This window comes from Anolis sagrei, chromosome 6 (assembly GCF_037176765.1).
Source record: "Anolis sagrei isolate rAnoSag1 chromosome 6, rAnoSag1.mat, whole genome shotgun sequence".
Taxonomy (NCBI): Eukaryota; Metazoa; Chordata; class Lepidosauria; order Squamata; family Dactyloidae; genus Anolis; species Anolis sagrei.
The window spans coordinates 14,194,964-14,338,553 of record NC_090026.1 but is presented as its reverse complement, the minus strand read 5'-3'; the positions used below and the strand labels follow the sequence as shown (position 1 = coordinate 14,338,553).

The 143,590-nt window shown below is 44.0% G+C and overlaps 6 protein-coding genes across 8 annotated transcripts; 5 read left to right on the top strand and 1 right to left on the bottom strand.

The window, feature by feature from the left end:
- Window positions 1–489: 489 nt before the first annotated feature.
- Window positions 490–21,845, bottom strand: CTF1 (cardiotrophin 1). Of its 2 annotated transcripts, none has more exons than XM_060780155.2 (3): window positions 21,750–21,845; window positions 6,942–7,105; window positions 490–4,444 (listed from the first exon to the last, which is right to left on the bottom strand). In XM_060780155.2, exons 1-3 carry the CDS (start codon window positions 21,763–21,765, stop codon window positions 3,992–3,994), a joined length of 633 nt encoding a protein of 210 aa, XP_060636138.2. In that variant the 5' UTR covers window positions 21,766–21,845; the 3' UTR covers window positions 490–3,991. The 2 variants fall into 2 exon arrangements, with proteins under 2 accessions (XP_060636138.2, XP_060636139.2); XM_060780156.2 differs by having other exon boundaries at window positions 6,978–7,105.
- Window positions 21,846–39,240: 17,395 nt separating this feature from the next.
- Window positions 39,241–53,455, top strand: BCL7C (BAF chromatin remodeling complex subunit BCL7C). The gene is made up of 6 exons (XM_060780154.2): window positions 39,241–40,087; window positions 48,942–49,020; window positions 49,111–49,219; window positions 49,817–49,978; window positions 50,574–50,659; window positions 52,780–53,455. The coding sequence occupies exons 1-6, from the start codon at window positions 39,996–39,998 to the stop codon at window positions 52,930–52,932; spliced, it is 681 nt and encodes a 226-aa protein (XP_060636137.2). The 5' UTR covers window positions 39,241–39,995; the 3' UTR covers window positions 52,933–53,455.
- An 8,942-nt stretch (window positions 53,456–62,397) lies between these two features.
- ZNF629 (zinc finger protein 629) lies at window positions 62,398–106,566 on the top strand. Its single transcript, XM_067469601.1, has 8 exons — window positions 62,398–62,620; window positions 70,136–71,395; window positions 72,725–72,851; window positions 75,142–75,255; window positions 77,303–78,854; window positions 80,961–81,009; window positions 92,284–92,404; window positions 98,416–106,566. Exons 2-8 carry the CDS (start codon window positions 70,259–70,261, stop codon window positions 101,547–101,549), a joined length of 6,234 nt encoding a protein of 2,077 aa, XP_067325702.1. The 5' UTR covers window positions 62,398–62,620; window positions 70,136–70,258; the 3' UTR covers window positions 101,550–106,566.
- Window positions 80,777–86,731, top strand: LOC132777729 (E3 ubiquitin-protein ligase TRIM69-like). The gene is made up of 6 exons (XM_060780152.2): window positions 80,777–81,673; window positions 82,058–82,153; window positions 83,128–83,361; window positions 83,821–83,843; window positions 83,953–84,077; window positions 85,895–86,731. The coding sequence occupies exons 1-6, from the start codon at window positions 81,320–81,322 to the stop codon at window positions 86,443–86,445; spliced, it is 1,383 nt and encodes a 460-aa protein (XP_060636135.2). The 5' UTR covers window positions 80,777–81,319; the 3' UTR covers window positions 86,446–86,731.
- A 4,412-nt stretch (window positions 106,567–110,978) lies between the features above and the next one.
- On the top strand, window positions 110,979–118,192 carry LOC132777727 (zinc finger protein 345-like). Its single transcript, XM_060780149.2, has 2 exons — window positions 110,979–111,154; window positions 113,480–118,192. The coding sequence occupies exon 2, from the start codon at window positions 113,575–113,577 to the stop codon at window positions 115,666–115,668; it is 2,094 nt and encodes a 697-aa protein (XP_060636132.2). The 5' UTR covers window positions 110,979–111,154; window positions 113,480–113,574; the 3' UTR covers window positions 115,669–118,192.
- A 3,168-nt stretch (window positions 118,193–121,360) lies between these two features.
- Window positions 121,361–139,414, top strand: MAPK7 (mitogen-activated protein kinase 7). Of its 2 annotated transcripts, none has more exons than XM_067469803.1 (7): window positions 121,361–121,509; window positions 125,372–125,602; window positions 126,402–126,567; window positions 128,291–129,435; window positions 132,201–133,114; window positions 133,367–133,494; window positions 134,503–139,414. In XM_067469803.1, exons 2-7 carry the CDS (start codon window positions 125,383–125,385, stop codon window positions 134,654–134,656), a joined length of 2,727 nt encoding a protein of 908 aa, XP_067325904.1. In that variant the 5' UTR covers window positions 121,361–121,509; window positions 125,372–125,382; the 3' UTR covers window positions 134,657–139,414. The 2 variants fall into 2 exon arrangements, with proteins under 2 accessions (XP_067325904.1, XP_060636131.2); XM_060780148.2 differs by having other exon boundaries at window positions 125,369–125,602.
- Window positions 139,415–143,590: the final 4,176 nt, after the last annotated feature.

Sequence of the window (143,590 nt, the reverse complement as noted above, 5' to 3'; positions counted from 1 at the left end):
CTGAGAAAGAAAGGAAGAAACCCTAGGCTATCTGAACATGAGGAAGAACTTCCTGACTGTGAGAGCCGTTCAGCAGTGGAACTCTCTGCCCCGGAGTGTGGTGGAGGCTCCTTCTTTGGAAGCTTTTAAACAGAGGCTGGATGGCCATCTGTCAGGGGTGATTTGAATGCAATATTCCTGTTTCTTGGCAGGGGGTTGGACTGGATGGCCCATGAGGTCTCTTCCAACTCTGATTCTATGATTCTAAACAAGCTGATTATGTGTTTGGGGCTCTCTCTTTGAAGGCTTTTAAACAGAGGCTGGATGACCATCTGTCAGGGGTGCTTTGAATGCGATTTTCCTGCTTCTTGGCAAGGGGTTGGACTAGATGACCCATGTGGTCTCTTCCATCTCTATGATTCTATGTTTTAGTTGATTAGCTTGGTTGCTTCCATAGGCATCATTAAATTAAATGCTTTGTGCAATACTTTTCAAAATAATGACAACACATCCTACTATAAATAGCTTTATTAAGAATATTAATATAGTTTTTTTTATCTAATCATATTTATATCAAACATTATATTAATATAAAACCAAAGTATACATCACAAACTAAAAGTCACTAGGACAGGAACAAATGCCCTAAGGGAGAGGCTATATAAGCCAGCGTCAAGGAAACAGAGAGAGCAGCTACCCTGTCGAGTAAGTGATACCATTATAACTGCTGTGGCTAAATGCTATGGAATTTGGGGAGTTGTAGTTTGGAGAGGTAAAACTATGACTCCCAGGGTTCCACAGTAGTGAGCCATGGCAGTTAAAGCAGTATCAAACTACATTCATTTGCTGATGTAGATGCACTCAGAGGGTGGATTGAAGATGGATAGGGTAAGAGACCTCCCAACCTGTACTAAAACGGAGTGGCAATGCAGAGGTTTGCAAAGGTCAGAACTGGTACTGAAAGAGATGTAAAGATTTCTTACATTCTTTTCAACTGACTAGGCAATTCTGTAAAACCTTTCAGTGCTGATGGGTGAGACTGTATATGGAAGTATGTGTTTATAGCCTAGGGTTCAATGCAATCATGGGAGTTGCAGTTTTCCAAGGTCTTTAGTCTTCTCTGTCAAAGTGTGCTTGTGTCTCACCAAACTGCAACTCTCAGGATGGAACATGGCCATACAGACCAGAAAACTCCCAGTAATGCAGTGATTCTGTCCATGAAAGCATTTGACAACACATTAGATAGAAGTGCTTTGAGTTTTGAACCAGGATTTTAGGAGACTAGGGTTCAAGTCCCCACTCAGACATGGGTAATCCATTGGGTGATCTTGGGCAAATCACTCTCTCTCAGCCTTGGAGAAAGGCAATGGCAAGCCCTCTCTGTGGGTGTATTTACCCTGTAGAATGAATGCAGTTTGGCCCCACTTTAACTATAGTTCAATATTACGGAATCTTGGGAGTTGTAGTTTTACAAGGAGATTCCATCTGAACATGAGGAAGAACTTCCTGACTGTGAGAGCTGTTCAGCAGTGGAACTCTCTGCCCTGGAGTATGGTGAAGGCTCCTTCTTTGGAAGCTTTTAAACAGAGGCTGGATGGCCATCTGTCAGGGGTGATTTGAATGCAATATTCCTGCTTCTTGGCAGGGGGTTGGACTGGATGGCCCATGAGGTCTCTTCCAACTCTTTGATTCTATGATTCTAAGTCTTAGCCTTCTCTGACAAAGGGTCCTGGTCTCTCACAAAACTTCAATTCCCAAAGATTCCAGCTATGGCTATTAAAGGCTATTATTAATGGCTATTACTTGAGCTATGGCAGTTCAAGTGGTGCCAAACTGCATTAATTCTACAGTAGAGATGGGTTTTAAATTGAGTGAACATAACACCTCTTAACCTATTGCTCTTTTAGACTAATGTCCCTTTCAACTTGTCGATTTTGTGTCTTTTGCCAAGGGCAATGGACAAAAAAGCATAACCCTTGTTGCCTTTTTGAGTCTACTGCCCAAGTTCTCAATGTCACAGAGACTAAATTGGAAAGACGACCAGCCATCCGATGTCTGCTCCCAATCCACAAATCCACTCCATACAAAACCTATTCAGCTGTCTTCAAATCAAGGCACCATTTCATGCCATTCAAGCATAAGATGGAGGAGGACTCTCCCTTCCTTCAGGAAGCTAGGCTCTGTTTGAATAGTTCTGACTGACTGCAACCAGACACCTTGGCACCCTTGTTCCGTACTTCATCAGTCAAAGGAATGCCATTTCCAATGCTGGCATGCCCTCAAGAATGGAGCGGCTCTTCCCTTCCCGCATTGAGATGCCAATCTACCTTTCATAAAGCAGCTGCTCTTTCCAAAACAGCTGACCTCCCTCATCTTTCCAATCCCACAGCTGGAAGGTTTCCAAGAGTTGTCTATAAAGTCTGGTCCGTCTGAGTCAAAGGATAGAACTTCTCCATTTTGCACAGAGGAACAGAGCGGACTGGCAAGACACATCATCCACTGCATATGAGGGCAAGAAATAGAAGGAAGAGGGTAATCCGTGCGACACACACTGGATACCTTTCAGTGGCACGGCCAGGGTTCAGCCTTAAGAGCCAAGGGGTTGCTGTTGCTATCCACTCTGAAGCAGTTACTTCAAGAAATCTAATGGTATAAAGCAGTGTTTCTCAACCTTCCTAATGCCGTGATCCCTTAATACAGTTCCTCATGTTGTTGTGACCCCCAAACAGTGAATTATTTTCGTTGCTACTTCATAGCTGTGATTTTGCTACTGTTATGAATTGTAATGTAAATATCTGATATGAAGGCTGTATTTTCATTCACTGGACCAAATTTGGCACAAATACCCACTATGTCCAAATCTGCATACTGGTGGGGTTGGCGGGAGGATTGATTTTGTCATTTGGGAGTTGTAGTTGCTGGGATTTATAGTTCACCTACAATCAGAGAGCATTCTGACCTCTACCAATGATGGAATAGAACCAAACTTGGCACACAGAACTCCCATGACCAACCGAAAATACTTGAAGGGTTTGGTGGGCATTGACTTTGAGTTTTGGAGTTGTAGTTCACCTACATCTAGAGATGTAGGTGATAGATCTGGACCAAACTTGGCACGAATACTCAATATGCCCAAATGTGAACATTGGTAGAGTTTGGTGAAAACAGTCCTTGACATTTGGGAATTGTAGTTGCTGGGATTTATAGGCCAGCTAAAGAGCATTCTGAACCCCACCAATGATAGAATTATGCCAAACTGCCCCTCACAGAACCCACTTGCCTTGAAGGGACTCACTGGTATGAGCCTCTATCCAGCCTCACTTGCTCTCCCTTGCCTGCACATGTGCACCATGCTGCTATGTGCCGAGCACGCCTGCTCTCCCCTCCCCTTTGCTCAGAGGCCAGCCAATCACTGTGGAGGAGGGCTTTTGGTGGGAGGATTCACCATCTGTTTCCAAAAAGGAAGATAAAGGCAGAAGGTGAGATCTTCAGCCTTCTGTGCCAAAGGGCTTCCTAAGACTATCAGAAATATACGTTTTCTGATGGTCTTTGGTGGCCCCTCTGAAACCCCCTCATGACCCTCTTGGGGTCCAGACTCCCAGGTTGAGAAACACTGGTATAAGTGATCCTGTGCCACCCTGTGAACAATTCCTCATTTGTACCGAATACCCTTCAGTGGCACAGTCAGGAATTTAGGCAAAAGAACTAAGAGGCTGCTTCAAGGTGCCTAATAGTATAACTGATCCTGTGCCACCCTTGAGAACAATTTTCCATTCATATTCAAAGGAAGATAAGAAGAAAAGATGGAAAGGACTGGCAAGACGGCGAGTTCAGTTTTGCACCGGTAATGGCACGGTGTCAAAACCATGTTTACCTCAAGGAAAGGGCTACCAGTGGGCACTTCCTTCTATTTTCTCCCACACAGACCTCTGCAAAATGAGAACCAACTCAGGCAAAAATCATGATGAAAGCCACCTGCCTCCACCAAAGGATCAAGGGCAGAGTAGAAAACTCAAGCAGGGTATTTGGCGGCCAGGAGGGCCATGTCCTTGTGGCAACGCTTGACCCAGTCTCGGTAGAGATGGCAAATTAAGTAGCCGGTGAATTTCATGATGAAGGTGTCCTCCATTCCTGGCGGCTCAGCTGGAGTAACAGGGCCAGGTAAGATGCCCAGGGAAGCCATGACGGCTTTCAGGTTGTTTGCAAGACCGAGGCAATGTACGCTTGATGTTTCGAGAAGATCATGCAGTTCAGAGGCTTCTGGGTTCAGATCGACTTGCTGGAGCTTCACGGCGGTTAGGTACTCTGGCAAATTAGAGAAAGCCCCGAAGTTCTGCTGCAAGCGTTCGGGGTCACTAAGGTCCAGCCAAGATGTGGTTGAAAGAGTAGGCAATGGCAGCCCTGGAAAAGGCTGAGGAGAAGGGTTAAAATCCGGATCCCCAAAGGGCTCCTCTTGATGAAATGCCTACAAGGAAGCAAAGGAAACACAGGAGACAGTCAGAAGTGTTTGACCAATTTTTGACATTTAGACCCCACCCATCATCCAAGGAACTTGGGAGTGGGTGGTGTCAGTGTCTGAGGCAGTCGCATTTTTTCTCTGCGAGAGGCTTGTCAGATTGTTTTAAGTTTGTGTGAAATACGGTGACTGTTACAAGGTCAGGGTGGGTGGGGAACACAGGGCCTTCCAGATGTGCTTGGAACATTTACATCTTCCAGACTTCCAGGGGACTATATACATGTGTATACATGCCTTCAAATTGTGTGCCAACTTCTAGTAAACCCATGAATCTTGTATTCCTAGACATCTTCCAGACTTCCAGGGGACTATATACATGAGAATACATGCTTTCAAACTGTGTGTCAACTTCTGGAAAACCCATTAAACTTGTAGGGTATTCCTAGACATCTTCCAGACTTCCAGGGGACTATATACACGTGTATACACGCTTCAGAACTGTGTGTCAACTTCTGGTAAACCCATTAGTCTTGTAGGGTATTCCTAAACAGGAGACCCTGGTAGCACAGACCTAATAAAACTACAGCCCCCAATATTTGAGCCATGATAGTTGAAGTGATGTCAAACTGCATTAATTTTACAGTGTAGATGTATCCCTGGACCCCCTGGTGGCACAGCAGGTTTAACCGCTGAACTACTGAACTTGCTGACTGGAAGGTCACAGGTCCGTATCCGGGGAGTGGGGTGAGCTCCCACTGTTAGCCCCAGCTTCTGTCAACCTAGCAGTTCGAAAACATGCAAAGGTAACGGTGCTCCATGCACATGACCTTGGAGGTGTCTACGGACAATTCCGGCTTAGATATGGAGATGAGTAAAGTACCAACCTTCAGTCGGGGAAAACGTTTACCTTACCTATTCCTAGACAAGAAATACTCAGAGATGGTTTGCTCTTGAAACATAGCATTCAGTTGTGTCAATGGACTTGAGCAGGCATGGGCAAACTTTGGCCCTCCGGGTGTTTTGGACTTCAACTCCCACAATTCCTGGCCTCAGGCCCTTTCCTTTCCCCCCTCAGCCGCTTAAGCAGCTGAGGGGGGGAAAGGAAGGGGCCTGAGGCCAGGAATTGTGGGAGTTGAAGTCCAAAACACCTGGAGGACCAAAGTTTGCTCATGCCTGGATTATAGTTTGTGGCTATATCCCAATTATTTCAAACCCCTCTTTGTGATATATCCGCCAACTCCAATCTTTTGACAGTGGGTTGAGCAGAGACAATGCTTTCATGGGACATTACACATACTATAACATAAGTTAACACCCCAGCCTCATGAGGGTTCTCTTGCTTATTTTATCACAACTTTCTGGTTCCCAGCCAGCATCATACTATATTCCAAGAACTCCCTCCATCATTTATCTGGTTATCTACCATAATCATCTTGGTTATAGTCATGATCTTTTTCCTCACCCTTTTCCCCAGAACAATCATTGATGAGGTATCCACTGTTTACCTCATCACTATATCTATCACTATATATATTTGATTCTATGATTCTATATCCACAAGTTTTGTATTTCTATTGTCACACACATGCCTGCTTATCCATGGCATAAGTGTCCCTAGGCACTTCATTCCATGCCTCTGATTGAGTAAACTCAGCATCTAAACTGTAGAATGAAAGCAGTTGGAGACCACTTTAACTGCCTTGGCTCAGTGCTACAGAATGACGGGAATTGGAGTACACTGCCATGGCTCAGTGCTACAGAATGAGGGGAATTGTAGACTAGGTAAAGCCTAGTCGTGTCCGACTCTACGGGGTGGTGCTCATTTCTATTTCTAAGCCGAAGAGCTGGCATTGTCCATAGATACCTCCAAGGTCATGTGACCAGCATGACTGCATGGCATGCTGTTACTTTCCCACTGGAGTAGTACCTATTGATCTACTCACATTGGCATGTTTTCAAACTGCTAGGTTGTCAGAAGCTGGAGCTAACACTGGGAGCTCACCTTGCTCCCCGGATTCGAACAGGTGTCCTTTTTGGTCAGCAAGTTCAGCAGATCAGCAGTTTAACCCGCTGTGCCACCAGGGAGCGAGCCAAATCCCAGGGTGCTATGGCATTGAGACATGGCAGTTCAAGTGGTGTCAAACTGCATTCATTCTACAGTGTAGATGCACGCATAGAACCCACAGAACTCAACATAGACATTTCTGGAGAGACAAACAATCATATTTTAAAGAGCTTAGAACGTGAAATAAGAATTAATTCTATTAATCTATTAAACAACATTTTATTATTGTCCAAAGACCCTTTTTCTCCATAGGTGTACAAGGTAAAGGTTTATAAAGTTAACAATAGCCAACTGATTAGACACATCGTTGGATAAACATTACAACAGTTAAAACTGCTTAGAATATGGGGTTAAAATTGTTTGATACCATGTACATGATGGTGACAAGAGAATTTATTCAGGGCCCTATTGCTGCAAACACATGTAAACACAAACACACACCTCTGTTAAAGAATTCCGCACACTTTGAAGACTCACATAGTTTGACAGCAGCTGTTCAGAGCCCTCTTGCATGTAAAGTGTCATGTTGCGTGTTTTTTCTATTTTGAGTACTATTTCTTGGTGAGACCGAGAAGACGACGAAGAGAGGTTTTTGGGTACATCCACTGCAAACAAAAAAATGGGATAAAGGTTAAGATATATACAAACACCTGAATTTGCTAATAGCCTACACTAAGCCTCTGGGTTGTTTTTCATAGGCAAGGGGACTTTGTACAACTGCTGGAGGAGAAGAGTATGAGAAGAAGGGAAAGAGTAGAGAAAACACAACTAAACCCATCTTTGTGCCTAACTTTTACAGTAGCTTTGGTCTGTTTTACTCCACAAGTCCAACTTTTGTATGACTACTTACTGTAACGATTTTATTGCATATTTATTTGGAGTTTCTAGTTAGACCCCAAAACATAATACTGTTATTTCCACTCCAAATGTCTCTCCACATTTGACTTTTGTGGATTTTATTATTCGTGGATTTAATTAAAATATCTTTCCTCTAGTTCCTGCAGTGTGAGTTTATAGCCAATGTTCTCTCATCATGATGGAGGACTTAGAGATTTTTTGAGAAAATGCGGTTCCTATGGTGGCGCAGTGGGTTAAAGCACTGAGCTGCTGAGCTTGTTGATCGAAAGGTCGCAGGTTCAATTCTGGGGAGCGGCGTGAGCTTCCGCTGTCAGCCCTAGCTTCTGCCAACCTAGCAGTTCGAAAAAATGCAAATGTGAGTAGATCAATAGGTACCGCTCCGGCGGGAAGGTAATGGCGCTCCATGTAGTCATGCCGGCCACATGACCTTGGAGGTGTCTATGGACAATGCTGGCTCTTTGGCTTAGAAATGGAGATGAGCACCACACCCCAGAGTCAGACATGACTGGACTTAATGTCAGGGGACTACCTTTACCTTTTTATGGTCATCATCCAGCAGAAGTCAACTACAGAGTTAAGTTGGAAAACCTGGAGATTTTTAGTTGTCATTTGGAAGCTGAGCATAGAATCACATTGCAGAACAAGAAACAATCAGGGCCAGCTAATCACCCCCAACAAAAGATTCCCCCAGGCAGTAAGAAGCCAGACCTTAAAACTGCTGGGCCATTAAATGCTAATCAAAGTGGTCAATTGAAACATTCACACCTACCTTGAACATACAGGAATTCTTTCTCCCACCCTGGACATTCCACAGATATATAAACCCTATTTTCCTCATCAGACCTCACAACCTCTGAGGATGCCTGCCATAGGTGCTGGTGGAACGCCAGGAGCTAATCTTTCTGGAACATGACCATACAGCTTGTAAAACTCACAACATATAGCAGAACCTTGGGATTCCTAGGGCATGTCCAGACAGCCTCATAATCTGGGACAAATAACTGGGGCAAAAAAATTGTAGTGCCTGACAGCAAGTCCAAACATGGAGCTGTCAGTCTTGGTCAATATTCCTCTGGCATCCTGACATGCTTGTTTGTAGAGGATTTTAGAAAACCGCAAGATGGACCTGCTAGAAGTTTACTTTTACTTTTTTTTTAATTGATACTCTGAGATGTGCTGGACCTCATAAGTGCTTATGCAGATACCTGAATGTGCACGCAAGCAGATTTCTTATAATTATCTCTCTGTGGCGGCAAAAAAACCCAATGGGATTTTGGCCTGCATCAATAGGAGCATAGTGTCTAGATCTAGGGAAGTAATGCTACCCCTCTATTCTGCTTTGGTTAGACCACACCTGGAATATTGTGTCCAATTCTGGGCACCACAATCCAAGAGAGATATTGACAAGCTGGAATGTGTCCAGAGGAGAGAGACTAAAATGATAAAAGGTCTGGAGAACAAGCCCTATGAGGAGTGGCTTAAGGAGCTGGGCATGTTTAGCCTGAAGAAGAGAAGGCTGAGAGGGGATATGATAGCCATGTATAAATATGTGAGAGGAAGCCACAGGGAGGAGGGAGCAAGCTTGTTTTCTGCTTCCCTGGAGACTAGGACGTGGAACAATGGCTTCAAACTACAAGAGAGGAGATTCCATCTGAACATGAGGAAGAACTTCCTGACTGTGAGAGCCGTTCAGCAGTGGAACTCTCTGCCCCGGAGTGTGGTGGAGGCTCCTTCTTTGGAAGCTTTTAAACAGAGGCTGGATGGCCATCTGTCAGGGGTGATTTGAATGCAATATTCCTGCTTCTTGACAGGGGGTTGGACTGGATGGCCCATGAGGTCTCTTCCAACTCTTTGATTCTATGATTCTCCTTATCCTCCTGTTGCCTTTACTTTTTCCCTCTTGAACCCCATTTCCCTTTGGGATCACTTCCCTGCCATGCTGGTGCCTACTGTATAAATTCAAGTTCTGTTTAATTTCATAAAGATCAGAACGAAGGAATGGTTGCAGAGAGTTCTCATGGGAACTGCTTTCCAATTGTTGTTCCATTTAGCCACCTGTGTGTCCATGGCTCCATTTGTTTACAGCCTTCATCGGCTGTTTTGGAATTTAAAAAACGTGCACATGTGCTGGAGCAGTCCACACAAGTGTATAGAGATGGTCAAGCGTTTTCCTTGCATGCAAAGATATACAGTAATGTGAATACGTACATTTTGACCACATTTGGGTTTTTATTGCACCTTTTAAACACATATTTTTGTCTGTTAATGCTATCCAGTTAATGCTATTTTCAGCAAACATCATTTAGCCACCCTAGCTTTTATCCCAGTTTCTTCTTCATTTTAGGGCCTGTGTAGAAGGGCCCTTAGAGCAGTGGTTCCCAACCTTTTTTTGACCAGGGACCACTTTGACCAGTGACCACTTTGACCACCAGTGATCACATTTTGACCAGAGACCACTTGACCAGGGTCCACTCTCCAACATTACTGCCAAAAGAGTTACAAATAAGTTTTTGGTCAACTTTAGATTGGGTTTGGTTATTTGGGGTGCTGATTCAGAAAATTGCATTGGACAGACCACATCAGCTCTAGTTTCTGATACAGAACATATGCCATCCAGCAGTCGCCATCTGCTTGCCCACAGAAATCATATTTAATAAGCCTCGGCACTATAAGAGGGTTTCGCAAGATCAGTTGCTCTTGTTGCAACGGTGTAAAAGCAGTGAGGCTGTGGACCATATTTTAGTTCTTGTGGACCACTGATGGTCCATGGACCACAGGTTTGGAACTACTACCTGAGAGAGAATTTTGAGGTCTTCCAGCATAGTCTTACGCTGGAGAACCTAGAAATGTCTAGCGATAACATCAAATATGCAAATAATCAAATCTGCAAAACTCAAAATCACAAAATGTGGAGGGACAACATTACTTGACCAAAGAATAAGTTGACTCAGGTTTTGGGGATGGCTTTATGACTAAAATTTCTAGGCTTACAGTACAGTACTTGTCCTTTGTGTGTGTGTGTCAGGAGCAACTTGAGAAACTGCAAGTCGCTTCTGGTGTGAGAGAACTGGCTGTCTGCAAGGACATTACCCAGGGACACCTGGATGTTTTGAATGTTTTATCATCTTTGTGGGAGGCTTCTCTCATGTCCCTGCATGAGGAGCTGGAGCTGACAGAGGGATTTGAACCTGCAACCTGTCGGTCTTCAGTCCTGCCAACACAAGGATTTAACCTGCTGCGCTACTGGGTGCTCCAGTACCTGTCCTGAGGAAATATGACCAGGTTCTTTTCCAAACCCCTTGAAACTTTGCTCTATAACCCCCTGCCCAATATTACTTTGAAATATTTGGTATGAAGGGTTAAATAGAACCTATAGGGATCCCTTGAGGCCACATGTGGGGTTTTTCACCCACGGAAAAGGCTCAACTTGGAGAGAGGGCACAGGCATTGGGTTACAGTCAAGTCGCACAGTCTTTCCATCTGCAGCTGTCTTTATTTAGAGACCTCTGTTGCCCTTCAGCTCACAAGCTCCCAAGGCAGCTTTCAAAGTCATAAAACCAACTCCAACAATGATAACAATTGGTCAGGTTTTACGACAAACAAGCGATAACAAAGTGCTTCAATTTTCAGCCCGTCATAAAACATATGTCATATGAGAGGAATGAGTCTGTATTCAATACAGAAAATTTCAAAATACTTTAAAATTGAAATTCATCCCTTTTTCACTGAATGCCACCCAGTTTTACTCCTTAGAAGCCCAGGTGAACATCATCCTGCTTGGCCATACATACACATTTCAAGAACATTTTCAAATATTATTTTGTAAAATATTATTTTAAAATTGTTTAAAATCCAACTGTCCCTCCATATTTGCAGATTTAACTTTTGGGGATTTGGTTACGTGATAATTGGATTCAAATGTCCTCCTTAGGAATCTCTAGGTTCTCCAGTTTGACCTTGTGGTCAACTTCCAGTGTTACATCAGCATGCAAAAGGGATTCGTTTGATGAAGGAGACTTAAGTCCACCAAAGCTTATGTTACCGACCTTTTTTCAGTTTCGGTAGTGCTTCAAGATCCTCTTGCATATTTCTTAAAGTGACTAACAAGTTGAACTTTATAAACTACTTAAGGAAATGTTTTCGCTTCTGCACACACATTCAACGAGACGCTGGGTTTCGTTTCCTTAAAAAAGTTAAACAGTGCCTATAACAACCTATTCCAAAGTATTGTTTACACACTTGGATGCTTCCAGCAGAAACAATTAATCCTTATTTTTGACCAGAAAAAAACAATACTTTTCCGGGCTGTATGGCCATGTTCCAGAAACATTCTCTCCTGAATGTTTCTTTGGAAGCTTTGAAACAGAGGCTGGAGGGCCATCTGTCAGGGGTGATTTAAATGCAATATTCCTACTTCTTGGCAGGGGGTTGGACTGGATGGCCCATGACGTCTCTTCCAACTCTTTGATTCTATGATTCTATGATGATTCACCCAGATCTATGTCAGGCATCTTCAGAATTTGTGATGTGAGTTGAAAAAATAGGCAAGTGAGGTTTATATATATCTGTAGAATGTCCAGGGTGGGAGAAAGTACTCTTGTCTGCTTGAGGCAAATGTTAATGTTGCAATTGGCCACCTTGATTAGCCTTGAATAGCTTGGCAGCTGGAAAGCCTGGCTGGTTGCTGCTTGGGGAGATCCTGAAAGGCACTGCAGACTGAGTCAACAAGAGAAGTCAGCCATAGCAGAGCACCGGATGAACCAACTTGGACACAGCATATTATTTGAGAACACAGAAATGCTGGACCACTCTAACAACTACCATGCCTTGCCAGACTACACAGAGAAACTATTGAAATCCACAAACATGTGGACAATTTCAACAGAAAGGAGGAAACTATGAAAATGAACATGATCTGGCTACTAGTATTTAAAAACTCTAAAATCAGGGCAGTAAATAAAGAGCAACACTAACAAAACAGGGCAATTCCAGATAAGAATCAATTAGGGCCAGCTAACACAGCCCAACAAATGATCCCCCATGCAGCAGCCAGCCAGGCTCTGAAGCTGCAAGGCTATTCAATGCTAATCAAGGTGGCCAACTGCAACATTCAGAAGAGTTATTTCTCCCACCCTGGACATTCCACAGATATAAAAACCCCACTTGCCTAGTTTTCAATTGATCTCACAACTGAGTTGTTGTAAGTTTTTTGGACTGTATGGCCATGTTCCAGAAGCATTCTCTCCTGACATTTTAACCACATCTATAGCAGGCATGCTAAGAGGTTGTGAGGTCGCAACCTCTTAACCTCTGAGGATTGCTGCCATAAATGTGGGTGAAACATCGGGAGAGAATGCTTTTGGAACATGGCCATGCAGCCTGGAAAATTCACAGCAACCCAGTGATTCCAGTCATGAAAGCCTTCGATAACACAATAGTATTGGAAATCTGGAGGAGCTGAGGCTAGAAAATCAGTTTTAGGGAGATGCCCAACATGCCAGGGCTTGTCCTTTGTCCTCTCCATCCTTACGCTCTGATTCTGGGCTGTTCTGGGAAACCAAATACTAGACAAGAGGTGGACTTTGGATCATCCCCGGAAGCGCTCTTCCGTGCCACTCCCTGAGATCCTTCAACTGGAAAATCCAAAAACTGCACCTGGCTGTGCATATATGCAAAACAGAAGCTTGGTATCTCAAAAATCTCTTTCAAGTTCCCAGTAAATAATTAACTCTGGCTTCAGGTGCCAGGGTGGAAAATACGTGCAGAGATGAACTTTTCATTCATGGAAAGATTGGGTGTGGAGAGGAAAGAACAGACTATTGGACTTTTACGGTTAAGGAACCAGAAGAGGTGGAGAAGGCAAAGGGATGGGTAGAGCAGTTTAGGCTTTTGTTGTGAAGTGTAGAAAGGGGGGGGGGGGGGGAAGGAGCTGAAGATAAAGGTATGTGAGTGTGTATCAAAGATAAGACAGTCATATACCATGGAAGAATAAGTCATTGCATCCTTAATAACTGCACAGAACAGAGGTGAGAATGACGGTACAGCAGAGTCTCGCTTTTCTGACTTAAACGGGCCAGCAGAACATCGGATAAATGAAAATATTGGATAATACGGAGTCTCTTACTGTTACCCGTCGGACGTGGCGCTAAACACCTAGAATACTAGCAACAGGGACTCAAAGGGATAAGGCAAGGCAACACCTCAGGGCTAGAGCAGCCCAGCATGAATTGCCTAGATATGGAAGATAAGCATGGAAATCACAGAGGGAAGGAGGGAGGATGCTCCCGCTTCCGGTCCTGCTCCTTTCCCCTTTTTCCTCCCTCCTTCTCCTCCTTATCTTGCCTTTTCCCCTTATTGGGAATGAAGGGAGAGAGTTAGGGCGTGCTCCTTTAATTGAAGGGGAAATGCTGGAGGAAAAGGAGGGCATCAGATAAGCGCGTCGGATAAGACGGAATGTCAGATAAGCAAAGGTTGGATAAACGAGACTCTACTGTATTCTCAAAATATTCTTGGACTGCCATTCCCAGCATTATTGAGCTATGACTATAATGCCTAGAGCTGCTGGGCATTACAGTTCAACAAAGTCTGGGGGGAATCAGGATTCACTGATATATTTTGATTCACTTCCACAGAATTCTGGTCATTTCAGTTCTCGTATCTTTTAAATATCCATTCATAAACTTCAACCCAAGCAATTAAGGAAAAGGCAGATAAGATATTGTCAACTTTATTGCTGTTGTGTGTCTTCAAATTCTTTCTAACTTTAGGCAACGCTAAGGTGAACCTATTATTGGTTTATTGGTAAGATTTATTGGTAGGATTTGTTCAGAGGGACTTTGCTTTTGCTGTCCTCGGAGAGAGTGTGGCATGCCCAAGGTCACCCAGTTGGTTTCCATGACAGAGTAGGGATTCGAACCCTGGTCTCCCAGAGTCCTTGTTCAATGCTCAAACCATTACACCACCTTCGTTCTTTGGTAAACTATAAAAGGCTGTCTCTCCCTTCTCTGTCTGTTTGATGACTGCCCACAAGTGGCATTTCCTATTACATACCAGGCAATTATGAGATTTTGTGGTTTCTTTGGGTAACAATGGGAATCTGTCCAACCTCTCAATGCTCTTTGAATTTTCACCAGCTACAATTCAGACAAGTCTTGGTTCTCAGCATCAGCCATCTCATTCTCACTCCAATGTGTTCCTGCCTTGCTCATGCTTCTTTCCACAGAGACCTCAGAAGAGCTATTTACCCACATTTCCAACATGCTTCTAGCTGTACTCATATCTGCACCATGTAAATCTGGAGCAAGGGTAGGCAACTGTGACAGGTCTAGCAGAATCAACTTTTTTTTGGACTCTAGGGTCCTTTGAGGGCTGCATGAATGGTCAACAGTGCTTCCCTTAAAGCCAGATGCAGCCAGAAGTCACTTCTGGGTTTTGTTGTTGTTGGCATTATTATTATTATTATTATTATTATTATTATTATTATTATTATTCTGACACAAAAACACAGCATGTCACAGCAAATGAGATCTATATGCTGGATTTCGTATCACAAAATCACAAGTCAAACACTTCCCAAGCATCTAGGACTGTGTGATGTTGTTATTATTATTATTTTACTGGCACAAAAGCACAATACGTCACAGCAAACGAGATCTATATACCGGATTTTGTATCAAAAAATCACAAGGCGAACACTTCCCAAGTGTCTATGACTGTGTGATGTATTTTTGAATGATGTACGCAGATCTAAGTAAGGTGGCCTTTTACAGTTGACAGATTGTGATTTTGTCGATGTTTATTGTTTCCAAATGCCGGCTGACATCTTTTGGCATGGCCCCCAGTGTGTTGTTGTTGTTGTTGTTAGGGCCCCTGGTGGCACAGTGGGTTAAACCACTGAGCTGCTGAATTTATGGACTGAAAGGTTGGCGGTTCGAATCAGGAGAGCGGAGTGAGCTCCCACTGTTAGGTTCAGCTTTTGCCAACCTGGCAATTGAAAAGCATGCAAATGTGAGTAGATCAATAGGTATCACTTCTGTGGGAAGGTAATGGCATTCCATGCAGCCATGCCAGCCACATGACCTTGGAGGCATCTACAGACAACGCAGGCTCTTCGGTTTAGAAATGGAGATGAGCACCACCACCCGGAGTCGAACACGACTAGACAACGTCAGGGGAAACCTTTACCTTTACATTATTATTATTATTATTATTATTATTATTATTATGTTTATTATGTTTATTTATACTCTCCTTTTTCTCTCTATAAGGCTGTAAGCTCCACCTAGAATCATAACATTGGAAGAGACTGCACGGGCAATCCAGTCAAACCCCCTGCCATGCAGGAAAAGCACAATCAAAGCACCCCGACAGGTGACCATCCACCTTCTATTTCAAGGCCTTCAAAGAAGGGGCTTTCAGCACACTCCAAGGCAGAGGGTTCCACTGTTGAACAGCTCTTATGATCAGGAAGTTCTTCTTAATGTTCAAGTGGAATCTCCCTCCCTGTAATTTGAACCCATTGCTCCCAGTCCTAGTCTCCAGGGCAGCAGAAAACAAGCCTGTTTCCTCTTCTTTATGACATCCTTTCAAATATTTAAACATGGCTATCATGCTTCCTCTCAACCTTCTCTTTTGCTGGCTAAACAGACTCAACTCTTTAAGCTGCTCCTCAGAGGGATTCATGGTTTCCAGTCCCAGTTTCTGGAACATAAATATACCTGCTTTTCAAAACTCAGAAGTTGGCTGTGTTCTGAAAAAAAAAGGTCAATTGTTGCTTCTGGGGGTAACTGGGAGAAACAGGTCGGATTCTACAAGTCAGACAAAAGTGGAAATCTAGCAGGCCTAAGGTCCAAAGAATGATCCTTGGAGAGGGTGCATGTAGTCCTTGCTGGCATCTTACCCAATGCTGCCATAACACAATGATGCATGAAGGCTTGGTCAGCACAGTCTGTGATTTTTCTGATAAGCCTCCAGGATATAATGATGCAGAAGCCAAATTTCCCCCCCTAAGGACCTGGAGGCTATTTTTACCTGGCTGGTTAGCTGGGCCACAGGTTGGACAGGCCAAACAACTTCTCTCTGTTTCTCTCTCTTTAATTTTTTAGGCTGCAATCCTCTGTCTTTTCATGCAGTATAAAATTGCACACATTTAACTAAGTAGCAAGGGTAGTTATAACGTGGTTATTGAATTGCAAAGATGTGTAACCAACACTTAACCAATACACACTGGGACCAAACTCACTGGTGTCCCATTGTATATTGATTGTTTTGCTAGCTATGTGAAGAAGCAACAGCCCTGCACACCATATGTGCATTGGACATCTTTACCATTCTATTTTCTGTCCATATATACACATGCAATACCTCAGTAGGTGCATCTTTTTGCTCCACGGGGTTTAGGAAGGAGTATACATTTCTCCGCATCCATAGATATTCTTCTATATAACATGGTTGCTGTAAGATTACTCAATAAGCAATACAGTCCAATGGCAGCTGGTCATTTCAATGTTTGTGGAACCACGAATCTACATTATGTTTTAGTCTGAACTTATCATAGAATCATAGAGTTGGAAGAGACCTCATGGGCCATCCAGTCCAACCTCCTGCCAAAAAGCAGGAAGATCGCACTCAAAGCACCCCAGACAGATGGCTTTTCAGCCTCTGTTTAAAAGCCTCCAAAGAAGGAGTCTCCACCACACTCTGGGGAAGGGTTTTCCACTGCTGAACGACTCTCAGAGTTAGGAAGTTCTTCCTAATGTTTAGGTGAAATATCCTCTCTTGTAGTTTGAAGCCATTGTTCCACATCCTGGTCTCCAGAGCAGCAGAAAACAAGCTTCCTCCCTCCTCCCTATGACTTCCTCTCACATATTTATACATGGCTATCATGTCTCCTCTCAGCCTAAGTGTTATGGAAGATGATGATCATGTGAAGCATCTTTCAGACACGTTTCTTAATGGTTACAAATCTCTCCTAAATTGAAGTACTGCAACACTCCCCAGAACATGTGAAAGCTGTTGAGAAACCAAATGACTTCCCCTCACATCTTGATACTTGGTCTCCTCTCAACCTTCTCTTCTTCAGGCTAAACATGTCCAGCTCTTCAAGCTGCTCCTCATAGGACTTGTTCTTCACACCCTCGATCCTTTTAGTCGTCCCCCTCTAGACACATTCCAGCTTCTCAACACCTCCCTTCAATTGCAGTGCCCAAAATTGGACACAGTGTGATTCCAGGTGTGGTCTGGCCAAAGCAGAATAGAGGGGTAGCATAACCTTCTGGATCTAGACACTACATTCCAGGGGTCCTCAAACTTTTTAAACAGAGGGCCAGGTCACAGTCCCTCAAGCTGTTCGAGGGCCGGATTATAATTAGAAAAAAACATGAATGTGCACACTGCACATATCTTATTTGTAGTGAAAAACCACTTAAAAATACAATAATTAAAATGAAGAACAATTTTAACAAATATAAACTTATTAGCATTTCAATAGGAAGTGTGGGCCTGCTTTTGGCTGATGAGATAGGGTTGTTGTTGTTGTTGTTGTGTGCTTTCAAGTAGTTTCAGACTTAGGTTGACCCTGAACAAAGGCCGGGTAAATGACCTTGGTGGGGCACATCCGGCCCGCGGGCCTTAGTTTGAGGACCCCTACTATATTCTTTTTTATGCAGGCCAAAATCCCATTGGCTTTTTAAGCTGCCGCCACACATTGTTGGTTCATGTTTAACTTGTCGTCCACGAGAACTCCGAGATCTTTTCCACACTGCTTTACAGGAGCTAGATTAAGCACTGAGTCCTAGCCCCCAAACAGGTTCAGAAATTCAGGGAGTTCTTTCAATGAAGAGACTAAAATCCGGAGCAGATTCTAATGTCCCACTGCCATAGAATCTACCAGTAATTCAGTTGAATGAGGAATGTAACCTTGTTTTGCACAGTCCTTTCTCAAAAGCTAGTCCCACAAGGCTTGGCTACTAAGGTATGTTCTCTCTGTGCATATTCCTTCAACTTTCACATTCCTTTAAAATTTTATTTGTGGTTTTATTCTTCGGCAACAGAGTGGTGCAGTGGTTTGGGAATTGGACTGTGACTCTGGAGACCAGGGTTCGAATCCCTGCTTGGCCACTGGGTTGATTATCCCACTATAGCAGTCATGGGCAAACTTGAGCCCTCCAGGTGTTTTGGACTTCAACTCCCACAATTCCTAACAGCCTCAGGCCCCTTCCTTAAGCGGCTGAGGGAGAAAAGGAAGGGGCCTGAGGCTGTTAGGAATTGTGGGAGTTGAAGTCCAAGACACCTGGAGGGCTCAAGTTTGCCCATGCTTTCACTATAGAGTCTCTTTAGGGTCACCATAAATCAGAAAAGACTTGAAGGCACACTACAACAAAGTATTCTGCATAGATATTCCCTTACAAGGTTGCCAACTGAACAGAAGACTTTCATAGTTTGTTCCTGTGCTTGGAGGGAGCAATAGATGGCAGGCATCCTCAGAACCTCACAACCTCTGAGGATGCCTGTCATAGATGCAGGCAAAGCGTCAGGAGAGAATGCTTCCGGAAAATGGCCAGACAGTCCGGAAAACTCACAGCAACCCGTGAATATGGCCATGAAAGCCTTCTATTCACAAGCCTTCTATTCTGTTTAAAGTTCAACCCAGCTGAAAATCCCGCAAGTGCTGGAATTCACTTTTGTTTTCCCTTCAAGTCTAATGCTTCTGATATAACCCAGTTCAAAAGTAGATGTTGTGGCATTTTCTGCCTTGATATTCTGGATTATATGCCTGCGTGGAAGGGCCCCAAGAGCCTCTGATGACGTTGGGCAAATGTAAAGGTGTATGTGTTAAAAATAAGTAACTTATACAGATAGAGATGCAGCCAGAGAAGTGTGCAAGGAGGCAATGACGAAATAGTTGGAATTCCTGCCTGAGAGACTTCCATCAAAGGCAGGGAAGACCTAATGTGAAAATAAGGGAACATATCTCACAAAGTTGGCAGCCCTATGGCCCATCTCTCTCTACAATGTAGAGCAAATGCAGTTTGGCATTGCTTTAAGTAAGGAGTCCCTGGTTGCGCAATGAGTTAAATAAACCCTTGTGCCAGCAGGACTGCTGACCGAGAGGTTGTGAGTTCAAATCCGGGGAACAGGGTGAGCTCCAGTCTGTCAGCTCCAGCTTCTCATGCAGGGACATGAGAGAAGCCTCCCACAGAATGGTAACACATCCAGGAATCCGCTGGGCAACGTCCTTGCAGATGGCCCTTTCTCTCACACCAGAAGCGAGTTGCAGTTTCTCAAGTCAGAAAAAAAAACCCACTTCAACTGCCATAGCTCAGGAGCAACTTGAGAAACTACTACTACTTGAGAAGTACTACTCTCAGGATATGACAGAATTGAGTCAAAACGGCATCCATAGTCAAATGCAAGTGCACACATGGAGCGATGGTGTTTCAAGCTGCATCCAATTCTATAGCAGTATTTACAAAACTTTGGTCTACCTGATGTTTTGGACTTCAACTCGCAGAAGCCAGTGTTTAAGGAATATAGATACTGTACATAAATAATAATAAATCATATATAATAATAATAAGGAATACAAATACTGTAAATAAATAGTAATATATAATATATAATATTAAAGGGAAAGGTTCCCCCCCCCCCCGACATGAAGTCCAGTCGTGTCCAACTCTGGGATGTGGTGGACATCTCCATGTCTAAGCCAAACAGCCAGCATTGTCCGTAGACACCTCCAAGGTCATGTGGCCAGTATGACAGCATGGAGTGCCGTTACCTTCCCACCGGAGCGGAACCTATTGATCTAATCACATTTGCATGTTTTCGAACTGCTAGGTTGGCAGAAGCTGGGGCTAACAGTGGGAACTCACCCCACTCCCTGGATTTGAACTGCCAATCTTTCGGTCAACAAGTTCAGCAGCTCAGTGGTTTAACCTGCCGTGCCACCAGTGGGCCCATAACACAATTATTGCATGTAATAACATATAATAATAATAGATTATTATGCATTGTTATAAGGAGCCCCCGGTGGTGCAATGAGTTAAACCACTGAGCTGCTAAACTTGTTGACCAAAAGGTTGCAGGTTCAAATCTAGGGAGCAGCGTGAGCTTCCGCTGTCAGCCCCAGCTTCTGCCAACCTAGCAGTTGGAAAACATGCAAATGTAAGTAGATCAATATGTACCACTTCTACGGAAAGGTAACAGAGCTCCATTTGCATGTTTTTGAAGTGATATGTTGGCAGAAGCTGGGGCTAACAGCGGAAGCTCACACTGCTCCCCGTATTCGAACCTGCGACCTTTCGGTCAACAAGCTCAGCAGTTCAATGCTTTAACCTACTGTGCCACCGGGGGCTCACTAATATATAATAATAAATATAATATATAATAATAAATAATAAGGAATATAAATATTGTAAATAAGTAATAATAAATAATATATAATAGTATATAATAAATAATAAGGAATATAAATACTGTAAATAAATAAATAAAGGACTGTGGAAGCTGGAGACCCAAAAACACCTGGATGACGGGAGCTGTTGAAATATGCCATAGTGTGTATGGGCATGGCAATTTCACCCTCAGATGAGAAGGAATTGCTCCCTCCAAGCACAGGAACAAACTGTGAAAGTCTTCTGGTTAGTTGGCAACCCTATAAGGCAGTGGTTCTCAACCTGGGGTCCGCAGATGTTTTGGCTTTCAACTCCCAGAAATCCTAACAGCTGGTAAACTGGCTGGGATTTCTGGGAGTTGTAGGCCAAAAACATCTGGGGACCCCAGGTTGAGAACCACTGCTGTAAGGGAATATCTATGCAGAATACTTTGTTGTGTGCCTTCAAGTTGTTTCTGATTTATGGTGACCCTAAAGAGACTCTCTAGTGAAAGCATGGGCAAACTTGGGCCTCCCTCCAGGTGTTTTGGACTCCAACTCCCACCATTCCTAACAGCCTGAGGCTCCTGAGGCTGTTAGGAATGGTGGGAGTTGGAGTCCAAAACAGCTGGAGGGAGGCCCAAGTTGGCCCAGGCCTGTTCTACATTGTAGATAGTCACCACAGACTCTTATAGATAGAACCAAAGTAGAATAAAATAGTTGGGAATCTATTCCAACTCTTCTAGAGTTGGAAGAGACTTCCAACTATTCTATTCTACTTTGGTTCTATCTATAAGAGTTGGAAGAGACCCTAAGGGGCCCCCCAGTCAACCATACAAGACAAGACACTCGTTCCAACCATGCAGAAAGACACAACCAAAGTGCTCCCATCCAGCTTCTGCCTGGAAGAAACCCTTCAGACCACCCCGCAAGCTCTCTGTGCCCCCCAACAATACAAAGGGGCAGCCCTGGCTTTGCAGGAGAGTCCAAGGGAAGGGTAAGGGGGAGATTCGCCCTACCTGGGAGCACCTCCATCGCGCTGGGTCCGGCTTTGCGCCGCTTGTTGCGGGCTCCTTCCCCGGCGCGGGAGTTTTATAGCGGGCGCCCGGCTTCCCCCCCCCCCTTCCTCCTCCTCCTCCTCCTCTTGCCCGGGGACCAGGCATTCCAGGCGGCTGACATCACCGGGTCCTGGCCGCTCGCCTTCCCGGAAAAGGGAACCTAATCCCCTTCCTCCTCCTCCTCCTCCTTCTCTCGAGGCTCACCTCTCTGGAGCAACTTGGCACCCAAAGGACCGGCCAGGAGCGCAGAAGAAGGGGCCAAAGGGTGGGGATTAAGGGGCCAAGCCGGAGGGAAGAGAAAGAAAGAAGTCTTTGGAATTTGGGTGACTCTGCTCTCTCCTCTTGGCTTTAGGAAAAGCCCCTCCACTCCCAGTCCGGCTCAATCCCATTGTTACTGGGATCCAGGGTTTCCTACTTCCTTGCAATTGTGGGCTTCCATTTCCACTTTACAGACATCTATCTAACACTGGCCAAGACACAAGTGCGTGCTTTCCACTTACGCAACCTTGAAGCCAACAGGAAATTGAAAATCACCTGCGAAGGTCAAGAGCTTGAACATTGCTTCCATCCTAAATATCTCTGTGTCACCTTAGATCAGTGGTTCTCAACCTGTGGGTTTTGGCCAACAACTCCCAGAAATCCCAGCCAGTTTACCAGCTGTTAGGATTTCTGGGAGTTGAAGGCCAAAACATCTGGGGACCCACAGGTTGAGAACCACTGCCTTAGATCGAACGCTAGCATATAGGAAACAGTGCTCGAACACCAAGCGCAAAGTAGCTGCATGCAATAACATCCTGAGGAAACTTACTGGCAGCACATGGGAAGCTTGGCCTGTCATTAAACATCGAGAAAACCAAAGTGCTCTTCCAGCAGTCACCAGCCATTCCCTTCCAATGCTGGAAATACAGCTTAATGGTGTCACATTAGAAAATGTTGACCATTTCCGCTCCCTTGGCAGCCACCTCTCCACCAAAGTCAGCATTGACACTGAAATACAACACCGCCTGAGCTCTGCGAGTCCAGCAATTTTCCAAATGAAGCAGAGAGTGTTTGAAGACCAGGACAACCGTAGGGATATCAAGGTGCTTGTTTATAAAGCTATTGCCCTCCCAACCCTGCTATATGCCTGTGAGACGTGGACTGTCTACAGACATCACATGTAACTCCTGGAACGATTCCATCAGCATTGCCTCCGGAAAATCCTGCAAATCTCATGGGAAGACAGGCAGACAAATGTCAGTATGCTGGAAGAAGCAAAGACCACCAGCATTGAAACGATGGTCCTCTGCCATCAGCTCCGCTGGACCAGCCATGTTGTCCGGATGCCCGACCACCATCTCCCAAAGCAGTTGCTCTATTCCAAACTTACGAACGGAAAATGGAATGTTGGTGGACAGGAAAAGAGATTTAAAGATGGGCTCAAGGCAAACTTAAAAACTCTGGCATAGACACTGAGAACTGGGAAACCCTGGCCCTTGAGGGCTCAAGTTGGAGGTCAGCTGTGACCAGCAGTGCTGTAAAATTTGAAGAGGCATGAATGGAGGGCGAAAGAGAGAAATGTGCCAAGAGGAAGGCGCAACTGGGTTTTTCAGGTTATATGGCCATTTCTAGAAGCATTCTCTCCTGATGCTTTGCCTGCATCTATGGGAGGCATCCTCAGAGGTTGTGAGGTCTATTGGAAGCTAGGCAAGTGAGGTTTATATAGCTCCAACAGACAAGAGTTCTTTCTCCCACCCTGGGGCTTTCCACAGATATATCAACCCAATTTTCCTAGTTTCCAACAGACCTCACAACCTCTGAGGATGCCTGCCATAGATGCAGGCAAAACGTCAGGAGAGAATGCTTCTAGAACATGGCCATGTAGCCCAAAAACCTACAACAACCCAGTGATTCTGGCCATGAAAGTCTTGAACAATACATTGAACAAAATCTGGGTACTAGTATTAAAAAAACTCTAAAATTATAACTGTAAATAAAGAACAATACTCAAACACAGGGGGACTCCAGACAAGAAACAATTAGGGACAGCTAATCACCTCTCAACAAAGGATTCCCCCAGGCAGTAACAAGTCACACCTAAAAACTGTCAGGCCATCAAATGCTAATCAAGGTGGCCAATTGAAACATTCACACCTAGCCCCAATGGCAAGAGTTCTTTCTCCCACCTGGAACCTTCCATAGATATTTAAACCCAATTTTCCTAGCTTCCAACAGACCTCACAACCTTTGGGGATGCCTGCCATAGGTGCAGGCAAAACGTCAGGAGAGAATGCTTCTAGAACATAGCCATAGAGCCCAAAAATCCCACAACAAAACAGTGATTCTGGCCCTGAAAGCCTTTGACAATATGCTGGCCAACACACATTTTGGGGACCTCCAATGTTAGCCCTCTATCTGGGTATGTTTATCCTGCTGATTCCAAACCGGAATCAGTTTACAGTGTAGATGCAGCTTTAGTCAGGGCTATAACTACAGGAGGTCTGTGCAAAATGAAAACATTACCCTCCCTAATAAGAATTCTTTCTTAGCCCCCAAATTTCTAGCGTAAGAATCACTTGAAATTTCAGATGAGTATTTTTAAACAGGGTTGAGACATTTCAGAGTAGAGGAGCAGGCAAAAAAGATGAAGGAAATGCAAACATACCAAACAGAAGAATTCTAGATGTTAGTGAGTTTCAGTATCTCACTCTCCAGCATAAGAGAGTGAATCAGTTCTGAGTTTAAGTCTGAACAGAGATGGGGCTAGACATGATGAACCCTTTTTGAGGGGATCAATAGCATCGTCACTTTGGAAAGTTCCTTTAGAGTTCAGATTAAAACCAAGGGTGGATTCATTGCTGCATTTATTTTGGAGGCAGCAGGTGGCCTACCAAGGTGCGTTGCCAATATGTGAATGAATTCCCTCTTTGTTCTTTGCAGGTGAATTGATGCCTTGATGTAGGAAAACCAAGAACTGGGTCTCAGTAAAGCGAGAAACGGGTAGGCGCTTTTCTCGCAAGGGAAAAATACTTATTTTGGAGGGGATTACTCTTCAGCCCTTCTAAGCAGGTATGGGAATTTGCCTAGGGATGGACCAATTTCACCTGGCTTGATGGACTGCCCCATTCCAGTACATTTGGCAGGTTTTGAGGTGAAAGTCACCTGGAAACTGGCACATCGAAAAGCTATTACTGGTCGGCATTAGGTATCATCAAATTTTGGGGATTCAGGGATGAACTTAAACTTAAACTATTTTGCTACATTTTTCTTATTTCTGGTTTAAAGAACCAGGCTTGTAGTTTGGGAACAGTGTTCTTAGATTAGCATTCCCCTAGAATGAACAGATGGAGCATTGATATATCATTGATGGCCCTATCAATAGAGAGGGACTTCAATTACAATGCTCTGACAACTTCTTATCAGGGGCCTCTTCTACACTGCCATATAATCCAGATTATCAAAGCAGAAAATCCCCATAGGAAATCTGCTACAAAACAGGAGCTTTTTGTTGACTTCCAGGGTAAGAGAAGCAGATGGCAAAAACAGAAGATCGGCCTGTCTCAGGGGAACATGCTTGCTCCATCAATGTTCAACGTTTACACAAATGATCAGCCATTGCCAGAAGGGACAGAGAGTTTCATCTATGCTGATGATCATGCCATCACTGCCCAAGGAGGGAGCTTGAAATGGTTGAACAGAAGCTCTCTGATGCTTTAGATGCTCTTATTAACTATTACAGGAAAAACCAGCTGATTCCTAATGCGTCTAAAACACAGACGTGTGCTTTTCATTTCAAGAACAGACAAGCATCTCGAGATCTGACGATGACCTGGGAAGGAATATCACTGGAGCATTGCAGCACACTCAAATACCTGGGAGTTACTCTGGACCATGCTCTGACTTACAAGAAGCATTTCTTGAATATCAAACAAAAAGTGGGTGCTAGAAATACTATCATATGAAAACTGACTGGGACAACCTGGGGATCACAACCAGATACAGTGGAGTCATCTGCCCTTTTACTTTGCTACTCGACTGCCGAATATTCATGCCCAGGCTGGAATACATCTCACCATGTAAAAACATTGGATGTTGCTCTAAATGAGACATGCTGCATTTTCACAGGATGTCTACACCCTACACCACTTAAGAAATTATACTCTTTAGCCAGTTTTGTACCACTTGACATCTGTTGGGAAGTAGCAGCCAATAATGAAAGGATCAAGGCAATGACATCTCCGACCCATCCCCTGTTCAGATATCAGCCAGCAAGGCAATGCCTTAAATGAAGAAATGGCTTCTTAAGATCTGCAGGAACTCCTCAGCAAGTGAGAGTCCAAAAGTGGCAGGCAAAAATGCGGAACCTCAATCAGTGGCTGCTACCAGATGAGAGACTCCCTCCTGGGCACACAGCAGACTGGGCAACCTGGAAGGTGCTGAACAGACTGCTCTCTGGCAGCACAAGATGCAAAGCCAATCTTCAGAAATGGGGCTAAAAAGTGGAGTCCATGACATGCGAGTGTGGAGAAGAGCAAACCACAGACCACTTACTGCAATGCAGCCTGAGCCCTGCCACATGCACAATGGAGGACCTTCTTATAGCAACACCAGAGTCGCTCCAAGTGTCCAGCTACTGCTCAATGGACATTAACTTTGTTTGCAGTTTTTCTATAATTATTCTCAACTAGCCGTCCCCTGCCACGTGTTGCTTGGGCCCACATAGGGGTTCTGTGTGGGAGGTTTGGCCCAATCTATCGTTGGTGGGGTTCAGGATGATCTGTGAATGTAGGTGAACTATAAATCCCAGCAACTACAACTCCCAAATGTCAAGATTCTATTTTCCCCAAACTCCACCAGTGTTCACATTTGGGCATATTGAGTCTTCGTGCCAAGTTTGTTCCAGATCCATCACTGTTTGAGTCCACAGTCATCTTTGGATGTAGGTGAACTACAACTCCAAAACCAAAGGACACTGCCCACCAAACCCTTCCAGTATTTTCTGTTGGTCATGGGGGAACTGTGTGCCAAGTTTGGTTCAATTCCATTGTTGGTGGAGTTCAGAATGCTCTTTGATTGTAGGTGAACTATAAATCCCAGCAACTACAACTTCCAAATGACAAAATCAATTTTTTTGAGTGAAGGACATACATTAGGTTGTTAGGTGTCTTGTGTCCAAATTTGGTGTCAATTCCCCCAGTGGTTTTTGAGTTATGTTAATCCCACAAACGAACATGACATTTTATTTATATAGATTAGCTTCTGGCACAATAAATGCAATTGCTATAAGATGAGTTTAAAATACAAAAGAAATTTAGACTCCATAACACAGCAGCAGAGAAGGAGCAAAAGCTTGCAATTTCTTGTAGAGGAAAAAAAAGGTAAATTACACCAGCCTCTCCTAGTTGTTAGTAATTTTTGCCATCTTGAATGCATTTGGATGTTGCTTGGCCACACACAACAGTTTTCGTCTGAGAAATGTTAGCAGCATGATGAAATTCTGGATGTTGCCTTTGAAACTGGTGTGCTTAGAAAACTCAGACAGTTGGAAAGGATCCCAAGGATGATCTTGTATTCTAGTCCAATTTCCTGCCATATTTAGCTGGTCTAACATGAGGCTGGCCCAGACATGGGCAAACTTTGGCCCTCCAGGTGTTTTGGACTTCAACTCCCACAATTCCTAACAGCCGGTAGGCTGTTAGGAATTGTGGGAGTTGAAGTCCAAAACACCTGGAGGGTCAAAGTTTGCCCATGTCTGGGCTAGATCTATTGTAGGACAGTATATGTAAAAGATGCTTTCCTGGAATATGTTGGGCTTTTGGAGAATCGAAAGATATAGGTTTTGCATACTCTGTTTAAATATTGACCAAGCAATTTCCGCGAATTGCAATCAATATACGGAACAATATAAAAATGACAACTTGGAACAACAAAGACTACTGTGAAGAGAGACCTATCCCTCGAGAACCAGGATTTATGGATCTTCGTTCATTAGCCATTGAAAGCCAAATAATATTGGGGACCAATGATGTGTGACTCCAAATGTCCAATTAAATCATATAATCTTTTTCTCCCCTGTGATGACAGGCGGCTGGGAATTCTGCTCCTTGTTTTTCTCAAGGAAGTTGGTTGCCTGCTTGGGGTTTCCCCGTCTAATTACTTATCCAAGTCTTTGGGCGGAGGAAGAATGGAAAGTTTAGTCTCACATTTGCAACGAGACAAAGGAGGGGCTGAATGAGTCTCTGTCAAAACGGACCCCCAGGGAGCAGGAGTCTCACACAGCTTCTGACGTCAGTCTCTGCAAATTGAGACTTTTGTTTATTCTCAATTAAAAAAAATAAAACAAAACCTTACCCTCAAGCAGGGATGATAATATGTAGCCTTCAGCTGTCCTTGAACCTTGCTTCCCAGCACCTATTCATTGCATAGGCAATGACGAAGGATGCTAAAAGTTGCAATCCAGCCAAAGGAAAGTTGCATGTTTCCTATCCCTGCTCTAAAGAATATATACTTGGCAGTCTATGGTGATCCAGAAGGACAGGCGAATCATCTCCATTGGGGCAGCAAAACGACACACAGAACAAATTTGGTTTAATGCAGGCCAAGGCCACCTTATGGCAGCATTGAACCTTAACAAAGTTGTGGCCCTGAATTCTCTTTGCGAATCTGGAACAAACTGCAACTTTGGGCCTGTGCAAATAGTTGGGCCAGGTTTGAGATGGAACCAACCACAGCTGTTTACAAGGCCATCCCATATTTCTTGAGCTTGTGTCACCTGGGAAAATGGGATGACACACACCATCCTTCACCCTTATGCTCCTAGCCCCCACTGGCGCAATGGGTTAAACCCTTGTGCCAGCAGGACTGAAGACTGACAGGTCGGAGATTCAAATCCAGGGAGAGCGTGGATGAACTCCCTCTGTCAGCTCCAACTTCCCATGTGGGGACATGAGAGAAGCCCCCCCCCCCCCACAAGGATGGTAAAACATCAAATGATCCAGGTGTCCCCTGGGCAACGTCCTTGCAGACAGCCAATTCTCTCACACCAGAAGCAACTTGCAGCTTCCCAAGTGCTCCTGACATGAAATAAACCCCTCCCATTGATGTGGTGACCAAAAGGCTCAACATGCTTTGTATTGGCCACTCATTGCCTGGAGTGATGTTAGTCAGAGTGACTGGTGATTCTCCTCTCCCTCCACTTCTTCTCTCCTATCTTGCTGAGTTAACTGAGGGCACATCTACACTCCAAATTCTCCCCAAGAACCTGGAGCAAAGGCCTGGGGACATGGGGTGGCATTTACTGTCCATTGTCCCCCTTTCTTGTCATCATTGCAGGGGCCAGAGGATGCCTGAAGTGATGCTAGTCAGAAGTATGGGGCAATTTGAGAACCTAGCTCAATAGCACCAGACATTTAACCATATTTTCCGTCATATAAGACGACTGGACATATAAGTCAACCCGTTTAAGACTACCCCTCTTCCAATGCACACCAAATAAATTTTTTAAAAGCATCAGATTTGATTTCAATATAGTAATTTTCCTATTACTGTACCTCCTTCTCTGCCTATCAGATCTCGCACCTGCGCACCTGCACCTCTTCACTGCAGTCTTCAGGAGTGAGATCTGGGAGGCAGAGGAGGCGGTATGGTACTAGGATATAAGGGCGGGCCAGACAGGCAAAAGGGTTTTGTTTTTCTGGGCCCAGAGCCACTCTATCTTTTTTTTCCATACCCAGAGTGCCCCGGATGCCTGCAGCTTGCTTCGCTCTTTGTTTACACCTTCCTGGTGAGGTGCCCCTTCACCTCACCATCGGGACCGCATTAAGTCCACAAATCCTGATGAATGGATTTTCTTCTACCGTACTTGTTGTCATATGTTCTGCAGTTGATGTTTGGTGATGGAAGGGTTAATGTATTAGTTCTAGAGGGTTTGGCAATCTGTAAGTGGGAGATCATGGGTGAAAGCAATTAAGGGTGGAGGTGTGCAGGAGATGGGTTGCAGCTGGGTGTTACTGGATTTAAGGAGCTAACTTTGAGACTTATCTTTGGGAGAAAAGTATTTGTTGTATTTTGGTGGTGGATGTTGCTGGTTTTCCCCCCAGGTCTGTCTCCTGTAATCTTGGAATCCTGGAACCTTGAACCTTTGGACTGGCTTGTGACTACGGTATAGACTCTTGATCCCTGGACTTTGTTTATTGAACTCTCGGCATTTGACCATTGGACTGGACCCTTTTGACTACAAAGTTATTTTTGCTATCAGTTTTTGTTTATTCTGTAGCTGCGTGCTATCTTTGTGTTTTATATTTTGGACTATAAAAACAGCCAGCAAGTAAGTGCTGTTTTAATTAAACTGTTTGTTGAAACTGGAAGTTTGATTCATCTCTACCTAAACAAGGTAGAGCCCTAGCAACGTGACACTTGTACAGCGTCGCCCTTAATGTTTTCATACAGTCGCTGCATACGGTAGGGACGCGGCCACTGCCATTTTTGAGCTCCCCCACCATATGCGGCAACCACAGATTCTCCAATCCAGATTGAAAGTTTCAGCGCCTGCTGTATAAGACAACTCCCAGCGTATACGACTACTCCTGCGTATAAGACGACTCCCACATATAAGACCCCTGACTTTTGAGAAGATTTTCTTGGGTTAAATAGTAGTCTTATATGCCAGATATGGTGAATAAGTGTTGTGTTTTCAGGACCCCTCATAAGGTAGATATGCCTATGCTTTAAGAGTAAGGCCTGCCCTACCATTAGGCAAGAGTTTTTGTGGTCCTGAAAGTATAGTAGATGGTGAATGGTTTGCTTTGTAACTGATGCACTCTCACTGCCAGAAGGAGTACCAAGGGGATTTTCCTCCTTGTGTGTCAAAATAATATGAACTGGTTTTAAGGAGGAAACAAAAAAAATTAACTAAAGCAGACATGTGCACAAGGGGTTTGGTTACAAAGTTCAGGCGGTAATAAGTTCAACTCGGGTGTTTGTAAAGTTCAAATTTGAGTATGACGGAGAGCTTGCTACCACCACTTCCTCTCCCTCTTGTGGCAACAGTAGTTTGGCAGTTAAGCAGCAGAAAGAAATCCATCACTCAAAAGTAATACTGCCCAGCAAACACAGGCCAACGGCCTTTCCACACTGCCCTATATCCCAGAATTTCAAGGCAGAAAATCCCACATTACCTGAGTGTGGACTCAGACAACCCAGTTCAAAGTAGATATTGTGGGATTTTCTGCTTTGATATTCTGGGATATAGGGCTGTGTGGAAGGGCCCTTAGGCCCCTTAATGCACTGTTTCTCAATCTTCTCAACCCCTTAATTCAGTTCCTCATGTTGTGGTGACCTCCAACCTAACTACTTCATAGCTGTCATTTTGCTACTATTATGAATCGTAATGTAAATATCTGATATTCAGGATGTATTTTCATTCACTGGACCAAATTTGGCACAAATACCCGATACACCCAAATCGGAATACTGGTGGGGTTGGGGGAATTGGTTTTGTCATTTGGGAGTTGTAGTTCCTGGGATTTATGATTAACCTACAATCAAAGAGCATTCTGTGATGGAATTGAACCAAACTTGGCACACAGAACTCTCATGACCATCAGAAAGCACTGGAAGGCTTTGGTGGGCACTGAGCTTTGGAGTTGTAGTTCACCTACATCCAGAGAGCACTGTGGATGCAAACAATAATGAATCTAGACCAAACTTGGCATGAATACTCAATACACCCAAATGTGAACCGTGATGAAGTTTGGGGAAAATAGACTTGACATTTTGTGAATTGTAGTTGCTGGGATTTATAGTTCACCTACAACCAAAGAGCATTCTGAACTCCACCAATAATAGAATTGGGCCAAACTTCCCACACAGAACCCCCATGACCAACAGAAAATACTGTGTTATCTGATGGTCTTTGGTGACTCCCTCTGACACCCCAAGAGGTCCTGACCCACAGGTTGAGAAACACAGCTTTAATGGGTATGTCTTTCAAATCAGCGCTTGTATACTGGGACTGGGATGTTACATTTTGGGCTTCAGTTCCCGTTAGCCATGCTGACTGTGGATTTGGGGAGATGTGTTCTGAAGTGGAACCCTCTCAAGCTTTGCTTAGTGAACTGTCACGGCTGATGTACCTAACCTCGTGAGATGAGTCTGCCTGGGATAATGAAAACAAAAGGCAAAAATATCCCCAAATGCCATTACTCACTTGATACCCAACTGACCCAGCATTTGCATGAATGCCCCTCCGCCTGAGCCTATGGTCTTCCTGTAATCCCAAATCCTTCCTGCCCCAAAGTCACGCGGGCCTCTCAAATACTGACTCACCGAGGCCTTTTCCCTGCTGGACACCCCACAAAAAGCTCGTGCTGATGGTGACCCCAACTAACGCCTTTGAGTCATCCTCCCTGTGAACGGAGACCATGGGCTGAGCTGCTCAGCTCAAATCCCCGGAAAGCTGCTTTCGAAGATTACGCGGGCCTGTCTCACCGGCTTTGTAAAAAAGGGGGTGTGTGGGAAGGTGTTGTGAGATGCTGGGAACCAAACAAACCCTTAATTATACAGAAATCAAATAAACAACATTATAGATTACAAAGTTCTTGTTACTGGAAAAGTGCTCCAAAGTGGTCTCATAGTCACGTCCCTGCTCTCTTAGATGATAAATATTGCTGAGCTTGGGCAGAGCGCATGTTCTCTCTCTCCACTGAACAAAGTATTTCAAATGTGTCTGAATTCAACTGATACAGCTCATCTTGGAGAAGCAGGGTGAGAAAAGCTCCCACCAACTAAAAATATATAAAAAACAGAATAGTTGTCTGTATTGTCGAAGGCTTTCATGGCCGGAATCACTGGGTTGTTGTGAGTTTTCCGGGCTGTATGGCCATGTTCCAGAAGCATTCCCTTCTGACATTTCGCCTATATCTATGGCAGGCATCCTCAGAGGTTGTGAGGTCTGTTGGAAACTAGGACGTTCTTTCTCCCACCCTGGACATTCCACAGATATATAAACCCCAAATTCCTAATTTCCATCAGGCCTCACAATCTCTGAGGATGCCTGCCATAGATGCAGGCAAAATATCAGGAGAGAATGCTTCTGGAACATGGCCATACAGCTTGGAAAATTCACAACAACCTAGAAGAGTTGTCCTTTCTCTCTAAGAATCTCTAGGTCCTCCAATGTAGATCAATGGCCAATGTCTGCCAGTTATGCTGGAGGAATGTCTGCCAGTTATGCTGCCAGTTATATTTCTGGAAAGAACACATCTCTAGGAATCTGTAGATCTTCCAATGCAATTCTGTAGCCAGCTTCCAGCGGAAGTTGACCATAGAGTCATATGGACCCAGGATTCCTTAAGAGGTGGATTGATCTTGTCATTTGGGAGTTGTAGTTGTTAGTATTTATAGTTAACCTACAATCAAAGAGCATTCTGAACTCCACTAGCAATGGGATTGAACCAAACTTGGCACACAGGACTCCCATGATCAACGGAAAGCACTGGAAGGGTTTGGTGGGCATTTACCTTGAGTTTTGGAGTTGTAGTTTACCTATATCCAGGTAGAGCACTGTGGACTCAAACAATGATAGATCTGGACCAAACTTGGCACAAATTCTTAGTATGCCCAAATTCTCAATATGGTCAAATATGAACACTGGTGGATTTTGGGGAAAATAGGCATTGACATTTGGGAGTTGTAGTTGCTGGGATTTATAGTTGAACTACAATCAGAAAGCATTCTGAACCCCACCAATGATAGAACTGGGCCAAACTTCCCACACAGAACCCCCACAACCAACAGAAAATACTGGGTTTTCTGATGGTCTTTGGCGACCCCTCTGACACCCCCTCATGACCCCCACCATTGGTCCTGGCCCCCATGTTGAGAAATGCCAGCTTACATTGTTGAATGAATAAAGTTTGATGCTACTTTAACTGCCATGGCTCAGTGTTATGGAATTCTAAAAATTGGAGTTTTACAAGGTCTCTAGCTTTCTCTGCCAAACAGTATTGGCGCTTCTCTAAACTATAACTCCCAGAATTCTATAGCATTGAGCCAAGGCAGTTAAAGTGGTGTCAAACTGCATTAATTCAGCTGTGTGGATGCACCTTGAGTAACTGCGTATTCATACACATACTTCAGAAATGCCAGAAAGGCTTTGTTGGGGTCTGCATAGGAGCAAATCTATATAAATAAAAATGAAATGTTCGTTTGTGGGATTAACATAACTCAAAAACCACTGGACGAATTGACACCAAATTTGGACACAAGACACCTAACAACGCAATGTATGTCCTTCATTAAAAAAATTGATTTTGTCATTTGGGAGTTGTAGTTGCTGGGATTTATACTTCACCTACAATCAAAGAGCATTCTGAACTCCACCAACGATGGAATTGAACTAAACTTGGCACACAGTTCTCCCATGACCAACAGAAAATACTGGAAGGGTTTGGTGGGTAGTGCCCTTTGGTTTTGGAGTTGTAGTTGTAGTTCACCTACATCCAGAGATCACTGTGCACTCAAACAATGATGGAGCTGGACCAATCTCTACACGAATACCTCATATGCCCAAATGTGAACACTGGTGGACTTTGGGGGGGGGGAAAATCTTGACATTTGGGAGTTGTAGTTGCTGGGATTTATAGTTCACCCACAATCACAGAGCATTTTGAACCCCACCAATGATAGGATTGGGCCAAACCTCCCACACAGAACCCCCATATGGGCCACAGCAATGCGTGGCAGGGGACGGCTAGTGTTTAATAATGGAACACTTCATCTCTGTCCACTCAGAGGCAGGTTCCACTGAGATCAATGGGACTTATTTCCAAGTAAAATGTTTTTATAAGAGCTTCTGCATCACATCCTGTTTGAAACTAGACTTTGCAGTCTCTGATATTATTTTCACTTTTTTTCCACTGAAGGCTGGCCTAACATAAAGTTTGAAAAAACATAATAGTTTCTGTTCATTATCTGTGCTCTTTCGAAGCAGAGTTATTTTTGTTGCATAAGGAGGATGTAAAGATGTGAGATTGCAGAAATCATTCAACAAGTTGGAACAATTCCCTTTAGTTATGTGCTGTCAAGTTGTTTCCAACTTAGGGTTAGGTTTTCATGACCTAGCAAGGATTTGATAAGGCTTTTCTGTGTGGCAAAACACTTATCGAGGCTGGCAGATGTTTTGTGACCTTGATGTCATTCTTTGTTACTATTGTGTGCCTTCAAGTCATTTCCATCTTACGGGAACCTTAAGGCAAACTTCTCACGGAGGTTTCTTGGCAAGATTTGTTCAAATAGAGTTTGCCAGAAGGACTTGGGCGGCTCACAAAATATTCAAGGAATGAAATGCAAAATACAAGTGCAAAACAAAACATACAATGAATGCAACATCATAAATTCACAATACCCCTGGTAAAAATAATAAAATACAGCAATTGCTGTAGATAAACAACAGTATTCAATCTCAGAAGTATAAAGTGCTAATAAAGAATCTAAAGGTCCTCATATATATATTACAAGAGAGTCTAAACATGGTCAAAGCCAGGTCTTTAATTGTGCGTGGAAGGTTTGGAGGGTGGGGGGCAGCCTGTTGTTGTTGTTGTTGCCCTGCTTTCCTTTCTTATACTGGCAGGGTTGAACTAGAAGATTTTTGTGTGTGTGTCAGAAACAACTTGAGAAACTTCAAGTCACTTCTGGTGTGAGAGAATTGACTGTCTGCAAAGACCTTGCCCAGGGTACGGCTGGATGTTTTGATGTTTTCCCATCCTTGTGGGAAGCTTCTCTCATGTCCCTGCATGGGGAGCTGGAGCTGACAGAGGGAGCTCATCCGCACTCTTCCCAGATTCGAACCTCTGACCTGTCAGTCTTCAGTCCTGTTGGCACAACCCATTAACCCATTGCATCACCAGGGACTCCTAGATGATATCTTCTAACTCCATGATTCTAGGACAATGGAAGGGCGCTTCTTCCTACAGAGTACTTAGGCAACCTAATTATCCCAAAACATAGGAAGGTGTTCTCTTTGGCTAAATTCAATGTACTCCCTTCTGCTGTACTGGAGGAAAGAGATAACAAAGTACCATACGATGAATGCCTATGTCCCTCTGAGGCTGAGGCAACAGAAACTATGGATCACATTTTGTTGTACTGCTCTTTTTACCGAGACCTTCGTTAACATTTTATAAATCCTATTTTAGAAAGTTTATCAGGGAGATATGTAAAGTTTTATGTTGATTATCTTTTGGCTGACCAACACCCCAAATTACTGCTAAAGTTGCTAGCTTTTGTGCAGCAGCAATAGCTTGTCGTCACAAGATGCTGTCACACTCTTAGAAGGTTTTAATATTTACTCCAGTTTTTACCATTGTCATTTTGGCATATACGTGTTTAATACCGTTTTAACTTTCATATTCAATACTGGGTTCTAACTTTGTTTTTGACATTGTTTCTTAATGCCTAAATGTATATGTTCTTATTCTGATGTATGTACATTTATTGGTGCTGGTCATTGACCGTAAATAAATGTATATACAGTTTGAGTATCGTTCATCTGTAATTTTGAAATTGCAGATATTCCAAAACCGTTCTTAATGTTTTATGCCCAACACTAGCCATCCCCTGCCACGTGTTGCTGTGGCCTAGCCCGGTGAACTGGAAAATAAAGTAATGAGAAAGTGTTGGCTTCTAATATATGTAATTTCTTTATGCTTGTGGATAAACATTACTTCTTGTTTTTTTGGTCAATATTGATGTAGAGATTGTCTGGTTTGCCTACTCTGGAACATGGAACATATTATTGTCCTTCATTAGGAGTCCCTTTCAAATCTATATTATATCTGTCATATGTGTGTGTGAATCATATATATCTATCTATATCTATGGCTGGATGGCTCTTTGTCAGGCTTTGATTATGTTTTCTTGCCCTGGTGAAGGCAGTTGGGCTGGATGGCCTTAAGGCAGCATTTCTCAACCTGGGGGTTGGGACCACTGGGGGAGGGGATCACAGGGGGGTGCCAGAAGGGTTGCCAAAGACCACCAGAAAATACAGTGTGGTCATGGGGGTTCTGTGTGGGAAGTTTGGTACAATTCTATAGTTGGTGGAGTTCAGAATGCTCTTTGATTGTAGGTGAACTATAAATCCCAGCTACTACAGCTCCCAAATGCCATGCTCTGTTTTTCACAAACTTCACCAGTGTTCACATTTGGGTATATTGAGTATTCATGTCAAGTTTGGTCAAGATCCATTATTGTTTGAGTCCAGAGTGCCAGGTTTGGTTCAGTTCCATTGGTGAGGTTCAGAATGCTCTTTGATTATAGGTGAACTGTAAATCCCAGCAACTACAACTCTCAAATTACAAAGGTGTCTTGTGTTCAAATTTGGTGTCAATTCGTCCAGTGGTTTTTGATTTATGTTAACCCCACAAACAAACATTACATTTTTATTTATATAGACTAGCTGTCCCCTGCCACGCGTTGCTGTGGCCCAGTCTGTGTATATGTGTTTTGTGTGTGTATATATTTGTGAATATATGTGTCTTTGCATTTATATATGTGGCTTTGTACATGCATTATAATGTATATATTTTTGTTTTGTTTTGGGCTTTTAAAGTCTCTTCTGCTGTGTTTTTCAGTGTTTTATGAGTGATGGTCACTTGTCAGCCTGAGAGGCGTATTGTGTCCAAATTTGGTGTCAATTCATTCAGTGGTTTTGGAGTTATGTTAATCCCACAAACGAACATTACATTTTTGGGTTGTTGTATGCTTTTTCAGGCTGTATGGCCATGTTCTAGAGGCATTCTCTCCTCACGTTTCGCCTGCATCTATGGCAAGCATCCTCAGAGGTAGTGAGGGGTGTTGTTGATATTTGCCATAGATGCAGGCGAAACGTCAGGAGATAATGCCTCTAGAACAGTGTTTCTCAACCTGGGGGTTGGGACCCCTGAGGGGGTCGTGAGGGGGTGTCAGAGGGGTCGCCAAAGACCATAAGAAAACACAGTATTTTCTGATGGTCATGGGGATTCAATGTGGGAAGTTTGAGCCAATTCTATCGTTGGTGGAGTTCAGAATGTTCTTTGATTGTAATGAACTGTAAATCCCAGCAACTACAACTCCCAAATGTCAAGATCTATTTTCCCCAGACTCAACTAGTGATCACATTTGGGCATATTGAGTATTCATGCCAAGTTTGGTCCAGATCTACCATTGCATGAGTCCACAGTGCTCTCTGGATATAGGTGAACTACAACTTCCAAACTCAAGGTCAATGCCCATCAAACCCTTCCAGTGTTTTCCATTTGTCAGGGGAACCAAGTTTGGTTCAAATCCATCACTGATGGAGTTCAGAATGCTCTTTGATTATAAGTGAACCATAAATCCCAGCAACTACAACTCCCAAATTACAAAATCAATCCTCCCCCAACCCCACTAGCATTCACATTTGGGTGTATTGGGTGTTTGGTACAGGGAATGAAAATGCATCCTGCATATCAGATATTTACATTATGATTTATGACTGTTATGAAGTAGCAATGAAAACAATATTATGGTTGGGGGCAGGCATGTAGCCGGGGGGGGGGGGCTTGAGGGGCTTCAGCCCCCCCCCCCGAAATTCTCATGGTGGTTCGCGAAAAGGCCTTACTGGTGCATTATTTAAACTTATGTTTATTCATATCATGATCTGATCACCATACTCAATATATCCCATATGCATGGGGGTATTGGGGCAACATTACAAAAGGTTTGCTAGGCTAGACCCTCTTTCACTCAGACTCAGCCCCCCCCCGAAACTCAGCCCCCCCAAAACTCCCCCTTAAATTTTTTTAGCCCCCCCCCCCAAAACGAAATCCTGGCTACGGGCCTGGTTGGGGGTCACCACAACATGAGGGACTGTATTAAGGGGTCGCGGCATTAGGAAGGTTGAGAACCACTGCTCTAGAACATGGCCATATAGCCCAAAAAAACCTACAACAACGCAGTGATTCTGGCCGTGAAAGCCTTCGACAATACATTTTTATTTATATAGATTATGAAAAGTCATATGTATAGACCTTTGGGTGATGCATATAAAGTCTCTATGAAACATAAATGAGTTCTACGTTGAGACTTGGGTCCCATCCCTAAGCTATCTCATTATGTAACTGCAAGAATGCCAAAATCCAAAATGCAGGACTCATCTGTTCCCAAGCATTTCGGACAAGGGATGCTCAACCTGTAATCAAATGATAGACATCTTTTCAAAACCTCACTGTACGGTCTCTTCCTAAAACCTGCAGCCCTAAAGATCTCCTATAGCACTGTCGCTTAGAGTACAAGGGAATGGTGTTGAGTCACCAGATGTGTATCTGCAAATGTGTTATTTGTTTCTTCTTTTTTCTCTTTCTTATCTGCATCTCCACCTGCAGGATGCAATCCTAAAAAGAGTCAAGTCAGGAGACTTTTCTGGCTTCTCCTAGTCAGCAGATGGCGCTCCTTTAGTTACAAATCTCTATTGGAAAGAGACAGAAAAAAACCACAGAAAGAACTATATTATTTTCTTCCGATGGTGAACTGCCTTTTTTCCGTTCTCTCTTTTTTTTGTCTTCCCCTTTTTGTGTGTGTGTGTGTGTGTGCAAAGGCTGGACAGGAAAAGAAGACAAAAGAGGAGGAAGTCCAGACCGGCAGAAGCTCAAGAGGAAGAGAGATGTGCAGGAGAAGGCTTGAATAAAAAAGAAGAAGAAGAGAGAAAGAGAGAAAAGGAGGGGGGAGAGAAAAGGAGAAATTGTTGACACATCATTGACAGAGGAGGACCGCTTGATGGAGAAGCTGTGGCGAGATAGATGGAGGACCGAGTGACGCAGATGCTTTCCAGCACTGTGATTCCTGCAGTGAGCAAAAACAGGTAGAGAGGAGGGAGAGGAACAGGTAGAAAGAAAGAAAAAGATAGATAGAAAGAAAAGAGAAACAGCAAGGGAAGTGTGAGATGGGATAAAGGGAATGGACAAGCATCAACACAAGATTGCCAAGTAAATAAATACAGAGTCTTGTCATCTTCTCCGAATCCAGCTGGAATACCATCACACTCCAAAAGTTGGACCAAAAGAAAAAGAAGAAAGAGTAAAGAAAGAGTGAAATGGGATAAAGGGAACGGGCAAGCTTAAGCCAAAGGTTGCGATCCAGCTTGGAAGCCAAGATTCTTATTATCTACCCCACATCCACCTCTGACATCAACACAACCCCAAAAGTTGGACCCCGATGTCGGGACGGGCGGTTCGAGCAGAGACGCGGAGCCGGGCGAAAGATGACATCAAGAAAGTGATGGCAGCCATCGAACATGTCCGGAGATGGTGAGGCCCAAGGCTTGATTATAGTATTTGTTGACAGTGGTCCAACTTTGGCCAGAAATGTAGTTAAATGTATTGTCGAAGGCTTTCATGGCCAGAATCATTGGTTTGTTGCAGGTTTTTTCGGGCTATATGCCTGCATCTATGGCGAGCATCCTCAGAGGTAGTGAGGATACCTCTGAGGATGCTTGCCTCACTACCTCTGAGGATGCTTGTCATAGATGCAGGCGAAACGTCAGGAGAGAATGCCTCTCAACCATGGCCATATAGCCCAGAAAAACCTACAACAACCCTGTAGTTAAATGGGTTGTCTTAAGTTTTTCGGGCTGTATGGCTATGTTCTAGAAGCATTCTCTCCTGCCGTTTCGCCTGCATCTGTGGCAGGCATCCTCAGAGGTTGTGAGGTCTGTTGGAAGCTAGGAAAATGGGGTTTATATATCTGTGGAAGGTCCAGGGTGCTTCAGAGCACTTGATGAACATAATGCCTGCCACAGATGCAGGCAAAACGTCAGGAGACAATGCTTCTAGAACATAGCCATACAGCTCGAAAAAAATTACAACAACCCAGTGATTCCTGCCATGAAAGCCTTTGACAATACAAATGTGGTTAACGTAGGCAAACCTATCTATTTTTGGTCAGTCATCAGATCACTGCAGTAAGTGTTTTATTGGGACTTCACAGGGACCTGGCAACCTTATATTATTTCTGTGTTGTGGGTACATTGTTGGACCTCCAAACCAAGCTTCCAAGGTGTGGGGCACAGGATTAATTTAATGTGTCTTTATTATTGTTTGCCATGCCCCTATCTACACTGCCATGTAATGCAGTATGAAATTACATTATATCAGGTATGGGCAAACTTTGGCCTTCCAGGTGTTTTGGACTTCAACTCCCACAATTCCTAACAGCCGGAGTTGAAGTCCAAAACACCTGGAGGGCTGAAGTTTACCCATGCCTGCTTTGTATGGTTAGCGTAGACTCATATAATGCAGTTCAGTGCAGTTAAACTGCATTCTAGAGTGGGCTGGATCCAAATTTAATTTGTATTTCCCCCCCTAAGGAACTGGTTACAGTTTAGAAAAGTTACTCTTAAAATTATACCTCCTAGAACTGTCATTATGCCAGCCAACAGGGAAAACATGCATGCTGCCTGATTGGGAAGGAGTTCTAGGAACTATAGTCCAAAAAAAGAGCAACTTGCAAGCTTTGTATTAAACGACTATGACTAAACTGCAGTGGTGCAACATATCTGATGCAACCACATTATTCTTTCTCTAAGGAGAGGTAAATACCCGTTTTTAGATGGGTTGTGAGTTCTTCGGTGTATGCAGTTTGTGCAGGTGGTCGTTATTGTTGTTAGTATAATATTTATTTATACCTCACTATCCTCTAATTCAGTGTTTCTCAACCTGGGGGTCAGGACTCCTGGGGGGGTCGCAAAGGGGTGTCTGAGGGGTCACCTCGCAACCAATTTTCTGTAGGTCATGGATTTCTATGTGGGATGTTAGGCCCAGTTCTATTGTTGATGGAGTTCAGAATGCTCTTTGATTGTAGGTGAACTATAAATCCCAGCAACTACAACTCCCAAATGTCAATTCCCCAAACTCCACCAGTATTCACATTTGGGCATATTGAGTATCCAAGCCAAGTTTGGTCCAGATCAATCATTGTTTGAGTCTGCAGTGCTCTCTGGATGTAGGTGAACTACAGCTCCAAAGCTCAAGGCCAATGCTCACTGAACCCTTCCAGGATTTTCTCTTGGTCGTGGGAGTTCTGTGTGCCAGGTTGGTTCAATTCCATCGTTGGTAGAGTTCAGAGTGTAGGTGAACTATATATCCCAGCAACTACAACTCCCAAATGACAAAATCATCCCCCTCCCCCAACCCCAGCAGAATTCAAATTTGGCCGTATTGGGTATTTGTGCCAAATTTCGTCCAGTGAATGAATACATTCTGCATATCAGAGATTTACATTACGATTCATAACAGTAGCAAAATTATAGTTACGAAGTAGCAATAAAAATAATTTTATGGTTGGGGGGCACCACAACATGAGGAACTATATTAAGGGGTCGCGGCATTAGGACGGTTGAGAACCACTGCCCTAAAAGCACCAGATTCCATCTATCGAAAGCCTAGCAGGGTCAGTTCTGGCTAGTATTTGGATGGGAGAGCATCAACAAATATGAGCTGTATTTCAGAGGAAGGAATTAACAAAACCTATAGATTCCATATGTACAGAATCATAGAATCATTGAGTTGGAAGAAATCCCAAGGGGTTTCCAGTCTAAACCCATTCAGTTGTGTAAGTGTTATTAGGAAGGTTGAGAGCCACTGTGCTAATTAAATGAAACTCAAAGGTTGGGGTTGTTTCTGTTTTAGTATAGTTGTATGCCAATCTGTTTGGGCAATATTTCTCATCTTGTCCACCAAAAAGTCCTTGATAGGATGGAATGGGATTGCCTTGTCTACTTTTCCGGAAAGGTTCATTTTACATGCAATAAAACGGGCGCTTGCAGTGCCACAGTTGCACTTTCTGCCCACCCAAACATGACCCAGCTGATACATGTGCAGTGGATTGGATGGGAGGAGACTAATGCTCTGAATTAGTTAAGAGACCGCAAAAGAACCGGAGTTATTATGGCAATATAGGGACTGTCCCCCAAGTGGCCTTTTGTATTGGTTTTGCCATTCAAGTTAGAAGAAAAGTAGAGGGGGGAAATGGCCTGTTAATATTCATCTTAAGACCTTCTGCAGATTTTCCAGCTAGGAAAGAGTATATTTATTTATTTATTTATGTATTTATTTAATTTGCTACATTTGTATACCACCCCTCAGCCCGCAGGCGACTCAAGGCAGTTCACAAGGCAACAATTCAATGCCAACAAGATCATAAAAACGTTAAAACATTTAAATGCATTAACACATCAATTAAGACCATAACAGTAGCTATATATATATATATATATAGAGAGAGAGAGAGAGAGAGAGAGAGAGAGGAAAGTGTGTGTGTGTGTGTGTATCTATATATATGGGGGGGGGGGGAGGCCCAGTGGCACAGTGGGTTAAACCGTTGCGCTGCTGAGCTTGTTGACCAAAAGGTCGCAGGTTCAAATCAGGGGAGCAGCATAAGCTTTCGGTGTCAGCACCAGCTTCTGCCAACCTAGCAGTTCAAAAACATGCAAATGTGAGTAGATCAATAGGTACCACTCCGGTGGGAAGGTAGCAGTGCTCCGTGCAGTCATGCCGGCCACATGACCTTGGAGGTGTCTACGGCAGCTCTTCAGCTTTGAAATGGAGATGAGCATCACACCCCACAGTCGGACACGACTGGACTTAATGCCCTATATTTACCTCGATCTATCGATCTATCTATCTATCTATCGATCTATCTATCTATCTATCTATCTATCTATCTATCTATCTATCTACCAGATTTCCGGATTGTCTTCAAAATAACAACAACAACAATGGGAAATAGTGGGAAATTCTACATTCCTCTTCTCAAGCCACAAAGTGCTTTTAATGTACATCATAGTTAAAAATGGCATAACTTCCACATTTCCATAGGAAAAATAACCCAGGACATATGTGGTCAACCAACATCAGAATATGGTCAGAAATGCAAAGGTTATGAATGAGGAAGAACACACAATCCAGGAGATTTCTTATTCTTGCTGAGCAAATTGAGTCCAAACTACTTCTACACTTTGAACTCATTTGCAGAAGAGGGAAAGCGGGAGTCGGAAGGAGAAACTGGGACATGTTACAAGCATCTGAAAAAGTGGGAGGGCAGAGGGTTAAATGGGACACTTCCTGCCCAACCAGGACAATTGGAGGGTACGAAATGGATGAACTCCATCCAAACAGTTTCTGTCGCTTGCATCAAATAGCTCTACCTTTCTGAAAACAACAAGAAAGCTTGACGATACCTCTTGGTTCCTTTATGCTTACCTTGTAAGGTGCCTTGAGTTCCGTGCCAGGAGAAAAGCATAAATAAAATCCAATAAATACCCTGCTCCATTCATACAGTCGGAGTAGGCAGAAGCCACGCTCCTCTACCCCACCCTGTTGGGCTCACTTAAGCATGATAAGAGGAAAAGTGATCTTTGAAGATCCATGCTCCAAACATACAACTTCATTATTAAAGTAGCTGTACTGGTTTCTGTTTGTTTCTGGGCTCATTTCAAAGAGCTGGCCATAATCCCAATGGCCCCAAACAGTCTGGGTTTCTGATAGGCCAAAGGACATCTCCTTTTGCATGAGCCGGATTGAGCGCTTTGCTCAACAACAGGGCTTGAGGTTCAAAGAGGAGGAATAACAATTCCTTGATGTCCAGGCATTGAGAGTCTTATTGGTATATGGTGGAATTACCAGCAGGTCGGAAGGAATCTTGAGTACCCAAAAGCTTTTAGATAGGGATGAACAAAGAGCAAACTTTGGAAATGGTGTGTATGTATGTTTTGTCATTGTTGTGTGCCTACAAGTCATTTCCAGTTTATGGTGGCCCTAAAGCAAATCTATCAAGGTCAGCGAGTGTGTTTTCATGGCCAAATAGGGATTCAAATCCTTTTCCCGAGTTGTAGTCTTGTGCGCCAGCTGCGCCCATACCTTGGGAAGTCTGACTTGGCTATGGTAGTCCATGCTCTAGTTACATCTCGTATAGACTACTGCAACGCTCTCTACGTGGGGTTGCCTCTGAAGACTGCTCGGAAGCTTCAAATGGTCCAACGATCGGCAGCCAGGTTACTAACAGGAGCGGCACTCAGGGAGCATGCAACTCCTCTGTTGCACCAGCTCCACTGGCTGCCAATTTGCTACCGGGCACAATTCAAAGTGCTGGCTTTAGCCTTTAAAGCCCCAAACGGTTCTGGCCCGACCTATCTGTCCGAACGCATCTCTTCCTATGAACCAGTTAGGACGTTAAGATCTTCTGGGGAGGCCCTGCTCTCGGTCCCGCCGGCCTCACAAGCATGCCTGGTGGGGATGAGAGACAGGGCCTTCTCAGTAGTGGCCCCTCGGCTGTGGAACGCCCTTCCTACAGACATCAGATCGGCCTCCTCCTATCTGGCATTCCGGAAGAGAGTGAAGACATGGCTCTTCAAACAGGCTTTCAACTAAGCAGTGCAATTGATTGACTATTGGAATATGGATTAATGGACAATGATAGTAGATGCTGATTCAGTCATGAGACATGATGGATTGTTATTTTGTTTATTGTTGTATTGATGTTTTGATGTTAATTAATTGATATTGCTGTTTTAATTGACTAATGATCTGTTTTGTACTGTTGATTTGGTTGTTAACCGCTCTGAGTCGCCTGAGGGCTGAGAAGAGCGGTATATAAATGAAGTAAATAAATAAAATAAATAGTCCATGCTCGAACCAAAGTGAGGGCATTTCCCCTCTAATAAGAATTATTTCCCTCCTCAACAAATTCATCCCCAAATTTCCAGCGTTGTATTATTTATTGATTTATCGTGTCAGAAGCAAATTGAGGGTACCATTGTAATGTATTTAAAAAACACGAAGTTAAAAACTTGACATTATACTAAATGTCCTTCGACCAGTAGCTGACCACTTGGAGTGCCTCTGGTGCTGTAAGAAGGTCCCGCATTGTGCATGTGGTAGGACTCAGATTGCATTGTAATAGGTGGCCTGTGGTTTGCTCTTCTCAACACTCACATGTCGTGGACTCCACTTTGTGGACCCATTTCTTAAGGTTGGCGCTGTATCTCGTGGTGCCAGAGTGCAGTCTGTTCCGTGTCTTCCAAGTCGCCCAGTCTTTTGTGTGCCTAGGAGGGAGTCTCTCATTCAGTATCAGCCATGGATTGAGGTTCCAGGTTTTAGCCTGCCACTTTTGGACTCTCGCTTGCTGGGGTATTCCTTTAAGTATCTCTGTCGATCTTAGGAAGCTATTTCTTGATTTAAGGTGGAGTGCTGGCTGATATCTGAACAGAGGATGGGCCAGAGATGTCACTGCCTTGGTCTGCTACTTCCCAGCAGATCTCAGGTGGTGCAATACTGCTAAACAGTACGATATCTCCAGTGGTATGGAGTGTAGACATCCTGTGATAATGCGACATGTCTCATTAAGAGCCACATCCACTATTGTGAGATCCATGTGGTGAGATGTGTTGCACACTGGGCATGCGTATTCAACAGCAGAATAGCAAAGCATAAGGGCAGATGCCTTCACTGTATCTGGTTGTGATCCTCAGGTTGTGCCAGTGAGCTTTCGTATGATATTATTTCTAGCACCCACATTTCACTTGATAGTCAAGCAGTGCTTCTTATAAATCAGAGCATGGTCCAGAGTAACTCCCAGGCAGTTTGGTGTGCTGCAATGCTCCAGTGGGATTCTTCCCCAGGTAGTCCTTGGAGCTTGAGATGCTCATCTGTTCTTAAGGTGAAAAGCACACATCTGCATTTTAGATGGATTAGGAATCAGCTGGTTCTTCCTGCAATAGGCAGTAAGAATGCCAAAAGCTTCAGAGAGCTCCTGTTTAACCATTTTAAAGCTCCCTCCTTGAGTGGTGATGGCATGATCGTCAGCATAGATGAAGCATTGCAGTAGCTCCAAGGGGTAGCTCCCAGGGGTAGCTCCCAGGGCTCTATTTGTGGAAACCAGGAGTTCCTGCTTAGAGAGCTCCATTTTTATAGTGCAGTAAAGACTTCTAATCTCCCCCTTGAACTACTAATTCCAAAAAGGAGAGAGTGGTGGCCATTAAAATGTAACCAAAATGCCATAATGGTGCTATGTCAATAAACTCTTGGTTGTAGTCACAGTGATTTTAAAAAGTCACATTTGTAATGATAAAAAGAGATGTGCATAGATTTGTAAAAACAGCTTCTTTGTTAACTGTGGTGTGCCTTTACTATCTTTACAAATCCTTTTGTAATTGCTGGGTCTTTGTGAGGATCTGGCAGTTGGCAAGCGAATGATCATTATTTGGCCAAAATGACTCCGAGGGTAGTTTACAAATCATTAACCTCTGGCTTACAATCTAAAGAAGACCCAAAATATAAAGAAAAGAGATTGGCAGTGGGGAAAGGGGTTATATCTGGCATATAAATGCCTCTTCTTCCTTCTCTCTGCGGCCAGAGCAGTGGCAGTTGGGATGGTGAGAGGATCTTTCATCTTTTCATATTTCATCTTTTCATCTTTTTCTATGCCTCAATATGGTGGTGCCTCTCCTTCTCTCCCTGTTAGATCAGGACAGTGGCATTTGGGATGAAGAGAGGACCCTTCATTTTTGTATCTTCTTGTAGTCCTAGACATGGTGGAGCTGTGTCTGCCTCTTCTTCTCTTTGTGTGAGATTAGTGCAATGGCAGTTGGGATGGCCTTTCATCTATTTTTTCCCCACAATACAATCATGGGAGTTTTGTTATTGCCTTTGAGCAGCTTCACTGGCATCCAACAATTTTCCAGGCTCAATTCAAGGTGCAGGTTATTATCTGTCAAGCCCTAGCAAGCCCTATACACTTTGGGTTCAACCTATTTTTGAGATCGCATCTCTTTCTATGAACCGGCACAGGCTTTGAGATAGGTAGGGGAGGCCCTTCTCTTAGTCCTACCACCGTCTCAAGTGGGGTTGGTGAGAATGAGAGAGAGCACCTTCTCTGTAGTGGCTCCATGGCTCTGGAAAGCCTCCCAAAAAAGATTAGATTAGTCCCTACCCTTGAATCCTTCTGTTCTAGCCTAAAAACATGGATTTTAAAACACCTTTGGCCTCAAGTAGGCTGAAATGGGCGTATATTATGTGGACACGTTGGCACTTTAGTTGTATATTGATGGCAGCTGGTTTTAACCATGGATGGAAAGTGTTTTTAAATTGTGTATTTTATCTTATTTTATGTGTTGATAGTGGTTGTTTATAACTTTTATGTGATATTGTTTTATACTCATGTACTGTTGATGTTTATACTGCACTTGCAGTACCTTGCAGAGACCTCTCCAGCTCATCCCTTGTTTGGGTATCAGCTAGCACGTCAATGATTTAAATCAAGAAATAGTTTTCTAAGATCTACAGAGACACTCTCTGGAACACCTCAGCAAGCGAGAGTCCAAAAGTGGCAGGCTCAAACCCAGAACCTCAACCAATGGCTGATACCAAATGAGAGACTCCCCCCTGGGCACACAGAAGACTGGGTGACTTGGAAGGTGCTGAACAGACTGCGCTCTGGCACCACGAAATGCAAAGCCAACCTTAAGAAATGGGGCAACAAAGTGGAATCCATGACATGCCAGTGTGGAGAAGAGCAAACCACTGACCACCTGCTGCAATGCACCCTGAGCATGCACAATGGAGGACCTCCTTGCGGCAACACCAGAGGCACTCCAAGTGGCCAGATACTGGTCAAAGGACATTTAATCAACTACCAAACTCGCAAATTTTGTATTTTGTCTGTCTGTTTGTTTGTTTTGTTCTGTTAGAAATGTAATACAATTGACTGGTTGCCCTGACACAACAAATAAATAAATAGTGCCTTGTTAGCCACCCCGAGTCCCTTTTTGGGAGATGGAGGTGGGATATAAATAATAATAATAATAATTATTATTATTATTATTATTATTATTATTATTATTATTTGTGACCTACAACAAGTCTAAGGGGAGCCTATCACAGGGGTTGTTTGGCATGATTTGTTCAGAAGGGGTTCATGTTTGCCTTTCTTTGAGACTGAAGGAGTGTGAGTTGGCCAAGGTTACTTAGTGGGTTTCATGAACTGAATGGGGATTCAAATCTTGGTCTCCAGTATCACAGTCCAATGCTCAAACCATTACATCAGTAAACAGTGAGGTTCACATGGCAGGTCCCTAGCTTACATTGCTTTCTCTTCTCTGCTTCCTAGGGAAAAACGGTGGGTGACGGTGGGAGACACATCTTTACGCATCTACAAGTGGGTACCCATTGTGGATCCCCGGGATGAGGTAAGTGGAGGAAGTCTCTGTGCTCTAGTCTCTTGTCTATTCGTCTTCCCTTATTTTCTTAGTCCCTTCTTCTCTTCCCCTTTTCAACAGGAGAAAAGGAGATTGGCAGGCAGCAATGAGCAGCAGAGGGCGAAAGAGAGAAGATCCCAAGGGCTCAGTCCTCGGAGCAATCCTGCCTTGCTCATGTTGGATCTCAATGGTACGTCTTGGAGAGTGGAGGACAGGAAAGGGAATGTGTATCCCATCCCTGTTAAGTCAGATGGAGCTTTCCAAAAATTTGCTCATGCTATAGTTGCCCCAGGTTAACCCCGGAAACTATCCATTTAGTTTTGGACTAGATCAGGCATGGGCAAACTTGGGCCATCCAGATGTTTTGGAATTCAACTCTCACAATTCTTAACAGCCTCAGGCCCCTTCCTTTCCCCCCTCAGCCACTTAATAACCAAACCAAACCTAAAGTTGATCAAAATCTGATTAGTGAACCTATTGGTACTAATGTTGGAGAGTGGTCCCTGGTCAAAGTGGTCCCTGGTCAAAAAAAGGTTGGGAACCATTGGTTTAAACCCATACAGTGTAGTTAAATGGCATTATATGGCTCTAAACTACATAATATGACAGTGTGAACCCAGCCTATGTCATGTGGAAAGGTGCATTACTGCAGAACCATTTCACCTGTCCTGAACTAAATATTACACGAAGATGTCCGTGCTCTAATCTGTCCTGAATATCCAACCATCAAAGATCTTCTCTCTGACATCCTCTGTGTTTCTCATGGTTACATTTCTGCTTTTCCCAGATGAGAACAGTAACCAGAGCTCTATTTCGGAAACCTCCTTGCTGAAAGGTGGCGACACCAGCCCCAGTCCTACTCCAGACCGCAGCCAGACTGTCACCCCAACCCCATTAGGGGAGCTGAAGACCGAGGATTCACAACCTCCTTTGTTGGGGCAGGAAGGAGGTAGGTTCAACCAAGGAGAGAGGTGAAGGACAGGGGACACTAGAGTTTGGTTCAATACAGCTCTATATGACTTGGACACCAGGTACCTGAAGGACCACATTGTTCTATTTGAGTCTGCTGATGCTCTAGATCAGGCATGAGCAAACTTTGGCACTCCAGGTGTTTTGGACTTCAACTCCCATGACTCAGGAATTGTGGGAGTTGAAGTCCAAAACACCTGGAGGGCCAAAGTTTGCCCATGCGTGCTTTAGATCCTTCCATGGAGGAACTTCCTTCAGTCATTCTGCTTTTCCAACCATATTTGGTGGGAACAAGAGGAAGGATCTTCTTTAATGGGAGTTGTAGTTTAGTAAGGCACCAGCACTCTTTGACCAAGAAGGCTAAGGTCCTTGCAAAACTACAATTTCCAGAATTCCATAGTATTAGCCCTTGGCAGTTAAAGTTGTGTCATGCTGCATTAATTCTACAGTGTAGATGCATCTCTAGATATTTTGGGGGGAAATCTGAGTCTTTGATAGTCTAAAGTTGAATTTAGTAACACCACAAAATCATGGATCTGCCAAGTCTGATCTCTTATTTTCTTTCCCGGGTGTAGATTCTAGTGGGTCGCTTCTAGAGGGAACAGATGAGCCTCCCATGCTTACCAAAGAAGAGCCAGATCAGAAGACATCGGATACCCCGGTGAGTCTTTTTTTTGTTTGGAAGGGGAAAGACTTTTCTGCTGTTTCCACAGCAATCCCTTCTATCCAAAAATGAGTTGGATCAGTTGATCAGCTTCACTGTCCATGGGATGAAAGTTTGAATCAGGCCTCTCCAAACTTTTACTATCCAGGTAGAACAGTGGTTCTCAACCTGGGGTTCCCAGATGTTTTTGGCCTTCAACTCCCAGAAATCCTAACAGCTACTAAACTGGCTGGGATTTCTGGGAGTTGTAGGCCAAAAACATCTGGAGACCCCAGGTCAAGAACCACTGAGGTAGAAGCTCTCATAATTCTTCAATCAGTTTTACAGGTTAGGAAGAAGGCTGCTTTCTAGAGTTCAGCAACTGTTTTGTTTAGGGCAACACTTGGGACAGTCCTTCCCTCAAGGAGATAGGTTCTTGGTACACATTAAGCATCCCTTATACAAAATGTTTGGGGCCAGGAGTGTTTTGGACTTTGGAATAGCTGTATTTCCATATATGAATATAATGAGCTGTTTGGAAATGGGGCTCAAGTTGAAACACAAAATTCATTTGATGTTTCATATATACTTTATTGTCAGGATCCAGGGCTATGCTAGTATGCAGGCAGAGGTGAACCAAGAATAACACCCCGATCAACAAAGTCAAAATTTAACACACTAAAATTCATAAAACAATATAAAACATTATTATAACACAGTATAAAAACAGCCATCGAACCAACAACGAGTGGCCTGAAATAGGAAACAGTTTTTGTGCTCGAGTGAGCGGGCTGGTGCAAATCAACTGTGAGGACAAGGCTGATGGATAAAGTGCGAAAGCCAAATGGCAAAATTAGGAATAGAGGGCAATATATAATAGAGTGTTATATCTCTGAGTAAGGAACAGTAGTAAAGTGCAAGGACTAGATTTTGGATCATAGTTGGGACCAAAATTATCTGGGGAACTGTCTAATCCAGGGGTCCTTAAACTTTTTAAACAGAGGGCCAGGTCATAGTCCCTCAAATTGCTGGAGGGCCGGATTATAATTTGAAAAAAGCATGAATCAATTCCTATACACACTGCACATATCTTATTTGTAGTGCAAAAACACTTAAAACAATATAATAATTAAAATGAAGAACAATTTTAACAAATAAAAACTTATTAGTATTTCAATGGGAAGTGTGGGACTGCTTTTGGCTGATGAGATAGGGTTGTTGTTGTTGTTGTTGTTGTTGTGTGCTTTCAAGTCGTTTCAGACTTAAGTTGACCCTGAGCGAGGGCCAGGTAAATGACCTTGGAGGGCCGTATCCATCCCTTGGGACTTAGTTTGAGGGCCCTTGGTCTAATCAAAAACACAATGGAACATCTATATTTTTAGATCTTTATGAAAGATGGACAGGGTGCCAGCCTAATCTCCCTGGGGAGAGAGTTCCAGAGCCAGAGGGCCACCACCGAGAAGGCCCCCTCTCTCATCCCCACCAACCGCATTTGTGACGGGGGTGGGAGCGAGAGGAGAGCCTCCCCAAAAGATCTTAGAGATTGTGCAAGTTCGTGGGGGAAGATGTGGTCGCAAAGATAGGCAGGTCCCAAACTGTTTAAGGCTTTATAGGTGATAACCTGCACCTTAAGAGCCCCCGGTGGCGCAGTGGGTTAAACCCCTGTGCTGGCAGGACTGAAGACCGACAGGTCCCAGGTTCGAATCTGGGGAGAGGCGGATGAGCTCCCTCTATCAGCTCTAGCTCCTCATGCGGGGACATGAGAGAAGCCTCCCACAAGGATGATAAAACATCAAATCATCCGGGCGTTCCCTGGGCAACATCCTTGCAGACAGCCAATTCTCTCACACCAGAAGCGACTTGCAGTTTCTCAAGTCACTCCTGGGGGGGGGGGGCAGTTCTTGGCCCAAAGATCTCAGTCCTGACTCATGTGTGTTTCTTATGAACCTCATACAAATAATTATATACAATAATTTAACAATGCAATGCATTAAACATATTATATATTTTTTGAATCATGGCTGTCCTCTGAAACCTCCAACTCTGGGAATGTGGGCTTGAAACTATTTTTGGTTGAGGTCACTTTGGCAACCCTAGTTTACAGGATGTTTGCCTCTTTTCCCCCTCTTGCCTTCCAGGTGAAGGAGGCTGCCACCCCTTCGGAGCCTGCGAAGACCTTTGTGGAGCCCACATCTGAGGCGGAAGAGGTGCCGTCCCTTGGGGCTCCCCCACTGAAACGTGTCCGTACTGAGGGGCAAGATTCAGAGCCTAGCCAGCCATCAGAAGCTTAGGTTCAGACCTGTTTCTGTCCTTCCCACTTCTATTGATTTGGTGTTGGGGAAACTTAAACGGAAGAGCATCTGTTAGCATCTTCTCACTTAAAATATGGTACCAGCAGCCATTGTGTCCCCCTCATTCCAATTCTCGCCATTTTGCTGTCCGTCCCGGTAGAGGCATTATGCCACCGTGTGAATAAATACGGTGGCATCTTTGGATGCATAAAGGGAACATGTTTGTTTACAAATAGCAGCCGTTTTTACACTGTTCATTTATGATCTGCAGTATTAAAAAAGAGATGTATTGCTGAAGGTGAAGCACACAAAACTGAAACAAATTTGGGAACAGGCTTAGAGTTTGCTTTGTTTTCGATGCCTTGTTACTTTTGTGAATGGGAAAAACAAGAGCACAGTTGCGAGAAGTAAATAACGCTTTAAAAACACTTGCCAGGAAAGTCAAAAGGTTTCCAGGCTCCGTGTTGCAGTTTTTATTTGGGAACTGAATGACACCTATTGATTTTAAAGCAGGCATGGGCAAAGCTTAAGCGGCTGAGGGGGTAAAGGAAAGGACCTGAGGCTGTTAGGAATGGTGGGAGTTGAAGTCCAAAACACTTGGAAGACCAAACTTTGCCCATGCCTTCTTTAAAGGTGAGGTGTCATACAAGCCTCCTCTTATTTCAGTGTTGCAATCAGGCCAAAACTGCTTCCACATCCAGTAAATATAGCCAAATAGGACAATTAACCCCTTCCATTTTCTAAAAAAATATTCTTTTTATGGTTTAGAGAAGGGGAGAAGAATTTGGAGAGGGTTTTTATCCCCCCCCCCCCCCCCAGAATGATGAGAACTAGATTATTGCATCTCAGGGTGAAAATCCCATCCTGGTTTGTGGGCACGAAATATGTCTTGAGCCTTAATGAATCTGTCATTGATTTTTAAAGCAACGAGTCAGTGGTTGTCCTTGAAATCCCATATGAGTCAGGCCTACTTTTTGGCTGCTTTGTAGGAAAGAAAAAGGTTTGAAAGCATTGGTTGTTCTATTGCGATTAGAGCTTGCTTCTATATCATTGAAATGTTCTGGGGATAAAGTTCGGTCTTTAGTCTCTAACAAGGGACTAGGGATACATATAAGTAAAATAAAGGTTTCCCCTTGACATTAAGTCTAGTTGTGTCCGACTCTGGGGGTTGGTGCTCATCTCCATTTCTAAGCCGAAGAGCCACCGTTGTCTGTAGATACCTCCAAGGTCATGTGACCAGCAGAAGCAGTACCTATTCATCTACTCACACTTGCATGTTTTCGAACTGCTAGGTTGGCAGGAGCTGGGTCTAATATTGGGAGCTCACCCCCCTCCCCGGATCCAAACCACCAACCTTTTGGTCAGCAATTCAGCAGCTCAGTGGTTTAACCTGCTGTGCCACCGGGGGCCCAGGGATGAATCTACACTGTAAAATTAATGCAGTTTGACATAACTTCAACTATCATGGCTCAAATCTTATTCTTAGGAGTTGTAGTTTTATTAGGTCTTTAGACTTCCTTGCCAAATAGTTCTGATGCCTCACCAAGCTCCAACTCCCCAGATTCAATTGCATTGAACCATAGCAGTTTAAAGTGGTGTCAAACTGCAGTGATTCTAAAGTGCGGATACACGCTAAGATACACCTTCGCTCCAGGAGGCTAAGCAAGTCTTAGGCCCCATCTACACTGCTGTATAGCTCAGTTTGAAACTGAATTATGTTGTCAGTGTAGACTCTTATAATGCAGATTAACTATGCTGAACTGGATTATATGAATGCACATTAATCATATAATGCAGTTTCAAACTCAGTGTAGATGGGGCCTCAGCTGTACAAATAGTAAGTTGGAACAGACCATGTAAATGTGTTTTCAAAAGTTTTTGTGGCTGGAATCACTGGTTGCTGTGAGTTTTCCAGGCTGTATAGCCATGTTCCAGAAGCATTCTCTCCTGACATTTCACCCACATCTATGGCAGGCATCCTCAGAGGTGAAACATCGGGAGATATTGCTTCTGGAACATGGCCATACAGCCCAGAAAACTCACAGCAACTCTATCCTTGTAAAGGTTACTTTGGTGTGTACAGCATACCTTCAACTGTCCACATTTGGCAGGGAGAATCTCAGTGAATGCTCTATCATCCCACATTATCAGTTGCTTTAAAATGTCCTATTTTTCTTCTCTCCTCACTCTCTTTCTTCATCTTCAGCTTACTACCATTGCTATAAACTGCCGTTTTTGCAGCAATTTTGACTTTTGAAGCAATTTGCTTCCATCAGAAGGAAAATTTCACAGGGAGATCTGAATTCTTATTTTAGGGAGGGGGCATAGCCTCATTTTGCCCCCCCCCCCCTTGTAGCTACACATGTTCTTAGCCCAGCTCTTTAGGCCTGTGCAAAAGCTTTTAATATGTTTAGAACTGTGTAATTCCATTGACCTGACACATATGACATATGTGGATTATTGTGACAGACCCACACATGTGTACTTTGCAGCCTGATACCTGGCATGAAAACGTCACAACCGTCTTCTTCTACATGGTATTTGCACAATTTCTCTCGCAGACACTGTTTTCGTATGCAAGCAAGCTTTGCAGTCTGCCGCTGGCCTCAAGACTTCCATTCACTTTAGAGAATGTGCTTAGTTAGTAGTGGTGGTAGCAATGTGCTATTGTTTGTTTTAGCAATCGTAGGCTAACGTTACTCTTTTATATTCAATTGTTCTAGAAGCAAAATGTTTATTTTTGAGCTGACATTGTCATTTTCTGGGTCTATAAAGGAAGTTCTTCCTCATGTGAAACCTTGTGTGTGTGTCTTTCCTGGGTGGGGTAAAAGGAGAATGCACTTCAAAGTAACTCGGGAAGTATTGTTTAGTCTCTGTTTTGTCAGAGTCGCTCTGTTAATTAGGCAAGTGGCATTGCATGGAGTCACATAGAATTGGAAGCAGTGGAGACACTAGAGTTGGTGTCACCCAGAAAGTAACTCATGGTGTCTCCCCAATGGATCACTTCCTCTACCACAGTGGTTCTCAACCTTCCTAATGCCATGACCTCTTAACAGTTCCTCATGTTGTGCTGACCCCCAACCATAACATTATTTTCATTGCTACTTCATAACTGTAACTTTGCTACTCTTATGAATCGTCATGTAAATATCTGATATGCAGGATATATTTTCATTCACTGGACCAAATTTGGCACAAACACCCGATACACCCAAATTTGAATACTGGTGGGGTTGGGGGGATTGATTTGGTCATTTGGGAGTTGTAGTTGCTGGGATTTATAGTTCACCTACAACCAGAGCATTCTGCACTCCACCAACAATGGAAATGAACCAAACTTGGCACACACAACTCCCATAACCAACAGAAAATACTGGAAGTGTTTGGTGGGCATTGACCTTGAGTTTTGGAGTTGTAGTTCACCTACATCCAGAGAGTGCTGTGGACTCAAGCAACGATGGATCTGGACTATTATCGGCACGAATACTCAGTATGTCCAAATGTGAACACGGGTAGAGTTTGGGGAAAATTGACTTGACATTTGGAAGTTGCAATCGCTGGGATTTATAGTTCACCTACAATCAAAGAGCATTCTGAATGCCACCAATGATAGAATTGGGCCAGACTTCCCACACAGAACCCCCATGACCAAGAGAAAATACTGTGTTTTCTGATGGTCTTTGGCACCCCCTCTGACCCACCCTCGCGAACCCTCTCCGGGGGTCCTGGACCCCTGGTTGAGAAACGTTGTTCTACAGTGTAGGTACACTGTCAAGGTACAGATGCCACAAAGTCAAGCCCAAACGCAAAGTAACAATAGTTTATTAAAGGTACAGCTCAAAAGAATAAAAAATGCTTAACAGCAGCAAAATAGTATTCCAAAACAAAACACAAACCAACCGATCAAAAAGGAGGCAAAACAGAGAGCGCCAAAGTCCTAAAAAAACCCAACCCACCAACAAAAATACACGGCATAGGAAAGGGCACTCGCTATTGCTTCAGCGAGCATGATCCAGGGTGTAGCAAAGTCGTAGTCAAGCCAGTCCAGGGGTCATCCACAGTAAACAGGATACAGCAGCAGCACCATCAAACGTCCAATCCAAGGCCAGGGCAAGAGAGCAAAAACAATGTCCAGAAACGATCCAAGGTTCAAGCCAAACAGTAGCATAGTCCCAAAAGAATCCACAAAGTTCAGGAAGCACAACCCAGCATGACAGGAAACCCAGCATACACTTTGCCAGTCGCAAAGTCCCCATTGTAACCAACCCTCCTTATATTACAAACTTTCCTCTGAGCTGCAATGAGACAACACCCCATCCTCAGCTGCTCCTGCATTCTCCTCCAAACTAGAATCAGCTCAGCTGCCAGTTGTGCTGCCCGAGCTTCTCTTTGCCTTGCCTGCCAAGAGGTCCTCCTCCTGTTTCTACTTACATCTCCCCAAACAGTAGACAAATCACCCTCCCTCCAAGTTTCATCCCCAGCAAACCCTCTGAATGTATCACTACTTGTAGGCTCCTCACACACTTCTCTCACTTCTGCTACTTTTGTCCAATCCATCTCATCCCCAGCCCCATGAGTGTCACTCCCAGCACTTCTCATAGAATCTGCTTCATTGCCAAACCCATCATCCCCATCAAACCCTTCAAAAGACTCTTCATCAGTGCTGGTCAGTATTTGCCGAATTCTCTTCTTCTGTTGCTCTTCAATAGACTCTTGCTCCCGAATGGACCTTTTTGCCTGCCTAGTCTCCAACTCCCTGTTGTTACTACTACTCAGAGACTCATCCACAACATACACCCTGAGTCCACCTGGGCTTACTTTTGGATAAACATGCATAAGGCTTATCTTTATTTACAACGTTTATATCCCACCCTTTTCACCCCAAAGGAGACTCAGAGCAGCTTACAAGTTACATGTGCATACAATATATTATATTATTAGCATAGCACACTATTTGTATTATCTGTTACTATATTGTAGTATAGCATTATACTGTGTTTCCTGATGGTTTTGGCAACCCCTCTGACACCACCTTGCGACCACCCCAGGGGTCCCAACCCGCAGGTTGACAAACACTGCTCTTCCGGATCATATCACAATATTGTAGCTAAAATATGAGATCTTCAAGTATTCATATCATTGCCCCTCCTGAGATTGTGTGTCTGTGTGTGTGTACACATGCTGGTCCTTTGCTCTTGATACTTCCCAGAGATCCCAGCACCAAAGGGCACCTTGAAAAGATCTAGAAATTCAAAATGCATGGTTAGGTCATTCAGCAGCAGGAAATACATTCAGAATTGCAAATTAAACCCATATTTATCTTCACCCATCAAAGCACTCCACACAAAAGCATGTGTTTTGGCATACTGTGGGAAAAACACAGCTGTTGCTGGCCTCAAAAGCTGCTGAGGAAATAGTACAGAGGGGACGGGGAAAGTGGAAAGAGAAACTCATACCTTTTTACTATCACTATAGTCAAGATCGTCATGTGTTTGGTGTAGAATAATTACCACAATGTTGGTGATCTGTGCTTCTTCCAGAACGTTAATGTTTGTCCACCTGTCTTTCCAAGAGATTTGTAGGATTTTCTTTCCCCAAAAGCAACATTGATGGAATCTTTTCGGATGTCAAGAACGACATTTTTAGATGGTCCATGTTTTGTAGGCATACAATAGAGTTGAAAGGACAATTTCAATTTAAAGATGTATAAAAAGGAAAGTCAATGCCTTTATCCTCACTCTGGTTAGCTTTTGGACGTAATTCCACCTCAGGGTCTCAGCTGACAATAAACTTATTTTTCTGTCTCCCAGAAAAGATCACTCTTGGTATGATCTCTCCTATCTGCTGCTACAACAGGAAAATTTGATCTCCCTTCCAGCTGCAAGCATAATCTTCTAACAAGACTCCATCTTCCTAACAATGGAGTCAAGCCAAAGGTCACAAAAGTCACCCAACACCTAACCAAGCCCTCTTCATGGGAACCCATCCATACTTCACCTACACCCTGCCACCCATTGTTAAGCTGGGCAAGACCCATTCTCTTATTCTGGCCAGGCAGGAATAGAGTTGTTAGCACCCATTGACTCAGACACTACCCGCATTCCTATCCTCCCTGCAGCCACTAAGGGCGGACCAAGAAAACAGCCACAAGACTTCAAACTGAGCAATGACAGTTTATTAAATTTCCCATTAGATCAAGAAACCAACCAGTGACAACAGCAACTGGCACATCACAGCCAACCAATGGACAGATCCTAGCCAGCCCCAGGCTGCGCCAATCAACACACAGAGCAACAAAATGTGTAGTTCACGTTGGGTCAGCCCGCACGCTGCTTTGTCAGAGAAAGAATGTATGCCATGCAGGTGAGCAATAAAGAACAAGTAGTTTACTTTTTGTAGTTCAGAACAACATATGTACAATGTGATCAGCTGCACCAACTCACATAAGGTCCTTTTATGAGAGATTTAAAATCGTCTTTCTTTGTCCATGTGGACAAACTCCCCTAGCAGCTCATGAAGCAAGAGCACACTCCAAACTCTCTCTCTCTCTGTTTCTCTTTCAGCTGCTCTCATAGCATCTACATAGCTTGAGGCTGAAAAATGTAACAGTATGCAAAAGTGCCAGGCTCAGCCTCTTCCTCGGGCATAGCCCGAAAAAATCACCTTCATACATCTTATTTTACAGTTTATTTATCGTGTCAGGGCAACCAGTCAATTATATTACATTTCTAACATAACAAAGCAAACAAACAGACAAAATACAAAACTTGTGAGTTTGGTAGTTGATTAAATGTCCCTTGACCAGTATCTGGCCACTTGTAGTGCTTCTGGTGTTGCTGCAAGAAGGTCCTCCATTGCGCAGTTGACATTTACAGTTGACACACACTTACTGATTCCTTATATGCCCCAAACAAACATTATTCCACAGATACATAAACCCCACTTGCCTAGTTTCCAACAGACCCCTCAGTCTCTGAGGATGCCTGCCATAGATGTGGGAGAAAGTTCAGGACAAAGTGCTTCTGGAACATTTATTTATTTATTTATTTATTAATGACATTTATAGAATCATAGAATCATAGAGTTGGAAGAGACCTCATGGGCCATCCAGTCCAACCCCCTGCCAAGAAGAAGGAACATTGCATTCAAAGCACTCATGACAGATTGCCATCCAGCCTCTGTTTAAGAGCTTCCAAAGAAGAAGCCTCCATTGCACCACCTTGCTCAACCATACAGTGACTCATAGAATCATAGAATCAAAGAGTTGGAAGAGACCTCATGGGCCATCCAGTCCAACCCCCTACCAAGAAGCAGGAATATTGCATTCAAATCACCCCTGACAGATGGCCATCCAGCCTCTGTTTAAAAGCTTCCAAAGAAGGAGCCTCCACCACACTCCGAGGCAGAGATTTCCACTGCTGAACGGCTCTCACAGTCAGGAAGTTCTTCCTCATGTTCAGATGGAATCTCCTCTCTTGTAGTTTGAAGCCATTGTTCCGCGTCCTAGTCTCCAGGGAAGCAGAAAACAAGCTTGCTCCCTCCTCCCTGTGGCTTCTTCTCACATATTTATACATGGCTATCATATCTCCTCTCAGCCTTCTCTTCTTCAGGCTAAACATGCCCAGCTCCTTAAGCTGCTCCTCATAGGGCTTGTTCTCCAGACCCTTGATCATTTTAGTCGCCCTCCTCTGGACACATTCCAGCTTGTCAATATCTCTCTTCAACTGTGGTGCCCAGAATTGGACACAATATTCCAGATGTGGTCTAACCAGAGCAGAATAGAGGGGTAGCATGACTTCCCTAGATCTAGACACTATGCTCCTATTAATGCAGGCCAAAATCCCATTGGCTTTTTTTGCCGCCACATCACATTGTTGGCTCATGTTTAACTTGTTGTCCACGAGGACTCCAAGATCAGGTTACAGATTGGCACGATTCAGTACCATGCATTCATAAAAATGCGATGAAAAACATGGCCACATAGCCCAAAAAGCTCTCAGCAACCCAGTGATTCCGGTCACGAAAGCCTTCGATTCCACTACTAATCTTTGCAGACCCAGTCGGGTGTAATAAGTCTGGCTGCAACCTTAGGGGTTGTTTCAATGCAAGGAAATATTGTGGCAAATCTATCAGACTGTCTTGCGCACATAAAGGTGCACCAAACAAGCAAGGATGCCTTTGGGGAGGTTGGTACAGGGTTAGTCAAAATGCATAGGCCAATAAGCCATTCAATTGAATGGCAGATTGGCCTATGCTTTTTGACTAACCCTGTATTTTGCTTGGGTTTGAAGGGGGAAGAGATCTGATCAAACCCTCCCTACACAGAGAAGCCATTGAAATCCAAAAGCATGTGGACAATTTCAATGGAAAGGAAGAAACCATGAAAATGAACAAAATCTGGCTAGTAGGGCTGGGTAACCAGGGAAAAAATTGTTTCTAATCTCGATTCGTTTCCAGGGGGCACTAGCGTTTCCAAATTCTAAATACTTCCGAAATTTTGAGATTTCAAAATTTCGTTATTTACGAAATTTCGTTAATTTTGAATCGATTCGTTAATGGCGGACGCGATTGCGCAATATGCAAAAAAACCCTCCAAATGGGACAGGGGGGACTTCTGAAGCTTCCCTCTCCCTCTGTTGTTGACTGTTGGTGTGATAATTTATTTTTTATCATTGATAAAACAAACAACAACTATAAAACTTGCACCAGACATGCGAAAATAATTACGAAATAATTCGAAATAATAACGAAACAATAACGAAATAAATTGAAAAAATTGTTTCGAATCTAATTTACTCCTCACACTATTCCTGCATGGCTCAATATCGGATCGTAAGCTAATTTAAATACGAATTAATAACGAATTACGAAATTAACGAACGAAACCGCCCAGCCCTACTGGCTAGCAGTAGTAAAAAAAATAATCTAAAATTATAAGAGTAAATACCATGAAAATGAACAAAATCTGGCTACCAGTAGTAAAAAAAAAAAAAACTCTAAAATTATAACAATATATAAAGAACAACATTCAACACAGGGGAACTTCAGACAAGAAACAATCAGGGACAGCTAGCACCTCCCAACAAAGGATTCCCCCAGGCAAGGCCATTAAATGAAGCTGCAAGGCCATTAAAGGCTAATCAAGGTGGCCAATTGAAACATGCACACCTAGCTCCAACAGACAAGAGTTCTTTCTCCCACCCTGGACATTATTCCACAGATATATAAACCCCATTTTCCTAGTTTCCAACAGACCTCACAACTTCTGAGGATGCCTGCCTTAGATGCAGGCGAAACGTCAGGAGAGAGTGCTTCTAGAACATGGCAATACAGCCTGAAAAACCTACAACAACCCAAACATTCCTTGTTGCAAACCAGGCCGGGCAAGGAAGAGTTAAGGTCTCGGCTTGGCCAACTCCTCCTCCTCCTCCCCCTCTTTCCCATGTGCAAAAAGAGAAGAAGAGCAAGGCGGAAGAGGAGGGCGAAGGGAGGCGAGGAGTAGCCAGGGCTCTGCGCTCATTTCCTGAGGGTGGGTGTGCGTGTTCCTGTGCTTGGAGAGGGGGGTTTGACCCCATTCTCCATTCCCTGGAGCCGAGTGTGGAAGGGGAGGGAGAGGAACGGGGGGGCAGAGCCGGGGAAAGCGATTGAGGCTTCCACCCAGCAAGCTCCCTAGCTCTTTCCATCCAAGGTGAGTCGTGCAGAGAGTGGGTTTGGTGTAATGGGAAGGCGCCTCGAGCAGGAGCACAGGGAAGAGTGTGTATGTACGAGAGAATTGGGGCAGAGGAGAGGGGTGGACTCCCCCAGCAACTGGGAAGAGGCCCGGGCTTCATTAGGCGGTTGGGGAGACTTGGCTTGATGATGCGTTTGGTTGGAGAGACTTGGTTTCATTATGCATTTAGTTGGAGAGACTCGTCCTGATGCACTTGGCTAGAGAGACTTGGAATCATTATCCATTTGGTTGGAGAGGCTCACCTTCATTATACACTTAGTTGGAGAGACTTGGCTTCTTTATGCCTTTGGTTGGAGATATTCATCTTTATGATACACTTGGTTGGAGAGACTTGGCTTCATTATTCACTTGGTTGGAGAGACTTGGTTTCATTATGCATTTGGTTGGAGAAGCTCATCTTCTTGATGCACTTGGTGGGAGAGACTTGGCTTCATGATGCACTTGGTTGTTGAGGCTCATCTTCGTGATGCGCTTGGTGGGAGAGACTTGGCTTCATGATGCGCTTGGTTGGAGAGACTTGGCTTCATTATTCACTTGGTTGGAGAGACTTGGTTTCATTATGCATTTGGTTGGAGAAGCTCATCTTCTTGATGCACTTGGTGGGAGAGACTTGGCTTCATGATGCACTTGGTTGTTGAGGCTCATCTTCGTGATGCGCTTGGTTGGAGAGGCTCATCTTCATGATGCGCTTGGTTGGAGAGACTTGGCTTTATGATGTGTTTGGTTGGAGAGACTCGCCTGGTTGGAGAGACTCATGATGCGTTTGGATGGATAGGCTTCATGATGCATTTGGTTGGAGAGACTCACTTGGTTGGAGAGATGGCTTCATGGTGCATTTGATTGGAGAGGTTCACCTTCATGATGCACTTGGTTGGAGAGACTTGGTTTCATTATGCCTTTGGTTGGAGAGACTTTCTTCATGATGCGTTTGGTTAGAGAGACTCACTTGGTTGGAGAGACTTGGCTTTATGGTGCATTTGGTTGGAGTGGTTCACCTTCATGATGCACTTGGTTGGAGAGACTTTGTTTCATTATGCCTTTGGTTGGAGACTTGGCTTCATTATGCCTTTGGTTGGAGAGACTTGGCTTCATTATGCCTGTGGTTGGAGAGATTCATCTTCATGATGCACTTGGTTAGAGAGACTTGGCATCATTATCCATTGGGTTGGAGAGGCTCACCTTCATTATGCACTTTGTTGGAGAGACTTGGTTTCATTATGCATTTGGTTGGAGAGGCTCATCTTCGAGATGCACCTGGTTGGAGAGACTTGGCTTCATTATATCTTTGGTTGGAGAGGCTTGTCTACATTATGCACTTGGTTGGAGAGACTTGGCTTCATTATCCATTTGGTTGGAGAGGCTCACCTTCATTATGCACTTGGTTGGAGAGACTTTGCTTCACTGCGCATTTGGAATCCTAGAGTTAGAAAGAGACCCCAAAAGCCAGCCATTCCAACCACTTGACATGAAGGAAAATTACAGCAAAGCATGTAAATTACAGCCAACCACTTGACATGAAGGAAAATTACAGCAAAGCATTTGCAACAGATGGGCATGCTTAAAAACCTCCAGAGAAGGAAGCACTCCACCACACTCAGGCAACATTTTCTACTTGGAGAGGCTTGGCTTCATTATGCACTTAGAATCCTAGAGTTGGAAAGAGACCCCCAGGAACATACAAAAGATAGCTATCCATTCTCTGCTTCTTTTTTTCCCTCCACACTTCCAAACAACATATTCTACCAGATTGGGGAGATCTGGTTTCATTACCCAGGCCTCCTTTGGCAGAGACCTCCTGGGTTGGGGTCTCCTCCTCCCTGCTGTTTTTTATTTATCCTTCCAGCAGCTTCCTATCCTCCCAGCCTTGGGGGGAGAGGAGGTGCCCTGGCATGCCATTCCCCCACAGCCCTGCCCCCTTGCCTGCCGGCCTTCTTTCCAAAGCTGGGGAAGGCGGAGGAATGCAAGCACCTTATCTCCTCTTCCCAGCCTTTGGCTTGGACCTCCCTTCTTTACAGTTGCCAAGACTTTAAGCTTAAGTCCTGCCATGCCTCTATGCTGTATACAAGGCATGGGCAAACTTGGTGTTTTGAACTTCAGCTCCCACCATTCCTAAGAGCCTCAGGCCCTTTCCTTATCCCCCACCCGACATCCCCGTTGCTTCGGCACTTTAAGAGGGTTTCGCAAGACCAGTTGCTCTTGTTGCAACAGTGTAGTAATGGTTCTTGTGGGTTTTTTCGGGCTATAGGGCCATGTTCTAGAGGCATTTCTCCTGACGTTTCGCCTGCATCTATGGCAGGCATCCTCAGAGGTAGTGAGATCTGTTGGAATTAGGACAATGGGTTTATATATCTGTGGAATGGCTGGGGTGGGGCAAAGAGCTCTTCTCTGCTGGAGCTAGGTGTGAATGTTTCAACTGACCACCTTCATTAGCATTTGAAGGCCTGGCTGAGCCTGGGAAAATCTTATGTTGAGAGGTGTTAAGATGTGCCTGGTTGTTTCCTCTCTGCTGTTTTGCTGTTGTAATTTTAGAGTTTTTTAATACTGGTAGCCAGATTTTGTTCATTTTCATGGTCTCTTCCTTTCTGTTGAAATTGTCCACATGCTTGTGGATTTCAATGGCTTCTCTGTGTAGTCTGACATGGTGGTTGTTGGTGTGGTCCAGCACTTCTGTGTTCTCAAATAATATGCTGTGTCCAGGTTGGCTCATCAGGTGCTCTGCTATGGCTGATTTCTCTGGTTGGAGTAGTTTGCAGTGCCTTTCATGTTCCTTGATGCGTGTCTAGGCGCTGCGTTTGGTGGTCCCTATGTAGACTTGTCCACAGCTGCATGGTACACGGTAGACTTAAGAGGGTTTCGCAAGACCAGTTGCTCTCGTTGCAACAGTGAAGTAATGGTGAGCCTGTGGACCAGAGGTTGGGAACCTCTACTTTAAGGTATTCTTCAGATCACCATAAGTCAGAGTCATTTTGACTGCAGTTCCAAACAACAATCCACTCTATTTTTCACTCTGGCAAGCCTAGTGGATAAACCTAGGCTGTCTTCCCCTCCCTGGAAGCTCGGAGTCCTATTGTTGGCATTCTTCCTTCCTTCCTCCCTCCCCTCCCCTTCTAATTCCAGGCATACTTGCCTCCCTTCAGTCCCCCATACAGGGGGAGGAGGGAAACTCCAGGTCAGTACTATTTCATTGATTTACTGATTAGAACATGGAGCTCTGCCTCTATATCCCAAGATCTCAAGGCAATGCGCACCACAGTCAGTTTATTTAAAACATTTATATCCCGTCCTTCTCAACCCCCGAAGGGGACTCAGGGCAGCTTACAATTGGCAATCATTAGATGCCGACAAAGAACAATTACAGCACAGCAATTGACATAAACAGGTCAACAACAGAAAAAAATACATTAAGATATATTAAAAATACATTAAAAATAATGGCTCTTAAAATACTAACACCACCAAGTGAGTCTGTAAATTAATTAATTAATTAACTTTATTTCTATACCGCTTTTCTCAGCCCTCGGGCGACTCAAAGCGGTGAACAACATCAATACAAAACATCACAAAACAAGTATAGGGTAATTAAAAACAATTATAACATAACTCATTAACATCAGTATAACAGTCATTAGCGCCTCAACAGTAAAATCAGAATCCAGTCTCGTCATCCATTATTCCGTATTTCTATGTTCAATTACACTGTTTAATCAAATGCTTGTTCGAACAGCTAGGTCTTCACTTTCTTCCGAAACGCCAGCAGGGAGGGGGCCGATCTGATATCTGCAGGCAGGGCCTTCCACAGCCGAAGGGCCACCACTGAGAAGGCCCTGTCTCTCGTCCCCGCCAAGTGCATTATATGCTAATAATATAATAATCATAGTCCAGAGTTCCCGCCCAAGGTCTCTTCATTGACAATTCTCACGAATCATTACAGTTGTTGCTCAGCCAGCTGCCCGAATGCTTGGTCCCAAGGTCAAGACTTGAGGTTTTTTTCCTGAAGGAGAGGAGAGATGGAGTCTCCTTGATTTTACTGGGGAGTTCATTCCACAGACGGGTGGCCACTGCCGAGAAGGCCCTGTCTCTCATCTCCGTCAGTCATGATTGCGAGGGTGGCGGGATCGAGAGCAGGGCCTCCCCGGACAATCGTAAACTCAGAGGTGGGTCATAGAGGGAGATACGTTCGGACAAGTAAACTGGGCCGGAACCATTAAGTTTAGACCAACTTAAAAACAAGAATGATGTTAAAAAGTTTTTAAAAGTTAACATTTTTAGCTCCTGGTAACCATTTAACCCTGCAGTCACTTGGACGCTCATTGAAAGCCATTTAAAATATGAACAGTAACATGCATTTACTTACTTACTTAGGCAATTCCTTGTAGCCCAAGGATGATGGTCCTCCGAGGATGTAGTGTTTTGGCGGTGGGTCCATAGGTGGCTCAATTGAATAAAATCAGTAAGATTTATTCAATTTAGAACTTTACCACCAGCACCTTGAATTCAGATTGGAAGCACCTGAATGCAACTTCTTCAAAAGCTGGGGTTCCGTTGTTTCTGGATAGCGCTTCAATCACCAGTGTATTTTCTATATTTTGCGCTAGTGTACTGTCCCGTAGTTGATGGTGGTTGGTGTCATGTCTAGCAGTTAGTGATGGGTAAAACAGGATGATTAGCAGGGTGGTGATGCTGCAAAAGGAATGGAAGGTGTTAATCAAGACCCAGGTTCGCAGCTTGGGAGTGATCCTGGACTCATCGCTGAGGCTGGAACCCCAGGTCTCGACGGTGGCCAGGGGAGCTTTTGCACAGTTAAAGCTTGTGCGCCAGCTGCGCCCGTACCTTGGGAAGTCTGATCTGGCCATGATGGTCCACACTCTGGTTACATCCCGAATAGACTACTGCAACACACTACGTAGGGTTGCTTTTGAAGACTGTTCGGAAACTTCAACTAGTCCAACAGGCGGCAGCCAGATTGCTCACTGGAGCACCATACAGGGATCACACCACCCTTTTGCTATATCAACTCCACTGGCTGCCTTGTATCTTGAATTTTGAAGAACCTTGAACCCTGGTGAGAATCCTGTTACTGCTGCATCTTGTGTGGAACCTTGATGTCCCTTGAATCCCTGGACTGACTCTTGACTATGTATTTTGGATCACCCTTGAAGACTTGATCTTTGGAAGGAGGACTTTGCTTTGGTTTTTTGAACCTTGGACATTAATTGTTGACACCCAGACCGTAAACTTGACTATGTGTACTCTTTCTCCTGAACCAGTGTTTGTAGTACACTCCTTGTTATAAGTCTTTGATTTGTATATGTGGCTTCGTGTTACCTTTATGTTTTGAACTTGGACCTTGTAAATAGCCAAATGAGTAGGAGCTGTTTTAAGTAAAATAGTTTTTGGAGATAAGCTGTGTGTTTTTGGTTCACCTCTGCCTGCATACCGGCAGAACTCTGGATCCTGACAGCTAACTGTGCAATCGTCTTCAAAGGCAGTCCCACAAAGAGTGCAGTAGTCCAAATAGGAAGTCACTATTGCATAGTTGACTGTGGGTCTGCTATCCCTGAGCTTTCTTTTTTCCTCCTCCCTTCTAACCCATGGCATGATGATGGGTGAGCATGTTGGAAATAGCAACCTTCTACATGCCTCCAGTACTAGTTATTTGTTGTGTATATAATTGAGATTGTTTACTATATCGTATGAATATATTGGTATGCAGTTTCCCCGTAACTCTATGTTGTTTGAAGTTGTGGGAGGGGATACAGATCATGTGACCCAGATCTGAGAATGTTCGGAGTGAGACTCCATTTTAGAATGCATTTCAATCAGAAGTCAGTTAGGTCAGTTGATGTCTGTTGGAGTATGAGTCTGTTTACATCAGAAGCAATACAGTTATAGTTTAGCTCAGAAGCACTGATGTATGACGCTAGTTGAGTATAGTTAGTTGCTGCAGTGAGTAGTCAGTTTATATTAAGTCAATGTTCAGTAATGTATTATAGACTGAAGAGAGTGTTAGTTAACATGAAACCAATAGGCAATATGTTTTATGGGAGAGTAGATGTTATTTTTGGGCAACTGAAATAACACCTTTGAATATCTGCTATATATTTTATGCGTTGGCATATCTTTGTTCCTAACAGTTCAAAGAGAAAACCAGGGATATCAGTCTAACAGCCGAGCAAGCTGAATTGCCTTGCATGAATACTAGTACATATTTACCACTAAGGAGAAGATTGACTCAAGTGGATTTTAACTCTTCTTAGGAAGGTTGATGTCAGTTAGAGTATGAGTCTGTTTGCATCAGAAGCAGTAAGGTTGATGTATGAAGCCTTTCCAAAATGTTACGGCTTCTAACAAGATCATACTTTCCAAAAAGTTATGATTATTCCAGGTAGTGTGAATGCCAATTAATCTCCCAAAGGGACATGTTTCCAAAAGGCTTTGGAGATTTTTGGTTTTCCAAAAGAGCATGATTCCTGCCATGTTTATTCATCATTCATTGCCTACATTTGCTTGAATTAAGTATGCACATGGCATTGAATTGTAGGTGTTGTTATGCTTTAACCATGCTGGTCTTTGCTTGCATTTAGAGGGCTGCTGGATACTCCCCTTTTTTTGAATCCATGCCTGTTAGATTTATGGTTGCAGCTGCAAAAGGGAGTTGATTGGTGATTGGCTCCAAGGTCGAACAACTCCAAGAATCTCGTGATGCCATTTTTCTCCCCTTTGCCATTCTGAGAAGGACAACAGGAAAAAATGGGACCTTTAGATTTGTAGTGTGTGGGAGTGAAACCAGGGTGGGAGGGAAGTGACCCAGACACAAAATGGCCTAATCCTGCTATAGAAACAGTTTTGGATTCTCTTGAGAGTTTTCATGTCACTTAGAATCATAGAGTTGGAAGAGACCTCGTGGACCATCCAGTCCAAACTCCTCCAAGAAGCAGGGAAATCACATTCAAAGCACCCCTGACAGATGGCCATCCAACCACTGTTTAAAAGCCCCCAAAGAAGGAGCCCCCATCACACTCCGGGGCAGAGAGTTCCACTGCTGAACAGCTCTCACAGTCAGGAAGAGTTCTTCCTAATGTTCAGATGGAATCTCCTTTCTTGTAGTTTGAAGCCATTGTTCCACGTCCTAGTAGTCTCCAGGGAAGCAGAAAACAAGCTTGCTCCCTCCTCTATGACTATCTCTCACATATTTATGCATGGCTATCATATCGCCTCTCAGCCTTCTCTTCTTCAAGCTAAACATGCCCAGCTCTTTAAGCTGCTCCTCATAGGGCTTGTTCTTCAGACCCTTGATCATTTTAGTCACCCTCTTCTGTGCACATTCCAGCTTGTCAACATTTCCCTTTAATTGTGGTGCCCAAAATTGAACACAATATTCCAGGTGTGGTCTAACCAAGGCAGAATAGAGAGGTTTATACACATAGGTGTTTTGTTTTTGACTGAATGGCCTTCCTTTTTTCTCTTGTTCAGCTACCTGGTTCCAAAGGAGACACTGCACTGAGCACCGAATAACAGGAGACGATTGTCCATACATTTAGGCTCTAGACATCAACATCAATCAGTCTGCCTCCTGTCATAGAAGTAGACTCCAAAATGGCTGCCGAGCCAGGTGGGCCACTCACTTGGGTTCTCACGTTCCCTCCGCCAGTGGAACCTGGTGCCCAGTTGAGTGTGGGAATGGAGGAGAGTTCACCTCCTGTCAGTGGTGTTAAGGAAATCTTAAAGCGCTCAAGATCTCGGAAAGACCGGAAGGGCCTCAGTGAAACCGGCCTGGCACCCCAGTGTTGGGAGGTTCGCCAACAAATGCTCCTGCCCACTCCAGAGAATGAGGAGACTGACAATAAAAAATCTGGAGCGATCCTGGAAGATGATATTGAGACTTGTGTGGTCTCTTTTGAAGATGCCTCTGAGCCCAAAGAAGAAAGGGGGACTAAAACAGAAGTGATTGTTGGGCCCAATTGTGTAATTACTATTGAAGAAGAAGAGGTTGGTCTTGGAGATCGGGATTCTCGAAAACCTGACGATGTCTCAGAAGATGACATTGAGGCCTATGTGACACGTCCTAAAGAAGTCAGTGGCACCAAGAAAAAGGAAATACAACCTATGGTCATAGATGGAGGTAACATTGAGGACTTTGTGGAGTCCCTGGAGGACATGGGCCTCCCCAGAATAGACAAGGCCACTCAGACTCATATTATGGAGGAGGCCATCTCTAAGGTCTATGAGGCTTCCATCCAGAAAACAACTCACTCAAAAGAAGAGCTGAAAGGACTTGAGAAGAATAACCAGACTGGTGTGTCTTCTCCAGAAAAGTCAACGAACTCTAAAGAAGAAACCCTTCCTAAGAAAGAGATGCAAGGGTTTTGTAAGTATCTGGAAGCTGGAGACAAAGGAGGAGATGAGAAAACTGAGCCGGCCATCTTTGAAGAAGGTGGAATTGTCATGGAGACGGCACGCCAGGGCTTCCGGTGGTTTCGCTACCAAGAAGCTGAGGGTCCGAGAAACACTTATGAGCAATTGCGGGCGCTTTGCCACCTTTGGCTGAAGCCAGAGAGACGTACCAAGGAACAGATTTTGGAACTGCTGGTTCTGGAGCAATTTTTGGCCATTTTGCCTCAAGAGATACAGACCTGGGTCTGGCAGCAGCATCCGGGGACTTGTGCTCAAGCCGTTGACCTAGTGGAAAACTTCATGACGGGGCTTTCTCTGCTTAAGAGACATGGAGAAATGGTAAGACACTCCAAGCCTAGCCACAAAGCTGGTTTTGAGGTCGTGGCGTGGGATACCAGGGTTTCAGAGGTTTTGAGGTTAAGCAGACATGCCATATATACTAGAGTATTAGCCAAGTTTTTCAGCCTTTTATTAAGCCTGAAAAAGCCCCCCTTGGCTTATACTTGAGTTGAAGTTATTTATTATTTTACTCTGTTATTATTATTTTTATTACATTTATTATTTTACTCTATTAATATTACTATTATTATTATTACATTTACATTATTTTGCTCTATTACATTTATTCTTTCACTCTATTGTTATTACATTTATTGTTTTACTCTAATATTATTATATTTACTCCATTATTATTATTACATTTATTATTTTACTGTAATCATTACTATTACATTTACATTATTTTACTCCATTATTATTTTATTACTTTTATTATTTTACTCTATTATTATTACATTTACTAGCCGTCCCCTGCCACGTGTTGCTGTGGCCCACATGGGGGTTCTGTGTGGGAGGTTTGGCCCAATTCTATCGTTGGTGGGGTTCAGAATGCTCTGTGATTGTAGGTGAACTATAAATCACAGCAACTCCAACTCCCAAATGTCAAGATTCTATGTTCCCCAAATTCCACCAGTGTCCACATTTGGGCATATTGAGTCTTCGTGTAGAGTTTGGTCCAGATCCATCATTGTTTGAGTCCACAGTGCTCTCTGGATGTAGTGAACTACAACTCCAAAACCAAAGGACACTGCCCACCAAACCCTTCCAGTATTTTCTGTTGCTCATGGGGGTTCTGTGTGGGAAATCTGGCTCAATTCTATCGTTGGTGGGGTTCAGAATGCTCTTTGATTGTAGGTGAACTATAAATCCCAGCAACTACAACTCCCAAATGACAAAATCAATTTTTTTGAGTGAAGGACATACATTGGGTTGTTAGGTGTCTTGTGTCCAAATTTGGTGTCAATTTGTCCAGTGGTTTTTGAGTTCTGTTAATCCCACATACGAACATTACATTTTTATTTAAATAGATTGTTTTACTCTATTATTACATTTCCATTACTGTTATTAGCTTTCCATTACTTTACTCTATTATTATTTTTATTACATGTATTATTTTACTTACAAGAATACTTAAGCACATTTACATTAACGAAGGTTAGAATAATGGTTTAATCAGAGTTGGACATTCTGAAAGGAGTATTACTTGTTCCTGGACTTTAATGAAGGATTGGGTGTGCATTAATGTCTTCATTCATCTAGGGATGATCCTGTGTTCCCAAAGAAGCACCACATTGGTTATATGTCTTTTTCAAACTTGCATTGTACCAGGCACTGGTGACTTTTGAAGAGGTGGCTGTGTCTTTCTCTGAGGAAGAGTGGAGACTCCTCAGCAAAGCCCAGAGGAAGACCTACCAGGAGGTCATGCTTGAGAATTACGAGAATGTCAAGTCACTGGGTGAGAATTTATTTATTTATTTATTTGGGGTTCTTGTACCCCGCCCTTCTCACCCCGAAGGGGACCCAGGGCGGCTTACAGCTGCAAGGCGCACTTAGACGCCTGCTACACAAACAATCATCACAAAAAATATAACAGTACAAATTCCCACAATTCAACATTATCCAATAAAATCAGTAAAATGATAAAATCAGTAAAAACAATACAAACCTGGATCTTCCTCCTACCCATCAGTGTGCAATTAACTCAAAGATCTGTTTTGGTTCCATTTCGACAATCCTGCCGATCTTACACATCTGGTTGTCTTATTTGGTTGTCATTGTCTAATTGCCTGGTTGCCCAAAGGCCTGGTTCCACAGCCATGTCTTCACCCTCCTCCTGAAGGAGAGGAGGGTTGGTGCTGTTCTGATTTCCCCCGGGAGTGAATTCCACAGGTGGGGGGCCACCACTGAGAAGGCTCTGCTTCTCGTCCCCACCAGCCTCACTTGTGAGAGTGGTGGGGTCGAGAGCAGGGCCTCCCCAGATGATCTCAAACTCCGAGGTGGGACGTAGAGGGAGATACGTTCGGACAGATACACTGGACCAGAACCGTATAGGGTTTTGTAGGTTAAGACCAGCACCTTGAATTGTGCTCGGAATTGGACCGGCAGCCAGTGGAGCTGGCACAACAGGGGGGTGGTATGCTCCCTGTATGTCGCTTGGAACTTTCCCTAAATGGCTTGGAACTTTCCCTAAATGGCTTGGAACTTTCCCTAAAGACTTCGTTGGGGTTCTCCTTGAAGACTGGCTAGTGATTTTACATTTGCAGATAGTTAGTTTATGTCTCCACACAAGGCTTGGATCTTTTGGGGTAAACCTAATGCTAAAAGGCTAAGCTGGTTGACCCGCATCTAGGGCTTTCCAGAGTTTAGAGAACTTATTTTTTTACTTTCAAATACCAGTGATCCAGTATGTTGTAGTAGTTTGAGCATTGGACTAGAATGCTGGAAAACGAGGGTTCAATTATACGCTTGGTCTTATGTGATCAATTAGTCATGGAGGCCATGAAGGTTTCATTCAGAAGGAAAGCAGAATAGTAAAGATAAAGTTTTCCCCTTGATATTAAGTCTAGTCGTATCTGACACTGAGGGGTGGTGCCCATCTCCATTTCTATGTCAAAGAGCCGGCGTTGTCCGTAGACACCTCCTAGGTCATGTGGCCGGCATGACTGCATGGAGCGCCGTTACTTTCCCACCAGAGCTGTACCTATTGATTTATTTATTTATTGATTTATTTATTTACAGCTTTTATATTCCGCCCTTCTCACCCCGCAGGGGACTCAGGGTGGATTACAATGTACACATATATGGCAAACATTCAATGCCAATTTTTGACATACAAACATATACAGACATACGCAGAGGCTATTTAACTTTTTTTCTGGCTGCCAGGGGAGCTGTCACTTTCATCGTCCATCTGCAACACTGATGAAGTACTTCCGCATTCCCCGCATGCTTTTGCTGGAGTGCTTTGCTGGAGTCTTTTTTATGGCCTCATAAATTAGTTAATTTAGCCTCCCCACACTTTAAGGTGGTACCTAATTTTCCTACTTGACAAATGCAACTCTCTTTCGGGTCGCAAAGGTTGACAACAGGCTACACAATTGGTTGGAACCCCACTCCAACCCGGGCTGGCTTCGAACTCATGACCTTTTGGTCAGAGTGATCTTAATGCAGCTGACACTCAGCCAGCTGCGCCACAATCCAGCCAGCTGCGCCACAAATGTGATCTACTCACATTTGCATGTTTTTGAACTGCTAGGTTGGTAGAAGCTGGAGCTAACAGTGGGAGCTCACCCCATTCCCCAGATTTGAATTGCCGGCCTTTTGGTCAGCAAGTTCAGCAGCTCAGCGGTTCAACCCACTGCACTACCAGGGGCTCCATAAAGTATATATGAAACATAAATGAAGTTAATGTTTAGCCTCAAATCCCATCTCCAAGGTATCATGTTATATACAATTTTTCAGATAATAGGCATTCCAAACTCCCAAATCTTTCTGGCCCTAAGTGTGTCGGATGAGGGATCTTCAACCTATACACAAATAGAAAGTGTTTTTTTTTTCAACACTTTGGAGTGTTCTACAATTATATTTCAAAGTTTTGCAGTGATCATAATTTAATTTATTTTGGGCTATATTTAATTCTGATGGTTGAAAACTTGGGCAAAGAACAGATACTTCTCCCTTTGTTTTCTTGATGTCTATGTCCTTCTGTTACATGTTCTTTACTTGTTTCTCCCCTTTACGGCCAGGTTTTCCAGTTCTCAAGCCAGACCTGATTGTCAAAATGGAGAGCGGCAGGAACCAGGACCTGTATTTACGAGATCCTAAGAATCTTCCAGAAAGGCCACCCCTGGGAGTCGTAGGTGAGGAAAAAGTTGTCCTGTGATCTCATTGGTTTTCCTTTGGTACTGAGACATTGCGGATGATATAAGTGCCCTCCAAGGAACAGTCATCAACCACAAACATATCATTTTTTCTACAGCAGATACGTAATATTCAATACAATCTGCCATATATATTATTTTGCATCTACTGTTACTTTCACACTTATACCTTTTTCTGTTCCTCACCAGCTTTCTCCCCTTGAGCCACTTCTTTTATATAGTATCTGTCCAAACTTTCAATTCTTCTTGTGGAGATAACTTTCTGATTTTGTTTTGAATCCTCTTTTAATAAATTTTCTCCATACATCATCAAAATCACTTTGTTCCCAAATCCCTCTTTTAACTATTAATTTGCATGACAGCTTATTATTGCCAATTTCCATACTTCCTTAAATCACTCCTCTATTTGTATATTTATTTCCCTTTTCCAATTCCTTGCTGTAAGCAGTCTTGCTAATCTATATAAATAAAAATATAATGTTCAACAAAAGATTGCTCCAGGCACTGCCAGGCAATCAAATGCTAATCAAGGTGGTCAGTTGAAACATTCACACCTAGCTCCAGCAGACAAGAGTCCTTTGTCTCACCCTGGTCATTCCACAGATATATAAACCCCTTTTCCTAGTTCCAACAGACCTCACTACCTCTGAGGATGCTTGCCATAGATGCAGGCGAAACGTCAGGAGAGAATGCCTCTAGAATATGGCCATATAGCCCGAAAAAACCTACAACAACCCAGTGATTCCGGCCATGAAAGCCTTCAACAATACAATGTAATGTTCATTTGAGGGATTAACATAACTTAAAAACCACTGGACAAATTGACACCAAATTTGGGCACAATACACCTATCAGGCCAACGAGTGACCATCACTCATAAAATACCGAAAAACACAGCGGAAGAAACTTAAAACCCCCAAAAAATAAATTATTACATTACAACACAAGCGCAAAACCACATATATACACATATACACAAATATATATACACACACAAAACACGTATAAACAAACGGGGCCACAGCAAGGTGTGGCAAGAGACTGCTACTTGTTAATAAATTTAATATTGCATCTTTTTCTTCTTTTTCAGCTGTTTATTATTATTAAATGTTTATTATTATATAATGTTATTATATTATATTAAAGCTATACTAGGGCTACGTTCTGTTTTGATGTTCTTTATATGAACTTGGCCTTTAAGCAATTAGTTCTGCCTTGACTATATCAGTGTGGGCATCTCAATCTCTGTGACTGGAAAGCCACTGGAAGACTGAGTCCCAAGGTCTGTGTAGTAAAGAAGCCAACAGGGCAGTGACATGCACAAGATTCAGGAGATTCCACCTGAACATTAGGAAGAATTGTTGTTCCAGTGTGCCTTCTCAGAATAAGGAAATACTCTCAGCAATAGGTCCTCTAAATGCACTTTATCATTGATTTAGGATTGTTTGCTCGCCCCATCTCTTGCCAAAAATTCTGTCCCAGTACTTTACCTTGTTCACGCCCAGCATTAATTTTTAATTATCACATTTGGCCCAGCCATAGGTTTTTAAATGCTTGTTGTTACTGTTAATGTTTATTGTTTATTTTTTGTTTATGAGATATATTTTGATTGTTTTGTATTGATGTTTTGTTATTGCTTTTATTATTGTTGTTCTGTGGGCTCCGCCTCATGTAAGCTGCACCGAGTCCCTTGGGGAGATGGTAGTGGGGTATAAATAAATAAATAAATAAATAATAATAATAATTATTATTAAGAACTTCCTGACTGTGAGAGCTGTTCAGCAGTGGAACTCTCTGCCCTGGAGTGTGGTAGAGGCTCCTCCTTTGGAGGCTTTTAAACAGAAGCTGGATGGCCATCTGTTGGTGGTGCTTTGAATGTGATTTTCCTGCTTCTTGGCCAGGGTTTGGCCTGGATGGTCCATGAGGTCTCTTCCAACTCTATGATTCTATGTACAGAATACCAAGTCACTTCCCACTGGAGCACAACATTCACCCCATAATCTTCCCACCTTTCTTTCTCTCCCAGGAGATGCTGTGCTCTCGAGTGAGTCCAAATGTGAGGAGGTGGCAACCTGGAAGGAAGAGAAAACTACTGATAGGATGGCCTCTATGCTGGGACCCCCAAGCCCCCTCAAAGGCTGGGAGGCCACAGTCCAAAGTAGCCCTCCCAGCAAGCAAGAGAACCAAACCCGCTGGCTGCGGACGGGGCCACGCTTTGCCTGCCCTGACTGTGACAAGACCTTCCCTTGGCAGTCGGCCTTGACTCGGCACCAGCTCTCGCACTCTGGGGAGAAACCTTACTGCTGCCCAGATTGCCCCAAGAGCTTTGATCGGCACTCCACTATGGTCCGGCATCAGCAAGTCCATACCGGGGAGCTCTGCCGCAAGTGCAAGGAATGTGGAAAGATATTCTCCGACCGCTACAAACTGGCCCGTCACCAGAAGATCCACTCTAAGAAGCAGCCTTACCGCTGCGAGATTTGTGGCCGCGGCTTCAGCCTCAGCTCCAGCCTGCAGCAGCACCGGAGGGTGCATACGGGCGCGCGGCCCCATGAGTGCCCCGAGTGCGGACGCTTCTTCAGTCGCCGCTCCAACCTCAACCAGCACCTCCGGGTTCACCAGCATCAAAAAGAGAAAAGGCAGGACACAGGGCTCTATTCTGGTGACTCTGAGTTTGGACCAGGCTCTGACCTAGGTGAAGAAGAGTGGGAATACGAGTGGATTGCAGACACCCAGGATGGGGAGCAGGTGGCCGAGTTCCCTGTGGAAAGCGGCAGAGAACAGGTGGGTGGGCTTCCTCTGGAAAACAGAAAGCCAATTTCAGAGCCCCGTGCCGGGAATCTGGAAGATGAGGAGATCCTGGAGCTCTGCGTCGGGGATTATGAGCGCAGGTGGACTAAGGAAATCGGTGAGCAGGGTGATATCATGGCACTCCATGTTGGGAACCATGAACACCAAGACAATATGGATCTCAGTGCTGGGAACCCTGAGAATGAAGAGATACTGGAGTTCCATGTTGGGCATGGTGATGAGCAAGGCTGGAATGAGGAGTTGGATGTTAAGGATGATAACTGCTTATTGGTTAGTGGCACAAGACTGCTCCACTCCGACAGTCAGGAGAGTTGCCCCAGTCCAAGTCCCTCATCTGATCAAATGCTTATTCCAGGAACGGAGATCCCACAGAGCTCTGATTGCAGACGAACATTTACCCGCATCTCCAGCCTCAACCAAAACCAAGTAGTCCTTGCAACTGAGCGCCGCTATGCATGCCAGGAGTGCTGCTGCTCTTTCACCCAGCCAAGTTTGCTCTTCCAGCACCAGCTCACCCACACCCGTGGACAGCTCCACCCGTGCCCTGACTGCCCCCAGAGTTTCAGCCAACGCTCCGAATTACTGCGCCATCAGCGCATCCACACAAGGGAGCGGTCCTTCCAATGCGTTGACTGTGGGAAAAGCTTCAGGGACAGTTCAGTTCTCCTCCGACACCAGCGTATGTACCATGATCCCCAGTCTTCGGCGTGTGTGCCTGTGCCGGAACAGAGCTCTCTTTCCTCCACCGATCCTGTGTTGCTCATCTTGTGAATATTACGTTCGGCAAGAATTCGGTTCAAAAGTTACCTGCTGGGAACACTGAGTGGAATACTTGATGTGGAGTAACCACATTACTATATGCTGGTTTAATAGTTCATTTTCACTGGGATGGTTTCTTATTATTGCTGTTTTGGAATAGTTTGGAGTTATTCTGAGAAGGGACCAAAGTTATGTTGGAAAAAATGGTGGGGGTTCATATCAGGGGGAGGAAAGGTAGCCAAGCTGGAAATCCGAAAAGCTTCCCGACTGGCTAGCATCTGCAGTGTTACTGTTATCTAGGCTGAAAGGTTGTTAGTGCTGCTTTTGTGTTACCCAACCTGGGTGTTATCTACTGTGAATCCTCCCTTCCCCACTTCCGTTGAGTGAGGGAGATGGCAGTGCCCTTGGAAATAAGGGCAAATCAAGAAAGTGTGTTGCCGGAAGCAGAGCAGCCAATGGCACAATTTAGTAAAGTGACTGTGGTATAAGCCAGAACCATCTTATTGTAAACACCTCTCCATTTGTCAGGAAAATACTTTCCCCGCTCTGGCTAATGATAGCTTGGGAGATTACTTAGGAGATTCAGTCTCATGAGAGAAATGAGATGGTGGTTGTGGGTTGGTTATACATAAGGGGAAATAAAATCTATTTTTTGTTGTTTCCATGGCTTTCTTGGTAAAATCAGTCAAGTTAATTTTGCTCTTCATTTATATATTGATGACATTTATATCCCTCCTTTCTCACCCTGAAGGGCACTCAGAGTGGCTTACAAGTTACATGTACATACAATATATTATAGTATTAACATAGCACAATATTAGTATTATATCTTACTATATTGTACTACACCACTATACTGCCATGTTATTAGTAATATTATATGTAATATATATAATTATTATAGTGAATTATTAACTTTTCAAAATGAGGCTGCAAGACTTTTATCAATTGGCAAAGAATTGAAAACATTCTCATTGGTGTTTAAATGTCAATCTTTTCATTGGTCTAAACTGGCTAATACAAATTTCATTGGCTCTCGCTGACTTTGACAGGCATGAAGGCACACGTGGGACCTTAACATGGAACAACTAGAGTGTATTCTCTGGCCATGAACACTCAGTTGGAAAGTACCTAGAGGTTGAAACTTCATCCAGCAGGGAAATTAGGGGAAATGTTAGGGAGTACTTACTTACACAATCCCTCGTGGTCCGAGTAGGATTGTCTTCCAAGATCAGTGTACTGGCGGTGGGTCCATAGATGACTGTGGAGCCCTATTCATGATCTGCATGTTCTGCAGTGAGGGCATCGGTTTCCAGGTGGAAGGCAGTCCCGGTCGGGGTTGGCTTAACACGTCTTCCTCTTGGCACGTTTTTTTCACCTTCCTTTTGTGCCTCTTCAAATTCTACAGCACTGCTGGTCACAGCTGACCTCCATCTGGAGTGCTCAAGGGCCAGGGCTTCTCAGTTCTCAGTATCTATGCCAGAGTCTTCAAGGTTGGCTTTGAGCCCATCTTTAAATCTCTTTTCTTGTCCTCCAATATTCCGTTATCCGTTCTTGAGTTGGGAGTAGAGCAACTGCTTTGGGAGACGGTGGTCGGGCATCCGGACAATGTGGCTGGTCCAGCGGAGTTGATGGTGGAGGACTTGGCATCTCTTTCTCTAGACATCAGCATTTTTGCAAACAAAGGCCCTTTGCAAAAGCAGGCACATATGACAGTAAATCAGGGCATATGGGAAAATTCCCTTAATAATAATAATAATAATAATAATAATAATAATAATAATAATAAAAACTTTATACCCCGCTACCATCTCCCCAAGGGACTTGGTGGGGCTTACATGAGGCCGAGCCCACAATACATCAATAATAAAAGCAATAACAAACAAGCAATACAAAATAGTTAAAATAAATCTCAAACAAAAAACAAGCAATAAATATTGATAGTAGGACAACAAACGTTAAAAACCTATGGCTGGGCCAAATGTAGTAATTAAAATTTTAAAAATAATGCTGGGCATGAAAAGGTAAGATATAACTGGGATAGAGTTTTCAGAGAGGGATAGGGGCGTGCAGGCAATCCTAAAACTATGTCTCCCTCAATGTTGCTCTTAAAGGTACAGGAGTGGAGCCAGGAAAAAGAACAAGCCTGAAACTCTTGCTAAGGTAAAGGCAGTATGTGCATAAGGGGTGGTTGGCTGGAATTGTGTTCCGACTTCCCCACCCCTGGTGAGTGATAAATCCCAGATCAATTGGATACCTGGAGCAAAGTCCAGCTCCGTAATTTGGTTAAAGTCAGATAACGCCTGGGTCAAGAGCAATGAAACAGCAAAGCTTGTTTCTGACAACTGGGTTTTTCTGATTCTGGCTTGGGAGCAGGTAAAGGAAAGGGAAAGAGATTGAACTGCTGACATTGAACTGAGTTTTTCATAAGTGGGAAGAGCCACAATTCTCTCAGATCTTAGAGCAAGCCCATATGGCTTCAGGTACACCGTTTGAAGATCTGGTTCCAGATTTCTCCTGCCCTATTTGCCTGCAATGGTTCTTGGAACCAGTTGCCCTCCCTTGTGGGCACCTCTACTGCCAGGCCTGCATTGAGACTGCTTGGGGAGCCCGTAGCAGCAAACACGTCTGTCCACAATGTCGGGAGGAGTTTCCGGAGAAGAGGTACACCCCTTGCAAGCTCTTGGAGACCTTGATCCACCGAATCAGGGGAATGAATCCCAAGGAGACCGAGGAGGGGCGTCGCAGCAGTGCTAATGGCAGGGAATGTGCACTGGAGCAGGATCATGCAAGGCTTCCTGTCCACGAAGCAACAGAGTGGTGTAAGGTGAGACTGGGTCCAAACAAAAAAGAGAGGGAGGGGTGGAAAACTTAATTGCCATGGCTCAATGGTATGGAATCCTGGGATTTATAGTTTAGTGAGGCACCAATACTCACAGAAAAGACTAAAGACATCGAAAGGCATCCTCAAACTGCAGCTGTTCAGGCACCCAACTTGCAGAATTGCAGATGATTGAACAAGCTGGCTAGGGATTCTGGAAGTTGGAGGGCCACAATCTGAGGGTTCCTGTATGAAAAACTATTAAGTGCTTAGCATTGAGCCATGGCAGCCAAGGTGATACCAAACTGCATCTTCTCTACAGTGCAGATGTAACCACCAGAGCCATGGTTGCCTTGAACTATTGTAATTTCCACTTGCATTTCTGAACAGGGGGAGCTGAGTTTGGCAGTTTCTCAGATGGAATCTAACTTGGCCAAACTTCTTGTGCTTAAGAGAGAGGAAGAAGAAAAGCTCCAGAACCACCAGGTAAAAGAAAAGAATGATTCTGAAAAACCGAGAACTGGTATCTGATTTCTTAGGTTACAGAGGAGGGAAAAGCTTAAAGCAATACACCCTGCTTTATCCATGGATTCAACACCTATGCTTTCACATAATAATAAACTTTATTTATACCCTGCCACCATCTCCCCAATGCGGACTCGGGGCGGCTCAGAAATGCATTACAACGAAATAAAACCAAAAACACAAAATAAACATCACAATAAAATAAATAAAACATAAGGATACAATAAAATAATGCAAAATATAGTAATAGATAAATCACAATCACAGTGAGCGGGCCACATGTACAAGGTAAAATGATAAAAACTCAGGATGAGATAGAAATGAAACGCAAATAATTGTCAAGGAGAAATTCATTGGAAAACGGAGTAATGGAGTAATGGAAACGGACCTTCAAATAGGCAGGGGGAATTGTCTGAGACTCTCAGAATCTTCCAATGGCATCTTAAGGAATGCTTCAGGCCCAAGTACATTGTAATCAAAACATAGGGTTTGCTATTACCCATGGTTTTAGGTATCCATAGGGGGAATGTATCCTCGGAGGATATGGGGGTTGTAAAGGTAAAGGTAAAGGTTTCCCCTGATATTAAGTCTAGTCATGTCCAACTCTGGGGGGTGGTGCTCATCTCCATTTCTATGCTGATGAGCTGGCATTGTCCATAGACATCTCCTAGGTCATGCGGCCAGCATGACTGCATGGAGCACTGCTACCTTCCAGCAGAAGCGGTACCTATTGATCTACTCACACTTGCATGTTTTCAAACTGTTAAGTTGGCAGAAGCAGGGCCTAAGAGCGGGAGCTCATCCTGCTCCCTGGATTAAAACCACTAACATTTCAGTCAGCAAGTTCAGCAGCTCAGCGGTTTAACCTGCTGCACCACCAGGAGGCTAATACAATGGAAGTTGTACTGTACTGTAAATACACTTCTGTTTTCCAGGCAGTTATGCTAAGCTTGGATGACCACATCACCACTGAATTCAGGCAGCTCCACCACTTCCTCAATGCCCAAGAGAAAGTGTGCAAGTCAAGGTTGGCAGAGGAAGGAGGCGCCCTGCTCCAAGAGACAAAGGAGAGGCTGAGGCTGCTGAGGGAGGCTTGCCGCGGTTGTCAGGAGCTGCTGTTGGAAGCCCAGGATCATCTGGAACTACAAGACTCTTCTGGTTTCCTAACAGTAAGAGGAAAACTTGAAAGCCAGCATGATGTAGTTCTTTCTCCCACCCTGGACATTATTCCACAGATATATAAACCTCACTTGCCTAGTTTCCAACAGACCTCACCACCTCTGAGGCTGCCTGTCATAGATGTGGGTGAAACATCAGGAGAGAATGCTTTTAGAAAATGGCCATACAGCCCGGGAACTTCACAACCCAGTGATTTTGGCCATGAAAACCTTTGACAATGTATTAATTACTATTAGTCTAAATGGGGAGAATGTGTATTAACGTGCTGTGATATGGCAGCACTTTGGTCCATGGCTGAATGAGAAAGGACTTGCGTAGAGGACATATGTTATACCATTCAATATATAAGGGATGACAAGCAGGACTTTTTGGAGTTAAATAATATTTAATAGAATCCCAAATATCCTGTCAGTTAATTTTGTTTCTCCTTTATTTCCTTCTCTTAATAGGGCATACACTCCCTCCTAAACAGGTGAGTGTAATGGGGGAAAAAGCTATTTTTCTTCTTAAAATTAACAAACACTTGTATTTATATGTATTAACACGTATTTCTGGATGTCTGTGGTTATCTTTTGGCTAAGGGCGAAGCAGCAGCAAACCACTCCAGCTTTTCCTGTTGTGCCACCAGTATTACAGGTCCCTGGACGATTCAAAGGACCTTTGCAATATGCTGCCTGGAAGGAAATGAAATCTGCTCTCAACATAGGTAAGATAATCGTCTGGGAGAACCACTAAGGGATCCTCTTACTTCTTCTGAATGCCACATGTGTAAAATAAAGAACTACACCAATTTCTTCTGTTGCCTTTGGAATATGCATAAAGGATACCAACTGGTTGATTTCAACTGCAAAGCATCTAGCACCTTTTGGCTATGGGGATTAAAGAAATTTGGCTGATGTTTGGTTGTGTTAAATTCCATCTGAGAAACAGTTGGGATTTGTTGTTGTTCATTTGTTCAGTCGTTTCCGACTCTTCATGACTTCATGGACCAGTCCACGCCAGAGCTCCCTGTCGGTCATCACCAACCCCAGCTCCTTCAAGGTCCAGCTAGTCACTTCAAGGATCCCATCCATCCATTTTGCCCTTGGTTGGCCCCTCTTCCTTTTTCCTTCCATTTTCCCCAGCATCATTGTCTTCTCTAAGCTTTCCTTTCTTCTCATGATGTGCTCAAGTACTTCATCTTGGCCTCCACTATTCTTCCCTCCAATGAGCAGTCAGGCTTTATTTCTTGAAGTTGGGATATAGGTGTCAGAAATATTAAAAATTAACTAGGTATTTTTAATTACAAAAATGTGAGTTAAGAGTCAGTGGGCCAAAGCTAGTGTTGTCCTGAGAGTGAAAATGCCTCAGTCTGAGAGAAGTTTCTCTGTGTGTGAGATCGCCTCAGTGGGATAATAGGCTTCATTGTAAGGTAAATCTCTGTGTGAGAGAATCCTCATGAGAATGCTCCAGTGTGAAGGCTGAACTTTTTTTGTGTTATGGAAATCTTGTTCTTGTAAATAGTACAAACATATTATTTTGCTTTAAAGAAAAACCTCCTATGGAAGATATAACATTGGTCTGTGTTTTTCTTCTTGTTATCACTTTGGACAACTGGTGCTGGGTCACACTGCTGCTGATAAATTACTCTGCTGTGCATTTAGGAGGAGGGTCTTTTGTTAATAATTATTTATTATTATTTATTATTATTTAAAAGTTTTCTGTACCGATCTTCTCACCTACAAGAGGGACTCAGATCCGGTTCACAACATGTGTTCATATACAAAAATACAAACCACACAATGCATCATCATTACACAATTAAAAACATATTACAATACAACATCGTCATCATCACACTTATATAGCCACGTCGTCAAAGCATTCCTGGTCATAATTCACAGTTATTCATTCTCCTTCCATGTGGACCAAAGTTGACTCAGTTATCAAAGGCCGCATTCCATAGCCAAGTCTTTGTTAGCTTCCTGAACGTCAGGAGGGAGGGAGCAGTTCTAATCTCCTGTGGGAGGGAGTTCCAGAGCCGGGGAGCCACCATCGAGAAGGCCCTGTCTCTCGTCCCCACCAACCGCGATTGTGACAGTGGTGGGATCGAGAGCAGCCCCCCCCCCCCGGAAGATCTTAAAGACCTTGATGGTTCTTAGGGGAGAATCTGTTCGGACAGGTAAACAGGGCCAGAGTCGTTTAGGGCTTTGTAGGTCAAAACCAGCACTTTGAATTGTGCTCGGAAGCTAATCGGCAGCCAGTGGAGCTGGTGTAACAGAGGGGTTGTATGCTTCCTGTACCCAGCACCCGTTAAAAATCTGGCTGCCGAGCGTTGGACTAGCTGCAGCTTCCAGGCAGTCTTCAGAGGCAGCCCCACGTAGAGAGCGTTGCAGTAATCTAAACAGGATGTAACCAAAGTGTGGACCACCGTGGCCAAGTCAGACTTCCCAAGGTACTCACCCAAAAATAGGCTCAGTAAGAGACTTACAATGTATTGTCTTGATTTACAGAACAATTATTTTCTCTTTCTTCATACTGCAGATTTCCCCCTGATAACCCTGGATCCTGAAACAGCTCATCCTTGTCTGCTCCTTTCGGAGGACTGCACTTCTGTCCGGGACGGCCACATACGCCGGGATGTCCCTGACACTCCTATGCGGTTCAACTACTGTGTAGCGGTCTTGGGTTGCAGAGGTTTCTGCTCTGGAAAACACTACTGGGAGGTGGAAGTTGGCAACAAGCCCTCTTGGACATTAGGCCTGGTTAGCATCTCCATCAACCGCAAGGGGAAAATCGCTGCCTCCCCCAGCAATGGATTCTGGGTAATTCGGTTTAGGAATGGGGTGGAATTAATGGCAAAGGACACTCCACCTCAAAGGCTCTGCCTCAGCTCCTTTCCCAAAAGAGTTGGTGTTTATCTGGACTATGTCGGTGGGCTGGTGTCCTTCTATGATGCCTCCACCATGGGCCATCTCTATTCCTTTGTCACCTCAAGATTTGCCGGGAGGCTGTTCCCCTATTTTTGCCCTGGGCTGTACAATTCAGGGGAGAATGCGTCCCCCTTAAAAATATGCCACCCTTCCCTTTTGTAAAGGAGAATATTCCTTAATTCTCCTGTTTTGATCTGATTTTACATTGGGAACCTTCTTCCTTCTAGTAAAATCCCCTGGCAAACAATGAACATCCCTTTCTTCTAAATGTTCTCAGATTGTTCACTTGATTTGATTTTTTCAAAAGTTGATTCCCAGTTTTGTAAGTTGCTCACTCATTCCTGGAAATGGCTCCTAGCTTGGAGAATCTACAGGTGAATGGAAATATCATTAAATTGTGTGATTATCTTAAAATTATTTCTTGGTGCAATAATTGTTGTTGTTGTTGTTGTTGTTATTGTTATTCATACCCTGCTTTATCTCTCCTGAAGGAGGCTCAAAGCAGTTTAACATAAAAGCATTAGCATACAATTTAAAATACACAAATATGCAAACATTTAAACAGGATTTAAATATAAACAGTACTCAAAATTCAGTTAAAATCCATTAAAACAAATTCAAAGTTAAAACTACACACACTACTACTACTAACATCTGGCTCCCTACATACTGAGATGTAAATAATTGTAAATCTAAAGGAAAACCAAGCAACCTACTACGACTAAAAAAATACTCTGCTCCCACAAGCCATATGACAATAAAGCCCGAATGGAAGCAATTAAAGAAAGTTTACCACAGGAGGAAAAGCCTGAACAGCATTGCAAATGCCTATGCTGTCAGAAACCAACACATCTGGAGGGAACTAGTTTGGGAAGACTATCAGCATGTCGGCCGGGCACAGCAAGTTAACCGCCAGCTGCAGTAAATCTTGCCAACTGAAAGGTTGACAGTTCAAAGCCCGGGTCAGGGTGAGCTCCTGGCATTTAGCCCAGTTTCTACCTAACAGGCAGTTTCGAAAACAGCAATGTGAGTAGATAAGTAGGTACTGCTTAAGTGGGGAGGTATTTAAGGCACCCATAATGACGGTGATTCCATTAAGGAGGATGTTTATGAATAAAGCTCTTTTTCCTCTTCATATTTGCATTTTAATTCTTCTATCATTTTATATTTTGTTTTATTATGTTATTGTCACTATTTTTTGCATTACTATGTTATTGTTAAGCATTTTACTTGATGTTATTGTCTGTTTTGTATTATTTTATTTTGCCTTATTGTAATTACTTGGGCTTAGCCTAATGTTAGCCGCCCCGAGTCCCTTTGGGGAGATGGTGGCGGGGTATAAATAAAGTTATTATTATTATTTGAAAGATAACAAGATGAGTCCACAGCAAACACTCTGCTAGTTGTTGTATTGGATCACACGTCGGATACTTCCCAAGTGTCTAGGACTGTATGATGTATTGGCGAATAATGTGTGCAGATCCCAGTAAAGTGGCCTTTTGCAGCTGGCAGATGATAATCTTGTCAGCGCCGATTGTGTTTAAGTGCAGGCCAAGGTCTTGAGGCACTGCACCCAGTGTGCCAATCACCACTGGGACCACCTTGACTGGCTTGTGCCAGTTCGATCTTTAAACCCTCATATCATGTCAGCTTTTTCAGTTGTTTCTCTTCAATTCTGCTGCCGCCTGGGATTGCAATATCAATGATCCATACTTTGTTTTTTAACACGATCGTGAGGTCAGGAGTATTGTTCCCCAACACTCTTGTCTGTTTGAATTCGGAAGTCCCAAAGTAGCTTGACATGTTCATTCTCTTTAGCTTTTTCCGGCTTGTGATCCCACCAGTTCTTTGTCGCAGACAGATGGTATTTATGGCACAAGTTCCAATGAATCATCTGAGCAACGGTGTTATGCCTCTGCTTGTAGTCTGTCTGCGCGATCTTCTTGCATAGCTGAGGATGTGATCTATTGTTTCATCTGCTTCCTTGGGACCTGTTGCCGACTTTTCAAATCTGGCTTTGATGGCATTTATTCTAATGGCTTGTTCTTGGGCTGCCAGAATCAGGCCCTCTGTCTCCTCCTCCTCCTTCCTCTTATTATTATCATTATTCTTTTGTTGTATAAAGAAAAACTTCTCATGAAGGCTTAACTAGCATTCCAGACCATTCTGATATCGGTTCCTTTAGTCAAATTTTCTTCAAAAAATTGTTTTAGCCAAGACTTAGCTTTACAGAGACTTCATTAAGCCTCCTCTACTTTACATACATATAGATGCCTCTGTGCTTTTCTTTGTTGTCTCATAAGGCTGCACTGAAAGACTATTAATGCTTTAAATAAACTAAATTTAAATTAACTAATCTTTAGGTAACCTTGCATTGGCTTGGAGAATCTTAAGAAATTGCCCTCTTTCTTATACCAGCCTATCTGAATATGGTTAGCAAGCATGTTGCCTAATATTATAATTGGGCATATGTGAGGTGTGTGTCTGTGGATTTAATTGCACAATTAAACATTAATTTCTTCATTAACTTGGGGAAACACCTGGCTTATTGCAAGGGGAATCACAGCTGCCTTCTACAAACACTGCAGAAAAAAAGCCCAGGAGCTCTGACGGCCTCAGAACGCTCTGTACACTCCACCTTGCCAAATCCTGGCTTTTGTTCCATAGTTCCAAATGAAACCATTTCAATAGGGAAAGCAACTGTACGATGAGAGAACACATGCCTAGCAAGCCTCAGGTTCGATTTCTGGCAAAAGCTTGATTGAGATTCGTCATTCTACCTTCTCTTTCCCCTCTTTAGGTTTTAGTATAACAGCTAGAAATCCAACATGCACAGCCCTTAAAGGAAGGGAAAGGCATTACACAAAGGTACACAGGTCTGAAACTATCCTTCTAAGTCAGGGGTTCTCAAACTTTTTAAACAGAGGGCCAGGACACAGTCCCTCAAACTGTTGGAGGGCCGGATTATAATTTGAAGAAAAAAACATGAATGAATTCCTATGCACACTGCACATACCTTATTTGTAGTGCAAGTAACACTTAAAAACAATACAAAAATTGAAATGAAGAACAATTTTAACAAATATAAACTTAATAGTATTTCAATGTGAAGTGTGGGCCTCCTTTTGGCTGATGAGATAGGATTGTTGCTGTGTGCTTTCAAGTTGTTTCAGACTTAGGTTGACCCTGATCGAGGGCCGGATAAATGACCTTGGAGGGCCGCATCCGGCCCTCAGGCCTTAGTTTGAGGACCCTTGTTCTAAGTCATGGTTCTCCTGCTGAACAACCTACACTCTTCTCCCAGAAAGAAATCCAGAAATTCTGACTACCCACTCCCCAACACAAAAACAGCATCCTGAAAATGTTTGGCTCTTCTCTGCTTAAACACTCTCTCAGAGATGAACACAGGCATTCTGGTTGTCCTTAACCTAAACCCACTCCTTGGAAAGAACCTAGGCATTCTGGAGACCTCCAACACAAACTTCCTCCAGCAAGGGAACTGTCATGGATAGCAATCTGTCTGACCTGGCTAAGCTACTGTTGAAAGGCCAGCAGTTTGTCTGGTATGGATCAGCAACATTGAAGGTGAGCCTTTAGCACAGTGTTTCTCAACCTTCCTAATGCTGCGGCCCCTTAATAGTTCCTCAGTTGTGGTGACCCCCAATCATAACATTATTTTGTTGCTACTTCATAACTGTAATTTTGCTACTGTTATGAATCATAATGTAACCCAAATCTAAACCCCCTCTTGGCAAGGAACCATAGAGTCTTGGCTCCCCCAAATCCCAAATCTAAATCCCCTCCAGATTTATTTTACGTATTTATCGCATCAGAAGCAAACTGAGGGTACAGCTGTAATGTATTTGAAAACACAAACAAAGGTGGTCTATGGTTTGCTCTTCTCCACACTTGCATGTCGTGGATTCCACTTTGTATACCCATTTCTGAAGGTTGGCTCTGCATCTCATGGTGCCAGAGCACAGTCTGTTCAATGCCTTCCAAATGGCCCAGTCTTCTATGTGCCCAGAGGGGAGTCTCTCATCTGGTACCAGCCATGGGTTGAGGTTCTGGGTTTTAGCCTGCCACTTTTGGACTATCACTTGCTGAGGCGTTCCTGTGAGTATCTCTGTAGATCTTAGAAAACTATTTCTTGATTTAAGGCATCAGCGTGCTGGTTGATACCTGAACAGGGGATGGGCCGGAGATGTCACAGCCTTGGTCCTTTCATTATTGGCTGCTACTTCCCGGTGGATGTCAGGTGGTGCAATGTTAGCTAAACAGTATAATTTCTCCAGTGGCGTAGCACCATTCTAATGCTAACTAATTGTAATGCTAACATTCATACCTACCTCCAACAGACGAGAGTTCTTTCTCTCATCCTGGACCATAGAATCATAGTTGAAAGAGACCTCATGGGCCATCCAGTCCATCCTGCTGCCAAGAAGCAGGAAAATTGCATTCAAAGCAATTTTATATATCTGTGGACATTCCACAGATATATAAACCCCATTTTTCTAGTTTCCAACAGACCTCACAACTTCTGAGGATGCCTGCCATAGAAATCTTGTGCCAAATCTATCAGACTGTCTCGTGCATCAAGGTGCACCAAGCAAGCAAGGATGTAAATTGAGGTGATGCCTTTGGGAAGGTTGGTATTTTGGTTGAGGTTGAAGGGGGAAGACATCTGATTAAACCTCCCTACACAGAGAAGCCATTGAAATCCACAAGCATGTGGACAATTTCAACAGAAAGGAAGAAACCATGAAAATTAACAAAATCTGGCTTTGAAGCTGCAAGGTCATTAAATGCCAATCAAGGTGGACAATTGAAACATTCAAACATAGCCCCATCAGACAAGAGTTCTTTCTCCCACCCTGGACATTATTCCACAGATATATAAACTGCACTTACTTAGTTTCCAACACACCTCACAACCTCTGAGGATGCCTGCCATAGAAGTGGGCAAAACGTCAGGAGGGAATGCTTCTAGAACATGGCTATATAGCCCGGAAAACTCACAACAACCCAAGATATATCTTAATGGCAGAGACTGGCAGGACCAGACAGTTAGTTTAGAACACTGTGGAAAATGAGATTTGATTCTCCAGTTGGTTTGAAAGCTAGGATTGTTTTTTATTGTCATATCATTGGCATTCGGATAAACAGCGCAATGAATATGATGAATACAGGAAAGGAATTATGGACGACGAATTGGATTACGATTCTAGTTACAAGATGTTATGGGGCTGTTATTGATGTATTATTATTGTGTATACTATGCTTTTAATGATTTTAAATTGTATATTGTTTGATTGATTGTTTACCCTTGTTGTAAACCGCGTTGAGTTGCCTGTTGGGCTGAGAAACTGCGGTATACAAGTAAAGTAAATAAATAAATAATTCTCCCCATCTGTGTTGAGAGTTACCAATTCCCGATCCTAATTTCACCCTCAGATGAGAAGGGACTGCTCCCTCCAAGCACAGGAACAAACTGAAAGTCTTCTGGTCAGCTGGCAATCCTGTAAGGCAATATCAATACAGAATACCGGTACTTTGTTGTTGTGTGCCTTCAAGTTGTTTATGATTTATGGTGACCCTAAAGAGACTCTCTAGTGAAAGCATGGGCAAACCCCATTTTCCTAGTTTCCAACAGGCCTCGCAAACTCTGAGGATGCCTGCCATAGATGCAGGCTAAAAGTCAGGAGGGAATGCTTCTGGAACATGACCATACAGCCTGGAAAACTTACAGCAACCCAGCTAACTAAACTGTTCCTCATTGAGGACTTGAAACTTGGGCAGTGTGGGTTTGAATTCCAACACTAACAGAATACTGTTAGGAATTGTGGGAGTTAAAGTCCAAAACACCCGGAAGGCCAAAGTTTGCCCATGCCTGGTTTCAGCTTTATGCCAAACCATCTCCAAGAGAGGAACCCAAATCAAAGCCCCCTCTTGGCAAGGAACCCTGGAGTCTTGGCTCCCCCAAATCCAAACCCCCTGCAGATGGGAATCCGGGAATCCTGGCTCTCCCGGATCTCGTCTTCATCCAGCAAGGAACCCAGGAAAGGACTCCTGGGTCTCCAAAGTGGCTCCATTCCTCTTGTGCGCCCTGGAAAGGCTGTGCGTAAAAGCGCGCGGGGCTGCTGCCTCCCTTTCCCTTCTTGCAGCCGCTTTCTTCTGCTGCCACTCCCGATGTGAATGAAACGGTTAAGCACCATAGAGAGAGCAAGAAGAGACCTTTCCCTGCCCCCTCCCTCCTTTCCCAGCAGCGGAAGGGGGGAGCCCAGCCAGGGAGGCACTTCCTCTCCCTCCTCGCAGCCAGTCACCCTGAGCCTTGGTGCCTGGAGGCTCAGCCAAGGTGCCCAAAGCCCTCCTCCCTGGCCCGATGGGGAGAAGAAGGAGGGATCCCCTCCAGGGATGGCTCTCTCCAGATCCCAGCCCCCTATTGGCAAGGATGCTTGCTGTCAAAGGTGGGTGGAGACCAGGGGGCACAGACCTGGGAAATGGGCGCATTGCAACGCTTGTTGTTTTCTTGGTACTGGACATCATTCCCTTGCAGACAAAAGAGGGCTGCTTAGCCATTGCTCTTGGTTTGCAAACAAAAGATTGGGGTGGTGGCTGGGTTTGGGTCGGAGGGACAGATTGTCATGCATGCCACCTTCTCCTGATCATGATTTTACATTTTTTGAAAATTGATTTTGCCAGATTGCTTGCACAGATTAACTCTGCTTTAACCTGCTTGTTATGCTCTGAGCCAAAACGATTAGTAAAGCAAGAACAGTCTCCTGTGGGTGCATCTGCGGTGAAGAATGAATGCAGTTTGACTCCACTTTAAATGCCATGGTTCAATGCTATGGGATCAAAGGAGTTGTAGTTTCACAAGGCCTTGAGCCTTCTCCGCCAAAGAATGCAGGTGCCTTCTTAAATTGTATTTTCTGTGATTTCATAGCTTTGAGCAATGGAAGTTAAAGTAGTGTCAAACTGCATTCATTCTACAGCGTAGGTACACCCTGAGTGCACCTGGGCATACTTTTGGGTAAACATGCATAAGGATTATAGTCTAAGACAGTGGTTCTCATCCTTCCTAATGCCGTGACAACTTAATATAGTTCTTCATATTGTGGTGACCCCCAAAAATAACAGCCATGGCTCAATGCTATGGGATCAAGGGAGTTGTAGTTTCACAAGGCCTTGAGCCTTCTCCGCCAAAGAATGCAGGTGCCTTATTAAATTGTATTTTCTGGGATTTCATAGCTTTGAGCAATGGAAGTGAAAGTAGTATCAAACTGCATTCATTCTACAGTGTAGGTACACCCTGAGTGCACCTGGGCTTACTTTTGGGTAAACATGCATAAGGAATATAGTCTAAGACAGTGGTTCTCATCTTTCCTAATGCCGTGACCCCTTAATATAGTTCTTCATGTTGTGGTGACCCCCAACAATAACATTGTTTTTGTTGCTACATCATAACTGTAATTTTGCTACTGTTGTGAATCATAATTTATTTATTTGTCGTGGCAGGGCAACCAGTCAAATTATATTACATTTCTAACAGAACAAAGCAAACAAACAGACAAAGTACAAATTTGTGAGTTTTGTAGTTGATTAAATGTCCTTTGACCAGTAGCCGGTCACTTGGAGTGCCTCTGGTGTTTCTGCAAGAAAGTCCTCCATTGTGCATGTGGCGGGGCTCAGGTTGCATTGCAGCAGGTGGTCTGTAGTTTGCTCTTCTCCACACTCGCATGTCGTGGATTCCACTTTGTAGCCCCATTTCTTGAGGTTGGCTCTGCATCTCATGATGCCAGAGCTCAGTCTGTTCAGCACCTTCCAAGTCTCCCAGTTTTCTGTGTGCCCAGGGGGGAGTCTCTCATTTGGTATCAGCCATTGATTGAGGTTCTGGGTTTGAGCCTGCCACTTTTGGACTCTCGCTTGCTGAGGTGTTCCAGCGAGTGTGTCTATAGATCTTAGAAAACTGTTTCTTGATTTAAGTCGTTGACGTGCTGGCTGATACCCAAACAAGTGATGAGCTGGAGATGTCTCCGCCTTTGTCCTTTCACTATTGGCTGCTAAAGTTAAACTGCTATTAATTCACTATTATAATTTCACTATTGGCTGCTAAAGTTAAACTGCTATTAATTGCAGTTAAAGTAGTGTCAAACTGCATTCATTCTACAGCTTAGGTACACCCTCAGTCCACCTGGCTTACTTTTGGGTAAACACGCATAAGGATTATAGTCTAAGACAGTAATTCTCATCCTTCCTAATGCTGTGACCCCTTAATATAGTTCTTCATGTTGTGCTGACCCCCAACAATTACATTGTTTTCGTTGCTACTTCATAACTGTAATTTTGCTACTGTTGAGAATCATAATGTAAGGCCACGGTAGTCCACGCTCTGGTTACATCCCGGGTTGATTACTGCAACGCGCTCTACGTGGGGTTGCCCTTGAAGACTGCCCGGAAGCTTCAGATGGTCCAGCGCTCGGCAGCCAGGTTGCTAACGGGAGCGGCACTCAGGGAGCACACCACTCCTCTGCTGAGCCAGCTTCACTGGCTGCCAATCCGCTACCGGGCACAATTCAAGGTGCTGGCTTTAGCCTATAAAGCCCTAAACGGTTCTGGCCCCACTTACCTCTCCGAACGCATCTCCACCTATGAACCGACTAGAACATTAAGATCGTCTGGGGAGACCCTGCTCTCGGTCCCGCCTGCGTCACAGGCGCGCTTGGCGGGGACGAGAGACAGGGCCTTCTCAGTGGTGGCCCCTCGGCTATGGAATGCCTTACCGGCAGACATCAGACAGGCACCTTCGTTGCTGGCGTTTCAGAGAAAGGTTAAGACCTGGCTTTATGAACAAGCGTTTGGTTAAGCAGTGCAACCAATCAAAGGAAGACGGTAAATGGAACATAGGAATGGCACAAGGATTATGAGAACGGATCTGATTTCACTGAGGCGTTATGTTTTGTTTTGTTGACTTGTCTTGTTTTGATTTGTTAATTGTTGTGGATTGATGTTGTTGATCCTGTTTGTTGCATTTGTTGCTTTTTAATTGCACTGACATTGTTTGATAATTTGTACCATGTAAACCGCATTGAGTCGCCTGTTTGGGCTGAAAAATGCGGTATAGAAATAAAGCAAATAAATAAAGCAAATAAATCTGGTATGCAGGATATTTGGACCAAACTTGGCACGGGTACTCAATATGCACAAATGTGAACACCGGTGGAGTTTGAGGAAAATAGAGTTTGACATTTGGGAGTCGTAGTTGCTGGGATTTATAGTTCACCTACAATCAAAGAGCATTCTGAACCCCACATACGATAGAATTGGGCCAAACTTCCCAAACAGAACTCCCATAACCACCAGAAAAAACTGTGTTTCCTGATTGTCTTTGGTGACCCCTCTGACACCCTCTTGCAACCCCCCCCCCCCCCCCGGGTCCCGACCCCCAGGTTGAGAAACACTGTTCTATAGCATAGGTACACCCTGAGTCTACCTGGGCTTACTTTTGGGTAAACATGCATAAGGATTATAGTCTAAGACAGTGGTTTTCATCCTTCCTAATGCTGTGACCCCTTAATATAGTTCTTCATGTTGGAGAGGAGATCATGTATCAATAAATGAGGGGAAGTCTTAGGGAGAAGGGAGCAAGCTGGTAACTGTCTTTCTGCCCAGTGGGGCTTAGTACTCAGTTGGATAAAAGGAGCAGTAAGGCAGCTTTCTGTGCCAAGATGTTCAGGATCCATTTGAAGTTTCCTTGCTCTCTTGACTAACCTCAGATTTTATTTTTCTCTTTGCACCTTTCACCCCTGCAGATTGTGTCAGTGTCCCAACATGCCCGAGTTGTATGGATAGCATCAATTCAGTGTGTGTCTTGCTTCCAGGCATGAAGAAATCAGGGAGGAAGGCTTTGTATTTGGACTCAGCTCTCTGGGAGTTGGCAGCTCCAGATAGGCCCCAGTTGCAAGAGCCCAATTCCGCAGTACAGTCAGCCTTCTACATTTTCTGTGAGTTAAGGGCACAGGATCCACACAAAAGTGAAAAACCACAAACATGATGCTATATTTTTTTAGCCAGGAGAACACCTTTTTAGGAATATCTAGTTTCTCCGGCATCACTCTATGGCAGCCATGGGCAAACCATATTTAATAATCTAGAGCTGAGTAGTAACCTTTCGTTGGTAGTCAGCCTCTCCCCTCCTGACATTCTTGTTGCCTCGGCACTATAAGAGGGTTTTGTGAGACCAGTTGCTCTCATTGCCACATGGCTTCAAGGCAATGGTATAATAATGGTGAGGCCGCAGAACATATTTTCGTTTTTGTGGACCACTGGTGGTCCACGGAAAGGACCTGAGGCTGTTTGGAATGGTGGGAAGCACTGCTGTGGGTAGACTGCTATTCCATCCCTGTTTCAACTGAAGGGACAATTTTGCTTCCCAAGAATGAGACCTTCTCTTGTTTCAGATGCTGTTGACGCTGCCAACTGAAGCACCCTAGACTGAGGATCCAGCGAGCTTGCACACGGAAGAAGCCATGCAGGAGAATTTAGAAACAGATACCATTTTAGGTATGTCCATATCTCACTCCTGTCTAAATTTTAGGCTGTAACTAAATTTCAAGTCTATCCAAATAGATAAAAACTGTCAGAGCATGGCTGATATTTAAGGGAAGAGTATTCCACTTAGTAGGGACTGCCATGGGTAAATGTTGAACAAGGTAGACTTCAGGACATGTGTTGCCTCATCTGGTGACTTCTCCAGATCAGAGGGCTCTATAGATGACAAGATGGTGTCCTAGTTAACCAGTCCGTATGATCTCTCAGAATGTAGGGACTACAAAGAAAGCCTTAAACTTCATGTTGGTATGTTCTATGTTGGTTGTGAATTATGTGTCTTTCCAGACGTTGTCGAACTACAACTTCCAAGGTTCTTACCATGAGCAGTGCTGGCTAAGGCCACTGGGAGTTGCAGTCCAACATCAGCGAGTGGGCTGTATGATTACTGCCTCTACTGTTTGTGGAAGAATGATATCCATAACATGTTTTGGACTCTAACTCCCATACTCCGCCAGCATGGCAAATGATTGTGCTGTTGTAGCCAGAAATACCTGAAGCTGGGGGAAAGTTGGATTAGGGTAGTGGTTCTCAACCTGTGGGTCCCCAGGTGTTTTGGCCTACAACTCCCAGAAATCCCAGCCAGTTTACCAGCTGTTAGGATTTCTGGTAGTTGATGGTCAAAACATCTGGGGATCCACAGGTTGAGAACCTCTGGATTAGGGCACCTGAGGAGGGAATCTGTACTATAAACCCAGATCTTTGTGATTGTGTGCCCACCTCAAAGGAGGAGTGACATCTAGTGGAGAGTGGTTTACAGCAAAAGAGGCTCTTCTCATAGTCTGATACCTTGGGTCCAGCCACTGTTGGCATAAAGACTCATTATAGAGAGACAGGCAGGCAAATGCTTAATAGAGATTCGTGATTTTTCCACTTCCCTGGCTTTGAGGAACCAGTAATTTTTCCAGGATTCTCTTTGTGTCTACTGGCCAACTGGAGTGGTTCTCAACCTTCAGTTCTCTGAATGTTTAATCCCTGAACTCCTAGAATCTTCTGGGAGCTGAAGTCCAAAACTAATCTCATATAAAAAATATTTAACAAAAAAAGAATGGAGGAACTTTCCCCACAAGTCGACTTCCCCCCAAGTTGAAGGTACCTTTTAGGGAAAAGCTACCCTAAAATAAAGCAGAGCATCCAAAAACAGTAGGCTGTAAGGAATTGTGGGAGTTGAAGTCCAAAACACCTGGAGGGCTGAAGTTTGCCCATGCCTGCTGTATATGTTAGGGAAAACTACCCAAAAATAAAGCAGAGCATCCAAAAAACAAACAGGATACAAAAGTTGAGCATCAGCTCATTAGCGAGCAAAGCATGAAGTGCTGTGTGATGTGGCTGTAAAGAATTTAGAGTTTAGGAGGCAAACATGCAGAGTCCAATCTAAAAGAAATCACAAAATGTTTGTTTAAAATAATAAAAATATTCAGGTTCTTTGGGTCACAGGGAGAGGCAGAAAATGTACTATTTAAATAGATAAATAAATGCATACTAGTTTCTTCCCTTATTCATTCTTTCTCTTTCCTTTGCTAGGTGATGGCGAGATGGCAGAACACTTGAAGGAGCAGGAGGAAGAAGAAGAGGAAGAAATGGAGGCTTTATATATCGAACCCCAAAGCTATCTTGGGAAAGCGGGCTTGCCATCAGCCATTGCAGCACCTCCTCTCCGCGGGAAGGGAGAACGTCCATATCCCTGCAGCGAGTGTGGAAAGGCCTTCAGTCAGTGGTCCAAGCTGGTGCGCCACAGGCGTATCCACACAGGAGAGCGCCCCAACACCTGCACTGATTGCGGCAAGTCTTTTACGCAGAGCTCCCACCTGGTCCAGCACCGGCGGACCCATACAGGCGAGAAACCCTATGTCTGTGGTGACTGTGGCAAGGCCTTCTCCTGGAGCTCTAACTTGGCTCAGCACCAGCGCACTCACACGGGGGAGAAGCCCTATGTCTGCCGGGAGTGCGGCAAAGCCTTCTCTCAGAGTACCAACCTCATCAAGCACCAGCGTAGCCACACTGGCGAGAAGCCCTACCGCTGTCCTGAGTGCCCCAAAAGCTTCTACCGCTCCTCGGACCTCATCCAGCACCAGATAACGCACACAGGTGAGCGCCCCTTCAAGTGCGATGAGTGTGGCAAGGGGTTCACCCAGAGTGCTAACTTGGTCAAGCACCAGAAGATCCATGCTGGAGAGAAGCCCTTCCGGTGCAATGACTGTGGCAAGACCTTCATCCAAAGCTCTGAGCTCATCCAGCATCAGCGCACCCACTCAGGAGAGAAACCCTACCAGTGCCAGGAGTGTGGCAAACGCTTTGGCCATGGGGCCACCCTAGTCAAGCACCAGCGGCTCCACATGGGGGTGGAGCCTTACCGCTGCGGTGATTGTGGCAAGACCTTTGGACTCAGCTCAGCCCTGGAGCGCCACCGGAGGTGCCACAGCGAGAGTCGGCCATACGCTTGCACTGAGTGTGGTCAAAGCTTCTCCTTGGCCTCCAACCTCACCCTCCATTCCCGCATCCATCGGGGCGAGAAGCCTTACCGATGCGCCGACTGTGGCAAGTGCTTTGGCATGAGCTCCACCCTCATCCGCCACCAGCGCATCCACACGGGCGAGAAGCCATATGCATGCCTTGACTGTGGCAAGGCCTTTGTCCGAAGCTCACACCTCACTCAGCACCGCCGGACGCACACTGGCGAGCGGCCATACCACTGTGAGGAGTGTGGCCGCCGCTTCTCCCAGAGCTCCAACCTCATTACCCACCAACGCATCCACATGGAGGAACGACCTCACGTCTGCCATGACTGTGGGCAGCGGTTTGCGCAGGAGGAGGAACTGAAGTGCCATCAGCAGGAGGAGAAGGGAAAGTGCACGATGGAGGGAGGAGACTCTCAAGAACTAACAGGCGACACATGTGGGAAGAGTGGCAAGGATGACCATGTGGTGGCACTTTGTCGAGAGGGCAGTGTGCGCTGTACTGTATGTGGACTGGACTGCAAAGATGCTGCTGAACTGGAGCAGCATCAGGAGAGCCATGCCTCCCATATATGTAACCTTTGTGGGAAGACCTTCCAAGACAGCGCAGGGTTAGTGCACCATCGAGAAAGTCATACATCTTATATCTGCACCGAATGCGGGAGAACCTTTACTGATGCACACACCTTGGTCTGCCATCAAGAGACACACGAATCATGGATTTGTGGCATATGTGGGCAGAACTGCAAGGATAGGTTGGCTTTGGTGCACCATGAGGAAACCCATTCCCTGCCCAACCGTGGGAGTTTAGTCAAAAGCAAGGTCCGTACACTGCACAACAAGAAAAAGGGGTGCTTCAAGGAGAATCCAAAGCTTATGCTTGACCAGAAATCTGTGGATCTTACACAAAGCAACTCCCAGGAAAGTGTTGCAGCTGGAGCATTCCTGGTGCAGCATCAGGAAACACAAGAAGCTTGGATTTGTCTGGAATGTGGAGAGGATTGCCAGGATAGGTTGGCACTGGTGGATCACTGCCGGAGCCATGGGAGATCCCACTCATGCAGTAAACGCACAGATCTGTGCCACCACGAACTCACCCGTTTGAAGGGAAAATTGTACAAATGCTTCGAGTGTGATCAGAGCTTTGGAAGCATCTTGGATTTTACTCAACACCAGGAAGAACACACTGGTAAGAAAGCACATCAGCGTGCCAAGCGTAGACAAGATCTTGTGGACACCACAACCCCTAAACTCCACCAAAACAGTCACAAAGGGGAGAAAGCAGATGAATGTCTTGAACCTGAAGACTCTTTGGACACTGACTCAGATTTTGTCCTGAGCCAGAAGAATCACACAAAGAGGTTAAGCCCAAGAATCTTGCCCAGTGATGAACCCTCCACTGAAAATTCAGTTCCTAGCTCTCGTCAGATCATCTCACTCGAAGGCCAGCCATTTCGGAGTCACTCAAGTTTCACTGCATGTCAAGGAATCCCCCCAGAAGACAAGGAGTCTTTGTGTGGACCTCACAATGACAGCTCCATTCTTACATCCCAACAGGAAGCTCATCAAGGGGACCAGCGAGAAGTCTCCCCTGTCACTCCCCCACCTAAAAGAACCTCTGCTCCGGTTTCCACTGAAATGGCTGCCCTCATCCAGCATCCCAGTCCCAAGCCCTACAAGTGTCACAACTGTGAGTGGAGCTTTGTAGATGCCGTCGGCTTGTCCCAACATCAAACTGACCACACGAAGGAACGGCTCCCAAAACGTCCTGAGTGTGGTAAAGACTTCCCAGAAAGGCTGGCTTTGATCCGCCACCAACACGCTGCAGAGAAAGCCAAGGCCAACCAGCCAGCTCTGCCGACAAAAAGCAGTCGCAACAAGGAGAGGGACCAGGGGAGTTCTCTGGAATTTGGGGAGAGTTTCACAGAGATCTCAGCCATCCTTTTGCAGAGGGGGGATCATGCCACCAAAAGGGGCAGTCGGCATCAGCTGAAGAAGCATGGGGCATGCTCAGGAGATGCGCTGGAGCCCTACTTCCAACTTGGTTTGGGCAAAAATTCCAGCACGGGAGGCGGGTTGGCCCAGCGCCATGCACAGCAGGACAAAGGGAAATACTTTGCATTTTCGGAACCTACGAAGATCTCTAGGAATAGCTCAATATTGTTACAGCATCTCCAAAACCACACAGCAGAGAAACAGTGACACCCAGAAAATGTGGGATATGTTGCCCACGACTCTGTCTTTCCCCGCTGCTCAGGGTGTGTTAAGTCCGGGGACAGATCAATGGAGCTTTTAGGCCTGCTAAGTCTGGAGAGGTAGGGGAGATATAAGCAGACATTATTATTAGATTGGGGAGTGCAGATTAACAGAATGAAGCAGAATGTGTAGCAAATGGTGCAGAATGAGAAACCCTTTCTCTCTTTGCAAGCAAAATATAATGTATGTCCCTCTGTCCGGACATTTTTTTTTAATTTCTTCCCACATTCTCTTTCTCTCTGGGCCCAAAACATACCTTAGGGCAGTGTTTCTCAACCTTCCTAATGCTGCTGACCCCCAACCATAACATTATTTTTGTTGTTTTTTCATAACTGTAATTTTGCTATTGTTATGAATGGTAATGTAAATATCTGATATGCAGGATGTATTTTCATTCACTGGAACAAATTTGGCACAAACACGCGATACGCCCAAATTTGAATACTGGTGGGGTTCGCGGGGGATTGATTTTGTCATTTGGGAGTTGTAGTTGCTGGGATTTATAGTTCACCTACATTCTGAACTCCACCAACGATGGAATTGAACCAAACTTGGCACACAGAACTCCCGTGACCAACAGAAAATACTGGAAGGGTTTGGTGAGCGTTGACATTGAGTTTTGGAGTCGTAGTTCAGCTACATCCAGAGAGCACGGTGGACTCAAACAATGATAGATCTGGACCAAAGTTGGCACAAATACTCAATATGCCCAAATGTGAACACTGGTGGAGTTTGGGGAAAATAGACCGTGATATTTGGGAGTTGTAGTTGCTGGGATTTATAGTTCACCTACAATCAAAGAGCATTCTGAACCCCACCAATGATAGAATTGGGCTAAACGTCCCAATTTGAAGGGACTCACTGGCACGAGCCTCCCTCCAACCTTGCACACTCTCCCTCGCCCTCATATGCATACCATGCTGCCATGTGCTGAGCCCACCTGCTCTCCCCTCCACACTTGGAGTCTCAGAAACAGCCCTCACCTTGGCTGAGAGGCCAGCCAATCACAGCGGAGGAGGGCTTTTGGTGGGAGGTTTCCAAAAAGGAAGAGAAGGACAGGCGGAGAGATCTTCAGCCTTCTCTGCCAAAGGGGTTCCTAAAACCATCAGAAATATATGTTTTCTGATGGTCTTTGGTGACCCCTCTGAAACCCCCTCACGACCCCTCCAGGGGTCCCGACTCCCAAGTTGAGAAACACTGCCTTAGGATATTATGTGAATCTCTGCATTGTAAAATGAGGAGGAGGTTTACTTGTACAGGATACGATTCATATAACATTGAGGTGCGCTAGTGTTCTTGTATTTGAAAAGACATACGAGAAGAAGGAGAAGTTTTCCAAATACATCTCCCTGCAGTCATTGCATGTTAGAGCATTTTCCATGAACAATATTCCACTGTGGGCATTTTTAGAAGGATGAAATGGCTGCTTTTGCCACTTTTCTGTGTCTGGGAGATAGAAAATGAATGTGAATGGATAGATCTATACTCAAATTTATTTTTGACCTCTCCTCTCATACTCTTTTTTTCATTGGTCCTAATTAGATTCTTTAAAAACATATTCCCTATCCTAGTACAGGTTGAGCAGCCCTTATACGGAAATCTAAAATGCTCCAAAATCCAAAACTTTTTGCCGCTAGCCATCTGTTGCAGTCTTTGAGTGGCAGTTCCCTCTTGTTGGTACACAAAGTAGAAGCAGGTGACTGCTGGGCTTTCCAGACATTTCTTATACAGCATTATTGTATTTTTCCCCTTGAATATAAAAAGTAAAGGTCAAGATTTCCCTTGACATTAAGTCTAGTTAAGTGCAACTCGGGGGGTGGGGGGTGGTGGAGGTGGTGCTCATCTCCATTTATAAGCCGAAGAGCCGGTGTTGTCCATAGACACCTCCAAGGCCATGTGGCCAGCATGTCTGCATGGAGCACCGTTACCTTCGTGCAGAAGCGGTACCTATTGATCTACTCACATTTGCATATTTTTGAACTGCTAGGTTGGCAGAAGTTGGGGCTAACAGTGAGAGCTCATCCCGTTCCCCAGATTTGAACCACCAACCTTTCAGTCAGCAGCTCAGCTGACTGTGCCAATGGGGGTCCCCCTTGAATATAAGGTCCCTCAGACCTTCTATCCCTCTCTAGCCTTGTGTCTCATACATGACACTAGTAGCAAATGAATGAGACTGGGGCTGGAGAGAGACCTAAGGATCTGTGAAATTATGTTTTTGGTTGTGGGCACCATGGGGTGCCGTTTTGTTAGCCGCCCTGAGTCCCTCTGCAGAGGTCGAAATAGGATGTGATACAAATGTCCGAAACAAACAAACAAACAAATAAATAAATAAATAGCGCTGCGCACTTCACTCGGATTCCCACCATTTAACAGATATTCCAAATTTTGAAAAGAAAAAAAAAAAAAACAACCTTCTGGTCCCAAGGATTTCAAGTAAGGGATACTCAGCCTGTACAGTTTTATCTTAAAGAGCCATTCATTGCCAACATCTACCTCACTTCTCCAAACTGGGTCATGTCAGGCACTTTTGACACAAAAAGTGTAGTAGAGATGATAGGTAATAATTCTGGCAGAAAGCAACACAGTCTGCTTCCCAGTGGAACTTCATGGCATAGTCTTAGTCATAGATTTTTAATTTTTCACACACAAAAATTCTACATCTTAAAAATTATTTTTGTAGTTGTGAATCTTTCTCCAACCCCAACCTCCAATTTGACTTGGGGAAAAAAAAAGGATATCTGTGTTACTGGTCCAGCTTAGAAGTCAAACTTCTTCTCAGTGTTGGTATCTACCTCATTCACTTTGTCTTATTGCTTTTCTGTTGTGAGAAACACATACACAAATACATACACATGTAATAAATTATTATAGGTTGAGTATCCCTTATCCAAAATGCTTGGAATTAGAAGTGCTTCATATTTTGGTTTCCCCATTCCCCCCGATTTTGGAACACTTGCATATACACAACATGATATCTTCTAGATGGCATTCATGTCTAAATACAAAATTCATTGACTTTTAATTTATATCTTATGTGACCTGATGAAGAGCAGATCACAAGAGACTGTATGTTTAGACTGTAGAAGAGAAGGTTAAGAAGAGACATTATGGCCATGTTTAAATATTTGAAAGGATGTCACAAGGAAGAGAGATCAGGCTTGTTTTCTGCTGCCCTGAGGCTAGGACTTGGAGCAATGGGTTCAAATTCCAGGAAAGGAGACTCCACCTGAACATTAAGGAGAATTTTCTGACCATAAGAGCTGTTCAACAGTGGAACTCATTGCCTCAGAGTCTAGTGAAAGCTCCTTCCTTGTGGGCTTTTAAACACTGGATGGCCACATATCAGAGGTGGCTTTGATTGTGCTTTTCCTGCATGGGAGGGTGTTGGACTACGAGGGTTGAGTGAAAAGTAATGCCTCCACCTTCATTACTTGGGTTTGGATGGGAATATTTTAATAAATCAAATGCAGAAATAATCCTTTAACTACCACTATTCACTGTTCCACATGATCACCAGATAATTGGATACATTTCTGTCAACAACGAACAAGTTTTCTGAAGCCGTCAAGGAAGAAGCCAACACTCTGTTTCCACAACCCATCGTTCACAGATCTTCCGATAGCCAAGCAAAACAAGAATGTGACCCAAACGTTCTTGTGAAATGCCAATTATGCTTGAAATTTCTCTCTAAGTGATACGACGATCGTCCTGAATCAATCTGTCAACCTTTTGCTTGTGAAACTTGGTGGTTGTTGTCACAGGACGTCCAACTCTTTATCACGCAAGTCAGATATTCCCACCTCAACATATTTAAACTTACTCAGCCAACAACACACAGTACTCACATCAACACAATCACCATAAACAACTTGCATTCACTGATAAATCTCCTTTGGGGTGATACCTTCTGCTGTCAAGAATTCAATGACTGCATGTTGCTCAAGTCGCATTGACCGACTGTCTGTGCAGGGTTCCATACTTTGCACTTTAACAACACAACCATTCAATGCTAAGGCTTCCTGCTCAAATGGAACTGTAGAGGAGAGTCTACTGAACAAGCCAGTACCTGCCACATACCAGTACTACCATCTGTTGAGGAATTACGAAAGTGGAGGCATTACTTTTCATTCAACCCTCATACCTGGCCAGGAGAGATCATCAGCATGGCAGTACACCTTATAGCCCTCGCATGGGCAAACTTTGGCCCTCTGGGTGCTTTGGACTTCAACTCTCACAATTCCTAACAGGAATTATGGGAATTGAAGTCCAAAACACCTGGAGGGCTGAAGTTTGCCCATGCCTGTTATAGCCTGAAGGCAATGTTATACACAATATACACAATATATAAGATCTGTACAACAAAGTTTGGGCACATAAATCCATCAGAAAGCAAAGGTGCCTCTGTCCCAGCAACCCACATGAACGATTTTCGGGAGTATTTTGGATAAAGGATATTCAACCTGTACTACATTTTTATCTTCTTTTTCTCTGTTCATCCTTCCTCTCAACCTGCTTACATTAATATTATTATTTTCAGGGCTAGGTTTCTGCTTTTTTTTTTTTGCTTTTAACAGTGTGATCCTATGCATCTTTACTCAGAAGTCAGCCCAATTATGTTTGGAAGGGATTACGTAGCATTGCTGCCTTAACCGCTCATCTTTGGTAACTCAGGGCTAGCCTTTTATTTCCTTGGTGGGTCCCCATCCGACCTTCTGCAAGAAGAACAAAAATCCTGTAGAATCCAAAAGATTGCTGTGTAGGATCTCTCCATATATGTGTATCTGTGTTTTTCCCTCCCAGGGGTCACATGTATAGTGGTAGCAAAAAAATAATCATCATCATTACCTCGGATCATGTCTGCTTGATGGATTGAATGAGATGGTTTGATTCTGCGTTTCCCTTTGTAATTCTAGGAATGTATACAAACTGAGACTAATAAGAACTCAGAACTGGTTTATGCAAACCCTTTTGTGTTGTGTCGTTTTCTTTTCAATCATCACCTGAATGTGAAAGCTCTTCTTATTTATTTATTTATTTATTTATTTATTTCAGATATTTGTACCCCACCCTTCTCAACCCCCCCCCCCCCCAAGTTGGCAACGATTCAATGCCTCCATGTACACATAATAAAATACATAGTTTGTTTTTTGTCGTGTCAGGAGAGACTTGAGAAACTGCAAGTCGCTTCTGGTGTGAGAGAATTGGCCGTCTGCAAGGACGTTGCCCAGGGGACGCCCGGATGATTTGATGTTTTATCATCCTTGTGGGAGGCTTCTCTCATGTCCCCGCATGAGGAGCTGGAACTGGTAGAGGGAGCTCGTCCGCCTCTCCCCGGATTCGAACCTGTGACCTGTTGGTCTTCAGTCCTGCCGGCACGGGGTTTAACCCACTGCGCCACTGGGGGTTCCTTAAAATACATAGTAAAAACCAATAATTACATCCCGTATATTTATTTATTTATTTATTTATTTATTTAGAGTTTTTATAACCCGGTCTTCACGACCTCCGAGGAGGGACTCAGGACGGCTAACAACATCAGATGCAATACAATAGGAAAAGCATTATAAATCAATATAAAATACATTAAAATACAATTCATACAAGTTACAGCAAAAATCAGTTCGTCAGAATGAATCACAAATTCATTGCCATCCGCCAGAAAAGTCAGCAGTTATTGACTCAGTCATCATTCTGCAAATGCAGTATCCCAAAGCCATGTTTTTACCAGCTTTCTAAACGTCAGGGGGGGAGAGGCAGATCTAATCTCCATCGGGAGGGAGTTCCAAAGCCGAAGGGCCACCACCGAAAAGGCCCTGTCCCTCGTCCCCACCAAACGCGATTGCGAAGGCGGTGGGACCGAGAGCAGGGCCCCTCCAGAAGATCTTAACAACCTTGATGGTTCATAGGGGAGAATCCGTTAGGAAAGGTAAATAGGGCCAGAGCCGTTTAGGGATTTATAGGTCAACACCAGCACATTGAATTGTGCTCGGAAGCTGATTGGCAGCCAGTGGAGCTGGCGCAACAGAGGAGTAGTATGCTCCCTGTACCCCGCTCCCGTTAGTAATCTGGCTGCCGCTTGTTGTACTAGTTGTAGTATAGAGACAACCCCACGTAGAGAGCATTGCAGTAGTCTATATGGGATGTAACCAGAGCATGTACCACCGTGGCCAAGTCAAACTTCCCAAGGTATGGGCGGAGCTGGCGCAGCTGGCGCATAAGTTTTTATAGACTATTTCAACACTCTACATGAGGTTACCTATGAAGACTGCCCAGAATTGCAACTAGTCCAACGCTTGGCAGCCGAGCTACCAACAGGTACAGGGAGCGCACAACTCTGTTGTGCCAGCTCCACTGGCTGCCAATTATCTTCTGAGCACAATTCAAAGTGCTGTTTTTAACCTGCAAAACCCTGTACGGTTCTGTCCCAGTTTACCTATCCAAACGTATGAACTATCAAGGCTGTTAAGATCTTCTCGTTTGGTGGGGACGAGAGACAGGGCCTTTTCTGTGGTGGCACCCTAGCTATGGGACTCCCAATTGAGATCAGATCTGCCCCCTCCCTCCTGACCTTCAGGAAGCTAGTGAAATCCTGGCTATGGAACGAGGCATTCCCAGAATGAATGCGGAGGCTGGCAATTGACTAAAGTTATCGACCACATATGCAGACTGAGTGGGACATGATTTTATCTTGACGAACTGGCTTTTATGTATTTTAGTCTATATGTATTTTAATTTATTGTTGATGTACGATGTTTTAGATTGTATTGTTAGCATTGAATCCTTGCTGTTAGCCGGTCTGAGTCCCTCTATGGAGGTAGAGAAGATCGGGATACAAAAGTTTTAAATAAATACTACCAATTGAGTCGCCAATTGGCTGAGAAAGGCGGTATACAAATACAGTAAATAAATAATAAATACATACATACAGTTAAAACATTAATTGTCAATAAAGACAATTCAATTAAAAATATGCTTAAATATAACAGCCTTGTGGCCTTATCTGTCTCTAGCATGGAGCCATGGCAGCTAAAGTGGTGTCAAACTGCATTAATTCTACAGTGTAGATACACTGATGTAGATGCAAGATGGTGAGATTGATATAAGTTAAGGATATTTCAGGCTCTCAATGGCTAGGCTGAAAGCAAAGTGGCTTTGAACCTTCTACAGAAACGCTTTGCTGACATTCCATAGCTGCTGTGTATCTACACTGCATAATTAATGCGGTTTGACACCACTTTCATGGCTCAATGCTATGGAATCCTGGGAGTAGCAGCTTTACAAGATCTCGAGAGCCTGCTGCTCTGACAAAGAATGCTGGTGCCTCCTAAAACTACAAATCCTATGATTCTATGAACCATGGCAGTTAAAACGGTACCAAACTGCATTAATTCTACAGTGTAGATGCACTGATGTAGATGCAAGATGGTGGAACTGGTATAAATTAGGGTTATTTCAGGTTCTCTATGGCTAGGCTGAAAGCAAAGTGGTTTTGAACCTTTTACAGAAGCACTTTGCTGACATTCCATAGCTGCTGTGTATCTACACTGCATAATTAATGCGGTTTGACACCACTTCCATGGCTCAGCGCTATGGAATCCTGGGCGTAGCAGCTTTTCAAGATCTCGAGAGCCTGCTGCTCTGACAAAGAATGCTGGTGCCTCCTAAAACTACAAATCCCATGATTCTATGAACCATAGCAGTTAAAGCGGTATCAAACTGCATTAATTCTACATTGTAGATGCACGGATGTAGATGCAAGATGGTGGGACTGGTATAAATTAGGGTTATTTCAGGTTCTCTATGGCTAGGCTGAAAGCAAGGTGGTTTTGAACCTTTTACAGAAGCACTTCGCTGACATTCCATACTTACTTACTTACTTAGGCTATCTCTCGTTGGACGAGTAAGATGGTCTTCCATTATGGGTTTCCTTGTGGGTCCGTATGTGGCTGTGGAGCCCTATTCTTGCTCTGCACCTTCTTCCGCAGTGAGGGCATTGGTTTCCAGGAGGAAGTTGGTCCCAGTCGGGGTTGGCTTGACGCGCCTTCCTCCTGGCACGTTTCTCTCTTTCACCCTCCACTCGTGCCTCCTCGAATTCTGCAGCACTGCTGGTCACAGCTGACTTCCAGCTGGAGAGCTCAAGGGCCAGGGCTTCCCAGTTCTCAGTGTCTATGCCAGAGTTTTTAAGCTTGGCTTTGAGGCCATCTTTAAATCTCTTTTCCTGTCCACCAACATTCAGTTTTCCGTTCTTAAGTTCGGAGTAGAGCAACTGCTTTGGGAGACGGTGGTCAGGCATCCGGACAACATGGCGGGCTCAGCGGAGTTGATGTTGGAGGACCATCGCTTCACTGCTGGCGGTTTTTGCTTCTTCCAGCGCACTGACGTTTGTCTGCCTGTCTTCCCAAGAGATTTGCAGGATTTTCTGGAGGCAGCGCTGATGGAATTGTTCCAGGAGTTGCATATGACGTCTGTAGACAGTCCACGTCTCACAGACATATAGCAGGGTCGGGAGGACAATAGCTTTATAGACAAGCACCTTGGTATCCCTACGGATGTCCCGGTCCTCAAACACTCTCTGCTTCATTCGGGAAAATGCTGCACTTGCAGAGCTCAGGTGGTGTTGTATTTCAGCGTCGATGTTGACTTTGGTGGAGAGGTGGCCTCCAACGTAGCGGAAATGGTCAACATTTTCTAATGCCACACCATTAAGCTGTATCTCTGGCATATGACATTCCATAGCTGCTGTGCATCTACACTGCATAATTAATACGGTTTGACACCACTTTCATGGCTCAGTGCTGTGGAATCCTGGGAGTAGCAGCTTTACAGGATCTTGAGAGCCTGTTGCTCTGACAAAGAATGCCGGTGCCTCCTAAAACTACAAATCCTATGATTCTATGAACCATGGCAGTTAAAGCGGTATCAAACTGCATTAATTCTACATTGTAGATGCACGGATGTAGATGCAAGATGGTGGGACTGGTATAAATTAGGGTTATTTCAGATTCTCTATGGCTAGGCTGAAAGCAAAGTGGGTTTGATTCTTTCCATGGCTGCTGTGCATCTACACTGCAGAATCAATGCGGTTTGACACCACTTTCATGGCTCAGTGCTATGGAATCCTGGGAGTAGCAGCTTTACAGGATCTTGAGAGCCTGCTGCTCTGCCAAAGAATGTTGGTGCCTCCTAAAACTACAAATCCTATGATTCTATGAACCATGGCAGTTAAAGCGGTACCAAACTGCATTAATTCTACAGTGTAGATGCAACTAGGTTAAGAGAAAACCGCAATGGAGAGACATATATGATTTTTTTTAAAAAAAATGTTTCTTTAAGGGGAAAACTACACCTCCCAGAATGCTCCTTGCCACTCCATTTCCCAGATTCGGACGCAAAGGAAGCTGTCTCCAAAGAGGCGGTTGCTTTCCCCTTCTGCCTAGCTTTGCAAGGTGCTGTTCATGCAAGAGCTGTAACTGCAGATTTCATATTTCTTTGTGCTATTATGCAATTTCCCCATTTTGGGTGGAAGATGGGATGGCTCAGGAACGCCTCGGGTAAGTGGTAACGTGAGAACCCACCAAATGCGTGTCAGGGTTGATTCGGAGGGGGTTCAATGAACGCCTTTCCCCTTTATTTGCAATTGCAGGATTGTGAGTGCATGTGTTTCAATCTGCAGACAGATTTGAATTGAGATTTAACAAATTGCAAAAGGGCATTAAGGGGAATGGAAGGCATTCAAATCACCCTAATGCTAGAAACTGGTATTTTAGGGACTCAAAGGACATGACTTTCTTATTTTCCCCACCCAGTTTGCTTTGGAAACCTCTTTGCAATGGCTGCCTCAAATGTATTAACAAAAATGGGCTGGATTTATTTTGGGCCTGTGATGCAACCTATTTTGAATCCAATGTCAGTGCCTCCTGCCAGTCTTTTCAAGGAGGCTGGGCTCTGGGGATGCTGTGCATCTGCACTCTGGAATTAATGCAGTTTGATGCCACTTGAACTCCATTGGCTCATTGCTGTGGAATCCTGGGAGTTGGAATTATGAGAGGCATCCTTCTTGGGTAGAGAAGGCAAAAGTCTTTAGGAAACTGACAACTTCCTGAATTCAATAGCATTGTATCAATGACGTGAATGTGGTGTTAAACTGCATTAATTCCACAGTGCAGATGCATCCAAAAGGAAAAAGGACATTTGGTTCCGCTGGCTGTTCACGTTACATAAATAATAGTACCGTGATTCCCCTGCATCTCATGGTATATTCTGAGTACCTTCTGGGAGAGAGGGTAGGCTAGAAATATATTATTATTATTATTATTATTATTATTATTATTATTATTTGAAAGACATCAAGGTGAGTTCACAGCAGACACTCTGCTGGCTGTTGTATTGGATCACATGTCGGACACTTCCCAAGTGTCTAGGACTGTGTAATGTATCGGCGAATAATGCGTGCAGATCCCAGTAAGGTGGCCTTCTGCAGCTGGCAGATGGTAATCTTGTCAGTGCCAATTGTGTTTAAGTGCAGGCCAAGGTCTTTAGGCACTGCACCCAGTATGCCGATCGCCACTGGAACCACCTTGACTGGCTTGTGCCAGAGTCTTTGCAGTTGGATCTTTAAATCCTCATATCATGTCAGCTTTTCCAGTTGTTTCTCTTCAATACTGCTGTCACCTGGGATTGCAACATCAACAATCCATACTTTGTTTTTTAACACGATCGTGAAGTCAGGAGTATTGTGCTCCAAAATTCTGTGTGTCTGAATTTGGAAGTCCCAGAGGAGTTTGACGTTTTTATTCTCTGTAACTTTTTCCGGCTTGTGATCCCACCAGTTATTTGTTGCAGGCAGGTGGTATTTGTGGCATTTTATTTATTTATTTATTTATTTATTTATTTGAAACACAACAAGATTAGTCCACAGCAAACAAGATCACTCTTCTGGCTGTTGCATTGGATCACATGTCTGACACTTCCCAGGCGTCTAGGACTGTGTGATGTATCGGCGAGTAATGCGTGCAGATCCAAGTAGGATGGCCATTTGCAATTGACAGATGGTAATTTTGTCAGTGTAGATTATTTTTAAGTTCAGACCAAGGTCTTTAGGCACTGCACCCAGTGTGCCGATCACCACTGGGACTACCTTTACTGGCTTGTGCCAGAGTCTTTAAATCCTCATATCTTTTTCTAGTTGCTTCTTGTCAATCCTGTTGTCGCCTGGGATTGCAATATCGACGATCCATGCTTCCCCCCCCCCCCATTATTATTATTATTATTATTATTATTATTATTATTATTATTGGGTTGTAGGTTTTTCAGGCTATGTGGCCATATTCTAGAAGCATTCTCTAGAATGAGAGGTGTGTGGATGCGCATTGTCATGAAGGAGACACTCCCGCTGTCAGTATCCCCTGACATTTGTTTTGGATGCCTTCTTGAAGTTTTTTCATGGTCTCAAAATATATTCCATGCTGTCTTGATATTACACCTTCTCCATAAACTGAAACAATTTCACGATGAATCTCAGCAGAATTCATGCCCATAGCATTTAGGTAGTGTATTACAGCATGAATTTCGCACTTGGAGGGAAACAGAATGAGGATGCTCATCTCTAACCTTCACCACACCACCAGTTGTTGAGCTACTGACGACTGGCACTGCTCGTTCATTCCTCTGGCTTCCCACTACACGGCAGTGATAACAACTTTCCCCGAGAAAATTCCCTGTGAGAACTACGTGCCTTGTAACCTTACTTTCCAGATAACCCTCATAATATTTCAAATGATTTTGAAATAGTTGTCTACAGTTTGTTTATCTTAATTGTGGATTCACCATAGGTGTGTTTTTCCTCTTTCTCTCCATTTCCTTCCCCACCCTTGCAGAGGAAACTGAGATCCTGAAGAAGAATGAAGATGGCAATCTCTGGTGAGAAATAGATCGCTCTCTGCGGAGTTTGCAAGGGGTGTGCTCTCCTTCTATGGAGAAGTCCTGTTTATCCGGATCATCCCTTTCCAAGGAGCTGAGACAGATGAAAAGCCAGACAATGTCTGAGAGCTCACAGTGGTTGAAAGGATGCCTACAACCAGAGTCAGAAGACCCTGAATGGGACGAGGCCTCTGACAGTAGTTCAGTCGTCTTTATCGAGGAGAAGGGAGACGTTGGATGTGTGACTGATTTCATGGATGTCAGACATATCTCTGGCCTGATGGAGGCTGAAGTAGAGAAAAGATCCTTGGCGGAAGAAACAGAGGTTTTTCTTTATCCAGAGAGTGGTCAACCAAGGGTTGAGCTTTCATCAGAAGGATCCGAGGAAATCACTTACCAAAGAAAACATTGCAACAAAGCTGAAATGATATGTCCGGAGGCAGCTTGGCTAAGCCAAGATTCTGAAGAGAAGGAACCTAGAGACTTTGACTATGATGGTGGATCGCTGCTTGGAGTTGAATCTGAGATGACTCTTGATCCAGAAGGATCCAGTGGAGACGAATTGGAAGAGGTCTCATATTGGGGAGGAGCTGGCATGGATGAAGCAGACATTGGGGGAGATTCTGAGTTAGTTGTTTATCAGAATGGTTCTCCTCTAAGGGCAATATCTAGTGGGGATGAATCAGAAGAAATCCACTCTCATCCGGGTGCTTTTTCCAGGAATGGATCCAATAAGAAAGCAATGAGTACGTGGGCTGTCCCTGTACAGGAACTAGTAGCTGAGCGACGACCGCCCAAGCCACGACATATCTGCAGCGAGTGTGGGCGTAGCTTGGCCAGCCACTCAGCCCTTGTCCGCCATTGTCTTATCCACACTGGAGAACTTCCTTACGAATGCCCAGAGTGTGGGCGCCGCTTCCGACAGTCCTCCGCCCTTGTCCGCCATATTAGGGCTCATCGGGGTGAGCGTCCATACGTTTGTGGTGAATGTGGGAAAGCGTTTGGGGTCAGATCGGCTCTGGTTCGCCATCAGCGAGCACTACACACAAGTGAGAGGCCCTATGTCTGTGCTGAGTGTGGGAAGGCTTACGCGGACCTTTCCATCTTGACAAAACACCAGTTGATTCACATCAATGGGCGTCCCTTTTCTTGTCCCGAATGCGGCCAATCATTTGGGCATCGCACCACCTTGACCCAGCACCGACGCATCCACACCGAGGAGCGACCGTATCGTTGTATGGAATGTGGGCAGACTTTCCGGCAAAACTCAGCCCTAGCCAACCACCGCCAAGTCCATTCCGGCAAACGTCCCTTTTCTTGTCAGTATTGTGGCAAAGCCTTTGCAGGAAGACCTACTCTAGTCCAACATTTGCGCACCCACACGGGGGAAAAGCCATACACTTGCCAGGAGTGCGGCCGCCAGTTCAGCACCAGCTCCAACCTCCTGCAGCACCGGAGAAACCACCTGGGTGAACGTCCTTTTGCCTGCTCCTTGTGTGGCCGGCAGTTTGCTCGACGGCCAGACTTGGCTCGGCACTATGTCACACATGCTGAAGGGAGCATCAGGCCTCATCGGTGTGGGGACTGTGGACGGCGCTTTATGGAGCTGGTGGACTTGGAGCAACATCAAGCCACCCATCGTGGAGAGCGTCCCTATGTCTGCAGCTACTGTGGGAAATCCTTTACAGAGGCTGCAACTCTGGCCCGCCACCGACGGTCACACCTTTCCGCTGCTGAACAGACCTACAAATGTGACGATTGTGGGCTGACCTTTGGGCAGAGCTCTGACCTCTTGGCCCATGGACGGATACATAGCGGGGAGAGGCCTTTCGCTTGTGCGGACTGCGGCAAAGCCTTTGGCCGAAGCTCGAATCTGTCTCGCCACCGGCGGGTTCACACCCACGAGCGCCCCTATGTCTGTGGAGACTGTGGGAAGAGCTACACCCAAAGCACCCACCTCATGGAGCACCAGAGGCAGCACACGGGTGAACGGCCCTATGAATGTGGGAACTGTGGACGCTCCTTTGGTAAGAAGGGGCACCTGGACTCCCACCAGCGTGTTCACCGCCTGTTGCCAGGATCTCCAGAGAGGAATGATGAGTCCCTTGTGGAATGTGATGATTCTGGCAGTCCACAGGATGTTTAAAAGCATTTAAGGTGGCATGAGTTTTGGGTTGGGAAGTGGGTTAAGGGTTTAGGGAAGACTTAGCCCTAAAACTCTTCTAAATGCCGCAGTTCTGCTCGTCTCTAGGATAGAGTTCCTTTCCATGAGAGACTACACAGAGCTTCACTGTTGTTCACATGTCTTGACAACTGAGAAGAAGGTATTCCTGGAAAGATGATTATTTGTGAATTCCTGTAACAATAGAAATGTTCTTGACTGGCTATCGGTGCTTCTAAACTGCTCAGTGTGAAACAGCTGGATAGGTTGTTGGGCACAAGAGAAAACCCAAGATATGTGCTAAATTCCTAGTACACAGTCTCTCTCTCATGCCATTCCTGCAAAGTTGGGATTGAAACAAAGCTCATGGTAGATCTTATAAGTGACCCTAACCATTAGATTCCACTTCCCTTCCAGAATGGGGAAACACAGTCTCTTAGACTTTGCCCCTTTGCTTCTATTCTGATTCCTTCAGATCCAAATGAAACTGAAAAAGCAGCAGTCCAAGTCTTCCATCATGTAAATGTTTTGTCCCCTGTCTCCCATCTCAAAAAGGTTGGGTCTCAGTAGCTAAAACTCAAGTGCTGGCCTGCAAGGTTGAGCCAGGTCTCTCCAGAGAAAGCAGCGTTATTATTGGGCCTGTCTCAAGAACCCCTCCTCTACCTCACCACCCTTTGACCTGCTAGGTTTTGCTTTAATTCTGCAGATTTGTTTGCTTTAATTCTAATAAGAGAAAAGAATATCCTTGTTATATATTCAATATGAGTGTGATGTTTGGTTTCTCTGTCTGTGTAAAAGTGTGATTTTTAAGTTCCTATTCAAATAGACAGTGAAAATACATATGAAAAGAACACTTTCTTGGGATTGTGTTTTTAAACCTCTGGGAAGATTAAACATATACATAAAAGAGGCTTCCAGTCCAAGGATTTCTAGGGAAGGGAATGTAGGGAAGCACAAGGAGAGACAGCTTATGTCAATTTTTGCATTGGAATAGCCTTATCCACTATATCTAAGGAACAGGTGAGTTTAGGAGACACAGGACAAATGAGATGGCACATAGAATCTGGACTTTCAACAGCGAGAAAGCCTGTATTCAGGAGGAGGAGATGGTACGTCGCCACTACAATCAGGCCCATTATCTGGAGCAGTTGCTTCACCATGCCTAATACTGATTGAGTTTCCCTTATCCAAAAGAATCGGACCCTGAAATGTTTTGGAATTCGGATTTTCCACGATTTTGGAATATCTGTATTTACTGCTTTGAGTCTTGGAAGCTGCTTTAGATCTTGTTGGTAAGATTAAGAGGGGAAAGCAGGATGATAATGATGATAATAATAATAATAATAATAATAATAATAATAATTATTATTATTTAAAGATCGAACTGCAAAGACTCTGGTACAAGCCAGTAAAGGTGGTCCAAGTGGTGATTGGCACACTGGGTGCAGTGCCTGAAGACCTTGGCCTGCACTTAAACACAATCGGCACCGACAAAATTACTATCTGTCAGCTGCAAAAGGCCACCCTGTTCAGATCTGCACACATTATTCACCGATACATCACACAGTCCTAGACACTTGGGAAGTGTTGAACATGTGATCAAATACAAAAGCCACCATAGTGATTTTGTTTGCTGTGTACTAATCTTGTTATGGATCAAATAAATAATAATAAGACACAGATACTATCCCAACTGACAAAGAGTTTTTTTCTCCCACCCTGGACATTCCGCAGATATATAAACCAATTTTCCTAGTTTCCAACAGACCTCACAAACTCTGAGGATGCCTGCCTAGCTGCAGGCGAAATGTCAGGAGAGAATGCTTCTAGGACATGGCCATACAGCCCAAAAACCCTACAACAACCCAATAATGATGATGATGATATTAATAATAATAATGTACATAATGAGATATCTTAGAAATGGGATCTAAGTCTAAAGATGGAAGTTCATTAATCTTTTATAGACACTTTATACACACCTGAAGGAAATTACATGCACAACATTTGGAATAATTTTGTGCATGAAACTAGGTCTGTGTACATTATACCATCGGAAAGCAAAGATGTCACTATCTCTGCCACAATTTGTTTTTGGGATATTTCTGATTTTGGATACATGTTGCTCAACCTGTAATAGGGCTGGCCTGGGTTGCAATACATCACATCCAGATGCTGAACTGGAAATATTCTTCGTCATTGGCTATGCTGTTAGGGTGGATGGGAGTTGCAGTCCAATAACATCTGCAAGACTTTGGTCTTCCCTACTTTAAGGTGTCATATACCTGTAGGTCTGAGGTATGATGCTTCAGACTTGGTTTAATAAAGAGAATGACATATTATGGAAGTAATATTACCCCCTCTGGTGTTGTATATTACATTATCAGCCATGTACCTGATGTGCTCAGTATTCTACTGTTGTAGTGATAATATATCCTTTTGGAAATAAGTTACATTTTGAGTGTGAAGAACCATTTCTTTTAAGCATTTAATAAACTCAATAGCAGCATTGGTTGCACATTTGTTGTTGTGTGTCCAAGGAATTTCTGACTCTTGGTGAACCTATCATGGGGTAATGTTGGCAAGATTTGCTTACCTTTCCCTCTCTTCGAAGCTGAGAGAGTGTGACTTATTCAATGCTATTCATCTAGTTTCCATTTCTGGGCACGGATTTGAAACCTGGCCTCTAGAGTCATTGTTCAGTGCTCAAACCACTATATTACTACTTTTTTGTTGTTTGCATAGATCTACCTGGACATGCAACACTTGGAAAAGTCCTTTTTTGAGCAAGTTGCAGAATCCTCTTGCCAGAAAAGTGCTGTTCCAAAAATTGTAGCTTTTTAAAAGCTCTGGTTTCCTGACAATAAAGTACATTGTATATTGTAAAATTAACGTAGCTTGACACTACTTTAATTGCCGTGGCTTCTTGCTATAGAACCATGGGAGTTGTAGTTTTACAAGGTCTTTAGCCGCCTCTGCCAAAGAGTGCTGGTGCCTCACCAAACTACCAATCCCAGGATTCCAGAGCATTGAGCTATGGCAATTAAAGTGATGTCAAACTGCATTAATGCTACAGTGTAGATGCACCCATAGACCACAATTATGAGTTGGAAGCATGTCTGCTCTTCCTTATAATTCAAACCAAATCCATGCAAACCAAATCCCAGACAGATGGGGCACGGCTCTTTAAAACGGTTGTTTTCAAAAATGTTTCTGTATAAATATTTTCTACGTTTTTTAATAGGCTACCCTGCTGCCGAACTTGAAATGAAACTTTGAAGCCATTTGATTTAAAGTTCTCCTCCAGTTTTAAATAAATGACGCTGCTATATGTTACAATGGTGTTTTCCTGCTTTAGAAGTGGAATAAAATTTCATGTTTCCAAAGATATAATACTGATTAGCAAAGATAAGGGATGCTACATGTGGAAGATGCATGAGAAGGCCAAAAGTTTTGTTGTTGATGCAGAGGATCCTGATTATTTTAGTGTGTTTTAATCTTAGGGCTATGTCTTTTAATATATATGTTTTAATGATCTTATGTTTTTAATCTGTGTATTTTAACAGTGTTGTACCCTGGCTTGAATCTTGAAGAGAGGCGAGCAACAAATAAAATGTATTCTTCATAATATTTGAAACTTGAACTTTGTCTTATGGGTAAGCAGTTGGAGAAAAATCACGGAATACTACCATAATATAGTGATCATGGCTGCAATATAGTGATCACCATTTATATGCACAGAGATGGAAGAATACATCTCCACCGACAATTTAATTGAATGAACGAACAAATGAGCTCTGTTGATTAGAGAAAAAGGAAATTCCTCATAAACCTTTAGACATATATCATTTAGCTATATAGCGCCATCAAATGGAGTTCTAGAGTAAAATATATAAACAGTCCCTGCCAAAGGTGGACAGTCTATACATGCCAGATTAACCCCCTGAAACTCTATTAATACTTAAAGTATGTCATGTTTTGCAAATTTGCTCTAGATCAACCTTCCTAATGCCGCAACCCCTTAGTACAGTTTCTCATGTCGCGGTGACCCCCAAGCATTAAATTATTTTGGTTGCTACTTCATAACTGGTTTGTTGTAGGTTTTTTCGGGCTATATGGCCATGTTCTAGAGGCACTCTCTCCTGACGTTTCGCCTGCATCTATGGCAAGCATCCTCAGAGGTTGTGAGACCTCACAACCTCTGAGGATGCTTGCCATAGATGCAGGCGAAACGTCAGGAGAGAATGCCTCTAGAACATGGCCATATAGCCTGAAAAAACCTACAACAACACAATGATTCCAACCATGAAAGCCTTTGACAATACTTCATTAACTGTAATTTTGCTACTGTTATGAATCATAATGTAAATATCTAATATGCAGGATGTATTTTCATTTACTAGACCAGTCAAGCTTCCCTATTTAGAAATTTGAATACTGATGAGGTTGGAGGACGATTGATTTTGTCATTTGGGAGTTTTTGGTTTTTTGGAGGGAAGGGGCCATTTTTCAGTTAGTCTCAGCAAAGGAAATCAATGCAGAGGATGTATACAGATGTCCTCCTGTGCAAAGGCTTCGTCCCTTAAGACTTTCCGGGGGAGAACAGTCTTGAGAGCCTCTGAAGGTTCCGGGGAAACAGTCTTACAGCCCTGAGGAATTCCGGAGGGCATAGCAGCTCTAACCATCAAAGCAGCTAAGTGATTACAAGCCTTTTGATAGGTTCGCTCAGCGCTGAGACGTAGTTCAGCCCGGTAGTGAATCCACACCAATAAGGTTTAGGTTCACAGCAGCCTGGGAGGAGCTAGAAAGGGGAATTTTCCTTTAAACAAAGTTTTTGAAGATAGTACCTGTTCCCTGTGAACAAGATTGCAAGACTGTTAAGAAAGCTTTACAATTCCTGTTTGTTCACCAATAAAAGACTGTTATATTTAAGCTCAAACCTCATAAAGACTGCTTAATAAGGGAGATTCCCCTAAAGGCTTCTTTTCGGGCACCCCTGGCTTCCCGCTGGATCCAAGCCATACATCCTCTCTTAAAGGCACTTCATTTCAGGTCTGGCGGCGACAGAACACAATAAAACAAGTAAAAAAGAGGAGAAAATAGACCTTGGCATTTGGAATTTATAGTTTACCTACAATCAAAGAGCATTCTGAATCCTACAAATGATAGAATTGGGCCAAACTTCCCACACAGAGCCCTCATGACCAACAGAAAATACTGTGTTTCCTGATAGTCTTTAGTGACACCTCTAAGGCATATTTATATAGTTGTGGGAGTGGATTATAATGTAATAATGTAATATAGTTTAAATGGTCTCTATATAAATAGTATGGCATTTTTAATAGCATTCATTCTTGTGCTTTGGAACATCTGAAGTGATAGAAATAAAATTCAATGTATAAAGCTAATCCTCTAATACTGAGCACTCTAATTTCAACTCTCAATGCAGCAGCTTCAAGTGGCAACATGAGTTGTTTCTTTTCCTCTTTCCAACATCTCCCCTTTTTTCATTGGCTCCGGACCTCTCCAAGTGCTAACCGATTGGTTCAAATTAGGGAGTAGGGTGGGACTAAAAAAAATCCAACCAATACAGTATCAGTAGTCTCCTTGCCACGCCTGGCCGCTTCTCCTCCGTGGCCACGCCTCCCAGTGTTCTGATTGGCCGGGGAGGATTCGAAGCCGTAACATCCGGGTTCCTCAGAGGAGGAGCTCTGGGCTAGAGTTGAGACAGAGATAGGAAAAGGGAGGGGGGAAAAAGAGAGGCAGGAGTAGCGGACCAGAGAGGGAACCGCCCCAGCCCTCCAGAGGCATCTCCCATTGTAGCAGGTGAGAAACCCCTTCCCATTGCTACTAAAAGAAAGAAACATATATATATATTCAGATTGTTTACATTTCCTTTTCTCTGCCCAGTATTTCACCCCCTCCTTGCATTAAAATAGTAGATGCTTCCTTATTTCATAATACAGTCCCTTCTTCTTTCTTCTCCATCTCATCATATGGGTTTCTCTTTATCCCTTCCACCTCCATCTCCAACCAATTCCTTCCCCTCCCTTTGTATTCCATAATATTCCCCATTTTCTCCTTTTTTTTCACCACCTGCCAGCCTCTATTGTCTTATTTATTCTCAGTTTGTTATGGCAACTGATTGGTAAAGGTAAAGGTAAAGGTTCCCCCACCCCTCCGACATTGTCTAGTTGTGTCCAACTCTGGAGGTTGGTGCTCGTCTCCATTTCTAAGTCAAAGAGCCAGCGTTGTCCATAGACACCTCCAAGGTCATGACTGCATGGAGTGCCGTTACCTTCCCGCCAGAGCGGTACCTATTGATCTACTCACATTTGTATGTTTTCGAACTGCTATGTTGGTACAAGCTGGGGCTATCAGGGGGAGCTCACCCCGCTCCCTGGATTCGAACCGCCAACCTTTCGGTCAGCAATTTCAGCAGCTCAGCAGTTTACCCTGCTGCACCACCAGGAAGCTAATACAATGAAGATTGTAGTGTACTGTCCCCATAGTTACCTACGGATGTGAGAGCTGGACCAATCAGGCTTCCCTATTTACAAATTTGAATACTGGCGGGGAAGGCTGAGTGAAGGCTGAGTGAAGGAAGATAGATGCTTTTGAACTGTGGTGCTGGAGGAAAGTTCTGAGAGTGCCTTGGACTGTGAGAAGATCCAACCAGTCCATACTTCAAGAAATAAAGCCTGACTGCTCATTGGAGGGAAGAATAGTAGAGACAAAGTTAAAGTACTTTGGCCACATCATGAGAAGAAAGGAAAGCTTACAGAAGACAATGATGCTGGAGAAAATGGAAGGAAAAAGGAAGAGGGGCCGACAAGGGCAAGATGGATGGATGGTATCCTTGAAGTGACTGGATTGACCTTGAAGGAGCTGGGGGTGGTGACGACCGACAGGGAGCTCTGGCGTGGGCTGGTCCATGAGGTCACGAAGAGTCAGAAATGACTGAACAAATGAACAACAAAAGTGTACTGTAAATACACCTCTGTTTTCCAGGCAGTTATTCTGAGCTTGGATGACCACAACACCACTGAATCCACAGCTATGTTGGTAGAAGCTGGGGCTAAGAACGGGAGCTCACCCCTCCCCCTGGATTCGAAACACCGACCTTTCAATCAGCAAGTTGAGCAGCTCAGTGGTGTAACCTACTGGACTACCGGGGGCTCATTTGTAGGAAGAGACAATCCCCATTCCATCCCATAATTTTCCTTTCTTTTGATGGTCATTTTTGCAAATGTTCTCTTTCCCACTCCAGGGATGCATCAATATTGCTGTTTGACACCACTGTTTGGTGTGGCACCAGCATTTCTTGGGCAGAGAAGGCAAAAGAGGGTGGAAAAGTACAACCATGACAGTTCTATGGTGTCAAACTGGATTAATTCTACAGTATAGATCAGTCATGGGCAAACTTCGGCCCTTCAGGTGTTTTGGACTTCAACTCCCACAATTCCTAACAGACTCAGGCTGAGGGGGGAAAAGAAGGGACCCGAGTCTGTTAGGAATTGTGGGAGTTGAAGTCCAAAACACCTGGAGGGCCGAAGTTTGCCCATGCCTGGTATAGATGCACTCCAGAACTAGCAGGTGTTTATTTTATTTTACTTTACTTCATGACTCACTTGTATTCTTCATCCCAGGACTTTAGAAATTGTTGAGTCCATGTTGCCTTTCTTGCTCCTTCTGTGTTGTTACTGTGCCCTTTCAAGTCATTTCTGACGAAGGCTGGATTGACCCTGCCATATAATCTTGATTATCAAAGCAGATAATCTAGATTATCTACCTTGAACTGAATTATATGAGTCTATACTGTCATATAGTCCAGTTCAAAGCAGATAATCTGGATTTTATATGGCAGTGTTGATGGGGCGTAATTGTTGATCACTCCTTTTGAGCCCCCAGTGGTGCAATGGATTAAACCCTTGTGCCAGCAGGACTGAAGGTTGGAGGTTTGAATCCAGGGAGAGTGTGGATGAGCTCCCTCTGTCAGCTCCAGCTCCTCACGCAGGGACATGAGAAGCCTCCCACAGGATGGTAAAACATCAAAAACATCTGGGTGTCCCCTGGGCAATGTCCCTGCAGACGGCTAATTCTCTCACACCAGAAGCGAACTTGCAGTTTCTCAAATCACTCCTGACATGCCAAAAAAAACCCAAAACAAAACAAAAACACAAACAAACGAAAACAAAACCCAAAACAAAACAAAACAAAGCTAAAACCAAAAAAACTCACCAAAACTAAAACCAAACCTCCTTTTGAATCTGTGGATCGAGACCACAAATAGGGTCCCCCTGAGATCAATGGTAGGGTCCGGAATAATTGGGCAAGAGTAAAAGATTTCTTAATGCCACCATTTAAACCAGTGGCCTTTTTTAAATCAGGGAACACTTGACCAGGGATCACTTTGACCAGGGACCACTCTCCAACATTAGTACCAAAAGGGTTATGAATTGGTTTTTGGTCAACTTTAGATTCAATTTGGTTATTTGGGGTGCTGATTCAGAAAACTGCATTGGATAGACCACACCAGCTCTGGTTTCTGATACAGAACATATGCCATCCAGTAGTCACCATCTGCTCACCCACGGAAAACCATATTTAATAATCTAGAGCTGATGTGGTCTATCCAGTGCAATTTTCTGAATCAGCACTCCAAATAACCCGAGGAACAGGCCTAAAAATGAAGACACCAAGGTGCCACATGGAAAGGCTCCGCTCAGGGGGAGGGAGAAGGAGGAGAAGCAGCAGTCAGGAGGCTTGTTGCCGCACCTTTTGTGGGTAGTCAGTCTCTCCCCTCCTGACATCCCAGTTGCCTTGGCACTATAAGAGGGTTTCACAAGACCAGTCGTTTCCATTGCAACGGTGTAGTAATGGTGAGGCAGCAGACCATATTTAGTTCTTGGCTACCACTGGTGGTCCATGGACCACAGGTTGGGAATCATTGATTTACACAAATCTGTTAGCTACAATGTGTAGTTTTTATAGTACCAAGCCTGCAAACTTTGTCTTTTGTTTGTTTGTTTGTTTTTAATGCAATACAGCTGTTTTGGTTTGCTCCTGACACGATAAATAAATACAGTGGACTCTGCAGAAAATGCTTCAGCTGTACTTCACAAATCATAGAATCATAGAAACAAAGAGTTTGAAGAGACCTCATGGGCCATCCAGTCCAACCCCCTGCCAAGAAGCAGGAATATTGCATTCAAATCACCCCTGACAGATGGCCATCCAGCCTCTGTTTAAAAGCTTCCAAAGAAGGAGCCTCCACCACACTCCGGGGCAGAGAGTTCCACTGCTGAACAGCTCTCAGTCAGGAAGTTCTTCCTCATGTTCAGATGGAATCTCCTTTCATCTGAAGTTTGAAGCCATTGTTCCTTGTCCTAATCTCCATGGAAGCAGTAAACAAGCTTGCTCCCTCCTCCCTGTGGCTTTCTCTCACAAAAAGAAACTTCAATCTGTTTAGCAGGCCTTGCAAATGCCAGTTAATTATCAGTAAATGTCTGATATTTATACCTATTTTGTATACTTTTATACCTAGGGTCATGTAAGAATGTTGCAGGTGCAAGGGGTTCACAAGTGGAAAAGCTTTAAGAAACTCTGGTGTAGATGAACCAAATCAGATATGACTTGAAAGGATTAGCATTTGTTTTGTTTTCTTCATTGTGTTTTGTGACAGAAGGCTACGGGACCATGGCAGAGCCACCGATAGAAGATGAAGGGGAGGAAGCAGCCCAAGGCCAAGCAAAGCAGGAGCCAACTCACCAGTCCACAGTGGCAGCCAAGAATCTCGCCATCTTGAAGGCTCGATCCTTCGACGTCACCTTTGAGGTGGGAGATGAGTATGAGGTCATTGAGACGATTGGCACCGGAGCTTATGGTGTGGTCAGCTCTGCACGTCGTAAGGATACAGGTGGGTTAAGGCAGAATGGTTGTGGATGGAAGTCAGGATCTGCTCTATTTGGTTTCAGAGCTGTAAGAAATAGCACATGGAAAACATGTAATAGGTTCCCCTTAGGGTCGTCATAAGTCATAAACAACTTGAACTATCTGCAAAACCGCATCTCCTTGTATAAATCAGCTCGAGCACTGCGGGCATGTTTTCCAACCATGCAGATAGCGTCAGCAATGTTATTGTCACATTTCCTCTAATGAACATATTATTGCACTATATTATTTTTAATGTCTCAATAAACTAATAATCAATGTATTGTCAAAGGCTTTCATGGCCGGAATCACTGGGTTGTTGTAGGTTTTTTTGGGCTATATGGCCATGTTCTAGAGGCATTCTCTCCTGACGTTTCATACCTCACTACCTCTGAGGATGCTTGCCATAGATGCAGGCGAAACGTCAGGAGAGAATGCCTCTAGAACATGGCCATATAGCCCGAAAAAACCTACAACAACCCAACCTAATAATCACTTCACTGATTATTATTTATTTATTTATTTATTTATTTGCGACATTTATATGCTGCTCTTCTCACCCCAAAGGGAACTCAGAGTGGCTTACAAGATATATATACATTCAATATATTATATTATTAGCATAGTACAATATCAGTATTATATATTACTATATTGTACTATATAATTTTATTGTAATATTATTAGTAATATTACATGTAATATAAAATATATAATTATAATATTATATAATTATTGATTCATACACCAAATTCTTTTTTCCTGTTTTTTTTCCCTTTTATCAGGCCAGCAGATGGCCATCAAGAAAATCCCCAATGCCTTTGATGTGGTGATGAATGCAAAGCGCACTCTGCGGGAGCTGAAGATCCTTAAGCATTTCAAGCATGACAACATAATCGCTATCAAGGATATCCTTAAACCCTCTGTGCCTTATGCTGAATTCAAATCCGTGTAAGTACCTCTCCTCCTCAGGTCCTGTAAAGTAAAAAAGGAGTTCTTTTTTATTTAAAAAGTATAGGACTTGGATTTGTGTATGTATGCATATATGTTTTCTTATATTTCTGTATATATCTTTCTAGTTCCCAAAGTGGGTTCCATATATTTACATCAGAGAGTGTCTCTCTTGCTTGACTTGAGCATCATGAAGTGCTTAATGAAGGCTTAGAAATCCAGGATCTGCTGCCAACTTTGCCCATTTTTGCTCTCATTTAGACTAACTCACCTCAAAAGGATAGTTGTAATGACAATATGGAATGAGAAAGCCATATTGGAGATACAGCAGGGTATGGAATGCAATTAATGAATCCCATGACCAACTTATTTTGTTCTATTACTTTCCTTTTGAAAAGACTACTAATCTATGTTCACTGGGTTGCTGTGAGTTTTCCGGACTGTATGGTCATGTTTCAGAAGCGTTCTCTCCTGATGTTTCACGCACATCTATGGCAGGCATTCTCAGAGGTTACGAGGTCTGTTGGAAACAAGGCAAGTGGAATTTATATATCTGTGGAATGTCCAGGGTGGGACATATCACAGATATATGCCTGTTTGAGGCAGGTGTGAATGTTGCAATTGACCACCTTGATTAGCATTGAATGGCCTTGCAGCTTCAAAATCTGGATACCTGCCATAGATGTGGGTGAAATGTCAGGAGAGAATGCTTCTGGAACATAGTCATGTATCCTGGAAAACTCACAGCAACCCAATGATTCCAGCCATGAGAGCTTTCAACAACACTATATTCAGATATAAATGTCTGTTATTCCTTTTCTCCATCATATTTCTATTCCATTCCTCTTAAGAATCTCAAGTGGCATATGCGATACTGCCAGCTACATATACTGTCTCCTTCAAACAATCTGAAGAGGCTGTTTGGCTGTATTGGTTATTTGTTTATATTTTGCCCTTTTCCCATTGAGTTCAAGGCACTTTTACATGGCTCTCCTTAGAATCATAGAATCATAGAATGATAGAGTTGGAAGAGACCTCATCGGCCATCCAGTCCAACCCCCTGCCAAGAAGCAGGAAAATTTCATTCAAAGCACCCCTGACAGATGGCCACCCAGCCTCTGTTTAAAAGCTTCCAAAGAAGGAGCCTCTGCCACACTCCAGGGCAGAGAGTTCCACTTCTGAACAGCTCTCACAGTCAGGAAGCTCTAATGTTCAGATGGAATCTCATTTCTTGTAGTTTGAAGCCATTGTTCCACGTCCTAGTTTCCAGGGCAGCAGAAAACAAGCTTGCTCCCTCCTCCCTATGACTTCCTCTCACATACTTCTACATGGCCCTCATCATGTCTTCTCTCAGCCTTCTCTTCTTCAGGCTAAACATGCCCAGCTCTTTAAGCCGCTCCTCATAGGGTTTGTTCTCCAGACCTTTGATCATTTTAGTCTCCCTCCTCTGGACGCATTCCAGCTTGTCAATATCTCTCTTCAATTGTGGTGCCCATAATTGGACACAATATTCCAGGTGTGGTCTACCTCTGTGAGGTAGTCCTGGCTGAAACTAACAGGATTAAGACTACATAATAAATATTCATAACTCTGAAGAGGCAAGTACCTTTACTCCCAACTCATGTCTAGGTGTCTATCTGAGAGTGGGTGTCAGGCCCATTGAGCACCATGGTGAGGACTTCCACATGTTCTCTTCCTAAATGTCTTGCTCATTTCTTGTCAGGTATGTGGTGCTGGATTTGATGGAGAGTGACCTGCATCAGATCATCCATTCTTCTCAGCCTCTTACCTTGGAGCATGTCCGCTACTTCCTCTACCAGCTTTTGCGGGGACTCAAATACATCCATTCGGCCAACGTCATTCATCGGGACCTCAAACCCAGCAATCTGTTGATCAACGAGAACTGTGAACTTAAGATTGGGGACTTTGGTATGGCCCGAGGTCTCTGCACCAAGCCGGATGAGTACAAGTACTTCATGACAGAGTATGTGGCCACCCGCTGGTACAGGGCTCCTGAGCTGATGCTTTCCCTCCATGAGTACACCCAGGCCATAGATATGTGGTCAGTTGGGTGCATTTTTGCCGAGATGCTTGGGCGGAAGCAGCTCTTTCCGGGGAAGAATTACATCCATCAGCTTCAGCTCATCATCACCGTCCTGGGCACTCCTCCGGCCAAAGTTGTCCATTCCATTGGGGCTGACCGGGTGCGGGCCTACATTCAGAGCCTGCCCTCACGCCAACCGGTGCCATGGGAGACCCTCTATCAGAATGCTGACCGGAAGGCCTTGTCTTTGCTCTCAAAGATGCTCCGCTTTGATCCCCGTGAGCGAATATCGGTGGTGGAGGCCCTAAATCACCCCTTCTTGGCCAAGTATCACGACCCAGATGATGAGCCCAACTGCGTCCCAGCTTTTGATTTCGATTTTGACAAACAGGTACTCACCAAGGAGCAGATCAAAGAAGCCATAGTGGCCGAAATCAATGACTTCCATGAACGTCGGGAGGGCATTCGGCGCCAGATCAGCTTCAAGCCAACCTTGAGGCCTGCTGCCATTGGTGGGAGTTATGGGGATGAAACCTCCAGCCAAACGCAGCTTCTGTACTGCCATGATGTGGATATGCCCAGTGCTGGTTCACCTCGAATGGCAGATGGTGACTATGCAATGGCGTCTCCTGTCCTATGTTCCCTGACTGAGACAATAGATCTCACCTCACCCCTCGCAACCACAGCTGTGGTCCAGCCTGAGGTGAAGGCCGAAGCAGAAACCCCCGCAGCACCTCCCAAGAGGGAAGGTGCCATCTCAGATGACACTAAGGCTGCCCTCAAGGCTGTTATCTTAAAATCCGCCCTCCGAAATAAGAATAAAGGTAAGGTGGAAAGGTCTGGTAGACCAGTTGGTTGATTTATTTCAGATAGAGAGCCAGTGTAGTGCTGCAGTTAGAGGTCTGGGATTTGGAAACTCATTTAAGTCTGTTGTTGTTGTTATATTTATTTCGTTCTTGTATGATAGGAACTTAAAAGTCACCCTTTCTTTTTGTGTGGCTCCAAGTTGGACTTATGACTACTCTAAGGAGAACATATCATGTTTCTTTTTGGGCTTGAGAGTGTGTAACCTACCCAAAGTCATCCAGTGGGTTTCTATAGTCAAGTAGGGAATTAAACCCTAGTCTCCAGTATTATAGTCCAGCATTCAAACTGTTGTCTCTCCATTCTTCTTTGGTTTCACCTAAATCATAGGATTGTGAAGAGGCAGAGAGAAATGTATACAATAGAGGCTTGCTTATCCAACCTTCGCTCACCCAACATTCTGTATTATCCAACGCAGTCTGCCTTCTATCCGGATCCAGAGATATTTCAATTTATTTATTTATTTATTTATTTTAAAGTTTTATATACCGACCTTCTCACCTCTCTTGAGGGACTCAGACCGGTTTCCAACCGTAAAATACATACAATCAGTAAACATCATACTTCATATTGCAATAAAACATTAAAAACATTAAAACAGCAAAACAGCAATTACATTCAATAAATACAATGGTCAAGCATCCCACTAAATTTGATGTTCATCATCCTCCATCCAATCTCCGGGTGTTGGCTCACTCATCGAATGCCTGTCTCCATAGCCACGTCTTCACCTGCTTCCTGAATGTCAGGATAGAAGGGGCAGTTCTGATCTCCTGTGGGAGAGAGTTCCAGAGTCGAGGGGCCACCACCGAGAAGGCCCTGTCCTTCGTCCCCACCAGACACGCTTGCGAGGACGGTGGGAGCGAGAGCAGGGCCTCTCCAGACGATCTTAATAATCTTGATGGTTCATAGGGGAGAATATGTTCAGAGAGGTAAACAGGGCCGGAGTCATTTCGGGCTTTATAGGTTAACACCAGCACTTTGAATTGTGCTCGGAAGCTAATTGGCAGCCAGTGGAGCTGGTGTAACAGCGGAGTGGTGTGCTCCCTGTACCCAGCACCCAGTACATTGCAATGTTTTGGTGCTAAATTCATAAATATAGTAATTGCAACATAATGTTACCACGTATTGAACTGCTTTTTCTGTCCATTTGTTGTAAAACATGATTTTGGAGCTTAATTTGTAAAATCATAACGTAACTTGATATTTAATAGGCTTCTCCTTAATCCCTCCTTATTATCCAACATTTTCGCTTATCCAACGTTCTGCTGGCCTGTTTATGTTGCGTGAGACTCTACTTACCTGCAGTTTTGGTAGGTATAGTTCATAAACAGTAACATTTCCAAGCTCTGGTGATGATCTTATCTTTGTTCTTGGTGGTTTGCATAATTTTTCTATTGAAGCAGACTGTAGAATTACAAATTTGGGTGCTGGTGATTTATTTTTATGTGATTTGAAAGACTTGATTTGAATTTGAAATTGTTGGGCACAGTTGAAATTTGGTGGTTTTTTCTTACCACTAGTAGAAGTTTCTAGGTATTTTAATGGAAAGGGGAATTATGTGGAGAAAATCTGTTCACTATTCAAAACCAACTGCATAGGTGGGGCTTGTATCACTCAAAAGCAAGGGTTGTTGCTGTTTGGGAAAACTGCCCTAAAATATAGCAGAGTATCCAAAAACAAACAGGATACAAAAAGTTGAGCATCAGCTCATTAGCGAGCAGAGCGTGAAGTGCCGTGTGATGTGGCTGTAAATGCAGAGTCCAGTCTTTAAAATCACAGAAAGTTTATTTACAATACAGTAGAGTCTCGCTTATCCAACTTAAACAGGCCGGAGAACGTTGGATAAGTGAAAATGTTGGATAATAAGAAGGGATTAAGGAAAAATCTCTTAAATGTCAAATTGTTGTTGTTCATTCGTTCAGTCGTTTCCGACTCTTCATGACCTCATGGACCAGCCCACGCCAGAGATCCCTGTCGTCTGTCACCACCCCCAGGTCCTTCAGGGTCAATCCAGTTACTTCAAGGATGCCATCCATCCACCTTGCCCTTGTTTGGCCCCTCTTCCTTTTTCCTTCCATTTTCCCCAGCATCATTGTCTTCTCTAAGCTTTCCTTTCTTTTCATGATGTGGCCAAAGTTCTTCATCTTGGCCTCTACTATCCTTCCCTCCAATGAGCAGTCGGGCTTTATTTCCTGAAGTATGTCCTGGTTGGATCTTCTGGCGGTCCAAGGCACTCTCAGGACTTTCCTCCAACACCACAGTTCAAAAGCATCTATCTTTCTTCGCTCAGCCTTCCCTATGGTCCGGCTCTCACATCCGTAGGTGACTATGGGGAATACCATTGCTTTAACTATGCAGAACTCTCTCTACTAGGATGTAAGAAAACAGAAGTCAGATTCAAAAAAGGCTTGCAGTAGAAAAGTACCCATTATACACGGCCAATCAGAATGAGAGCAGAAATAGAGAGCAGAGAAGAAATAAATACATTCACAACCGTCATACAGGAGACATAGGGGAAGGGAAACCCTTAGTTTATACTAAACTAACTAAACTGTTCCTCATTGAGGACTTGAGACTTGGGCAGTGTGGGGTTGAATTCCAACAGTTGCTTCTGTAGAAAAATGAAATTTGGGAGTGATCAATTGATTTTGAAGGCCACACCTTCACATATCTACTCCATAACAATGTATTTTAAAAAAAAGCATCCCTCTTCATTCCACAGATACGGCATCCTGTGTTCCAGAGACTCCTGATATCCGAAGGCCAGTGACAGCAAAGGAGCGCCAACGGGAGCGAGAAGAGAAACGCAAGCGGCGCCAGGAACGGGCCAAGGAGCGGGAGAAGCAGAAGAAGGAGAAAGAGAGGGAACGCAGGGACATGCTGACAGAGAATGACCGCAACCTTCTGGAAAGATGGACCAAAATGGTGGACCGAACCCAAAGCAAGCCTGCCCAGAATGGGTCTGCAGCCCTCCCGCAGACAACCACTCCCAGCCACAACTTGCCTCAAGCCCCTTCTGGCAACCACTTGCCACCTCAGGTGCCCCCCGCTTGCCATATCCCGGCTACCCCTTCCAGCAACACCCCTGCGCCAACTGACTTTCTGACTTTCTCAGACAAGGGGGTGCCTACTGTGGGACCCAAGCTGACGATTGTTCCTGTGGGTTCGGTTCAGAGCTCCAGTACAAACGTGGTTCATTTTTTCCCAACGCAGACTGCCCCATTCCTGGTGGCCACCACAGCTTGCCAAAAAGCCATCCCTTCAAAGCCAGAGTGCCTCCTGAGTGTCAAATATGCCCCCAGCCAGATCTTCCAAGCCCCTTATGGCGTTGCGGCACTGAATGCTTGGAGCGGTGTCCCCTCGCCTGAGAACTGGGCTGCGGCAGGTCAGCTGCCAGTGACCCAACCAGAGGTAGCGTCTTCTAGTAGCGCTCTGCCCGAACAAACGAGTTTTGGGACCACTATGGAGCAGCCTCTGTTCCTAGCAGAAATGGGCAAGTCTGAGCCTCCACCATCAGGTTTTGTTGAAGAAACATCATCAGTGGCAAAGGGGCCTGCTCAGCACCAGATAACCTCAGACCTGCCTTTGGAACCTCCAGATATTAATGTGGTAACACAGCAGCTGTCTAAATCCCAGGTAATGGCTTATGGCCAGTTCTTATGGGTCCAGGGACTATATTGGGCAACCGTGCTGAGTTTGGGACCAATGGTTGCCTCTTATCACAACCTGGCAGGTTGTGTGTGTGATCCACCAGAAGGGATGCCATGCCAACCCCGCTCCCATTCATTTAAGGGGGTGCAGTAGATTCAACTACCATGTCGGTCTTCGTTGGTGTTACCATGTGATGACCTTTGCAAAAGGAATGAGTTTACTGTGTCTTAATTCTAGGTGGAAGATCTCCTGCCTCCTGTTTTCTCTGGCACCCCAAAAGGCAGCGGTGCTGGCTATGGGGTTGGGTTTGACTTGGAAGAATTCCTGAACCAGTCTTTCGATATGGTAGGAGAGAACAGAGAAAGGTACGAGACCTGCATTTCGTTGGTTTTTACCTAGAATATTGTTTAGGATAGTGTGCGCTGTTTTATTTCTGGTATCCTTTGGGACCACCTCTTGGGAATGGGACTTGGAAGCACTGTTTTGCAGTGTTTCCGGTCCTTCCTGGAGGGTCGGGTCCAGAAAGTGGTGTTGGGGGACTCCTGCTTGACCCCATGGCCTTTGTCCTGTGTGGTCCTGCCAAGGTTCAGTACTGTCCCACATGTTGTTTAACATCTACATGAAACTGTTGGGAGAAATCATCTGGAATTTGGAGTTTGGTGTCATCTGTACGCACCCAAGTCCAAAACACTTGGAGGACCAAAGTTTGCCCATGTTTGGGGTAGAGGGTGTTGGTGTTTCTTTTAGATTCACTAACCTATAAGATTAAAAGATTAAACTCTTGCCTTTTGCCCCTCTACTCAGAGAAGGAGATGGTTCCTTATTTTTGCGAAATGTTTATGTAGAGTACTCATATTGATCCATAGATAAGTCGACCCAGATTTCTTCGGTCAATGTTATGATGATCATTTCTATACTTTTACATGTGTGTATACAGTAAATTGAGCCCCCGGTGGCGCAGTGGATCAAAGCACTGAGCTGCTTAGCTTGTTGACCGAAAGGTCACAGGTTCAATTCCGGGGAGCGGCGTGAGCTGTCAGCCCTAGCTTCTGCCAACCTAGCAGTTCAAAAACATGCAGATGTGAGTAGATCAATAGGTACCGCTCCGGCGGGAAGGTAACAGCACTCCATGCAGTCATGCTGGCCACATGACCTTGGACGTGTCTATGGACAACGCTGGCTCTTCGGTTTAGAAATGGAGATGAGCACCACACCCCAGAGTCAGACATGACTGGACTTAACATCAAGGGACAACCTTTACCTTTTATACTGTAAATAAATTTTAAGCAGGAGTAGAAAAGAAGACAGGAAACTTCCATACAGCTCATATTTTACTTCTCTCTCTTTCTTTCTTTCCCCTGTGAATGGATTAGCCAAGGAGATTCTGCCCCACTTTCGGCCTCCCTTCTTGCCGACTGGTTGGAAGTCCATCGGATGAATCCAGCCGATATGGAATCCCTCCAACAAGAACTCCAGCTGGGCTCTCCCATGATCCTCTCCGACATTCCCGACCTCCAGGATGCATGAAGAACTGGAATCCCGTCTGCCATTTTCTTCTTTTCCAAAATCATTGCCTGGAGGTGGGAAGGGGGAAAAAAAACAAAAGCCCAACAAATGCCGAGCAAACTTGGAGAGTTCACAACTGATCTGTTTGCCTTCTCGATTACTCCGGCTGGGAACCACAGTGCCTGTGTCTGTTGTGTTGAAGCAAAGGCGGAACTGGGCTGGTGTTTGGACTGAAGGACTTTCCCGGAAAGGTGTAAGGTGATGGTGTGTTATACCCATGTCACCTTGTGTTGGGTGTGTTTTGGCAAGCAGGAATGAAAGCTGTCCCAAGACTGCAGGAACGATATTAAGGGTGTGTGTATGTTTGTGTATTACTTGTTGCCTTTGAGACAGGTGTCAAGTAAATTCCTTCCTGACCCTTCACTGTGTCTTCCTTACCTCCTGGCCTAAAATATGGATGTTGGTTTTCATGCATAGGGCATCGAAAGGTGTTTGAAGGGGCAAATACCTGGAGAAATAATTTTTTCAGAAACACATGAGTAGTAAATACAGCTGTAGCTTACTTTGTTCTTAGCCTTGTGAAATAGTTGGATTGTAACAGAGGGAGATAAAAAGCCCTGCCAATTGCTGTATTCGACTAGTTGTCCATTTAGCTTGATGTGTGTTCAGATTGGTTGCAGCAAGTAACCAGTCTCCTCTTGAACTACTTTAACTGGAAATGCAAAGCATTAATCTTAGCGTATTCTACAGCTGGCTGGATGATGGATGCCTGAGGGATATATTTTTGGACTGCAACCCTTATCAGCTTGGCAGTATAACCAGGAGTAAGGGATGATAGGAGTAGCATTCAGAGACACTAGAGTGGGCACAGTTGCCCTGTCCTGCTCTGTAATATGTGCTATGCTTATGATGTAATGGCAACTACTGGGATTTCCCAAACCCAATGTTCAGGAGAACCTGGGAACGGCTGGTTTTGGTACTTTGGGACTTAGTAGGGTTTAGACCAGGGATCCACAATTTTTTTAAACAGAGGGCCAGGTCACAGTCCCTCAAACTGTTGGAGGGCCGGATTACAATTTTAAAAAAACATGAATTCCTATGCACACTGCATATATTTGTACTGAAAAAACACTTTAAAACAATACAATAATTAAAATGAAGAACAATTTTAACAAATATAAACTTATTAGTATTTCAGTGGAAAGTGTTGGCCTGCTCTTGGCTGATGAGATAGGATTGTTGTTGTTGTTGTTGTTGTTGTTGTTGTTGTTGTTGCGTGCTTTCAAGTAGTTTCAGGTTGACCCTGAGTGAAGGGCAGGTAAATGACCTTGGAGGGTCTTATCCAGCCCCCGGGCCTTAGTTTGACGACCCTTGGTTTAGACCAGTGGTTCTCAACCTGGGGTCTCCAGATGTTTTTGGCCTACAACTCCCAGAAATCCCAGCCAGTTTACCAGCTGTTAGGATTTCTAGGAGTTGAAGGCCAAAAACATCTGGGGACCCCAGGTTGAGAACCACTGGTTTAGACTCTCGTATGTGTATGTGTGGAGTCCACATGGAAATGAGTGTTACCTTTTCAGTACTCACTCAAATTCAGAGTTGTCATGATTTCATTCAAAAGAAGTATCCTCGATCCACAGCCCCAGTCAGTGTAATCATTGAGTTGGAAGAGACCTCGTGGGCCATCCAGTCCAACCCCCTGCCAAGAAGCAGGAAAATCACATTCAAAGCACCCCTGACAGATGGCCATCAAGTTTTCGTTTAAAAACCTCCAAAGAAGGAGTCTCCACCACACTCGGGCAGAGAGTTCCCCTGCTGAACAGCTCTCACAGCCAGGAAGTTCTTCCTAATGTTCAGGTGGAATCTCCTTTCTTGTAGTTTGAAGCCATTGTTTTGCATCCTTGTCTCCAGGGCAGCAGAAAACAAGTTTGCTCCCTCCTCCCTATGACTTCCCCTCACAGATTTATCCATGGCCCTCATCATGTTTCTTCTCACCCTTTTCTTCTGCAGGCTAAACATGCCTAGCTCTTTAAGCCACTCCTCATAGGGGTTGTTCTCCAGACCCTTGATCATTTTAGTTGCCTGATCATGTAAAGTTATTACAATGACTTTAATTGTTTTGTAGGAAAGGGGGCGTTCTGTCCTAAAATGGCAACCCTACTAGATTCCTGTTTAGTATTGTGGCAGTAACTTGTCCCTATGCATAGCCTCATTTTTGTGAACAGTTATTACCATTTACAGTCATTCAGCTTTGACTTCATGGTGACCCTTTCAATGAGAGGTCTCCAGGACACAACTTTGCCTGGATCCTCAGGGCTGTGGCTAACTTGATACAGCCTATCTACTTGTAATGCAGTCTTCCTCTTTTCCTACAGTCTCACACTTTATGAAACATGATTGTCTTTGTAAATGTTGTCTAATGCTGTGGCCAAACTACAATAGCCTCAGTTTGGTCAATTTTGGCTTCAGACTTGATTTGTGGCATCTGTAGAACTCTCTTCCAGGAGCACATTTCAAATGTTGATTCTCTTTCTCTCAGCTTCTTATTTTTTTACTATCCAGATTGTATACGTATATCAAAACATTTGTTCCGGGCAGAAATTCAGCCAATTTAACCTTTCCCCCCTGTTCTTTGTGGGATAGAAACCTTTGCTTCCCTGCATCCACACTAGCCTCTCACTTGGTGCCTTGCCAAGATAAAAATCTTATTTTCTTTCAGGTACAACCTGACAACTGGTGCCATTTTCTGCCAGGTCTGCTGTTGAAAGATAATGCCCATGTATTCTAAGGATATTATGGATCACCTTTCTACAAAAGAGGCATTCTGTGTTCCTCCACTTACAACTTGCAGAGCTCACTTTTGTGTGCCCATGGGTCATTCTCTGCAAACTGTACATTGTGCATACAATGAGCTTTTTGTGTGTGTCAGGAGCAACTTAAAAACAGCAAGTCGCTTCTGGTGTGAGATAACTGACCGTCTTCAAGGACATTGCCCAGGGGATGCCCAGATGTTTGATGTTTTACCATTCTTGTGGGAGGCTTCTCTCATGTCCCCGCATGGGGAGCTGGAGCTGACAGAGGGAGCTCAACCCACTCTCCCCAGATTCGAACTGCTGACCTGTCAGTCAGAAGTCCTGCTGGCACAAGAGTTCAATCCATTGCGCCACCGGGAGCTCCATACAATGAGCTCTCACTCTGCCACCCCAAAGTCCCCTTCAGACATGACAGTACTCTTGGGAGGTTTGGGGTTCAACATTATATCTTGAAATGGAGAAAATATATTTCCATTGAAATGATTGGACAAAAACTCTCAGAAAGTTTGGTCACTGTGACCAATGAGAAAGGAATATGGGAATTGCATAAAAACCGCAAAGGCACCTGTCAGATTAAAGCTAAGCAGGGTCAATCCTGGTTCACACTTGAATGGGAGATTGCCAATAAATAAAGAGTGCTGTAGGCCATGTTTCAGAGGAAGTGGCAAAATCACCTCTTGAGTATCTCTTACCTAAGAAAACCCTATTGAATTAATGAGATTGCTATAAGTTGACAGTCAACTTGAAGCTATATATTTTGTTATTTATTTATTCTGTCGTTTCTGACTCTTCATGGCCTCAGAGCTCTCTGTCGACCGTCACCACCCCGAGCTCCTTCAAATACAGTCACTTCAAGGATACCACCCATCCATCTTGCCCTTGGTTGGCCCCTCTTCCTTTTTCCTTCCATTTCCCCCAGCATCATTGTCTTCTCCAAGCTTTCCTTGGATATTTAGTCAACAACATCTGGAATGCCAAAGCTTTCTAGATCCTACTGTATTTGTTTCTGGAAATAACATCTGCTAGATGTAATAAAACTGCAATTAGTTCCATAAGTTTTTCTTTGGCAAGGAACACTCAGAGCTGGTTATGCCAGTTCTTTTCTCTGAAATACATCCTGCATTGCATAGTATTGGTTGGTGGTCCCCAATCCGAATACTAATGTGGGCTGACCCTGCTTAGCTTCTGATATCAAACAGAATCTGGTGCCTTCAGGGTGTTTAGCTCCTGTTGTGAAGTTAGCATTGCTCAAAATATGAGGTTTCTCCCAGCATCCAAGAGCACCTTTCTCGGGGCCTATTTCATTGCATATTTTTGTTCTTATAGACCAGTGGTTCTCAACTTGTGGGTCCCCAGGTGTTTTGGCCTACAACTCTCAGAAATCCTGGCTAGTTTACCAGCTACTAGGGTTTCTGGGAGTTGAAAGCCAAAACATCTGGGAACCCACAGGTTGAGAACCACTACTATAGGCTATGATGATATACTTCAAGGTTTGGAGAATATTACTCTTGATGGTCCACTTTCCAACAGAGAAGGTGATTTCAGAATCTTTTCTCACTTTTTCTGGAGTTATAGGAAATAATACCTGTTTCTGAGAGGATCTGTGTATATGTGCATAGCAGAGGTAACTTTCCCTTTCTGTTCATAGAAGCACCTCAACAAAACTGGGCAGGAGTGAGCAAAATGCAGTTCTGACACAGCTCCAGCTCCCAAAAAGCTTTTTATGTGGCTCTAAACTTCGCCAGTCTCCACAGACCATTTTATTTCTGAGATCCAGAGGTCTAATTTGAAATGGATATTTGGCTGTGTTCTCGAATGTCTCCGTACAACCAGTTAGAAGCCTTTGAGTGCTGCTGTCCTTAGGCTGGAGTGTGGTGGTGTATTTTTCTCAAAAGTGTTTGTGATGTCTTAGAATGTCTTTTTTTGGTCTTGCCATTTCTAATAAAACCACGATTTATGTATTTAAAAACCATGTACTCCTTGTGTCATATCATTTAGGGTGGGACCTAATTGGTTGAGGTGTTTTGGGACATGTTGTCTGACACATCATGAGCTTAGGTGAGGCATGGAGTCAACTGGTTGGCAACCTCCCTAGAAAAACATTTGGGCGACTGCAGATCTTGCTGTAGCTTTGGTTGAATATTTGATATTGTAAATATTCTCAACAGGGATGCATTGAAACCTTTTGTCTCAGGCCAAAACTACATGGTGATTTGATCCAGAGCTCAAGCCTTGCCAAAGATATTATTACCTGGCCAAGAACTGATAAAGGAGGGACAAAGTTCATTGCTGGGACCAGATGTACCTCCCAACACTTTTTCCATGTCCCAGACATATTCACCATCCTTTGTATTGAAAACAAAGATATCTAAAGCAAAGGTTTTTGCCTTTTTCTGAGTCAAACTTGGGTGAATGTTGTCTTGGAAGCCTCCGGGCATTGTGATCCACCTTTCATTGCATGACACCAAATGTATACGTTTTCAAGATCATGTTGGTACTTGTATCCTGGAGGCTGATACCTGTGATTTTTCTTTTTGTTGTTGTTCATTCGTTCAGTCGTCTCCGACTCTTCGTGACCTCATTGACCAGCCCACGCCAGAGCTCCCTGTCGGCCGTCACCACCCCCAGCTCCGTCAAGGTCAGTCCAGTCACTTCAAGGATGCCATCCATCCATCTTGCCCTTGGTCGGCCCCTCTTCTTTTTGCCTTCCACTTTCCCCAGCATCATTGTCTTCTCTAGGCTTTGCTGTCTCCTCATGATGTGGCCAAAGTACTTCAACTTTGTCTCTAGTATCCTTCCCTCCAGTGAGCAGTCGGGCTTTATTTCCTGGAGGATGGACTGGTTGGATCTTCTCGCAGTCCAAGGCACTCTCAGAACTTTCCTCCTTTTCTTACCTGCGTCTAAAAAAACCAAGTTCTTGCTAGATATTTTCTAGGTACTCCAGTGCAATATTATGGTATTCTTCTTGAATTTGGAGGTATTGCACATCTGAAAGTCTGAAAACCATGTTGTGTAAGGGGGCTTATTAACAAAAGACCCTCATAAATGTACATCATAGTAAGTTATTAGTAGCAGCGTGACCCAGCACCAGTAGTCCAAAGTGATGAAAAGAACAAAAACACACAGACCAATGTTATCTCTTCCATAGGAGGCTTTTCATTATAGCAAAATAATATGGTTGCACTATTTACAAGAACAAGGTTTCCATAACACAAATAAAATTCCTTACACCTCCTTTTTTGCTTCCATGCTGGGCTTCTTTTTCATGCAGGTAAACAGCTTCGCTCTCACAGTGCCTTTTCTCACACTGAAGTTACACAGAAGCGTCACATAGTAGCTTCTTACACATAGCAGCCTTCACACATGATGGGCCTCAACCTGGGGCTTCTCTCACCAAAGTTTCTCACACCAGGTCTTTCTCATAACTGAGGCCACCTCACACTGAGGCCTTTCTCCCATTGAGGGAAACTAACACTGAGGCTTACTTCACACTGAGGCCTACTAACACACTGAGATCCTTCTCCCATAGAGACCTCTTACAGACTGAGGGCTACTAAGCTACAGGCACACCTGTTTATATAGAACTAGAGCTTTTGCCCTTTTTAGTGCTTGACTCACATTTTTGTAATTAAAAATGCCTAGTTAATTTTTAATATATCTGACAAACCACTGCTTTAGAAGTTGCATCTTAACCTTTAATATGGTAATGGGTGGAAATCCACACAAATTCCTGACAACCATTCAATGCTGGTATATGTGGAAAACCCAGTACAGCCTGATTTGGCTCCAGGATTTGATTTATCACCTTTATTTAAATTGCTTGCATAATGTGAGTAACAAGGTTGTTTACATACGTTTGCACATTTAGGCAATGTCCATACAGGGAAAAAATTGTGTTGGTTCTTTAATGTGAGGCCTAAGTAAGGTTGGTACATAAATCAAGGGACAGGGCTCCTAGTTGTTTAATAGTGGTGTAAAAGAGGAATTTATTCTTGCATCACAGTACAGGCTTAAAAGATAAACTTCTGAAGGTCTGGTTTGTGATGTATGCAGAAATTCCCTCTTATACACAACCATCAAAAGCATAGGATACCTGTCCCTTAATTGATGTATCAACATTATTTCACTTGGTAACTCTATGCCTATATGACAGAGGATCAGGTAGTAGTAGTAGTAGTAGTAGTAGTAGTAATAATAATAATAATAGCAGTCAAAGAAGAAAAATACACCCTGGCAGAATATGTCAAGGAAAGCCAAGAACCTGCTTTAATTGAAGTCAATAATCGGTAACTTCTCAAAGCACAGCAGACAAAGAGTCAGTACAAGAAAACTGCACTCCAAACCAGAGCTGACAGCTGGCACAACAAGGCATTGCTTGGATAGTTCCTTGACAAAATTGAAGGAAAAGTTGATATGGTTATGGCTCATGAATGGAACCCTGAAGAAGGAGACAGAAGGCCTGATTCTTGCAGCCCGGGAGCAAGCCATCAGGACAAATGCAATTAAGGCCAGGATTGAAAAATCAGCTAATGACCCAAAATGCGGATTGTGCAAGGAAGCTGATGAAACCATGGATCATATCCTCAGCTGTTGCAAGAAAATCGCACAGATGGACTACAAACAAAGGCACAACTCTCTGGCCCAGATGATTCACTGGAACTAATGTCACAACTACCACCTGCCAGCAGCAAAGAACTGATGGGATCATAAACTTGCAAAGGTAGTGGAAAATGAACACGCAAAAATACTGTGGGACTTTTGAATCCAGACTTATAAAGTTTTGGAACACAATACACCAGAAGTCACGATTGTGGAAAAGTCTGGATTATTGATGTCGCCATACCGAGTGACGGCCACATTGAGGAAAAACAATAGGAAAAACTCAGCCACTATCAAGACCTCAAAATCAAACTGCAAAGACTCTGGCATAAACCAGTACAGGTGGTCCCAGTGGTCATTGGCGCACTGGATACCATGCCAAAAGATCTCAGCTGGCATTTGGAAACAATAAACATTGACAAAATCATGATCTGTCAACTGCAAAAGACCACATTACTTGGATCTGCATGCATATTTCGAAATACTGTACATCACACAGTCATAGATACTTGGGAAGAGTTTGACTTATAATTTTGTGATAGGAAATCCAGCATAGAGATCTCGTTTGCTATGACATATTGTGCTTTTGTGTCAGTAAAACAACAACAACAACAACTTTATTTATACCCCACTACCATATCCCCAAGGGGACTCGGGGCGGCTAACATGAGGCCAAGCCCAACAATTACAACAAAGCAAATATATAACATAAAATAATGATGCTGAAGTTGGGATTATATGAACAGAATATGGCTGTGAGGATAGCAGACCTATAGTGTGTGTGCATGTGTATAGGGATCTTCAATGTTTCCTGTTTTGCAAAAGAAACCTGCTGAAACAGAGATCCATCTCCTTGCTCCAGGCCTCCTAGTATGCTCTGCTGCAACCTCTTGTTTAAGGCAATTCCAATACCATTTGCAAAGATTTGTTGGAACACCCATAATAAAAAAGGAACCTGGACTCCAGGGTTGTGCAAGTCTGAATGTTGTGCTGAAAAGATCCTAGTCGGAAATGACTTATACTTTGCAATGTGATCACCTCGGAGGGAGAATGAGCATCAACATGACACAACACATTTGAATGCCACTCCAAAGCCGCAAGCAAACTTGCCTTTGACTTCAATGGGTTTCATTGATTTGAATTCTTGTTCAAACCCTTAGAGATGGATGTGTTGGGTTGATGAGAAAGAGAGACATAAACAGACCTGAAAAACCTGTTTGGTCTACAACACGCCAATGAAGTGACACTGATATGTCTGGGCAAAGGTGAGGAGAAAGGGAGCTTCTTTTGACATCTTTGCCTGGATCTGGTGTTTGAGGAGAAGATAGAGAAACAGGAGTAAACCCAACTCTAGGAATGGAAGGCTATGACTCGTATAATGCAGCCTTTCCCTACTTGGTGGCCTGTTGGATGTGTTGGACTGTCACTCGCATCATCCCCAATCTGTATGACCATGTGAGCGGAGGATGATAGAAATGGCAGTCCAACACATCCAATAGGCCACCAAGTTGAAATTAGTGGATATAAACCTTTTTTGACTATGGTG

Excerpts from the sequence above, each read along its gene's own strand:
- MAPK7 (XM_067469803.1), top strand. The coding sequence starts at position 125,383 with ATGGCAGAGCCACCGATAGAAGATGAAGGGGAGGAAGCAGCCCAAGGC. Across the intron at positions 129,436-132,200 it reads CCTCCGAAATAAGAATAAAG|ATACGGCATCCTGTGTTCCA; the intron begins GTAAGGTGGAAA and ends TTCATTCCACAG. Across the intron at positions 133,495-134,502 it reads GTAGGAGAGAACAGAGAAAG|CCAAGGAGATTCTGCCCCAC; the intron begins GTACGAGACCTG and ends TGAATGGATTAG.
- BCL7C (XM_060780154.2), top strand. The coding sequence starts at position 39,996 with ATGTCGGGACGGGCGGTTCGAGCAGAGACGCGGAGCCGGGCGAAAGAT. Across the intron at positions 40,088-48,941 it reads ATCGAACATGTCCGGAGATG|GGAAAAACGGTGGGTGACGG; the intron begins GTGAGGCCCAAG and ends TCTGCTTCCTAG. Across the intron at positions 49,220-49,816 it reads GCTCATGTTGGATCTCAATG|ATGAGAACAGTAACCAGAGC; the intron begins GTACGTCTTGGA and ends TGCTTTTCCCAG.
- CTF1 (XM_060780155.2), bottom strand. Across the intron at positions 4,445-6,941 it reads TGCGGAATTCTTTAACAGAG|GCATTTCATCAAGAGGAGCC; the intron begins GTGTGTGTTTGT and ends GCTTCCTTGTAG.
- ZNF629 (XM_067469601.1), top strand. The coding sequence starts at position 70,259 with ATGGCTGCCGAGCCAGGTGGGCCACTCACTTGGGTTCTCACGTTCCCT. Across the intron at positions 72,852-75,141 it reads CGAGAATGTCAAGTCACTGG|GTTTTCCAGTTCTCAAGCCA; the intron begins GTGAGAATTTAT and ends CTTTACGGCCAG. Across the intron at positions 81,010-92,283 it reads AGCCTGAAACTCTTGCTAAG|ATGGGAATCCGGGAATCCTG; the intron begins GTAAAGGCAGTA and ends AACCCCCTGCAG.
- LOC132777729 (XM_060780152.2), top strand. The coding sequence starts at position 81,320 with ATGGCTTCAGGTACACCGTTTGAAGATCTGGTTCCAGATTTCTCCTGC. Across the intron at positions 82,154-83,127 it reads AAAAGCTCCAGAACCACCAG|GCAGTTATGCTAAGCTTGGA; the intron begins GTAAAAGAAAAG and ends TCTGTTTTCCAG. Across the intron at positions 83,362-83,820 it reads ACTCTTCTGGTTTCCTAACA|GGCATACACTCCCTCCTAAA; the intron begins GTAAGAGGAAAA and ends TTCTCTTAATAG.
- LOC132777727 (XM_060780149.2), top strand. The coding sequence starts at position 113,575 with ATGGAGAAGTCCTGTTTATCCGGATCATCCCTTTCCAAGGAGCTGAGA.